At 49.4% G+C, this 123,678-nt stretch overlaps 4 protein-coding genes across 15 annotated transcripts; 1 reads left to right on the forward strand and 3 right to left on the reverse strand.

Annotated features, from left to right (window-relative positions):
- The first annotated feature begins 1,834 nt into the window (after positions 1-1,834).
- On the forward strand, positions 1,835-27,914 carry CELSR2 (cadherin EGF LAG seven-pass G-type receptor 2). Of its 5 annotated transcripts, none has more exons than XM_055340202.1 (34): positions 1,835-5,240; positions 10,038-10,685; positions 13,307-13,529; positions 13,952-14,067; positions 14,251-14,339; positions 14,746-14,903; positions 15,319-15,482; positions 15,634-15,759; positions 16,128-16,294; positions 16,596-16,883; positions 16,967-17,141; positions 17,559-17,700; positions 17,874-17,994; positions 18,430-18,613; positions 18,778-18,879; positions 19,604-19,698; positions 19,932-20,141; positions 20,596-20,779; positions 20,887-21,015; positions 21,102-21,282; positions 21,450-21,617; positions 21,718-21,844; positions 21,966-22,166; positions 22,465-22,639; positions 22,933-23,045; positions 23,162-23,241; positions 23,331-23,457; positions 23,556-23,678; positions 24,339-24,466; positions 24,782-24,870; positions 24,976-25,170; positions 25,298-25,468; positions 25,619-25,853; positions 26,175-27,914. In XM_055340202.1, exons 1-34 carry the CDS (start codon positions 1,913-1,915, stop codon positions 26,200-26,202), a joined length of 8,790 nt encoding a protein of 2,929 aa, XP_055196177.1. In that variant the 5' UTR covers positions 1,835-1,912; the 3' UTR covers positions 26,203-27,914. The 5 variants fall into 5 exon arrangements, with proteins under 5 accessions (XP_055196177.1, XP_055196178.1, XP_055196179.1 ...); XM_055340203.1 differs by having other exon boundaries at positions 26,319-27,914; XM_055340204.1 differs by having other exon boundaries at positions 26,322-27,914.
- Positions 27,348-34,406, reverse strand: PSRC1 (proline and serine rich coiled-coil 1). Of its 6 annotated transcripts, XM_055340210.1 has the most exons (9): positions 34,028-34,085; positions 33,729-33,786; positions 33,579-33,636; positions 32,665-33,109; positions 32,195-32,309; positions 31,857-32,105; positions 31,470-31,563; positions 28,477-28,524; positions 27,348-28,166 (listed from the first exon to the last, which is right to left on the reverse strand). In XM_055340210.1, exons 1-8 carry the CDS (start codon positions 34,043-34,045, stop codon positions 28,512-28,514), a joined length of 1,050 nt encoding a protein of 349 aa, XP_055196185.1. In that variant the 5' UTR covers positions 34,046-34,085; the 3' UTR covers positions 27,348-28,166; positions 28,477-28,511. The 6 variants fall into 6 exon arrangements, with proteins under 6 accessions (XP_055196185.1, XP_055196188.1, XP_055196189.1 ...); XM_055340213.1 differs by lacking the exon at positions 34,028-34,085 and adding an exon at positions 34,150-34,406 and having other exon boundaries at positions 27,348-28,524; XM_055340214.1 differs by having other exon boundaries at positions 27,348-28,524; positions 34,074-34,144.
- Positions 34,407-37,720: 3,314 nt separating this feature from the next.
- MYBPHL (myosin binding protein H like) lies at positions 37,721-51,853 on the reverse strand. 2 transcript variants are annotated; one of them, XM_055339341.1, is made up of 9 exons: positions 51,522-51,853; positions 43,406-43,494; positions 42,650-42,845; positions 42,285-42,424; positions 41,983-42,142; positions 41,743-41,879; positions 40,288-40,474; positions 39,393-39,438; positions 37,721-38,228 (listed from the first exon to the last, which is right to left on the reverse strand). In XM_055339341.1, the coding sequence occupies exons 1-8, from the start codon at positions 51,643-51,645 to the stop codon at positions 39,428-39,430; spliced, it is 1,044 nt and encodes a 347-aa protein (XP_055195316.1). In that variant the 5' UTR covers positions 51,646-51,853; the 3' UTR covers positions 37,721-38,228; positions 39,393-39,427. The 2 variants fall into 2 exon arrangements, with proteins under 2 accessions (XP_055195316.1, XP_055195315.1); XM_055339340.1 differs by lacking the exons at positions 37,721-38,228; positions 39,393-39,438 and having other exon boundaries at positions 39,896-40,474.
- Positions 51,854-54,205: 2,352 nt separating this feature from the next.
- On the reverse strand, positions 54,206-120,064 carry SORT1 (sortilin 1). Of its 2 annotated transcripts, none has more exons than XM_055339708.1 (20): positions 119,714-120,064; positions 97,727-97,786; positions 95,974-96,047; positions 86,974-87,076; positions 86,289-86,453; positions 82,594-82,667; positions 79,635-79,684; positions 78,229-78,356; positions 75,154-75,298; positions 73,654-73,809; positions 71,538-71,644; positions 69,056-69,158; positions 68,562-68,730; positions 67,802-67,992; positions 65,258-65,447; positions 61,638-61,754; positions 60,962-61,070; positions 59,421-59,527; positions 59,011-59,134; positions 54,206-58,794 (listed from the first exon to the last, which is right to left on the reverse strand). In XM_055339708.1, exons 1-20 carry the CDS (start codon positions 120,002-120,004, stop codon positions 58,780-58,782), a joined length of 2,478 nt encoding a protein of 825 aa, XP_055195683.1. In that variant the 5' UTR covers positions 120,005-120,064; the 3' UTR covers positions 54,206-58,779. The 2 variants fall into 2 exon arrangements, with proteins under 2 accessions (XP_055195683.1, XP_055195681.1); XM_055339706.1 differs by having other exon boundaries at positions 78,229-78,359.
- Between the last annotated feature and the right edge of the window lie 3,614 nt (positions 120,065-123,678).

Below are 123,678 nucleotides of genomic sequence, written 5' to 3' on the forward strand. Positions count from 1 at the left end.
TTTTCAAATTGGGTTCCTTCCAGAGCATAAGCCCTACAAGATGGCCCAGGGATGTACTGTTTGGTGGAACAGTGGGGATAGGGCAAGGCCCTGACCTGCCCTTCATCCCAGGAACACTGCTGTTATCTGTTTTATATTTTGGGCTTCTACTTCAAATTTCATTTGAAAAACAGATTCTACTGCTAGCTTTTGGAAACCATATGCCTTGTTCAATCCCCTCATTTTACAAAAGGGAAATTGAGATGCAGGAATTTCACCAAGATCACACAGCCAGAGGGTTGCGGTGGAGGCTGACCAGGCCCCTGGCACTGCACCCTGTTGGTCCCATTGTCCCTGAATAGGGGTCCCTGGGTGGGGTATGAAAGAAGGCAGCTCCTTCTGGATCACCCTCCACCAGCCGGGCCTGGTTCTTCCTCATGGTCTGGTTTTCATGGCCTGGGCCACCCCCAGGACTCCTGGAATCCTGCACACCCCTTTCAAGTGGAAGAGTCAGTCTGCAGGCCTATACTGTGCACTGGGCAGGGCTGTTTGCTAATCACAAAGCTGCGAGAAGAAGGAGGGGAACAGCAGCTGGACACTGATGGGGAAGGAGGGAGGGGGCAAGAGGTCATCTCTCCAGACAGGAGACCCTATAGGGTAGAGAAATGCACTGATCTAGGATCCAGGAAACCCTGGTCCTAAAGCTTGGCTCTGTCCCTAACTGGCCTTGTGACCCTGTACAGGTCTCACCCTTTCTGGGCCTCAGAGCCTGGTAATATAAGTATGTTTATACCAGCTAGCTTTGACTTTGACACTCTCAGCTCACCCTCCCCTGAAGAGTCCAGGTGGTGTCCAAGATGAGCCTGGGGTCATTCTGCCCAGCAGTTGGACCCCAAGGGGGTCCTAGTTAGACTGCCACCTGGATTAGGGGTGGGGGTGGGGTTTAGGACTTCAAAGTGTGTTGCCAGGGAGGGAGGTGGGGTGTCTCTCTAGAGTATGAAGGAGGCTTTATACTGTTGAGTATAGTCTGACCCAGGACCTTAGGGCTCTTATCAGCAGCCAACGGTAGGCAGGCGCGGTGGGGTGGGCCCTTGGTCTCGGAGAGCCCTTCAAAATGTTTCTGAAAACCTCTAAGCATACTTAGGATACTACCGCCATTACCTTCATTCGTTGTCTGGTTCTGAAGGCTAATTCCTCCCTACCCTGTGGCAGGGGTCTGGCACCTGGCGGCAGGCCTGGGGGGGATCCGGAGTGGAGGTCTGGCCCGCAGGAATCCCAGGACCGCGGTGCGGAGGAGGGCGCTGCGTGGGCCCACCTCCTTCGGTGCGGCTGGCGTCGCCGCTTTAAGGCGGCGGCGGCGCGAGCAGGTCTATGGTAATGAGCCGCCGCCGCCGCGGCCGCCGCCGCCGCTCTGCAGAGCTCGCCCGGCCGCCGGGGAGGCGAGGGATCGCGCGGCTGGGCCCGTGGCCGCGGCGACAGCGGCAGCCGCGGCGGGGACGCGGGGCGCGAGCGGGCGGCGCGGGGCGGTCGAGGACGGCCGGGGTCCGGGTGCGTGGATCGGCGGGCACAGGTGGGCCGCCCCGCGGGGGCGCAGGGGCACCTCGGGGCTCGGGGAGTCGGCAGGGCCAGGGGCGCGCGGGGCCCGCGGGCGCAGGTGGCGGGAGACGGGCGCGCGAGTGGAGGCGCAGCGCCAGCCCGCGGCGGCCGGGTGCCCCGGGCGCGGGCCGGGATCCGGGAGCGCTGCGAGCCCGGCTGCGTCGGAGGGCTCAGCGCGGGCCCCGCCGAGACAGCCAAGCGCAGGCCCCGCGGGGCGCACGAGGGCCCCCGGGGACCGGCGCCCCGGCCCGGGCATGAGGCGCGGCGGGGCCGGCTGGAGCCGGAGGGGGAGCCGCCGCCGCCGTTGACCCGGCCGGCCGGCCGGGAGCAGGGAGAGATGCAGAGCCGGGCGGCCCGCGCCCCCCTTCCAACGCCGCCGCCGCCGCCGCCGCTGCCGCTGCCGCTGCTGCTGCTGCTGCTGCTGCTGCGGCCGCCGCCACTGCTGGGAGACCAAGTGGGGCCCTGTCGTTCCCTGGGGCCCCGCGGCCGGGGCTCCTCAGGGGCCTGCGCCCCCGTGGGTTGGCTCTGCCCAGCCTCGGCCTCCAATCTCTGGCTGTACACCAGCCGCTGCAGGGATGCAGGGACAGAGCTGACTGGCCACCTGGTGCCCCACCACGACGGGCTGAGGGTCTGGTGCCCAGAATCCGGAGCCCTCATCCCTCTGCCGCCAGCCCCCGAAGGCTGCCCGTGGAGCTGTCGCCTCCTGGGCATTGGAGGCCACCTTTCCCCACAGGGCAAGCTCACCCTACCCCAGGAACACCCGTGCTTAAAGGCCCCACGGCTGAGATGCCAGTCCTGCAAGCTGGTGCAGACCCCAGTGCTCAGGGCAGGGGAAAGGTCAGCAGAAGAGCCCATGGGCGGGCGTCGGAAAAGGAACGTGAATACAGCCCCCCAGTTCCAGCCCCCCAGCTACCAGGCCACAGTGCCTGAGAACCAGCCGGCAGGTACCCCCGTGGCATCCCTGCGGGCCATTGACCCAGACGAGGGCGAGGCCGGCCGCCTTGAGTACACCATGGATGCCCTCTTTGATAGCCGCTCCAAACAGTTCTTCTCTCTGGACTCAATCACGGGCGCCGTGACCACAGCCGAGGAGCTGGATCGTGAGACCAAGAGCACCCATGTCTTCAGGGTCACGGCACAGGATCATGGCATGCCCCGACGCAGTGCCTTGGCCACACTCACCATCTTGGTGACTGACACCAATGATCACGACCCTGTTTTCGAGCAGCAGGAGTACAAGGAGAGCCTCAGGGAGAACCTGGAGGTTGGCTATGAGGTGCTCACGGTCAGAGCCACAGATGGCGATGCCCCCCCCAATGCCAATATTCTGTACCGTCTATTGGAGGGGCCTGGCGGCAGCCCCTCTGAAATCTTTGAGATTGACCCTCGTTCTGGGGTCATCCGAACCCGTGGCCCTGTGGATAGGGAAGAAGTAGAATCCTACCAGTTGACAGTGGAGGCAAGTGATCAGGGTCGGGACCCAGGTCCACGGAGTGCCACAGCTGCTGTGTTCCTGTCTGTGGAGGATGACAATGACAACGCCCCTCAGTTCAGTGAGAAGCGCTACGTGGTCCAGGTGCGTGAGGATGTGACCCCGGGGGCCCCGGTACTCCGGGTCACAGCCTCGGATAGAGACAAGGGCAGTAATGCCCTGGTGCATTATAGCATCATGAGTGGCAATGCTCGGGGACAGTTTTACCTGGATGCCCAGACCGGGGCTCTGGACGTGGTGAGCCCTCTTGACTATGAGACAACCAAAGAGTATACCCTCCGAGTTCGGGCACAGGATGGTGGCCGCCCCCCACTCTCCAACGTCTCTGGCTTGGTGACAGTGCAAGTCCTGGATATCAACGACAATGCCCCCATCTTTGTCAGCACCCCCTTCCAGGCTACTGTGCTAGAGAGTGTCCCCTTAGGCTACCTGGTTCTCCATGTCCAGGCCATCGATGCTGATGCTGGTGACAATGCCCGCCTGGAATACCGCCTTGCTGGGGTTGGGCATGACTTCCCCTTTGCCATCAACAATGGCACAGGCTGGATCTCTGTGGCAGCTGAGCTGGACCGGGAAGAGGTTGATTTCTATAGCTTTGGGGTAGAAGCCCGAGACCATGGCACCCCAATGCTCACTGCTTCAGCCAGCGTCAGTGTGACCATCCTGGATGTCAACGACAACAACCCCACCTTTACCCAACCGGAGTACACGGTGAGACTCAACGAGGATGCGGCTGTGGGCACCAGCGTGGTGACAGTGTCGGCTGTGGACCGCGATGCTCACAGTGTCATCACTTACCAGATCACCAGCGGCAACACTCGCAACCGCTTTTCTATCACCAGCCAGAGTGGTGGTGGGCTCGTGTCGCTGGCCCTGCCGTTGGACTACAAACTCGAGCGGCAATATGTGCTAGCTGTCACTGCCTCCGACGGCACTCGGCAGGACACAGCACAGGTGGTAGTGAACGTCACTGATGCCAACACCCATCGTCCGGTCTTTCAGAGCTCCCACTATACGGTGAACGTTAACGAGGACCGGCCAGCAGGCACCACGGTGGTGCTGATCAGTGCCACGGACGAGGACACGGGTGAGAATGCCCGCATCACCTACTTTATGGAGGACAGCATCCCCCAGTTCCGCATTGATGCAGACACAGGGGCTGTCACCACCCAGGCTGAGCTAGACTATGAGGACCAAGTGTCCTATACCCTGGCCATCACTGCCCGGGACAATGGCATTCCCCAGAAGTCTGACACAACCTACCTAGAGATCCTGGTGAACGATGTGAACGACAATGCCCCTCAGTTCCTGCGTGACTCCTACCAGGGCAGCGTCTATGAGGATGTGCCTCCCTTCACCAGTGTCCTGCAGATCTCAGCCACTGACCGTGACTCCGGCCTCAACGGCAGAGTCTTCTACACCTTCCAGGGGGGCGATGATGGAGATGGTGACTTTATCGTGGAGTCCACGTCGGGCATCGTGAGAACGCTTCGGAGGCTAGATCGCGAGAACGTGGCCCAATACATTTTGCGGGCATATGCGGTGGACAAGGGGATGCCTCCAGCCCGCACGCCCATGGAAGTCACGGTCACTGTGTTGGACGTCAACGACAATCCACCTGTCTTTGAGCAGGACGAGTTTGATGTGTTCGTGGAAGAGAACAGCCCCATTGGGCTGGCCGTGGCCCGTGTCACAGCCACTGACCCCGACGAAGGCACCAATGCCCAGATCATGTACCAGATTGTGGAGGGTAACATTCCTGAGGTCTTCCAACTGGACATCTTCTCTGGGGAGTTGACCGCCCTGGTGGACTTGGACTACGAGGACCGGCCCGAATACGTCCTGGTCATCCAGGCCACGTCAGCTCCCCTGGTGAGTCGGGCTACCGTCCACGTCCGCCTGCTTGACCGCAACGACAACCCACCAGTGCTGGGCAACTTTGAGATCCTTTTCAACAACTATGTCACCAACCGCTCAAGCAGTTTCCCTGGGGGTGCCATTGGCCGCGTGCCTGCCCATGACCCTGATGTCTCAGACAGCCTGACCTACAGCTTCGAGAGGGGGAATGAGCTCAGCCTGGTCCTGCTCAATGCCTCGACGGGCGAACTGAGGCTGAGCCGGGCGCTGGACAACAACCGTCCTCTGGAGGCCATCATGAGCGTGCTAGTGTCAGGTAAGGAAGGGCCCAGGTGGTGTCAGGTGGGGGTGGCCCTTGGGGGAGGGCCTGGGCACAGGTTTAAGGAGGAAGCACTGACCCACCTCTCTGCCCAGTGTCTGGCGCAGAGGTTGAGGGGCGCAGAGGTTGAGGGGCGAGAAGCAGCTTGGGAAGGAGCCCTCGGAATCCTGGCAGCTGGAGTAGGCCCCGCCTGCCGCCCCAGGCTGGGCTGGGCTGCTTCGGTTGGCTGCCCCCTGCCTACCACCCTGTGACGTGGCAGGGGAAGTGTTGTGAGGCTGCCCCGGCCATGGCTGCCAGGATTGTGAAAAAAGGCGCGGGGAAGACTGGGGACCAGGAGAGCTGGGGGAGGGGTAGAGAAGACTGTGGTGTGTGTGGGGGGAGAGGCGAGCCGGGCCCCTCAGCACCCCTTCACGCCCGGCACGATATTCCTGTGATCTCATAACAGCCTTCTGACAGAGCAGAGGGCCACGGGGCACAGGGTTGCCGCCGAGGGGTCAGGACCCTGCAGTTGGGCCTCTTCTGGCCCCTTCTGGCTCCCGGCTGAGTCCCAGACCGGCTGAGGGGGACTTTGTCTAGAGCATTCTTTTCCCTCCAGGCAGAAAGAGCCTGGCCTGGCTATCCCTTCAGAGCTCCCGCAGGAAGTGAAGCCAGAGCTCATTGTCTCTGTCCAAACAGACCCCACTGTCAGAGGCCATGGTTTGGGGTCCAGCTTGGGGGAGGGGCTGCAGGGAAGCCAGGGGCAGGCTGAGGCCTCCTGGGCCCCCTTGCCACCCCATGGGCTCTTCTTAGGATGTTAGGCCTTCCTGTGACCAGCCCAGGCTCAAGGAATGGAGTGTGGGACCAGGATGAGCCAGGGGACCGGTGGCCTTTGAGGGTACAGCCCCCTGCTCTGGTGGGGAGAGAACTGAGTCCTGGGGCGTGGGAGCCTGGCCGGGACCCAGGCTGGACATTCCTGCTGCTTGGCCAAGCGCTCAGCCTGCAGACTCCCTGGACAGAGGGCTGGGGGAGGAGAGTTGAGGGGGGCCGCTTTCTGTCTTCTCTGTCAATGGTGGGGAGTGATCGGCAGTGGCATAGGAGGGGGCCAGCCCCGGGTTGCTGAGGCCCTTCCCTAAGCTGGGGAAGAACTGGTGCTCCCTTGAGGGCCCCTTGTTAGGGGCACCCTGTGGATGGGTGGGCCACGGTACCCCACTCCAGACACATCATGGAGGAGGAGAAGAAGAGCCGGGCACCCCTCTACTGCCACCCCAGGGAGTCTGGGCCTGGACTGGAACGAGAGGGGGAATGAGAGGCATGTGAGATGCAGGGTGTGGCTTTAGCCCCCTCCTTGCTCTGGGTCCTTCCTGGACAGATGCCTCCCCTCCTCGGGTGGCCATGGGAGCCAGGACATGTGAGCCATTATTTTTATTTATTTATTATTCTTTTAAGATTTTATTTATTTATTCATGAGGGACACACAGAGAGAGGCAGAGACACAGGTAAAGGGAGAAGCAGGCTCCCTTCGAGGAGCCTGATGCAGGGCTCGATCCCAGGACCCCAGGATCATGACCTGAGCTGAAGGCAGATACTCAACAACTGAGCCACCCAGGTGCCCTGACGTGAGCTTTTAAAGATCATCGGCAAGGCCTTGTGCCTGTTGAAGCTTCAGTTTTTCTCCAGGAGGAAGGGAAGGGCTGGAGTTCCTGTATCCTGTATCCTTCTCTGTGCTGGGAGAAGCAAGCAGCGGGGAGGGATGGGAAAGAAGGGGCTCTCCCTCGTGTCCTCCCCACAGCCTGTCCTAGGTGAGTGTGGCAGGGTACTGAGGAGGCCCCACGCAGCCTTCAGGCTCCTACCTGCGGAGCCCCTGACCACAGCTCCCCTAGAACAGAAGGGAAGGCCTCAGGCTGGCCCTCTAGCCCGACCCCATCCTGTCCCCTCCATCCTGTCCCCTCGGCCCTGACCCTTGGACACAGTCACCACGGCAACCCCAAAGTTCAGGGAGGCTGGGGTGAGGGGAGGAATTGACTCCCACTGCCCCTTTGTTTTCCTTTTCTTGTTCTTTTGTCTCTCTTTCTTCCTGCCCCTGCCCACTGGCCCTCCCTCCGGTGCTGCCCCACTCTAGGGCGCTCTCCCCATCTCCTGCGGGGCTCTCTCCTTCCCCACTTTCTCCATTGCTGGGTCTTTCCCTGGATCTTTGTTTTCCCCTGTTTAGTCTCCACGTTCCTGCCTCTCTGACTTCCCCCTCTCATTTTCCCTGTGGCTGAAGCTGCCCCAGCTTGAGCTGGGGGGCTGTTCTGAAGCCCCAATTCTCCCTGCCTCTTTCCTCCTCTGCTGGGACACACAGGAGCTCCTGTGCGTGGTCTGGTCAGCTCCCAGAGCAGGGGATCCTCTCTGGGGCTACAGCTCCCACCAGTGCACCTGCTGGGGAAGAGAGGCTTGGAGTCTGATCCTGCCACAGTCCAGGACCTGGGACCCCTGTTCCCACCCTGCCCTGGCACTGGAGAGGTGAGCCAGGTGAAGGCAGGGGAGAGGAACAAAGAGGAAGGCTTGTGCAGTAGGTTGATTGCTGGGGAGGGAGACAACAGAGGAAGGGGCAGGTGGCCACAGATGGTAGACCAGATGGGAAGCAACAGAGACACATTGGGTGAGGGGCAGGGGCGGGGCCTGGGGCTGCTGGGGTGGGGGGCACAGGGAGGAGTGCTTGTTTGCAGGGCTGAGTGGTGGTGAGGTTTCTCTTGCTCACAGGCTTTGCCCCCTTCCCTCCCTAATAAGTTAGAGGCACTGTGTGGACTCTCGGGCCACTTTCTGCCTAGAGGGACTGTCCCATCGAGGAATAACTGGGCAGAGGCACCAAGTACACAAGAGCCCTGTGCCAGCTCCACCTGAAAGAGGGAAGAAAGTAGAGCCTGAGGTCATAAATCTGGGCAGGCTTCCTGGAGTAGGTGAGCTTAGGGCAGGTGAGAGAAGTAGGAGGGCAGCGAGCTGGTGTTTGGGTAGGCCAGGTGGGAAGGCACAGCATGTTCAGTGGCTATAGACAAGAGTAGGAGGAGAGGGAGTGGGTAATGACAAGCAAGCGTGCTGGTGAGAGCAGGAGGGCTTCAGCGGTCTCATGTGATGAGGCTGGAGGGGAGGTGGACCAAGGACAGGGCTGAGATGCGTCTCTGCCTTCAGCCTTCAGGCTCATCTGAGCCGCCTGGTGTAGTGAGCCACCTCAAGTAGGCCTGGCTATTCTGGAGACAGATTCTATTCCCAGGTTCCTCCTCCTACTCCCACCCCACCCCAGAAACACAACTCCTGACCCATTCCTGCTAGGGAGTCCTTTTCCATATCAACTCAGGGCCCCTCCTGCTGTGTTTTAAAGACCATTTCTTGGGGCACCTGGGTGGCTCAATAGGTCAAGTGTCTGCCTTCGGCTCAGGTCATGATCACCGGCTCAGGTCATGATCACCGGGTCCTGGGATCCAGCCCCCGAGTCCCCTGCTGAGCCCCCTGCTTAGCAGGGAGCCCGCTTCTCCTTCTGCCCTCCCCCACTCATGCTCGCTCTGTCTCAAATAAATAAATAAATAAATAAATAAATAAATAAATAAAACCTTTAAAAAAATAAAGACGTTTCTTCACTATGGAGACATCTTAATATTTACTGAACACCTACTTTGTGTAGAACATTGTAGTGAGTAAAAATACAAATACCCTTTAGAGCCCTGCTGAGCCATTTACCCCTCTCCACTGGCCTCCAGCCTTCATTTCTGAGTTAAATAAAACCCATTGCCATGTGTATGTGCATTCAGGTGTGTATGGTATTTCTGGGCTTAGAGTGTGGGTGGAGTGAGACACTAGAGTGTGTTAGCACCTAGCTGTTAATAAGTGAGTGTGTGGCCTGCAGGTGTGGCAGGCACTCGGGTATATGTGGTAAGCCAAGTGGGCGATGGATAGCTAGAGGCCCAAGGCTAGAGGAGAGATCAGACTCGTGGGGCTCTTCTGGGGTTTCGGATTGGCCAGCTGCCCAGGCCCTTCCATCTCTGCCCCCAAGATCTCTCACAGCATCAGGGCAATGGGTGGTGCAGCCTCTGGTAGGGTGGCTCAGCTGGATTTCCTGGGGTGAGGCCCCCACCAGGCTATCTTCAGCAGCCTGGAGTTGGGAGGGAAGAATGCTTTGTGTGGGGCGTTGCTATGGGGATAGCAGGCCTGCGCCCAAGCAGCTATGGGGCTCAGTGGGAGGGGGACTGGGTGGCCCACTGACCCAGTTCACCACCCCCACTCTGCCTTGGTCGGGGAGGAGGGAGCACAGCCAGGGTCAGGGGTATGGGAGCCTTGAGATACAGAGGCTGAGGGGGCAGGATGATCATTTTTGTAGCTTTCTCATGGTGCTCTGGGCCCTGTAGAAAGGTAAGAAATAGGAAAAATCAGGTTCTAGTGCAGGGCAGCTGAGATTCCGGTTTAAGAGAGCAAGACCCTCAGCTTGGGCAGGGAAAGGTGCACGAACATTCAAACATGTGCCATTCTTCAGACGTTGTGATCGCGGGTGCCGGGCGGGGGTTGGGGGGGGTGTTGGGGACAGCATGCCAAGAGAGCTTCTGAAAATCAAATCGCCCTAAGTGTCTGGGGGCTAGTCCCTCAAGGTGTGACTTGCCTACAAGTGACGTCCATGTAGTTTCTTGGGCACTTTTTGCCAGTTCGTGAAGGGAGTCCATTGTGGCATCTGGGCGGAGCAGGGGTGCTGGGCCTGTCGGGTGCTCCTGCGGGCCAGGTCTGTGGCCCGGCAGCCCTGACCCTCCAGCCCTGCTCATCACAGCCTGACCTGTGTCGCTTCCCCCGCAGACGGCGTGCACAGCGTGACCGCCCAGTGTGCCCTGCGTGTCACCATCATCACGGACGAGATGCTCACGCACAGCATCACCCTGCGCCTGGAGGACATGTCGCCTGAGCGCTTCCTGTCCCCCCTGCTGGGTCTCTTCATCCAGGCGGTGGCCGCCACGCTGGCCACACCGCCGGACCACGTGGTGGTCTTCAACGTGCAGCGGGACACGGACGCCCCGGGCGGCCACATCCTCAACGTGAGCCTGTCGGTGGGCCGGCCGCCGGGGCCGGGGGGCGGGCCGCCCTTCCTGCCCTCCGAGGACCTGCAGGAGCGCCTGTACCTCAACCGCAGCCTGCTGGCCGCCATCTCGGCGCAGCGCGTGCTGCCCTTCGACGACAACATCTGCCTGCGCGAGCCCTGCGAGAACTACATGCGCTGCGTGTCGGTGCTGCGCTTCGACTCCTCGGCGCCCTTCATCGCCTCGTCCTCCGTGCTCTTCCGGCCCATCCACCCGGTCGGCGGCCTGCGCTGCCGCTGCCCGCCCGGCTTCACGGGCGACTACTGCGAGACCGAGGTGGACCTGTGCTACTCGCGGCCCTGCGGCCCCCACGGGCGCTGCCGCAGCCGCGAGGGTGGCTACACCTGCCTCTGCCGCGACGGCTACACGGGTGAGCCCCCGGAGAGCCCCCGGGTGAGCCCCACAGGAGAGCCCCCTGGTGAGCCCCACGGGAGAGGCCCCACGGGAGAGCCCCCCTGGTGAGCCCCACGGGAGAGGCCCCCCCGGGTGAGCCCCACGGGAGAGCCCCCCGGGTGAGCCCCACAGGAGAGCCCCCCAGGAGAGTCCCCCAGGTGAGCCCCCCTGGTGAGCCCCACGGGAGAGCCCCCCGGGTGAGCCCCACAGGAGAGCCCCCCGGGTGAGCCCCACGGGAGAGCCCCCCTGGTGAGCCCCACGGGAGAGCCCCCCGATGAGCCCCACGGGAGAGCCCCCCAGGAGAGCCCCCCTGGTGAGCCCCACGGGAGAGCCCCCCAGGTGAGCCCCCCGGGTGAGCCCCACGGGAGAGCCCCCCTGGTGAGCCCCACGGGAGAACCCCCTGGGTGAGCCCCACGGGAGAGCCCCACGGGAGAGCCCCCCTGGTGAGCCCCACGGGAGAACCCCCTGGGTGAGCCCCACGGGAGAGCCCCCCAGGTGAGCCCCACGGGAGAGCCCCACAGGAGAGCCCCCCGGGTGAGCCCCACGGGTGAGCCTCCACAGGTGAGCCTCCCAGGTGAGCCTCCACAGGTGAGCCCCCCCGGGTGAGCCTCCACGGGTGAGCCCCCGGGAGAGCCCCACGGTGAGCCTCCACGGGAAAGCATCCACTGGAGAGCCCCACGGGAGGGCCCCATGGGAGAGCCCTCCAGGTGAGCCCCCCGGGTGAGTCCCACGGGAGAGCCCCACGGGTGAGCCCCCATGGGTGAGCCCCACAGGAGAGCCCCCACGCGTGAGCCTGGGAGCTGCAGGGGGGCGCCTGTTCCCTTCCGGGGGCCAGCATAACCCCACAGGCCTGCACCTGTGGGGAGGAGCTGCGCGAGCCCCTTCCCGAGCAGCGGCCGCCAGGGCAGTGAGCAAGGTCAGGGCCGCAGTGAGCGAGGTCAGGGCCGGCTCGGGAGGTTCTGGCTGTGCGACCCTGGGCACCTGAACCTCTCTGTGTCTCAGTATTTTCAAACAGAGATAACACGTCAACTTACATCATAGCGTGGTTGTAAGAATTAATATAATGAACTTAATACATGTAAAGAGCTAGCTTTGGAAGCTGTTGGCTGTGATGTAAGAAACCACTGGGATCAGGTGACTTGTTCCGAGTGTCCCCTCACAGCTTGACTAGCTCCAAAGCTAGGCCTGGGACCTGGCCTCCCCCGCCCCCCAACACTGAGGGAATTACCTTTCCGGGCTACAGGCAGTGCTGTTCTTCCCAGGCATTGAAGGAAAGGCATAGTAGACACTGGAGGGTTCGGGTGCGGGGTAGGGTTGTTTCAGAAGGTCATTGTACCTGTGTGACCCCGAGCACCAGAGCTCCACCCCTGCCCAGGTGCTGGAGAAAGGGTCAGGCCTCCCCATTGGCCTGTGACCTGAGTCTTGACACAGCATCCCCTCCCCAGCCTCCCTGGGAGGCTCACTGCCTCCGCTTTGTGCTCTGCAGGATCCTGTTTCTCCTCAGGACGCCCCCTTCCCCTCTCCTCCGTGGGCCCTGCCTTGCCAGATAGTTTAGGCCTTCCTCTCTCCTCCACAGCCATGCCCACTGGCCCTGCCAGCAGTGGCAGCCGACCCCCACTGCCGTCCCTGCTGCATCTGCCTGCCCAGAACTTGCCAGACTTGACTCCTCTCAGCTGCTGCTGTGGGTGGGAGTGGGAGGGAGAGGAGGGCTTGGGGGATGGGAAGGGAGTCTTTGTCCAAGAGGATGGGGAGGGGGGCTTAGGGTAGGCGAACAACAGTTTCCATGGAAACAAGAGCCAGTCACTAGGCACAGGAGCTGAGAACCTATCTCTAGAATCTGGGAATGGGGAGGGAGAGAGAGGAGTGGATTTTCCCATCTGATGTTGTTGGAATTTTCAGCTCCTCCACTGAAAGCCTGGTCTACTCCCAAGTCTCACATCTCCACTCTGTCAGCATCCCCCAAGTGCACAGAGGGCCTCCGTCTGGATCCCAGGGCTGAGAGTAGGAGTTCTCTGCCCCATTCCCAGGAGTCCCCAGCTTCCCCCCACACACACACACCTGTGTCCACCCATAATTCTGACAATCCAAGTGGGAGCCGGGTCTCATCCCTGGAGAGGGAAACTGATCTTGGCTCCTAACAGGGACAAAAGCACCAGTTAGGAGGGAGTGGGGAGGGAGGGGATTTGGCACCAGCCCTCGTGTTGTCCTACAGTGCCTTCCTCCATGCACATTCACCCCTGTGGGAACACAACACCCCCATGCTTTCTTAGTAGCCTTGACACCAAAGGATAACTAGGACCTGGGCCTTAGACCAGGGGCCCTGGCAGGCTTGTGGCTTGAGCCCCAAACAGGAGTACAGAAGGGCCTGGGAGCTTCAGGGACTTGCAGGGGAGCAGTATAATGGGATGGTGGTGAGGATGGCACAGTGGGCTAAGCACGGCACCCTGGTTGCCTAGATCTCAGAGAAGGTGAGGACATGAAAGGCAGTGTGGGAGAATTTGGGAGTGTTCCAGGAGGTATGGCTGGGTGGGGAGGCATCCCTGTTCCCCTCCACCTCCTCAGGCACTTGGTGCTCACTCTGCCTTTCTCCTTGCCCAGGTGAACACTGCGAGGTGAGTGCCCGCTCAGGCCGTTGCACCCCAGGTGTCTGCAAGAATGGTGGCACCTGCGTCAACCTGTTGGTGGGTGGCTTCAAGTGCGACTGCCCATCTGGAGACTTCGAGAAGCCCTACTGCCAGGTGACCACACGCAGCTTCCCTGCCCACTCCTTCATCACCTTTCGTGGCCTGCGCCAGCGCTTCCACTTCACTCTGGCCCTCTCGTGAGTGGCTGGGCACTGGGGGTGGGGTATATGGGGAGTGTGGTGGGCCCCTGGGGTGTCTCCCGTTCTACAGACAAGGTGAGAGAAAGGGCAGCAAAAGTGCTTGGAGCAGGTTGTTGGCAGAGCCAGGTCTGCACTGAGAGTTACCTGTGCACTTGGCTAGCAGACCTTCCTCAGCCACCAGGCTTCCCTTATCACTCCTCCTGCCTACCCTTGAGGGTGGGGAGCCCGAGGGGCCAGGGGCTCTGGTTTTAGTTCTGGTTTGGGCTCATCTTCCACACTTTAGCTCCACAGTCCATCACCTTAGCCAAGGTGTAAGCCCTCTGGAGGGTCCTGGGTAGGATCAGGGGCTAGTTAGGTGGCTGGGGGTTGGGGTTAGGTAGGTGGCCCATTCCCTACCCCCATCCCCAACCCCTGCTCAGGTTTGCCACCAAGGAGCGTGATGGGCTGCTGTTGTACAACGGGCGCTTCAATGAGAAGCATGACTTTGTGGCCCTCGAGGTGATCCAGGAGCAGGTCCAGCTCACCTTCTCTGCAGGTGACCCCGGTTGCCCCATGTCCTTGCCCATCTCAGGAAGGCCCTATGTGTCTTGGCCCCTGACCCCAAGACACACACTTCCCCCTCTCTGAGCCAAACCTGGGTCCAGTCCCAACCACAAGCATGCCCTCCCCATTCCCAGCCCTCATCCAGTGTCTCAGCTCACCTGGGTGCTTTCTCCAGGGGAATCGACCACCACCGTGTCCCCATTCGTGCCCGGAGGGGTCAGTGACGGCCAGTGGCACACAGTACAGCTGAAGTACTATAATAAGGTGGGTGTAGGAGGGGGTCAAGGAGTTGGAAGGTTCTGTCCTTGTCTCAGTGTTCAGACGTAGGGGGCACTTCGTCCAGGGGTTGCTGCTCATGGCACTTCTGGCAGAAAGGGAGGGATGGGGGTGGGGACTTGCCACTTTGCTGGGGTGTTCCGCTTCCACCACCTCAGAGCGTTAGATGCTCCCCATCCTGATAAACAAGCACAAAGTCTGGTGGATGCTGAGGAAGGCAGCTGAGCATGTGTGTCATGTGAGCACACTGTATGTGCAAGTGAGTATGTGTACACGCATGTGTATATGTGTGGACCAAGGAGTGTCAGCATGTGCTGGCATTTTCTTGCCTGGCCCATGGACCTGCTGGGCTCCTTGTTCACCGTTTCCCTTCTCTGCCCTTCCCTGTCCACAGCCACTTTTAGGTCAGACGGGGCTCCCGCAGGGCCCATCTGAGCAGAAAGTAGCTGTGGTGACCGTGGATGGCTGTGACACGGGGGTGGCCCTGCGTTTCGGAGCTGTCCTGGGCAACTACTCCTGCGCTGCCCAGGGCACCCAGGGTGGCAGCAAAAAGTGAGCTGGGAAGAGGGCTGAGGCATGGGGTATAGTATGGGGTGTGGCAGTGGGGGAGGGTTGAGAGGGTGGGCCTTAGGGGACCCTGAAATGGAAACCAGTCCGGATGGGGGCCTTCCCTCATTGTGCTTCCCTCAGCCTTCTGCAGGGATCAGGGTTGGGGGTGGAAGCGGCAAGATTTAGGGCCTTGAGCAGGGTCTTATGGAGTGGTCCCGGGAAGGGTGGGGACCAGATGAGAGCGGCTCCAGGTCGGGGTGCCTCCCTTCCCCTGTGCTGTTCTTCAGGGTCCCGTGGGCTCCTGCCTCGGCCCTTCCCCACTCTGGCCTGGTGGCAGGGAAAGGGGAGAAAGAAGAACCAGGAGCTCCCCCATCTGCCACCACTTTTGCTCATGTGGCCACCACTTTTGCTTCGCCAGGTCTCTGGATCTGACGGGGCCCCTGCTGCTGGGCGGGGTACCTGACCTGCCCGAGAGCTTCCCTGTCCGGACGCGGCACTTTGTGGGCTGCATGAGGAATCTGCAAGTGGACAGCCGGCATGTGGACATGGCTGACTTCGTCGCCAACAATGGCACCGTGCCTGGTACGGGAGCCTGGGCCAGGGGCGAGGCCAGGAGCCCAGGGCAGAAGGGAGGGCTGTGCCTGGTGTGGGGACGTGCTGGGGGGTTCAGAGGCCCCTCCGCTACAGGTTTACTATTTGGAGCCCCGACCGAGCCCCCTGCTCTCCTTTCTAGGCTGCCCTGCCAAGAAGAACGTGTGTGACAGCAATACTTGCAACAACGGGGGTACCTGCGTGAACCAGTGGGATGCGTTCAGCTGCGAGTGTCCTCTGGGCTTCGGGGGCAAGAGCTGTGCCCAGGGTAGGGGAGGCAGCCAGAGAAGCCAAGGCCTGGGAGCTGTCGACAATGCTGGGAACGCTGGCAGGGTCGGGGCAGGCACTGGGCAGGGCCCAACCACGCTGGGCTGTGGGTGGAAAAGCATGTCTAGGCAGAGCCCTGAGAGGGGAGCACTGGAGACAAAGGGCCCAGTCAGTGGCAGGCCTGGGCACAGTGTGGGGCGGGCCCAGGACAGGTAAATGCTCTGGAGGGCGGGGCCTGCAAGGGGAGTGGGCACTAGGAGGCCTGCCCTGCCTTCCCTGCCTCCCCGGGAACCACCGCCTCTGAGCATCATACCCCAGGGGCACTTGGCTGCTCCGCCCGTCACAGTCTACCTTTATCTGCCTCCCCAGAAATGGCCAACCCACAGCGCTTCCTGGGCAGCAGCCTGGTGGCCTGGCACGGCCTCTCGCTGCCCATATCCCAGCCCTGGCACCTCAGCCTCATGTTCCGCACGCGCCAGGCCAACGGTGTCCTGCTGCAGGCTGTCACCAGAGGGCGCAGCACCATCACCCTGCAGGTGATGCCAGGAGTGGTGGGGGGCGGGCGGGCCCTGACCCTGGCTGAAGTGCTTCCCGGAGGCTGGCCAGGAGGCTGGCCAGAGATGGCCGGGCAGGGTCTATCCTTTGCCCGAGGAAGAGGCAGCTAGAGCTGTTTGTTGGATCACTGCTGCCACCTCTCGGCCCTGAGAGAAATAATAGCTTTCCCTCTCCAGCCTCGGCTGGCCAGTAGGATGGTGTGGTGGTCCGGGAAGGAGGATGGTGGGCTACAGGAGCCAATTAAGGCAGTCGGCTGACCTCTTTTCTTTTCTTCTGGTAAAGCTGAGGGAAGGCCATGTGGTACTGAGTGTGGAGGGCACAGGGCTCCAGGCCTCATCTCTGCAGCTGGAGCCAGGCCGAGCCAATGATGGCGACTGGCACCATGCACAGCTGGCGCTGGGAGCCAGTGGGGGCCCCGGCCACGCCATCCTGTCCTTCGACTACGGGCAGCAGCGGGCAGAGGGCAACCTAGGCCCTCGGCTGCACGGGCTGCATCTGAGCAACATCACGGTCGGGGGAGTGCCTGGGCCAGCCAGTGGTGTGGCCCGCGGCTTCCGCGGCTGTTTGCAGGTGAGCATCCTCCTCTGCCGTCCCCTCCTCACCATCTGGAGGCCAGCGCCACAGAGGGCCAACATCGCTTCTGTCCCCGCCAGGGTGTGAGGGTAAGCGAGACGTCGGAGGGGGTCAGCAGTCTGGATCTTAGCCGCGGGGAAAGTGTCAATGTGGAGCCCGGCTGTAGTCTGCCAGACCCGTGTGACTCGAATCCGTGTCCTGCCAACAGCTACTGCAGTGATGACTGGGACAGCTATTCTTGCAGCTGTGATCCAGGTGTGCCAGGGATCCAGGGAAATGGGCAGGTTGGCGGGGGCCCAGGGACTCATTTCGGCTCTGCTGTGTGACCTGAGGCCAGTCATGCGACCTCTGGGCCTCATCTCCTGCACTGCAAAGCCATAGCCAGCTGGTATGATTCTCTGAGTGGAAGGAGGTGGATTGAAGGCAAGTTTAAGGAGAGTGCCAGGGGGCACAGCCTGGGTGGCTCAGTGGCTTAGCGCCGCTTTCGGTCCCGGGTGTGGTCCTGGAGACCCGGGATCAAGTCCACATCAGGCTCCCTGCATGTGTCTGTGCCTCTCTCTCTCTCTCTCTCTGTCTCTCTGTATGTCATGAATAAATAAATAAAATTTTTTTAAAAAATTAGAGTGCCAGGGCAGGGTGGGTATTGAGCCTCTCTTGTCTTTACGGTCTCAGGTTACTATGGTGACAACTGTACTAATGTGTGTGACCTGAACCCATGTGAACATCAATCCGTGTGTATCCGAAAGCCCAGTGCCCCCCATGGCTACACCTGCGAGTGTCCCCAAAATTACCTTGGGCCATATTGTGAGACCAGGTAAGTGGACCAGGGCATGCTGCAGCAGGCCCCAGTAGCCACTGCCTGTCTCTGGGGTGTCCCTCAGAGCACCGAGAACCAGGCTGAGCTACCACCAGCCAGAAGGGCCACATGTGGCTATAGCAGACGGGGGTGGCAGAAGGAACTCATGTCTTCCTGGGCCCTCTCCACAGGATTGACCAGCCATGCCCCCGAGGCTGGTGGGGACACCCCACGTGCGGCCCGTGCAACTGTGACGTCAGCAAAGGCTTCGACCCAGACTGCAACAAGACAAGTGGCGAGTGCCACTGCAAGGTGATAGCTCTGACCTGGGCCTTTGCAGTGGGTGCCTGGGCCCTTGCAGGGAGGCCGTGGAGAGAGCCTTCCTGCAGAGAGCTCCGAGCCATGTGCCCTTGTTCTGATGGTGGGTGGTGGGGAACAGGTGGCCATGGGCTCTTGTGTGTCTGTGGTTTGAGGGCACCCAGGACCAATACGTTACCGGTGAGCTCTAGGCCAGCTATACTGTTTTTTTGTAGCCTGCTCATCGATCACTGCCTGTCTCTGGGATGTCCCTCAGAGCACCGATTTGGTGACCTCAAATCGTTACCAGTTAAATATTTTGAATACCACTCCTGGGGAGACCTGAAGTCAGCGAGCCTCTCCCTAAAGGGGCCACCACCAAAAGAACCCATGAGCATCCTGGAGAGAGAGCCTGAGCCAATGACCCACGTCCTCTGTCCTCCCTCTCAGGAGAACCACTACCGGCCCCCTGGCAGCCCCACCTGCCTCCTCTGTGACTGCTACCCCACGGGCTCTTTATCCCGCGTCTGTGACCCTGAGGACGGCCAGTGTCCATGCAAGCCAGGCGTCATTGGGCGCCAGTGTGACCGTTGTGACAATCCTTTTGCTGAGGTCACCACCAATGGCTGTGAAGGTGGGGTTCCCGTGGTGGGTCGGTGGCTGTCCCGCTGTGTGCCAGGGAGGTCAGGCGCAGGGGGGCTGGCTGCAAGCCTGAGGCTGCTGAGGGAGGGCTGGGAGCCTGAGCACACTTCCCCGGGGGACAGTTGCTCCTGGGTGACCCAGTGTGCTTCCCTGCAGTGAATTACGACAGCTGCCCACGGGCCATCGAGGCTGGGATCTGGTGGCCCCGTACCCGCTTCGGGCTGCCTGCTGCTGCCCCCTGCCCCAAAGGTTCCTTTGGTAGGTGCTGGAATGCGATATTGTGGACTCAGCCTCTCATCGCTGGGACGAGGGTGGGAAGCCCCTGACTGCAAATCCTGGGACCTCTCTCTGGTGTCCAGGTCCTAGAGACCCCATGTCCCATTCTTCCTTGGCGCACTGTTTCTCTGCTCCCAAGGTTACCAGAATGAAGGGCACCTATATCTTGAATTTTTAGCAAAAAATGCTGAAAGACCCACAGTGTGCCTGCCATAGGGCTGGGTCCTAGAGATTCGAAGATGAATCACACAGGGTTCCCATCCTCCACTCACCATCTGGAAGGGGAGTGATGCCACTGGAAAGGCAGTTAGGGGAGTTGGGGGTGTTGGGTGCTCTTCCAGGGGACACAGCGCTGGGATGGGGGCTGGTGCTGGTCCTTGGATTGATGATGAACAGAGTTCATGAGCAGGGAGGGGCAAAGAGCACCAAGGGGCAGCTGCAGAGGGGTAACCAAGTCTGGGGGCTTGAGGAGAACATATGCCCCATACTCCTATAGTCCTTGTTCAGGCCCATCATGCAGAGGCTTTGGCTCTAGTGTTCTCTGCCCCTGTCTTCCTCTTCTCACCTGGACTACAGGAAGGCAGGGCCCCTGTGTGCTTGTCTTCTATCTCTGGCCTATGAGGTGCCGGCCCCCAGGAACTCAGAGAGGTCCCTGAAGCCTCCTGTGTCTCTCCTAAGGCCTGTCCTCTGGGCTTCCTTCCCCCAGGGACTGCCGTGCGCCACTGTGATGAGCACAGGGGGTGGCTCCCCCCAAACCTTTTCAACTGCACATCAGTCACCTTCTCAGAGCTGAAGGGCTTTGTAAGTGAACCTCCTCATCTCTAGCTCCTCTCTCCCCTCCCTGTTGCCAGCTTTGAGAAAGGGGCTTCTGGAATTCCAGGCCCTGCCTCCTGGGGCCTCCACATGGAGTGGTCATTTCTCCCCTTTCCTGAGGCCCCTTTATTCCTGAGTTCCAGGTCTGCCCTCTGGGGACCTCACTGCCGCCCTCCTGTGCTGATCTCCCTTGCTCCCTGTCCTGTCTGGCTCCATCCTAGGCTGAGCGGCTGCAGCGGAACGAGTCGGGTCTGGACTCTGGGCGCTCCCAGCGACTGGCCCTGCTTCTGCGCAACGCCACCCAGCACACGGCCGGCTACTTCGGCAGTGATGTCAAGGTGGCCTACCAGCTGGCCACACGGCTGCTGGCCCACGAGAGTGCCCAGCGGGGCTTTGGACTGTCCGCCACACAGGACGTGCACTTCACCGAGGTGGGGCTTGGATGGGGCAGGGCTGGCACCTTAAATGGGGGTCATGGTGAGTGAGCCTGTTCCCAGGGCACTTGGGGGCCTTCCCTACCTTTGGGAAGGGACTTCCTAGCTGGCATGAGGCCTCCAGGAGCTCCCTTGAGCCATGGAACTTAGAGCATCTCTTTCCAGCCCTTTTCCTAGTAAGGTGCTAATAGAACTGAATGTTTGTAGGGGGGCCTGGTGTGACCCAGTTCCTTGGAGCAGAGGCCCTGCCCGCTGTGCCAGGGTGGGGAGAATCAGCATCTAGTACATATGTGGGGGTCCAGGCCCAGGACCCAGAAGCTCTTAGTTGGGGAATGAGGAGGGAAGGTTTGTGGTTAGGGTGGGTAGCCGGGGCTGGTCTCAGCAGAGGTGAGGCCTGGTGGTGGGGATGAGAAGGTGTGGGGCTACAACACCGTGACTGTGCTCCCCCTAGAATCTGCTGCGGGTGGGCAGTGCCCTCCTGGATGCGGCCAACAAGCGGCACTGGGAGCTGATCCAGCAGACGGAGGGTGGCACCGCCTGGCTGCTCCAGCACTACGAGGCCTATGCCAGCGCCCTGGCTCAGAACATGCGGCACACCTACCTGAACCCCTTCACCATTGTCACACCCAACATTGGTGAGACTGGGTCAGGGAAGGGTTTGTAGAAAGAATCCCTGGCAAAGGTGGCCATGCTGTGGGCCTACCTGCTTGACCCAGGGTCTGACCTGTGACCCTCTCCCTAGTCATCTCTGTAGTTCGCTTGGACAAAGGGAACTTTGCTGGGGCCAAGCTGCCCCGCTATGAGGCGCTGCGGGGGGAGCGGCCCCCAGACCTTGAGACAACGGTCATCCTGCCTGATTCTGTCTTCAGAGGTCAGTGGGAAGCTAAAGGGTGGGTCAGGGGTCAGGCTGGGGCATCTGTGCAGGGCCCAGCTGAGTGGACAGTGTCCCGATCCCAGAAACACCCACCATGGTCAGGCCTGCGGGCCCTGGAGAGCCCCAGGAGCCAGAGGAGCTGGCGCGGCGTCAGCGGCGGCACCCAGAGCTGAGCCAAGGTGAGGCCGTGGCCAGCGTCATCATCTACCGCACTCTGGCCGGGCTGCTGCCCCACAATTATGACCCGGACAAGCGCAGCCTGAGGTGAGCAGCTAGGGAGATGCGGGGTGGGTGGGCGTGTGGGTTGGGTGCCTGAGTGCTGAAGCCTAGAGAGAGGCCAGGGGTTGGAGGTACCCCCGAGTGATGCAGAGATTCGTCCCTTCAGCCACGAGACTGCCATAATGACTGTATACCTGCCTGTTCCTCATCAGAGTCCCCAAACGCCCGGTCATCAACACGCCTGTGGTGAGTATCAGTGTCCATGACGATGAGGAGCTTCTGCCCCGAGCCTTGGACAAACCGGTCACCGTGCAGTTCCGGCTGCTGGAGACGGAGGAGCGCACCAAGCCCATCTGTGTCTTCTGGAACCACTCCATCCTGTGAGCCTGCACTGCCCTACCTCCAAGGCTTTGGGCGGAGAGCCAGGCCTCCCCCGGTGCCTTACCCTCCTTATCTCCTGACCCCGCCTTCCTCACACAGGGTCAGTGGCACGGGTGGCTGGTCAGCCCGAGGCTGCGAGGTCGTCTTCCGCAACGAGAGCCATGTCAGCTGCCAGTGCAACCACATGACGAGCTTTGCCGTGCTCATGGATGTGTCCCGGCGGGAGGTTGGACCCACCACGGGGCAGGGGGCAGCTGTGGAGCTAGGGGTGGGAGCCCAGGGTGCGGGGCTGGATGCTAAGGCCCCACCCCCCCAATTCTCCGGGCTTCCTGCCACCCGCTCTGCAGAATGGAGAGATTCTGCCGCTGAAGACACTGACATACGTGGCCCTAGGGGTCACCTTGGCCGCTCTGCTGCTCTCCTTCCTCTTCCTCACCATCCTGCGTGCCCTACGCTCCAACCAGCATGGCATCCGACGGAACCTGACTGCTGCTCTGGGCCTGGCTCAGCTGGTCTTCCTCCTAGGAATCAACCAGGCTGACCTCCCTGTAAGTTGTCTCCGCTCACCCAGACGCTGTCCACAACCTCCCATCCTCTCAGGAGTCCTCCCCAGCTCCCTGCCCCTGGTCCCTGCTCCGGTTCTGCTAGAACCCAGCCTGGCACCCAGCCCATTGTTTCCCCTTCTCCAGCTCCCCCTCACTTCCCTGGCACCCTAGAAGTACCTTCCTCTGGCCCACACCTCCCGAAGCACCACCTGACACCCCGACCTTCCCCGCTGCCTAACAAGATAGAATCTGTGCTCTGGGTGCACCCTGGTCACTGACCTGGCATGGCCGGGCCCCCCAGTTTGCTTGCACAGTCATTGCCATCCTGCTGCACTTCCTGTACCTCTGCACCTTCTCCTGGGGCCTACTGGAGGCCCTGCACCTCTATCGGGCCCTCACTGAAGTGCGTGATGTCAATGCTGGCCCCATGCGCTTCTACTACATGCTGGGCTGGGGCGTGCCCGCCTTCATCACAGGTATGTCCCACCCCTTCCTCGGCCTGAGGTTCTACATCTCTAGGCTCTGGGTCTCCCTTCGTGCCCTGTTCTCCCCACCCACATCCCCATGCCCCGGTCTGAGTTCTCTCAGCCCCCCAAGGCTCCCCACCAGGGGCTGGGGCTCCCCCCACCCATCCTGGAGAGGTCGGTGTGGACACATGGTGGGTGGAATCCTCCATCCTCGGCACCCCGGCCCCGTGAGCCCACGTGATACCTGACCAATTCCCAAGGCCCCACCACCCCTTCCCTTGCTGTTGTCACCATACCCCCAGGTCTGGCTGTGGGCCTGGACCCTGAGGGCTATGGGAACCCTGACTTCTGCTGGCTCTCCATCTATGATACGCTCATCTGGAGCTTTGCTGGCCCCGTGGCCTTCGCTGTCTCGGTAGGTGCTAGAAAGTGGGGTGAGCAGGCTGCATGTGTCCTCAGGACCTGGGCCCCGTGGGGTGGGGTACAAGCTGCCTGTCCCCTGACGATTCCCCCCACCCCCTCCCCTGCTAGATGAGTGTCTTTCTGTACATCCTGGCGGCCCGTGCCTCCTGTGCTGCCCAGCGGCAGGGCTTTGAGAAGAAAGGCCCTGTGTGAGTACAGGGGGCGGGTGCCTGGGCAGCGGGCTGGGGGCAGGCCTGGGTGTAGGAGGCCACTGGGCTCACAGCCTGTCTGTCTCCAGCTCGGGCCTGAGGCCGTCTTTTGCTGTCCTCCTGCTGCTGAGCGCCACGTGGCTGCTGGCGCTGCTCTCTGTCAACAGCGACACCCTCCTTTTCCACTACCTCTTTGCTGCCTGCAATTGCGTCCAGGTAGCTGGCTCAGCCCCATGGAGATGGGTGGAGGGGGTGCGGCTCAGCTGTGGCGGGGCCACACACACACTTAGCTGCTGCTGCCTTTTGTCCACCAGGGCCCCTTCATCTTCCTCTCCTACGTGGTGCTTAGCAAAGAGGTCCGGAAAGCACTCAAGTTTGCCTGTAGCCGCAAGCCCAGCCCTGATCCTGCACTCACCACCAAGTCCACCCTGACCTCGGTGAGGGAGCTGGGGACTGTGAGGTGGAGGGGTCTGAGGTGGGGAGGAAGAGGCAGGAGCCCCATGGAGCTCCTTGTCTGTGCCTTTGCCCCGCCTCTTCTTCCTCCTTACATTCTTTCCTGGAAGGAGGAAGGGGTGGTGAAATGGTATGTGTGTGAGGCCCCGGAAGAGAGGGCTGGTGGGAAGAGAGGGCTAGCGGAAGAGAGGGCTGGTGGGAAGAGAGGGCTGGCGGGTGGGGTGGGGAGGAGGATTTTGACTCAGGAGAAATGGGAGTGGATGGAACTAGGAGGAATAAGGCGAGGAAGTGGACAAGATGGGATCCAGCCATGGATACCCAGCATCTGAGAATACTTGGCGAATCTTGGTAAACTTTCTGTCTGCCAGCACATTCTTGGGAGATAATTCCTTATACCATTTTTTACCAGGAAGCCTTCATATAGCCGAGTCTGGGATACTTGGGGCGCATAGGGCTGGCACGGCTATGGCTGAGCAACAGCCACTACTCGGCCCTATACGGAAGGGGCAGCAGAGACGGGCTTCTCTCTTCCAGACCTGGGTGTGTGGGAGGTAGACCTCAGGGCAAGCTCCCTTGGCCCCTCCACTCGCCACCCTTCCCCCGTCCCACTTCCCTGCTTACTGAGTTCTCTGTCCCCTGCCTAGTCCTACAACTGCCCCAGCCCCTATGCAGACGGGCGGCTGTACCAGCCCTACGGAGACTCAGCCGGCTCTCTGCACAGCGCGAGCCGCTCGGGCAAGAGTCAGCCCAGCTACATCCCCTTCTTGCTGAGGTGAGCCCTGGTGTTGGGAGCACCAGCAGAGGGAGAAGAGCCCACACATGTTGGAAGCCAGGCTGGCCAGGCTGGGAGTTGACTAGCTCACAGGGTGGCAGCTTCCGTTAGAAGCAGGAGGGGGCAGGCCGGGTGGCTCAGCGGTTTAGCGCCACCTTCGGCCCAGGGCCTGATCCTGCGGACCTGGGATGGAGTCCCATGTCGGGCTCCCTGCAAGGAGCACCAGGTGGGAACTGGGAAATCAGGGAGAGAGAAGAGAATGGGACACTGGGCAAGGGGATGGGTGACCCCTCCAGCATGGTCTTGTCTTCTCAGGGAAGAGTCTACACTGAACCCTGGCCAAGGGCCCCCTGGCCTGGGGGACCCAGGCAGCCTATTCCTGGAAGGTCAAGACCAGCAGCATGGTGAGAAAGGAAGCTCCTGCTGGCCAGTGGGGGGCAGCTGCCTGGCTTTTGTGGAGGGTGTGCAGAGGTGGGTGGGTCAGCTCTGATCTCTCCCTCATCTCCCAGATCCTGACACAGACTCTGACAGCGACCTGTCCCTGGAAGATGACCAGAGTGGCTCCTATGCCTCTACTCACTCATCAGACAGCGAGGAGGAGGAGGAGGAGGAGGAGGAGGAGGCCGTCTTCCCTGGAGAGCCGGGCTGGGACAGCCTGCTGGGGCCTGGCGCTGAGAGGCTGCCATTGCACAGTACCCCCAAGGGTGGGCCAGCGCCAGGGCCGTGGCCTTTGAGGGGCAGTGGGAGGGGAGAGAGCCAGGGATTCCCTGGGTGGTGACTTTCCTAGTTGTCTGCCTTCTCTGGGCCTTATGGACTTCCTTTCTCCACCAGATGGGGGCTCAGGGCCGGGGAAGGCCCCCTGGCCGGGAGACTTTGGGACCACAGCAAAGGAGAGTAGTGGCAATGGGGCCTCCGAGGAGCGCCCGTGGGAGAATGGAGATGCCCTGCCTCGGGAGGGGTCCCTTGGCCCCCTCCCAGGCCCCTCTGCCCAACCTCACAAAGGTGAGTGGGGCATGACCGGCTGCCACGCTCCCCCGGCCAGCAACCTCACATTTGTCCTGTGGCTGGTAGGGCTCTCTAGGGCAGCCCCATGATCCTACCGCCTGCTCCTCATGGCACCTGCCCCCTCCGCCCTCCCACCCTGGCCCACAGGCATCCTCAAGAAGAAGTGTCTGCCCACCATCAGTGAGAAGAGCAGCCTTTTACGGCTACCCCTGGAGCAAGGCACAGGGTCTTCTAGGGGCTCCTCAGCCAGCGAGGGCAGCCGGGGCGGGCCCCCTCCCCGCCCTCCACCCCGGCAGAGTCTCCAGGAGCAGCTGAATGGGGTCATGCCCATCGCCATGAGCATCAAGGCGGGCACGGTGGATGAGGACTCGTCAGGCTCCGAGTGAGTGGGTCTGGCTGGGTGGGACAGGGTGCGGCCCCACAGAGGCCCTGGTTGGGCTCAGAGCGGCTTCTGGGCCTCCCTGGGCTGCCCTGGCAGGCGGTTGGGGGGTGAATGGGCCGGTGTAGCCCAGCTCCACCGTGACCTGCCCCCAAACTGTGGAGCCCCGGCTCAGCTTGGCCTGCAGCAGGCACAGTGAGGGAGGGTGGGGAGCTGGGGTTGCTTTCCTGTTTCCTCCTCCTGGTGAAAGCTTCTCACTGTCTTCTCAGCTCTGACTAATTCACTGTCTGCCTTTTCTGTCACTTTCCTTTCCTGCCTCTCCAGATTTCTCTTCTTTAACTTCCTGCATTAACCCTGGGCCGGTGGTTCCTACACCCCTGAGGCTCCCTTACCTTCCCCAGCTGCACTCATGCCCCTACTCCTGTCTTGTGCTTTATCCTGCCCCTGCTCCCCAACGCCTGCCTGCAGCAGCGATGAAACGTCCATCTGAGGAGCCCGGGCCTTGCCGGGAGGGGTCGCACCCCACCCAAGGCCATCTAGTGCCAACTCCCTCCCCCACCATCCCCTTCACTGCACTTTGGAACCCTGGGGCCAACATCTCCAAGACAAAGTTTTTCAGAAAAGAGGAAAAAAAGAATTTAAAAAAGGATCTCCACTCTTCATGACTTCAGGGATTAATTTTTTTTATATGCTGGAAACTGACTCCCCTTCCCCTTCCCAAAGAGGATAGGACCTCCCAGGATACTTCCCAGCCTCTCCTCGGTTTCCCATCTGCTGTGCCTCTGGGAGGAGAGGGACTCGTGGGGGGCCTGCCCCTCATTTGCCATCACCAAAAGGAAAGGACGAAGCCACGCGCACCCAGGGCATCAGGCCCTGTGGGCTGCACCGGCAGGCCTCAGTATGGCGAGGGCGGCCAGGGCGAGGGCATGCCGCACCCTGCCTGTGCCGTCCTGCCCAGGAACTGAAAAGGCCCTGTCTGGCAAGGGGGCAGGACTCCGCGCCCCCCAAACCCCCAAATGCTGCATGAACACATTTTGAGGGGAACCCGTGCCCCTGGGCAGAGGCCGGGCCACCCCAGTCCCTCTCCCTTCCCTGGACTCTGGCCATGTGCTGCAGCCCAGGCATTTGCTCAGTTTGCTGACCCAAAAGTGCTTCATTTCCCTGCCTGACCCGCCCGGGGAAGGCCAGTCATGTGTTCAGTTGCGCTTCTTTGCCGTGCGGTGGGGGTGGGACGGGGAGGAAGAGTAAATTCAGGGCTGGCTCGGTTGCCCCCCAGAAGTCTCGAGCACAGGTCTCAAGTCTGGGTGCTGGTGTCCACCCCACCCCCCCACCGCCCAGGATCAGGCAAATACCACTTTGTCTGACCTGCTGTGGCCTCTGAAAAACGTTTGATTTTTAACCCCTTTTGGGAATGGGCTCTCTTCTTCAAAGGACCGGGTCCTGTTCCTCTTTCTGCCCCCATCCGGCGCCCATTCCCAGCTCCCTGCGAAGAGAAAGTTAATATATATTTTTATTTATTTGCTTTTTGTGTTGGGATGGGTTTATGTCCGGTCCCAGGGGTCCGATGTGGCCGAGACAGGTTGGGTGTGTGCCCAGCAGCCCTGGCGAGGGGCCTGAGGCCCTCCCCTTGTCCTAGGCTGTCACCTCCTGCCTCCTCTCTTCCCGCCGCCGTCTCAGTTTGCCAACCGCTGTTTGAGGTACCATTTGCGCTGAGCATGTTTTACGGACTTGTCACTGACTTTCCTCTGGAGCAGGTGACTAGAAAAAGAGGCTATGGGTGGAAAAAAAAGTTCCTATTTCTCATTTGTAAGGCTGGTTGCTGGCTTTTCTGCCATGGATTCTCCCCGCGAACTCTCCCCTCAGCAATTCCTACAAAGGGTTAAAAATTTAACTGGTTTTTAACTACTGATGACTTGACTTAAAAAATACAAAGATGCTGGATGCTAACTTGATACTAACCATCAGATTGTACAGTTTGATTGTTACTGTAAATACAGTAGGGTTTTGTGTTTGTTTTTTCATTTCCCCATACTACTGAATAAACTCTAGTTCTGTGCGGGTTGAGCTCTGTCATCATGTGCTTCTGTGCAGTGCTCTGGAAAATAAGAGCAGCCAGGGTCCTAGGAGGGCTGGGGGACAGGGGCCCCGGATGTCAAGCGGCCACTGAGCTAGCCCTGCTACTGACACCCCAGCAGTGCTCCCTGGATGGCCTCATCAGCACAGACCCCATGTCCTGGAATGTCCAAGGAGGATGTGGCAGGTGGCAGGAAAGGCTCTTTCTCCCCAGCACTGGAGGGACTTGTATTCCTGGAGAGGCTGCAAAGAGCAGGCAGGTTTTCAGTGCAGCCCCTTAGGGCTGAGCCCTGGGGACAGAACTCAGGAGGCAGGGAGAGCAGAGGTGAGTGGCTGAGTGGCTCAGTGACTTGGTGTCTCCTGACGCCACTCCTCTTGGGCCATTTTGTGTGTTCTACCATTGGAAATGAAGTGACAGTTCACACTCAAGCCACCTACATGTTCTGCAACATTACTCCTATTCCCAAGTGTTGTGTTTTTCAAAGGTCTGTTCAGCAAACTACTTAGGGGGTTAATATGGGGGCAGTAGAGGGTGGTGATTAAGAGCACAAACCTCCAGACGGCCGAGTGACTTAATCTCTCTGGGCCTTAGTTTCTCCGCCTGCAAAACGAGTATGATAATAGCGACCGCTTAATTGAGCTTTTATGAGAATTAAATGAGTTAACACACGTAAAGTGCTTAGAACAGTTCACAGTGCATAGTAAGAGGCCAGTGAATGTTGGCTTTCCTCATTGTTGCTACTGGGGGGAGGGAGAAGGGCTAGAGTTCATAAAGAGAAAAACAGCCAGATCCAAAGGGCAGGAAGTAAGCAGGTAGCTGCCCATGGGGGCAGCTGTGCAGGCGGGCGAGGTGGGGGTTGCGAAATTCCAGACTGACCCAAAAGGGGAAAGGAACATGCCTCGTCCTTTCTGGCCACCAGGTGGCAACAGCCTGTGGGTCTGCCACTCATTTTGCCTCCCAAGTCACACATGTGCCATCTGCTGGCCACACCTCAGGGCTTGCCTAGGCGAGCGGGCACCATCAGGGAGTCACAACCGGCTCTCCTCTCCTCGCCAGACGCCAGCGCAGGTCTCAGCTGGAGAACACACCTGAGGTTTTCTTGCCTCTGCTGGATTTCTCCAGAGCCAAGTACTCAGTGTGTTTCCACATCCCCTCCTCCAGCTCAATTCTTAGAATCCCGGAGGCTGTAGGAGTTGTTGCAAGAGGCTCAGGGAGAGGGTGCACGCCTAGGCAGCTGCCACTGTGATACAGGTGAATGTGTTCAGTGAACCTGAAGATTAGCCACAAACAAGAAGACAGCAGTGGAGGCCTCTCTGTCTGGGGAAGGACATTTCGGTGCCTACATAGGATGCTGATGGGCATATATATGTGGGAGGCAGCGGGGTGGGGGGGGCCTCAGCTGACACACCACTTCCTCTACACAGTTGCCTACTGGCTTAAGTCATCACCTGGCCTTCAAAGAGAGAAGTTCTCTCAAAACTCAGAAGAAATCAGGGGCACCTGGGTGGCTCAGTCGGTGAAGCATCTAACTCGGTTCCGGTTCAGGTCGTGAGATCGAGCCTCATGTCGAGCTCCCACATCAGGCTCCGTGCTTAATATAGAGTCTACTTAAGACTCTTTCCTTGTCCCTTTGCCCCTACTTCCACCCCCTGGTGCTCTCTCTCTCTAGCATAAATAAATTTTTTTTTAAGATTTTATTTATTTATTCATGAGAGACACAGAGAGAGAGGCAGAGACACAGGCAGAGGGAGAAGCAGGCTCCACACGGGGAGCCAGACAATGGGACTCGATCCCAGGACCCCAGAATCACGCCCTGGGCCGAAGGCAGGTGCTAAATCACTGAGCCACCCAGCAATCCCAAGCATAAATAAATCTTTAAAAAAAAAAGTGGGGGGGAATCCCTGGGTGGCTCAGCGGTTTAGCACCTGCCTTTGGCCCAGGGCGCGATCCTGGAGTCCCGGGATCGAGTCCCACATCGGGCTCCCAGCATGGAGCCTGCTTCTCCCTCCTCCTGTGTCTCTGCCTCTCTCTCATTCTATCATAAATAAATAAATAAATAAATCTTTAAAAAAAAAAAAAAAGCAACAACAACCAAGGAATTGGTTCTGGTTGCAAGTCAATGGCTGTGAGAATAAGGGAGACCCTTAGTGAAATCTGTTAAATGAGTCTGTCATTCATTCAACAACCCCTCACCATCATTTTTCAACAAATGAAATTCTATACCACATACAAATCATAACATTAGGCACAGCAAAGGTTTATAAAACCTAGTGTCAGCCCTCAGGTCCAGGACCAACCATTCTAATGATATAAGGCAGAATGTGACAAGGTGTTCCAGGGTCTTCTGCTGAAGCAGTCTGCAAAACTGAATGCCAGGGTACCCACTAAAGGGTCCCCTCATCTCATCAGTACAGTCGACTAGATGTTGAAGCATTCTCAGAAGGCTCCGTGCTCGTGCCAGAAAAGGACACCCAAGCTTAAGATATAAATAATAATTTGACCAAGACCCTGCCTTGATAGCCTCACTCACATATTTAGCTTGATCTGGACCTTTCGGTAACATATGAGTCCTGGAAGAAAGCAGCTTATTCCCATCTAATGCCAACAAAGCTCCTTCAGCCTATTTAGGCCCTAGCCAGGGAAGCTCATCCTGGCTCCCCCATCAGAATAATAGTTTACAACAAATTTGTTTGAAATTGGAGAATTTACTTTTACATATACAGAGATTAGAAAAATACATTCACTTTATTTTAGAAAAATGCAGACCAATGTAAGCTTATTGTCAACTGGCCTCTTAGAAGTCATAGAATTCACAGGAAACAAGTTCTGGAGGCCAGGTGCCTGCCTCTGCCTCTCCAAACAGGCCTGCGTCCAGTAGAGGATGTGATTCAGGGCCACTCCTCAGAGAGCAAGGAGGTTAGCTACAGAAGCCAGCTACAGAGGCCATTCACATGTAAATGTCCAGTGAACCAATGCCTGGGAAGATTATCAAACTCTCTGAGACTGAACACAAGAGTGGGGGTGGATGAGGACAGACTATTCTCCCGCATTTCTCATTTTCTGCTTGTTATTTCACTGTTGGGAGGTGGCCTCTTTTCCCTAATCCTCTTTGGACCCACAGGGTTTGATTCCCCTCCAGCTCAACCCTAATCCACCCCATCTCCCATCTCTTTATTCCTGGGGCACCAGCCCTAGTGGCATCTCTTCCTCCTGCTTCTGGGCCAGAATCTGCTAGAGTCAGGGCCTGTCTTCCACGGAAGGGCTTGGGAGGCTGAGTATAGGTGAGCCCAGGCAGTGACTGTAGTGGTTTGCTACTGAATTCTTGCTTGCTGTCCTGATCTCTTTACCTAAAGAGTCAGAAGGAAGAGCTGCTTTAAATTGTCCCAGCTGAGTTCAAGTTTCTCAGGGAAGGAAGAAATGGGACTCCCTACCCCTCCAGGCTCCCCTCCTCATCCCCATCTTGCCACACAAGACTCAGGGCTGATGCGCATAACATTTCTGGAGCCCAGATGACAGGGGAGAGAGAGCATCTCAACCAGTCTTACCTGGTAGGTCCTGGGACTGCAACTTTCTTGGGAGGCTGCAGATTGCTACGAGTGGCACCAGAGACAGGAAGATTCAGTCTCTGGGTAACAGGAACTTGAGGGTTGACAAAAGAAATGAGTTAGAGAGCTCAAGTGACCTTCTCAGAGTGAGTTTCTTCCCACCCAAGGTAAAAAAAAAAATAATAATGTATTTGAAAACCAGGGTTCAAACTCTGCCCGGGCCCACATCCTCTCTCTAACTCAGTATCCCCATCTTCAAATTGAGTTGTAATGAAGACAGACAGAGAAAGTGGTTACCGTGCCCAGCTCTGGGATGGCGCATTCAAGTTGGGCAACGGTAAGCATTCTTCCACCTGATTTCCGACTGTTATGTCCACTCTTCCTCACCTCTGTGCCCTGCAGCGCTTGGTCGTGGAAGTCCTTTCCGAGTTGGCAGAGAGGCTGGAGGCAGGGCACCTTTGCTAGGTGGTACGCTCCGGCTGGTGAGTGGCATTCGGCTGGCAGGCCTGGGGATGGCCGAGGGAACAGGCAGTCGACTGGAAGGCTTGGCAGCTGCTCCCTGGGGCCGAGAGAGGCGCTGAGAGTTGCCGGTTGGAGGCTGTGGGGCCAATACTGGCCTGACAGGCGCAGGCGGACCTGGTGGAGAGGAGTAGAGGAATTTAGCATCAGCTTCACATCTTTTCCCCTCACATTCACCCACAGCTTTGCTGCCCAAGCCTTCTCACTTGCTGTTGCTCTCCCACTGGGGCCAGCTTTGCCCCGGATTGGAGGAGTGGATCGGGCAAGAGGAGAAGACGCTGGGCTTTTGGATCCAGGGAACAGATTGCAAGTGGGTGACTCCTGAAATACAAAGAGAGAAAAAATAGGACTAGAATGGAAAAAGAATCTGTTCTGCTGGCTGTTGGAGAAATAAGAGGTGGAGAGTTGCCTAGATCCCAGTAAGGAAGAGCAGACTTTTGCCAACATCATCATCCTCACCAATACCATTTATCACGAGCTTATTATAAACACTATAGAGATATGTGCAGTCACTGTGATACAGTAAGTGCTTTGCTTATGGTATTTTGCTTAATTCCAACAATTCTGAGGTAAAATTTTACTATCTCCATTTTACCAAAAAGGAAACCACTCTGGCTGTACCAAATCACACACTGTATCTGAGAGCATATGTCCAACCCAGACCCTCCAAACTCACCCTCTTCACACTCGAAGGCCTCTTTCCAGATGTTGCCCGAAGAGCCCTGACTGACCCCTTCTTATCGCTGCTCCGGAGTCGAGGTGTCAGGCTGCTTGGGGAGGGGGTGCTCCGAGTCAAAGAACTCACAGTGGGCAGCAGGTCTCGGACTGGACTGTCTTTCAGCACAAAGGTCTCCCGTCGAGGGCTGGGCTTCACCTTGCGAGGCCCCAGGCTCTCACCTGTGCTGTCCTGCTCCTGCAGGGCACACTGCTCCAGCTGGGCTGCCAGCCGGTTGGCCTCGTGGAGAATCTCCTCCAGCTTCTCTGGACTAAGGGGGCCTAAGCTGAGCCTCACCCCTGGGGGTGCTGGGGCCACTGCATTTGGGTCACTTCGATTGGAAAGTCCTCTTCGGAGGGGTTTCTCTGGAGTCACCAACACTGCTACATCCTCCTCCTCCTCACGACTGAGACAGAGAACAAACCAGGCACCACGCCCATGCAGATGAGAGCAAGAGACTGTGCAAAGGAGACTGGGCAACCTCCCCACCCCACTACAAAGCCAGGGAGACAGCCCCAAACCCTGATGCCCATGCTGGCTGTGAGATCTGGCCTCTAGGTGATGAGACAGACAGCCGGTTCTAGGGGGCCTAATATGCCTTGAGCACTTGGCGACATTGGAAACGATGCCAGGATGAAAATGCAACAAATCCACTTACCCTGCTTCTTAACATCCTGAAACCTCATTCCAGCTTATCCGTTTCCCTTCCCCCAGCACTGTCACACAGGCCCATGTCAACAAGTCACTCAGCAGCCCCACGGCACCCGGCCTGGCTACATCACCAACCCAGACCCCTGAAGCCGGTAATTCAGCTGTAAGGGGTTGGAGACAAAGAGGTATAGTTGGAGGAAAGCAACGAGGTTAGAGGACGGTACCTGTCACACGGCGACAGCCCTCCAAAGTCCAAGGTCTCGTCCCCTATAAACTTCACATCTGTAGGGGAGGAAGGGATGAATGCCAGCCTCCGGTCGCTACCAAGGGCTCTCGTTCGCAGCGCCTCATTCTTCCCTCCTTCCTTTCCTTACCTTCCTCCAAATCTTCCATGTTCCCGCCGGCAGGAGCGCGAGTCAGCTTAGACCTGAGCTGGAGAGAAAATGCACCCTTGCTTCAGGTCTCCATCCTGCCGGAGGCTCCCAGCTGCACGCAGGGTGCAAACCAGGGGTGAGGATCACGCTGGGGGTAAAGCAGGGGTCCCAGGAGTAGCACCTGCCCCTGCGACCTCCGGGGAAGGTGCGGAGAGCGCGCCACTCTCCCTCCTCAGGCGGCCCAGCCGCCCCCCTAACGGGCTGGCCTCTCCTCACTGGGGGCGGCCTGCACGCCCTACCTCCTTCCCCGCCACCATTTTCCGCTTCTTCCTCTCCCCAGATCACCTCTCCATTCCCACGGCACCGCACCCACACCACACCTCCAGGTCACCCTCCTTCTTCACCTTCCGCCCCGCCTCACCTCTTGCAGAAGGCGCCCGCCTCCCACCGCTTAGCCCCGGGAAACAGCCCCGAGGGGGTGGGGCTCCTTTCGAATCTCTCGGGCTCCACCCCCTCCGACCACCTGCGCCCAGTGATTGGCGGATCCCAGCATCCCGCCCTCGGGGGCGGGGCGGCGAAAAGCCGCCGGCCGGAAGTCTGCAGGTGGGGGCCGTGAAGTCTGCAGGTGGGGGCCGTGCGGAGAGCGGTACTAAGAAAGACTTCATCCGGAGGGCTGAAGCCGGGAAGCCGCGAGCGCGCGCGTGCCCGGAAGACCCCCCAGGAGGCGGGGCCTCGTGACGGCGCGCGACGGACCTGGCCAATGAATGTAGGCCTCGCGCCCGGCGAGCCCCTCCCCTTCCCCGCCCCCTCCCCGGCGGTGGGGCCGCGGCTCAGCCTTCCGCCGGAAGACCGGCGCTGCGCCTGAGGAAATTCGCTTCCGGAGGTTTGCTCCTTGTGCAAGCGCCGCGTTTGCCAGGTCTCATGGGTTGTGATTTTTCCACGTTACGGAAGCAGCGGGACATTGCTGTTCTAGTGTATTGAGGTTCTCTCAGTACATCTTCCACCGTCTTTAAGCGAGGGCATTCGGAACCCGAGGTAGCCGAGGTGTGAAGAGAATCGGCTTTCGGGACGGGGAAGTCTGGGTCCGATTGCCGCGAGGCTCCACGTCAGGAGGCAGGAGGGCTTGAGCGTACTTGACCCCTGGCTCTCCGCGGGGCGAGGATGCCGAGCGGCAGTCGGTTCGGGGTTCGAGCTGCCGCCTCGAGTTTTCTGCCGCGTGCCTCGGGGGCTTTTGAGCGTGTTTGCCGCTTGCTGCCTCCCACTGCGAGCTGTTTGTGAGGTGCTTAACCCTCCTCCGAGATTTTCTCTTTGCTGTTTACCAGGGGTTGCCTGGGAATAGGCCGGGCCACCAGCTGACAGGGCTTTTTAGAAGTAGTTCTAAACATTTATCTTTTTGTTTTAGTTTTTAAAGATTTTATTTATTTATTCATGAGGGACACAGAGAGGCAGAGACCCAGGCGGAGGGAGAAGCAGGCTCCCAGCGGGAGGCCGGATGCGGGACTCGATCCGGGACCCGGGGTCACGCCCTGAGCCGGAGGCCGACCTCCACCGTGGAGGCACCGGGGGTCCCTGTTCTAAACTTTTAAAAGACCGACTGGCGAGCTTAGTCTCCAGGGTTGATAACCATCATTTTGGCTATTTATAGGCTTTGGGGGTCCACTTCCTAGACCAGCTGTGAGGTGTGCAGGCGTCAGCGGTTGCTGGGATAAATGCCGCGGCGAGCGCAGGAGGAGCCTGGGAATTGGTCGGTGCTGAGGGAAAGGGTGGGGGGGCTTGTGTGAAGAAGAGCTGAGAGAAGAGGGTGGCCTGGTCTTCTGCAGGCCTGCTGGTGCCGGTGGAAGCCTAATTGCTGGCCCTGGGGCTGCCTCGGGTTCTGTGGAGGTGGGAGGCCGAGAGCCAGTAGCTTCCCTGTCTCCGGGCAGGTCGTGGCAAAGTCCCGTGGAGGAAGAGAAGCACTGGGAGCCTGCGTTCCTGCCTTGCCTTGCAGGGAAACCCAGCACTTGCTGCTTCCCCAACCTCGGATGAGCGGCGCAGGCAGTGTTAGCAAATTGGAAGTTGGTTTCTCCTAAGGAAACTCTTCAGTTTCCTGTCACGAAATTATGATTTTGAAAGCTGTTGCAGTACAAGACAAAAAGCAATCGAACTACTTGCTCCTCCATCAGAATAACAACAGAAGCAGAAAAAAAAGGTTTCAGTCACAAGAGTTCTTTACTCAGCCTCAGGTTTCTACCCTGGGAATTATTTGTCCCTCTCAGCTCAACCTGATATGTATGAAGAGATGTTTAAGATTTAGGGTAGTGAGGGACGCCTGCTGGCTCAGCAGTTGGGCATCTGCATTCAGCGCAGGGCGTGATCCTGGGATCCGGGATCAAGTCCTGGGTCGGGCTCCCGGCATGGAGCCTGCTTCTCCCTCTGCCTGTGTCTCTGGCTTTCTCTCTCTGTCTCTCATGAATAAATAAACAAAATCTCAAAAAAAAAAAAAAATCTAGGGTAGTGAATACGTGAATTAATAAAGAGATTACACCTGCTCCCAGGCACATGGTAGGGCTTAGTTCAGAAGGAACTCCATAGTGTTGAATGGATAAATGACAAAATTAAGGATGCCAGCACAGTCCTTCTGGAACATGGAAAGATGAACTATGACAGGAAGTCTTGTTCAGAGTATAAGGGATGTCCCTTGAGTACTTCAACAGACAGCAAGGCAACAAGGAGCTGTGGGCTGAGGCCAGAGGTCTAACTTATCCTGAAGGCATCATAGCTGGGAGTATTCCACTCCTTCCCGACCTAAGCCCTGCTTCAGCTGAGGGGAGGCCTTGTGGCCATCGTGGACCTGACTAGCTGGCTCTGGACTCTGGTCCCCTTCTCTCTCTCCCCTGTCCAGCACTCTCAGCAGGGGGCCTGCAAGGGCATTAGACCCCACCAAAAATTTGTGTGGCTACTTTCTCAATTTTCCCAAGATGCTGCATAACTAGTAATGTTCTGAATGCATAGGAGTTAATATATGACATACAGTGGGTGCCTTGGGAGGCAGTGGGGTTTAATTCTCATAGTGCTCTAGTTGAGAAAGGCTGGAATAGACACTTTGCCTCAACTGAAAATAGACCTTTAGTGTGAACAGAAAAGCCGTTCTCACTCTTCTCAGGCCAACCCTCCACTCCCCCCGCTGCCAAAATCTTGCCTAAGATTTACTGCCTCCTATAGAAATCTTTTCTTTCTTAAACTCATGATCCCAACCCAGACCACAGTGAAGGTTGCTGGGTGAAAGAGAGGAGAGGAAAGAGGGAAGGCTTCAAGTCAGGCTGACCTGGGTCAAATCCTAGCTCTGTTACCAGCTGCATGACTTGAAACAGTTTATAAACGTAACTTCCTCATTTAAAAAAATGAAGCCTGACATTCAGTATCTGATGCAGAGAAGGTTGTTTCAGTTACATATTACTGTGTAACAAACCACCCCAATACTTGGTGGCTTGGAACAGCAGCAACCATTCGTCTCATGATTTTACAACTTGGGCAGGCTTGTGCAAGGACCACCTGTCTCTACTCCACAGGGAGTAGATTGGGCTTGACTAGGGCTGAAGGGTCTCAGGTGGCCACACATGTCTAGGGCTGTGGTGCAGGCTGTTGGCAGGGATGTTTGGTTGTCCTGCATGTGGCCTCTCATAATTCAGTAATCCGTCCTGAGATTCTTTACATGGGACCTGACTTCAAAAGCAAAAGCAGAAACTACTAGAATTCTTGAGGTCGAGGCCCAGACTGGCACAGCATCACCTCCACTATATTCTTTTAGTTAAAGCACGTCACATGGTCAGCCCAGGTTCAAGGGGAAGGGAAATTGATTCTAACTCTTGGTGGAGCACCATGATGAGCACCATGCCCATCCTAGCTAGGATGGGAGGAATTGTTGCTATCTTTTGAAGAGTCTATCACAGAATGCCTTTAATATCTTACCTATTATAAGAATGAAAGAATGAAAACAAACATGTAAGCAAGGGCATCTCACCTTTTTTCTTTCCCCAGGGCTTAATGAGACTGCGCCAGTTTCGTCAGTATCTCCCAGCCCTCAAATCTTAGTGCTCTTTGATTAGCTATGTACGTGTTTCTGTGTTCTGCTGTCTCTGTCTCTGTGATAGATGTGCATCCTGTTTTCCAGTTTATACTGGAAAGTGCAGAGGAAGGGAGCAAGTCATGTTCAGAATCTCTTTCAGCACCAGGCACTAGATAGAGTTGAATTCAGCTCTGTCATAGACTCTAGACAAAAGGACAGTGTTAGAATCTCTGTGGAAGAGAATGTGGGTATAAGGAAAAAGAGGAGTCTGAGGGTCTGCAGATCCCATACCATCTGGCTAAAGAATTCCAACTTTCTAAATGGTTTTCCCATATAGAAAGGCTCAAACAGATGGACACTTATGCCCTGAAGACACACACGTTTATTTAGATTAGTCCAAACCAGATGCTGTGCTGGAGCTCCTTAAGAACACAGTCTCGCCACAGTCAGGCTTCCTAAAGGCACAGAAAAAAAAAAAAAAAAAAAGGTATGTTGTGGCTGTAACAAGCAGACAACCAGCACACATCCACGATGCTGAGGCAGTCCTCTTCACGGTCCTGGGGTCCTATGCTGTCAGTTCTCTACTTACCCAGCTTTGTTTCTGTGTGCTGAGAGAGAGGTAACAGAGCAAATCCCCCTTACAAGGCTGACTCCAACATAACATTGACATTAACACAGAGAAGGAACGGAATGGCCCGAGAACTGTCTTTGCAAGCCAATTGAGAGCTCTCCTCAAACGAGCTCTCCTGAAAAGGCTGTACTTTAATGCATCCCTGAGGGGTTTTATTTGCTGTATATCAATGATGGACTCAAATAAATGGCGTCTGGGATGGTATTCATCCTCAATTTTCATCAGCCAGGAACTGCATATCCAAGGAGACATTGGGAACCAGGTCTCGGGGAGCCTCTCGTTCTTCCACGAGCTGCTTTTTCACCCTACTCATCAGTTCATACACAGCATTTCTACTGTGAGTGATTCAGAACCTCAAGGAGTTACCCAGTTTTAAATGATGGTCTGAGCTGCCCTTTGCCAGTATGTGCTGCATGGGACCACATACCCACATGTTGTTACTATTGACATGATGGTAATGGTGGTTTCTTCTCTCAGAAGGGAAGGAATCCATAAACTTCAAAGTGAAAAACAAGCAAATGAATCTGTTTCTCACCACGTTCATGATACTGAAGTAGAAATAGTTGACAGGAGCGGCTTTCTGTCTTTTTTTCCCATGCTGCTGCCACTAGCTGGTGGTGACCCCCATCCATCCACCACTCCTGATTGTTCCTTTGATGCCTTTTCTTATAGCACCTGCTCCCCTCCCTCCCATGGAACCTCCTTACAGTTAGGTAGATGCTATCACTCCTTTTCCAGAGGACTGTTAGGTTTAATACCTATCATCAACTCAAGTACAGATAGAGGATGTGACAAAAGTAGTACTGTCTGTGGTAAATTCCTTCCTTGAAGATGATAGGATTAACTTACCAAAAAAAAGTGTTTAAAAGGAAAGTAGTCACCCATGAGTGCATGGTTGAGAGGCTCAGGAATACATATCTGTCCCAGACTCCACACTAGCCATAAGCATGGAATACTCCATTCAGAACCCCAGTCCCTCTTTCCTTACCTTTGTCAGAGTTGCCCTAATCCTCTCGGGGAGCCTCAGTGAGGAGCTGCAAGAATTCACACATTTCTCAGAGTTAACATCTCAGAAATCTCTGGGAAACCTTCTTGTGGAGCACTGGGAAGGGATAGACTTCTCAGGTTTCTCCAGAGTCTGTGGTGCTAAGTAGGAGTCTCCACATGGGGAAGAATAGGGCATGTCATGGCCCGTTCTTTCCTGATTCATGCTATGCACACTCGGAGAGTGCCCCCAGTGTGTCAGAAACTGGGCTTGACACTGGGTTGGGGGGAGGGGACAAAGGCAAGTCAGACTGTCCTGCCTTCGCAGTACTCTTGGTTTAATGGAGAAACAGATCAGTAAATAGGCACTTATATAACAATACGCTAAATGCAATGATGGAGATTCAAATAAGGTGACAGGAATGGACGGATGAATAATACTTTAAAAGGGTAGAGAGAATGTGCAATTCTCCCTTTTAACAAACCAGAGGACTTGCCCCTCTGGTTTGTTTAAAAGCCTAACAGCTGCAGCTTTCCTGGACTAAATCAAAGACTGTATAGTTTCAAGACAATCTGAGTGAGGGCCAGGAGGCTTGGGCTCTTTCCACCACAGTGCCAAGTCCTCACTTAATCAGTTTTGGGAACCTTGGGTAAACTGATCAGCGCCCAGTGCTTCAGGTCTCTCCTTTGCTGAATGGAACTAGCCGTTCTATATTACAGAATTATGTTGGGAGAGAAATAAGATGTTGGATAATTAAAGCGCCTCCCCAAATACATCCTGATGATGACAGTGCCTAGAGCACCTGCAAGGGGAGCCAGCCAAGCCTGGCTCCATGCAGGCTTGTGGCTTGGCCCTGAATTTTTCAGCTGTGGAGAGAGGGGATGCATTCTGCACTCACCTTTGACATCCACCCGGCAGTCCACAGACGCCTCCCCCAGGGGGTTAACTGCCTTGCAGGTGTAGATGCCCCCGTCAAAGGGACCAGGCTTGTGGATTTCCAAAGAGCAGATTCCCAGGTGACTGAGAGCTCTGTACTTGGGGTTGCCTTGAATATCCATCTTGTTCTTCAGCCAGATGATCTTTGGCTGCAAGATAAAGATGAAGGAGGCAGCATGGGAGGTGAGAACCAATTGTTCCTTCTGTGTTCGATCCCTGGGCTCCTTGCTGATAAGGCTTGGGAACACACAGACCAGAGAAGTCAGAGGAGTAGGGTGCCTTAAGAACAGGTGGTACTGGATCTAGAAGAGATAATGGTCTTCTGGAAAGCTCCCCGTTCCTTACATTGGCAGTGTGTGTGTGTGTGTGTGTGTGTGTGTGTGTGTGTCTGTGTGTGTTCCCTTACCAGTACCTTCTTTTTTTTTTTTTTTTAAGAGAATGGTCTAGTTTCTTTTTAAAGATTTTATTTATTTATTCATGATAGTCACAGAGAGAGAGAGAGAGAGAGGCAGAGACACAGGCAGAGGGAGAAGCAGGCTCCATGCAGGGAGCCCGACGTGGGATTTGATCCCGGTTCTCCAGGATCACGCCCTGGGCCAAAGGCAGGCACCAAACCGCTGCGCCATCCAGGGATCCCTCTTTCCAGTACCTTCTAAAGCTCCTTCTGTTGGTTTAAAAGAGCACCTGAAACCTTGCCTTATTCATCAAGTATTCCTGACTGGAAAAAAGGTGGAAACTCCTGCTCCATCCTGTGCAAGCAGCCCCTTCCTGGATCCTAAGTACCAGGCCTCAGGATCTCCTTTTTTTTGTATATATGTTGTTGAATCATTTGTATTCTGTTCCCACTGTCAGCTTGGGAGTCACTGTTGCCCCCTCTGGTTAGAAAGTAGTGTGTAGAGTGGGCTTTCTATATTCTCTTTCCGAGATGTTATCTCCATGTAGTCTGGCTCCGGACTCCTATGCAAAAGGTACTTGGTAAGGTTGGTAGTGGTGTTTTATGTGGTATAACATACAGAAGTACAGTGACTAAGTTGGAAATAGACTTGCTCGGGGTTGTGGCCTCAACTCTAGACAGCTGGCATGCAGGTGGGCTTGAACAGGTGAGGCATAGTGGGTGACTAAGGAGAAACCAGGGGGACTCCATCACCTCAGCCAAGAGACAACTTGAAGCTCATGCCCAATTGCTAGCAGATCAGTAAGTGACATCTTCATATATGAGGAACAGACACTAAAAGGGAAGCTGGAAACATCATCCACACCAGCCTGTCTTGGACTCTAAGTGCCCTGACTGCTCAGAACTCACCTAACCTGCTGTGGGAGGGGTGGGTGATGGGTTAGACTGCTCTTCCACATAGTGAAGGTTAGGGCAGGAGCAGGGAGCAGTGTGGCACAGCCAGCCCACAGAACTCTCACTCACCTTGGGAGAGGCGCGGACACAGCAGAAAAGCTGGGTGTCATAGCCAGTGACTGTGGTGCAGTCTGCCAAAGGCTGGGTGAACTTCGGAGCTTCAGAGAAATCTCGCTGTGCAAACCCCTCAGTCTTAGAAATGGTAGCTGAGAGGACCAAGAAGGGCCGTGCTGTAGTGCCTGAGATTCCCCCACCTTGCTTTGACTCTTCATCCTCAGCTCTTCCCAGCTCCCAGGCCCTGGGCCCTACCTGCTTTCTGGATGTGGGCAAGGTCAGCAGTGATGGGGGCTGTCTCACTGAGGCCACACTGGTTCTCAGCAAAGACTCGAAATGAGTAGGAGTTGCCCACGATGAGGTCAGAAACCGTGAAGCTGGTGCGGTGATAACGCTCCAGCACTGTGAACCATAGCTTTGGGGTCCAAAGAAGATGCCTTGAATGAGATACCTGTTTTGTGGACTCACTCCACCTCAGCCCACCGTGTGGAGCTACCAGAGCCCCATTCCAGAATGTGTTACTCCTCTCTCCCCATTCCCTCCCATCTGGGCCTCACCCCAGATTTTGTGTCGGCCTTCTGCACGGTGTATCCTAGGAGTGCTGCATTGCCCGTGTCTTGGGGAGGTGTCCACTCCAGAGTAGCATTGGAGCCCCAAACATCCACCAACTTGATACTCTGAGGAGGGCCTGGCCTCTCTGAAAAGGTCAAGCATGGCAGTGGGCATGGTGCAACTCACATATGCATGGAAATCACTTCAGGGGTGCCCTTCCTCTTCTCTGCTTAGCTGTGCCTCCTCTCACCCACCACTGTGCTCCACCCTTGGTGTGGGGAGTCACCCTGGCCTCCCTAGCTCTCTGTAATGGCTCCTCTTTAGCCTGGAGAGGGAGCCCCTGATGACCACCCTCTGTCCCACAGTATACCGATAACCAGGATGTCAATGGTAGCAGTGGCCTCCAGCTCTCCCAGCTGCACACTGAGCTGGTAGCGACCTGAGTCAGCACGTTGGGCTTCTCGGATGAAGAGGATGGAGTCCTGCTCCCCATTCCGCACACTCACACGGCTGGCATCCAAGGCATAGCCATCATGTGTCCAGGTGGCTCGGGGTTTAGGTTTGCCCTAAGAAATGGGAATAAGGCTGTGAGCAGCCCCCAAGAGGCCCTGTGACCCTCCCTGCTGCAGTGGAGGGTTAGAGCCACCCCAGGTCCACATGGTGACTTGACTTGCAACTGCAAATGCCTTGAGTTAGAAGTCAGTGGACTGTCTCAGGGGACTCCTGTCTTTCATCAACAGCCTAAAGATCATGGGAAAAGAAGGGGTTTGGCTTTGAGTCTCCCACCTCCTGGGAGTTTAGGTCACCCCAGGGCAGCTGGCACTAACAATAGCTGCCTAAACTCCTAAGAGCCCTCCAAACCAAGAGCTCCCAGACCTCTGCTGACCGAAGGACATAGGTTAGCCTCAGCTTGTCCATGGGACATGCCCAACCCAAACCCCACCTTAGGAGTACAGCTGGAAGGGTCCTTCTGCTTCAGACTTCTGGTGACATGGCCCCCTCCATTCCAGGCCAGGATGACTGTCCCAGTGCCAGCAAGACTCTTAGTATCTATTTCCAAATCAAAACCCTGGCCTGGTCCCAGCATGGACCCAACATGGACCCAGCATGGGAACAGCATGATCACCTGGAATGGGATTAGTAGGTTCACAGTGTCTCCGACCTTCTGGATATATGTCTGCCTCAGGGTCCGAGGTAGCCAGATCTTGGGGTGCTCTGAGTGATGGAAGGAAAGAGAACAGTTGGTGGTGAGCCTCCTGTGGTAGAAGGAGCAGAGCTCAGAGGAAGTGGACACTGCATGTGACCGTACTCCATGGGCAGATCACCCAGGTACTCAGCAAATCAGTCCTCTCCTAGGAAATGAGAAGATTGCTCCCATTGTCTTGCTGAAATTTAGGGAAGAGTGATTGGCTGAAAGACCCTCTTGAGAGCATTCAAGTCTTGGCAGAAAGCACTGGAGTGTGAGTCTGATGCTTACTTCTTTTAATGTGTAACTCGACTACTGACTTTTCATCAACTGGGATTTCTTTTTGTTTGTGCAAAGACTGGTCTAGCCTGTGTGGTTTGTCTTTATACCCCTTTTCTACATTTGTTCTTAACACTCCTTTTATCAAAGTCACTTTTTTTCTTTAAGATTTTATTTACTGGGCAGCCCCGGTGGCTCAGCAGTCTAGCGCCGCCTTCAGCCCAGGGAGTGATACTGGAGACCCAGGATTGAGTCCCTCATCAGGCTCCCTGCATGGAGCCTGCTTCTCCCTCTGCTTGTGTCTCAGCCTCTGTCTCTCATGAATAAGTAAATAAAATCCTTTTTTAAAAAAGAGCCTGCGCAGTGCTCTTCCAGTTCACGGAGGATCGCTTTGTATGAACAGAATCTGGGGGAGACTGGGCCCACTCCTCCCGCTCCTTGATCTCCCAGGCGTGTTCCGGGGAGAAGAGGGATTGGTTTCTGTCCATTGGCTTCCAGGATGGAAGCAGGAGATGCTCAGGGAAGTGCTGAGTGCAAGGTGTGGAGGCTGAGCAGGTGAGAGCTCTCTCCTCCCCAGGCGCCTCGGGCTGCCTGCCGCCGCTGAGAAAGTGCAGACCTCCCAGCTGGGTTCCCTTGGGAGCGTGGCCACAGCTTCCCCGCCTCTCCCCACAATTAGAGCAGTTGGAGAATTTCACCCCGTTCACAACCGTGGCAAACAGCGCAACCGCTTGTCGGAGGACTGTGAACTGTCTGATAACATTTCCATGCCAGAGCATTCCTGAACATTCTGCCCCAGCCTATGTGTGTTTACTTCTAAGTTGAATTGTTTAAGTATGTGCATTACACAGTGCAAACTTTTATTTTTTTGTTTTTTTTGTTTTTTTTTTTTGGTGCCGAAACCCGGGAGCGAACCACAGTGCAAACTTTTAAATGGCGAACTTTAACATAAAGTAAACGGAGTTTCCACCGTTCCTCCTCCACCTCAATCCGTAGCCCCCCCGTTCAGAGAGCCGCGCTCCCTCCGTAGCCGGCGCCCTCCCGGTCTCCGAGATCCCTTTTCGCCCGGCAGAAGCCAGAACTCGGCGGCCTGGTCGGCTCAGGGCCGCTGTCCCCGGGTGAGCGGCACCGCGGCGGGGCCCTCCCCCGACGTGGGCGGGTGCAGGGGGCCACGGAACAGACGGCTGTGCGGGGCGTTCCTCCCCTGTGGCCTCTTGGCCAGCGGCCAGGGAGCCGAGAACAACGGATAGGACTCGCGGGTTTTCTGAAAGAAGAAAAGAAGGGCCAAGGCCTCATCTTGCCAGGCTCGATTCGGCACTGTCGGTGGGGAAGGGCCCTTCAGCCTCGCCGGAGAGAGGCCGGCTCTGCCCGCGGGACCCAGGAGGGCCCCGCGTGAGCCCCCGGTTCGAGCACCAGGAGGGGAGGCTGTGAAGTGGCGCCGGTGCCCTGCCCTGCGCGGTCAGGGCCTCGGCATCAGTGACCCCCCTTGGAGGAGGAGGCAAAGGCCGAGGCAGAGGGATGGCCTCAGGGAGTGAGCAGGTGCGGAGAGGGGAGGAGCCCGGTACTCAGGCCGGCTCTAGACCTCGGTGGGCAGCGGGCTCCTGTAGGTGGGTGCAAGCCGCCTCCTGTACTTGTGCCCACCGAAGGGTTCCTTAGAAAAATCTTGGGAGGGATCCCTGGGTGGCGCAGCGGTTTGGCGCCTGCCTTTGGCCCAGGGCGCGATCCTGGAGACCCGGGATCGAATCCCACGTCGGGCTCCCGGTGCATGGAGCCTGCTTCTCCCTCTGCCTGTGTCTCTGCCTCCCTCTCTGTGTGTGACTATCATTCATAAATAAATAAACAAATAAATAAATTAATTAATTTAAAAAAAGAAAAATCTCGGGAGATGTCAGCGTTGCTTCACCTGAACGGAAGAGAATAATTAGAGAACTAGGTTTATGTGGCACGTGAATAACGGTGATGGCATTAGGAGGAGGAGAACAGAACGGCCTGAGATTCTGAGTCGTGTCGTGCCCCCCCCCCCCCCCCGGGCGAGGGCAGAGAGAGACAGCGAAGGGCTGGCTGCCGGCGGTGGTCTCTCCCTCCCTGGGGGCTCCCAGGCCGGGTCTTGGCTTATAAGCCAGATTCCCCGACAAGATGATGAACTGACAGGGAACAAGCTCACCGTTGGTAGAATGTTCTGCGTCTGAGGATTAGTAGGTGAGGATTGCTCTCAGCAGGCTCCCAGCCCCCAGTGTGGGGAAAGAGGATGGGCTTGAGGCCAGAGCAGCTGAGGGGGGGGGGGCAGGAGAGTAGTTGGCAGCTGCAGCCTGGGCAGCAGAATGCTCTTCCTCAGCTCCACTCAGGCCCTCCCATCTGCCCAAATAAGCAGTCTGACCCTCTGCTAAGAATGTTAATGGGAGGCTCATTTGGGGCATCTCTTTTCACACATCTGCGGTCAAGAGAGGTGTTAATTGTACTGACCTTGGGGAAATGTGGCTTTTGCCTGATGCCCAAGGTCTTTCTGCTCCTCAGATGCCAGGAGGGGTGTGAACCAGAGACTAGAGCCCTACAGCACAACCTGGGTTTTCTGAGACCAGGTTTGAGAAGCCACAGCTTGTTTTTTATGCCCTTCACAGAGTCTTGGGGAAAAGGCATTTTGAAAAGTCCTCTGAGAGACATCGGGTTCTGAACTGTGCTGCTCTCAGCACTGTCTTTCTCTCAGACAGAATGCTGTCTAATGCTTTCTTTGAAATTAGCAGAGAAGACCCCTTAGAATCCAAAGATCTTAACTCCTCTGGATTAGAAAATCCCTCTTAACTCGATCCTAATTTCATTCTGCTGAAGTTTATGCCCATTTCCTTATTCTATGCTCCTGGGAAATGAGTGTTCACATTCTCTCAAAATTTTCCTTCCCACGGTTAAAGACTTTTTTCTAGCAATTTCTTAAGGGCTGTGCAGTTCATGTTGATGTTATTACTTATGTCCTGGAGCCTGAAAGAACCAGACACGCTGAAAGAATGAAGGGTGTGTGTGTGCGCACATATGTGGGAGACAGTGTGTGTGCCAGCGTGTGCAAGTGTGCGACAGTGTGTGCATGTCTGTGGGTAAGTGTGAGACTGTGAGCATATGTGCATGCATACACGTGCCTGTGTAAGTGAGCGGCTATCCACAAAGAGCAAATGCACAAGGTGAGCTATGGCTTTGAAACAGGATGTGGGTTGGGGCAGCCGGGTGGCTTGGCGGTTTAGCGCCGCCTTCAGCCCAAGGCCTGATCCTGGAGACCCGGGATGGAGTCCCACGTCGGGCTCCCTGCATGGAGCCTGCTTCTCCCTCTGCCTGTGTCTCTGCCTCTCTGTGTGTGTCTCTCATGAATAAATAAATAAAATCTAAAAAAAATGAAAGGAAGAAAGAAAAGGAAGGAAGGAAGGAAGGAAGGAAGGAAGGAAGGAAGAAAAGAAAGAAAGAAAAGAAGAAAGAAGAAAGAAAGAAAGAAGAAAGAAAGAAAGAAAGAGAAAGAAAAGAAAAGAAAAGAAAAGAAAAGAAAAGAAAAGAAAAGAAAGAAAAGAAAAGAAAGAGGATGTGGCCTTGGCCTTATCAGAAACTTGTCTGGAGGAGCATCATTGCAAAGGTGACCTCCGAAAAGCACCTTGTGAAGGACAGGAGTGTCACCTCCTTGGAGACTCTGAAACTAAGGTCAGAAAAACCTGAAGGACATAGAAACGGGCAATGCTTGTCTGAGAAAATCTGTGGCAGAGCCACAAGAGGGAAAAGGCCTGGGGTGTGGAATTACTGCATGGAGAACTATTTTTAATAGAAATAAATAGAAACTTTTTAATAGAAATAAACATCTATTGTTTCTGGGTCTTCAGTTCTGAGGCCTGTTTGTTACATCAATGGGCATTCCCTGACAGCACAGTCTCTGCCGCTCCAGCTCTGCTGCTCCAGTACCAGCGATCCTTCAGCACCTTCGGCGATCCCTGTCACCCTCTCTGCTCTACCACCATCTTTTCCACCCAACTCAAGAATCTAGTCATTACACTCATTCCCTTGTGCTCCCACTCAGCTCCCTTAATCCCGTCACTCCACTGCACTTTCCCAGCAAGGCCAACCCCAGGTAAAAGCTTTCCATCCGCTCAATGCCCCATCCACACGCTGGAGAAAAACACAAGCAAGGCTGACTGTAACAGTGATCACTAACTACTAATGGCCCCTGGCAGTTTTTCTAGACTTCCCAGGTCCATTCAGCCTCCTATTCTGGGTGACAACTGTACACCTTCCTCTTCTAAAACCTCCCTACCTTCTCCCTCATCCTCATCCTCAGTTGAGGACCTTGCTAGTGTCTCAGGCCCGCTGATAGCCTATTCTTTTTCTTTTTTTTTTTAAAGATTTTATTTATTCATGAGAGACACACAGAGAGAGAGGCAGAGACACAGGCAGAGGGAGAAGTAGGCTCCATGCAGGGAGCCTGATGTGGGACTCGATCCTGGGTCTCCAGGATCACACCCTGGGCCGAAGGCAGCGCTAAACCACTGAGCCACCCAGGCTGCCCTGATAGCCTATTCTTAACTCAGCGGTCAGAAAAAGCCTTAAAACCTAAACCTGATCATGTCAGTTCTTACTTAAAACCCTGCCCAGGCTGCCCATCAGCCTCAGAGTTGAGCCAGTCTTCACAATGGTCCTGCTACCTATCTGCCCCCAAACCTACCATTCTCTCCCTCACACTGCTACAGGCACAGTGGCCCCAACCCATAGGGCACACACCTGCCTCGGTGCCTTTGCATTGGCTGTAATCTGGGCATGGAAAACATTCCCCTCAAATATCTGCATACATTGTTCTCTCATCTCCTTTAAGTACCTGCTCAAATAGCACCTTATTAATGAGACCTTCACTGAATATCCTGTTTAAAACAGCAAGCATGTTTTCCACCCCCAGCACTTTCTGTCCTCCTCTGCTTCATTTTTCAGCACAACATCTGTTACCATCTGACATATTATATATATCTTAGTTGGTTATTTATTGTCTATCTCCTTACATTAGAATGTAACCTCCACAAGGGGAGTTATCTTTGCCTATTTTGTTCATTTCTGTAGCAGTGCCTGGCACATAAAAGACATAAATATTTGTAGAAGGAAGAAAGAGGATAGGAAAGTAAGGAGGAGGGGAAGAAGGAAGAAAGGAAGGAAGGTTACTCCCAGGCATCGGCTCCAGCTTCCCAAGCCTGGGAGACACAGAATAGTTTGGATTGACAGGAGATGCAGTTATTCTGAAATCAGCAGATGGGCCCTTCCTCTGGGTCTCAAGGTGTCTTCTCCCACCAGATGCTGCCTCCGGGACCCAGTGCCTCCATGTAGTGCTGGGAGCAGACAGGAAACTTGTTTCCCAATGCCGGCTGCCTACTTCTGCTTAGTTAAGTGACGTAGCAGGCTTTCTTGACCAAAAGCTCAGTGTTGGCCAGATGTAGTTCATTTTGATGTTACAAATGAATTTCTGCCTCTGGTGCTTGCATGCACACACATGCTCTCTGCAGGGCCCCCTCCAGGTCCCACAGTGCTCCCCATAAGGTAGAGGAGGACTTAAGAGGAAGAAAAAGGACTTGGAGCTCACAGGAACCTAGGGGCCATTTAGGCCAGGTCCATGGCATCCTGAAGGACCTTTGAATGAGCTTCAGGGTTTCTGTGAGCTCCCAGAACTTTTTTGAGTATTTTTCCTGGGATAAGATTCCATAGATTTCATTAGATTTTCCTAGGGGTCCATAGCCATCAAAAGGTTATCCTTCAATTTGCAGATGAAAAAATGGAGGGGATCCCTGGGTGGCGCAGTGGTTTGGTGCCTGCCTTTGGCCCAGGGCGTGATCCTGGAGACCTGGGATCGAATCCCATGTCGGGCTCCCGGTTCATGGAGCCTGCTTCTCCCTCTGCCTATGTCTCTGCCTCTCTCTCTGTGTGTGACTATCAATAAAAAAATAAAATAAAAAAAAAAAAAACCAGATGAAAAAATGGAAGCCCAGAAAAGTGCACTCACTTGCCTAGGGTCACAGAACAGAGCTAGGATTTGAACTCATGTCTTTAAGCAGATAACAGATGCAAACATACTTTGCAAAGTATCCCAAGCAATGCTTACTCTCACTGACCTCCGGGATGCTAAGGAGTTGAGCTGCTGGCGCTGGTGGCCCTGAGGCCTGCTCTCCAGGGGGGCTGCCACACCCAAGGCCAGGGCTCTTGAGGCTGCTTGTGGGAGCTGGCCAGGAGCTAGCAAGAGCCCATGGCCCACAGTGTCTACTTGCAGCCAGAGGGAGGAGCGTGGGTGAGATGCACGCCCTCCCCCAGGGCCTTGGGGAGACCAGCCAAGTCAGAAGTCCCCAGTCCCGGCTCTCATGCTCACTCTGTAGCTTGTTCCCTGGACCTTTTTGGGGAAGAAATTGGTTTTCGGTGTCAAGACCATCTCAGCCTGATATGCTCACGATGACTTCCACTCCCCCGACCTCCTTCTCGGTGGAGCAAACTCAGCTGGCTGGCTGCCTGTGACATTCAAATAGCTCCCGAAAACCCAGTGTTTCCCATTAGGATGAGAAGAGGCAGCCAACTTTCCCTACTCCACCCCATTTGCAGATAGAACTCCTAGTCTTCACTCCTGACTTGGAAATATCTTATCTATTTACATCCTAGTTTGGCCTCTTCCGAGGCACTTCAGATCATCTCGACAATCCTTTCAACTGCCCTACTAGGTAGATGTTATTAATTACCATTTTACAGAGAGGAAACTGAAACTGAGCCACTGGTTGGCTTGTCCAAGGGCAAGCAGCACGGGGTAGAGTCTAGATCACGACGTGGTGTCCTACCTCTTCCTACCCTGGGGTTCCATGAGCTCTTTGTGGTCTTTGCATGGCCCTCCACTCAAGATGTCCAGAGGCCAAAGAGCAGGGACTTTGTGCAGGTAACTATCTTAAATGTTTGAGGCAGCCCCCGTGGTTCCTTCAGCCAGTTACTACGTAGAAGGGAAAAGCCTGGCTCCTGCCTTTGGTCTCTGGCCTGCTGAGCCTGGCACAGTGGGTGACACCCCGAGGGAACATCATGGAGCTCACAGGCCTGTTAGCTGCAGAGGCCTCAGCCAGGGGCAGCCAGGGAGGGGGCGGCCCCGCAAGGGCCACCCACCGCCCCACCGCCCCCCACCCCCAGCTCCAAAGTGCCTTTTTGCTGAGAGGCTCACAGAAGCCCGTGGGGGAGGGAGGCCAGCGCTTCTCCTAGATAGGCCCTGCCTCCTTGGAGTGCAGGTCTTCGAGGCTGGGGTTTCCCTGGGAGCTGGAGGAGTGGTAGGGTAGGTCCTGGACCCATGGCTCTGCCCAGGGACAGTCAGGGTGTCACATACTCTGTTCACCACCCAGCCTCTCAGCTGCTAGAAGCTTTTCATCTCCCCCTTCTACTCCAGATGGCCACCATCTCGCTCATCCCACATTCCCTTCCTAGCTGGCTTCAGTAGATCAGGCCCTCAGTGCCCAGGACAGACATTTTATTTACAGGTACAAATACAAACAGGCCATTTACAGTCACTGTAAAGTGCCACAAACACCATTCACTGACCTCTCAGCTAATTTGCACAAACCCAGCAGAGACACTTGAGCAGCAAAAAAGAATCCACCAAGGAACAGGGTAGGGGCCCAACTGGTGCTCCTCTATCCCAGGTACCAATCCCATGAAGGCGCTTACCTCTGCACAAACCTAAGGAGCTGCAGCCAGCGGCTGGGATGTCCTCCCCAACTCCTGCCTCCCAGACACCCCCCTTCCCACCCCTGCGGGTCACCTTCGACAGGGGGCAGGAGCTGGGGAAGGGGGCTGCCGGGCTCTTGTTGAGGTGAAGCTGGGTGCCCTTCAGCCCCGGCCGGGCTCGCTTCCTCCCCCTTCCGTGTGGATCCCGCGGCTGCCATGCCGGGCCACCGAGGCCTGGGCTCCAGCGGGAGATTCCCGCTGTTGGTGCTGGGGGACAGGCCGAGCACCTGCTCTCACCCGGCAGCCGCCACAGGCTTATGTGAGCGGCCTGGCCTCCTCCCCGCAGCTCGCAGCTCGCCGGGGCAGGAGGCTGGAGCAGGGGCGGGGGAGAGGAGGTCAGACGGCAGCCCAGCCCCGAAGAGCTGCGGGAGGACCGAGGTGGCCTGGCGGGTCTGGGAGGGCTGACAGCCCGCACGGCAGCTGGGGACGCGGGGGGGGGGGGGGGGGGGCTTGGCCCGCAGCCGGCCTGCGTGCCGGCGACGGCCCGGCTTAGCAGGTTTAGCGGCTCCTCCTTGCTCTGCTCGGCGGCGGCGAGCTGCAGTCTTGCCAACTCACCCTTTGCGGGGTCTGTCCCCGTCCCCTCCGCCTCACCCCTAGTGGCAATGGAAGGTAGAGTCTGCGCCCTGAGCACGGACTCCCGTTGGGCTCCATCACCTGCTAGTTTGCGTGGCTTGCCACACATCCCTGTCTCTCCCGAGTCTGCGTCCTCACCTGTAAAAGGGAGAGGATAATGACCATAGGGTTGTCGTGAGATCACAAGAGGTAATCTGTGTAAAGTGCTTAGCAGAATGTAGCTAAGTGCTCCGTATGTGCGAGCTACCTTTAGGTCGGGCCTCGGAGATGAAGCACCAGCAGAGGCAGCACGGTGGAGGGAGCAGGCACCAGGCGATGGGCGGGGGGTGCGACTTCTGGCTCGGCTACTTTTTTTTTTTTTTAAGATTTTATTTATTCATAGAATGAGAGAGAGAGAGAGAGAGAGAGAGAGGCAGAGACACAGGCAGAGAGAGAAGCAGGCTCCATGCAGGGAGCCGACGTGGGACTTGATCCCAGGACTCCAGGATCACGCCCTGGGCTGAAGGCAGCGCTAAACCACTGAGCCCCCTGGGCTGCCCAGGCTCTGCTACTTCTACTTGCCCATTAGCTAGGTGACCCTGGGCAAATCACTTACTCTGAACCTCAGGGCCCTGGGCTCTGAAACCAGGGATGACAATGCCATGACCCGTGTTGATGACCAAGCCATCATTCCTCACATTCTGTGCACTGCATCGAGATGGCTTCCTATCATACTCTCAATTTACTAGCTCCAGGGACCAGCACCTCTCCTCCGTGTGTGTGTGTGTGTGTGTGTGTGTGTGTGTGAGTGTGTGAGACTACTTTTTTAGAGCAGCTTTGGTTTATAGCAAACTTGAGTGGAAAGTACAAGGTTCTCACATACCCTCTCCTCCTTCCCACCGACCTTTTCTCTTATGGAAAAAAAAATGAGTGTGCTTGAATGGGCTCCTTACACTCATTCCTCCCCCCCCCCTTCCCCTTTAGCCCTCAATTTGGAGGCAGAGTGGATAGGATCTGAGGAACCTGTGCTACTATGGGGTGTAGAAATTCCTCTTTGCAACTTGTACAGGGGCTGAGGGCCAGGACAGTCTGCAGACACACTTCCGGCCCAGGAGCCCGTTTATCAGGAGCTACTACGGCTGAGGAGGGGCCTATGGTGCTTGACCTCTGAGGCTGCTCTCGGACCACATCGGGACTAGTATGAAGGCCTCTGCCCGATTTCAGCCTGACCCAGCCAAAGCCCTTCAAAGTACGGAGTGCCCACACCAGGTGGTACGAAATTGGCCTAGGCTTCCAGTCTGAGCCCTTGGTTGCAATAAAAGTATAAAAGACTCAAGTTAAAAACGCAGACTCCTAGGGATTGTCCATTACAAAATCTAATTTAATGGGTCTGGGTTGAGTCCAGGAATTTGCATTTGAAAAAGGAACCCCGTGAGTCTGGTACAGTAAGTCTTTGGACACTAGGTTAGCTAGGCTTCCTGAAAATAAAACCAGCGTGCATTATCTCCTGGGGGAGGAACTCTTTAGCCAGACAGCCCACTCTTCAGGAGCTAGGTCTTCAGATCATGATGTCACAGTAAGTACTCACTGGAACGGTCACCCAGGATGGCAGGCTGAGCAGCAGTCTTCCAGGCTCTGCTAAAGGCTCAAGGGGTGGGGTGGGGGTGGGTGGGTAGGAACCTCTCCTAAAATAAATATTTGAGGAGAAAGGGAAGCTGCAATTCTTTGAAAGATCCTTAAATGAAATGGATCAGCCAGGACTATGAGTTAAGGGCAGCAAGAGAAACCTAAGGAGGCAACTGCGAAGATACTGAAGCTTCCAGTGCTGTCGTTCGTCAAACCTGCCAGAAGGAACAGCTAATTCGCGACACTCAGTCTATGCTGTCATGTCCAGAGGAGGTGGGTAGCAGTCACAGCCTGAGATGGCGTGTGGGGTAAGAGCAGGAAAGCTGGTCCTAAAACACCCGTGAGAGCTAGACCTCTCGGGGCCGAAAAGAACAAGAACCACCTAAGTTTTCCCCGGTAACTTACCTAATCCCTCCCAGGCTACCATGGCAGTTCTGGCCCTTTGACAGGCTTATTCTCTGGTTGCTGGAGTTTGATTTCTGAAGCTAGAAAACTGGGAGACCTGTCATGTTAACAAACTAGCTTAGGCACTTTGGTAGGTCAGGTAACAAAGTCCAGTCTGCTTTATTTCTAACCCAAATATTGCAAATATACAGAAAATTACCAGTACAAAGTTAAACACATCCAGATTTATTTACACAATGCTAATAAAGAAATTTGATTTCCATTTTGTGGGATTTTGCTATGGGGTCTGGCTTTGCTGTGTAACTGACATGGGTCACAGAAACTTGATCATCCACCCCACATGCAACGTTCTGTCCCAAGGGAACAGAAGACTTGGGTTTTTAGCGCACATGCAGTAATGATGTTAATACTGCTTTACACGTTAGGAGGAAGGCAGCTGCCCCCAGCCTGGGGAGGGGGCAGAGAGGTTACAAGACTGGGAAGGAACACATGCTCAGAAAGGGAATGAGAGGCAAGAGAGGGGTGAACAGCAGGCACATGAGGACCCTGAGCATTTCTGTGCGTGAGGATAAGGAGGGTACGACCAAAACCCTCCTTCCCTAAACGTCCAAACACGGAGGTGAGCAGAATCGTCAGGGCACATTCAAGTCACCCGACCACAAAGTGAGGGCATGTGGAGGCTGAGAACCGTGTGATGGTGTGGGACGTATCAATAGATCGTTACATGTACACTATACAGTTTATACATGTATATATGTACATATATATAAAGGTACAGATTAGTTTCTGTTATTCTATATAAACAAGGATGCTTAAGAATGTACTGGTGTGAAAAATGCACACAGCAAGTTGCTCTAGACAGTTTCAAATTAATGTTCTGATTCTTATTGTTATAATGCAACATAACGGAGGAATCAACATGCTCCTGCTATGTCAGCCTCCAGGAGGGCAAGGCCCGGCTCTGCTCGGGCAGGACGATGCTCCCAGGGCTGCTGGGCACACAAGTGGCAGGTGCAACAGAAAGTCTGGCACCTGCCCGGGGCCAGTGCCGAAGGTCTGGCCCTCCCAAGCACTCCCTCATGCGGCTCATCTTACACTTTGGTTTTATTCAAAGGACATTTAAGTTCATGTTTATCTCCCTGCTTGAGGCCAGGTAGTAGTGACACTGAAAAGCTGAATTCCTTATTTTAGCAGTGCCAAGTATCCAGGCTTCATATGGGGTGAGGAAGATGTACCAATGATGAGTGGGAAGAGCTCCAAACCACTGCATATGGAGGCAGGGTTCTTTAGAGAGCTCTGCTGAAGGGAAAGAGGACCTCTCTACTAGGAGGACTGGCCTAGAACACAGAGCGCTGGCCGGCCTTGCCGCCCGGGGTGGGTGCAGCCGGCCTGCACTCCTCTCTGTATCCTGGTACTGTGACCAAGGCCTTGGGGGAACCAGCTACAGTTTAGAGCCAGTGCAGGGGCTGCAGGTGGCTAGCTTGCTACTAATGTGTTAGGGATGAAAGGCCAGCGTGGACACGGAGAGGCCCAGAGGCAAACCTAGGACTAGGGGTACGCGCCTGAAAGCCTATTCAGAGGCAGATGGCAAGTTCTAGATTTCAGTTATAGCTAATCTATTCAATCTCCTGAGCCCAGCTTAGAAGCTGCCAGAACACTCTGGATATTTCTTTCCTAAATTGTGTCCCCATTCAACTACCAGCCTAGGTGCATGCACCCCTGGTCTCTAGACTCAATAAACACCAAAAGCCCCCTTAGGTCCAGATGCCAGTCACAGGTGAGGGATGGTGAGTTCTCCACCTGGATTTAAAAGCTCAGACCACTTTAGACAGTTTGCTATGTCCAACGTATCTTGCAGTGCTCAATTTCTATCGTGGAAACCTCCAGAAATAATCTCTTCTGCTACTATCAAACCTGGGATTTTATACAAGGACAAGCTACGCTTTAGTTTCCTAACCTATCAGTAGAACAAATTAGAAATTGTTTTCTCTTCGAAGCTACCATGGATTTTAGCTGTTAGACTTTCTGGCTGAGGGCATCCATTTGTGGGTGAGCAGGCTGAGACGGGAAGCTAACTAGCCAATGAAGGGGGTCATCCAGGCTTATCAGCAGTCCTCCAAATGACGGGGCTCACTAGCCAGCCAACCAGGGATGAGAAAAAAAAAAAACAAACAATATGGGAGAAGGGTGGCTCATTAAGGGAGAGCCCACTCCCACGACTAGGTGAGGGACAGATTCTAAACACATATTCAAAATGACCACTAACTTTTGTTTTTTGGCATGAAAAACAGGAGAATAAAATTTTCTGTTTACCACCGTGGCAAAAAAGCGCCACATACTGGCTCTGGCAGAGATGCCACTGACCCCTCTCCTAGAGAACAGCAAGTTATCCATCAGAAAGGAGCCGTGCTTGCTCCAGGTAGGCAGCACCTGCACGCCTAAAAACGGTCGAGAGCTCTAAAAACGACCAACCAACATGGCTCACGATACACACAGGGACCCTGGACGATGAACTCCTTTTGTATCTCAGCTTTGTCTCCTGAAAAATGGGAACGACAAGCCCCTGACTTCAAGGAGGAAATCTCATTGAGAATGTTGTAAGCTTCCAATGACATGATGCCAAGCGAGAGTGCTCTGAAAATTGCTAAGTTCTAAAGAAATCCCAGATACTATTATAAGCACAGAGTTCTAACCTTATTTGGTTAGAGAAGAATAGCTCTCCTACGTCCTAAAACGAATCAGAGAATTACCAAATACTGGCACATCTACCCCAGCGGGTGTGTGCTGCAGTGGAGAAGGTGTGCAGCAGGAGTGGGACTTTTCTGGGCATCAGATTCACTTTGGGCAGGTGAGGGTGATTGGGACAAAGACCGATGCTTTATCATTTCTGAGCTGGTCTATCTTTGGAATTTTTTTTCAAATTTAAAAACTATGCAAAATGAAAGAGCTTTTCCTAAAAGACCAGTGCTCTCTGGCTCGAACAAATATGAATTCTCTTCACAAAACCGCTCTAGCTTGAAGCTCTTTGACTCATTTAATTCTGCTGCAGCTTCGAAGTCTCTAACCTTCTCCATCCACCCCCTCTCCCACTTTCCCTGCTGCTGTTAATCCATTCTGGGGAGGACAGAACACAGCCATCTGCTCACACATTCTGACAAAAGTTGATTTGGCACGTTTACTTTTTCGTGACTTTATCACCATAAAATGAACTAGCAGCAAAATGGCAGTTACCAAAGAACGTCCCGGATCATAATTACTGGGAGAAGCTGTGGCCAGCACAGTAGGGACACCAAGACCAAGAATGTACCATACTATATTCCTGGATAGCAAATGGTCAAGCTGTATTAAAACTACTTAGTGCAGTGTTTCCAGTACTATGTAGCCACCAAAAATCCACCTCGCTACAATCTACTATTAACTTGATTTGAAAAAATGTCAAATGGAAAACTTCCTGAAATTTAAAATATGAACTGAATGCATCACCTAAAACATCACCTGTGCTGGAAGTGTGTCTTCAGTTGATTTAGCCACAAGTTTCATGCCCACAAATTACTTGGCAAAGCTGGGGAAAGGGGTGAGGAGGAGAGCCTGGTAATAAATATCCTGATTTTTAAAAAAATAGCCTACAAATCTGAAAACACGTCTAGTTCTGGCTCCGTGTACAATGGCAATCTAAGAGGAAGCAAGCAAGTAAGTGGCCATCCTAAGGATTCACCACCGTGCCAATGGGCGACAGAGGACATGGGAGACTGTGATGCTCAGTCCTCAGGGGACACACCGGGCACCCTCCCTCAGCTCCAGCAGAGAGACCACTCGGCCTGGGCAGACATCCGGGGCAGACCCTAAGCCTATCCTTGAGCAAGTCCACTGGCACAAACACGAAGCACGGCTGGAGAGATCTTGGAAGAATCAAGAATTTGTCCTTTAATAGGTGTTAAATCTAGTCAATTCCCTGCTGCTCTCTACTTCCTGCCCCAAGTTAAAAATATTGCCCTTTCAGTTTTCCTGATTTAGTGTCTTGGAAGCACATGGTTAAGTCAGTTGCCAAAGGGCAATTAACGAGGGTATTGCCTAATTAAACAGGGGGGAAGAAACACCACTGCAGTCTATGGTCCCCAAAAAAAGAAAGCAAGCAAAGGCCGGGTGTGTGTGAGGAGCCGGTGTGCGGCATTCTCAGGACAGGGCTGTCCCCGGCCAGGGAAAGGCCACCAGGCTGTGCCAGTCATTGCAGCCCCCGAGTCCCTCCCGGCAGCTGCTTCGGGTCACCAGCAGAGCCCAGGGACGGCACCGAGTGCTTTGTGAGAGTTGATGCTGGGGTTGGCAGGTGCCCTGAGGCAGGCGCCATGCAAAACATGCAAGAGGGGGGTTAGTGAAACGGTCCCTTCCAATCCCATTTCATTTCCCTTACAAAACAAAAACAAAACCAAAAGAACCCACACTTTGCAAAAAGACAGAACTTGAAACAAAAAGTTCAAGAATTTAAAGTTTCCCCCCCTTTCTCAGAGCCAATCATGAGTGCTTAGGGTCCCCCCCCCCCCTTCCCCTGGCTGCATTTCTTTAGCGCAGGTCCTTTTGGCTTTGGTGGAAGCAGCAGAAACAGAGCTGGGTCTCTCGCAATGGGAAATTTATTCCCCCAAGTCGGAGCCACAGGGAGTGTGAGAGGTACTGCGGTTCCATCATCTGTGCTCGGGCCCAGCTCCTCTGAGGAGCTATTCCAGGAGGTCCTGAGAAGAAAAACAGAGACCATATTATTTACACCCTAAAACATTCCTATTTTGAAAGTTATGACCTAGTTTCTGGGCTGGCCAGCTCTTACAGTCATCAAGTTGCTGCGTCTGGCATATACCCTGTTTTGCCTCAATTGGATCTTGGTCATAAACAGGAAAAGAAAGATTCTTTTTTGTACTTCTGGACCACCCCTCGAGAAGAAATGGTCTCACCTCGTCTGAGTCGTCATGATAACCACTCTTATGAGTGTGGGAGGCCGTGTCCAGGGCGTCCACACCATCCACGCCGTTGGCCTCTGCGTGCTGTTGCAGCACAGAGTATCGATGCACCAGAAACCTGCGGGTGGAGACCTCCGTGAGCCCTCACACGGTGAGGAGGGATGCACTGCCTACAGGGCTGTGGCTTTCTGAGTTTTATCCACTTACAGCACGAGTCACACACACAGGAAGCACAGCCCATAGTCGGCATAAGGCAAATAGAAGCTCTGAGAAGATCTGGGCCTGACACTTCAGGAACATCACCTCAATGAGTCAGTTTTCGCCAGGCGCAGACTCAACCACATGGCCCTGGCTGACTCTGTGGTTTGAATTCAGTACCTCTGACTGATATCCGTGCTCCTTACCTTCCCCCGCAGATGTACTTCTTCACGATGAGCACCCCAGCTACGACTGTGACTAGCATCAATCCCACGGTGGCCAAGATGATTGGGACAGAATTTGACTTGGAATTCTGGACAAATTAAAACACAACAATTTCAGGTGTGCATATTCTAGGACTGCATTCAAAGGGGCTGTTCCTTCCCCTTTGTTTCTCTGTGAGCAATCTACAATCTTTAGGCACTTCGTGCTTTCCCAGCGCCCCCCTGGCGGTCCGTCTCCATGCCACTGGAAGAGTACACCACTCACAGAGGGTGAGCAGAACTCTGGCTGCCTCGGCGCGGCCTGAACGGTACGGCCTTCAATGTCCCAGTTACACTGGGGGCCTTGGCAGCAACCTGCGTCAAAGAGCCATTGTGGCTGTTGCCTGCTAGCGGTGTAGGAGTCATGGAGCACTTAAGGTCATGGCGGGAAAGGACGACTCTGAGAACAGTGGGCTGAATGAATCTAGAACAGGGCCAGCACCCGGGAAGAAGCTGTGCCGATGCCATATCAGGCAGGACATCATCTGACATTAAGACTTTTGTTTGTACTTAATTTTTGGTATGTTTTTACAAATGAGCCTTTTCATATCATTGTCGGAGTGTGATGGTGTGACCTACCTATTTTTTTTTTTTTTTTTTTTTTATGACGAGACCTACCTGCTTCTGGTGGGAGACATGGAGTGTGTGTTTTCAGTGTACCCAAGAGGAGGTGGAGCTGGATTCTGGGACAATTTGTGTCCCTGTGGGCGGGAGTCCTGTGCAATCACAGGCACATACACTCTGGGAACAGTCGCCAGGAGTGCAGGGTGGGGGTGCAGAGGAGGAACCTGCCCCCTGACAAGTACACCCTCCCCCATTTCTCTCCCACAACCTTCCTAATTCCACCCGTGTCAGGCCCTCATCCTTAGAAGGCCGGAAAGGAGGTGACTGTAGATTGGCCACCTCTCATTTTGTGGATTAGGAAACTGGGGCCCACAGCTGACTACCCCAATCACACTGCTGGTCCAGAGCTTCTTTAACAAGAGGTTTCCTCTTTACCGTTTCCCACATCGCAGCCAGACAGCTCAGTCCTACAGATCTGTAATCAGGCCCATAACTTGCTTCTACATCAAAAACTCATTACCATCATGGTTCAGTTGTCCACTCTGAACACACTCAGCGTACTCGGCACCGAGACCACCTGAACTATGGCCCAGGGCTCCTCTCTTTCACATATGCAAGGCTCCAGCACTTTATAGCCAGACTTCAAGCCTTTTTCCTCAATGACTGTCAGCCTCAGAAATGTCCTCAACCCAATGCTTCCAAGACTCAGCTCAACTTTATGGAGTTCCACTTTCATTCCCCCATTAGTAGATGAGTTTATCATTGCATGGGTGACCCATCCACCATCCTAATGGTTTCCTGTGCAAAGTGAGGCCTGCTGGAAGTGGTTTGACCACTCTGTATTCAGTAATAAAATTCTTAATGCTGTTGTTGCTTTGTTCCAGGCAGATCTACTTTAAACCAGATCTACTTTAATGTACCTGCTTTTCAGGACTCAAAAAGTTGCTTGTGCATTTCTTTTTCAAGTCTTTTACTTCTCGAACTGGATTCACGCCACCTTGGCATCTGTCTCCTGGAATTTTTCGGTACCTGAAAAGGCAGAGACCATTTGTTATCAGACCATTAGGATGTATTCCTGGATTCTTGCCTCATTCCTGGAAACAGGATGTGAAGAGCTTCTCAAGCTTACACCACCTTTAGGCCTGAGGGGAGAGCCACAGGAGTGTTTGGGGGATATTGTGTAGTTTCAGGCCTTGAAAAGACCAGGCATCCCCAGCCTTGCTGCAGGGGCATGCCTACCTTTCTGCCTGAAGAGATGGGGCCAAAGAACCGTGACCCAAGGAAAGCACATTAACATGTGGTATAAAAAGGGGAAGGGAAGTGTTTAGCAGGGGAGGGAGGTACTGTGTCTGCTCCAGTACAGCGGCAACTTACATTTAAACGAATTAAAATTAACTCAGTGCCTCAGTTGCTACACAGGGTTAGTGGCTACCATGTCGGACACAGCAGATCAGAGGGCCTTCCCAGCACCGCAGAATGTTCCATCAGACAGTATTTGGCTAGCGTGCTTCCGAACACTGCTTGTGTGGAGATCTGGGGTCTCGCTCTGCCTGCTGAGGACGTGTCTGCCCCGATTTTGGAGGAGAGCTGCCTCACCCATTTGTTGTCAGGTGCTCCTCTCTGCCGTACAGACAAAACTCCAGATCGTGGCCTTTTAGTTCTGGCTGTTCCACACACTTGGAGTCATTTTCTGGACGGAAGTAGCCAAAATCACTGTAAGAGTCAGCAAATAAAGTATCTTTCAGAGTTGCTGGAAGACAGTCAAGTGACTAGTACTGAAGGTTTTGTGTGGAGCAGTGGAAGATTAATATTCCAGTCTTTGGAAGCAGTTCAGTGTCATCTGTAGAGAAGGTCTACTTAGGGAAACAGGCATGGAGAAGACCAAACTGGGGGGCCATGGGCAGCTTACAGGTAGGCCTGGAGAGCTTAGGCCTCGGGAGCTGGGGCCCCCCTGCACAGACAGCACTGGCTCCAGGCAGGGGCCGACTGCACAGGCCAGGGACTCATGACACCAAAAAACTGTGGCATCAGCGACAGATCTAAACCCACACCGCTTAGTGATCTTTTTATTTCCCTCCTGATCACTCGTTACTGTGTTCTCTGGCAGGGTGCCCTAGGGTGTAGGTCAGATTCTGCCTGCCCCATTTCTGTCCCTCTGTCTCCAGTGTGAATGCCCTGTCCTGCCCTCCATCCTACCCTATCTCTCCACCACGCTTCCCATCCGCCCTTTCCCCTAAGAACTGACACACTCCCCCCTCTCAGAGGCTGATGCCTTACGTGAGCATCCTTGGTCCGTCCTTCCTCCTGTCCCGGGACCTTGCTTCCCTGAGGGTGTAGAGGGACCACCAGGCCCGTGCAGCTGGGGGCTTCTCCTTAGCCTATGTGTTTCCTCTTCCTTCTCTCTCTTCTTAAAATAATATTTTGGATTTTTTCTGTTATACTCTTACTTTGCATTCTGTGCATGTTGGCTTTAGCCCCCTCTACAACTTTGGGGGTAAACTTCTAAGGCCCCCAGGACTCACTAGACCTGCAACCCTGGGGGGCCCTCTGGTCTGGCCTGTGCTGTGGCACCTAACACACTGCCTGCCCCAGCCCCTGGCCAGCTGTGCTTGCCTGTTTCTCTCGGTTTCCATCTTCTAACCTGGAAATGCACACACTTTCCAGCGTCAGCAAGTCATTCTCTTAGCCTGTGTCTGAGCATAATTATTTGTTGCAACTAAAACTTGTAGGTCTCACCTCTCTAGAACTCTGAGCCTCCATTTCCAGTACCTGCTGGACATCACCACCTAAATCTGCTGACAGAACCCCAAATAAATGAAAACATCCAAAACGCATCATGTGTTCTCTCTCAAGCCAACCTCTCCCATCACTTCTCTGTGTTTGCCACGGTGCTACTTTCCTTCCATTATCTAGGCTGAAAAGTCAGCCTGGGCATCCCCTATTTGTCCCCTACTCGCTTCTTTATCGTGGCCATGGGGACTTCCCCTCATGGCCGATCTCCCAGCACACTCTTCCTGAGCATGCTGGTGGTATCTACTCTCGTACCGGTCCACTGGCTTTAAGGACTTGTTTCTTCCCAGATGTGTAAGGACAAGTCTTACCGCTTGCCAGGGCCTAGCTCAAATGCTACCTCCTCAACAAAGCAACAAAGCCTTTTTTTTTTTAGATTTTTAAATTTATTTATTCATGGGCGGGGGGTATGTGGCAGAGACACAGGCAGAGGGAGAAGCAGGCTCCACGCAGGGAGCCCGACACGGGACTTGATCCTGGGTCTCCAGGATCACACCCTGGGCTGAAGGCGGCGCTAAACCACCAAGCCACCGGGGCTGCCCAACAAAGCCTTCTTTGACACACCTCCTTTCAGCTCTAGATGGAATGGCCTTTCCCTTCGCTAAATCCCCGAGGCACTGTTTCACCGCATAATTCTGTGCATCTGACCAGGACAATCAACAAAAAACTTACTGTCACTTTGTGCTACCCTGAGCACAGCAAGGATGCAATGGACGTTTGGGCAATGAACTGATGCTGCTTGTACTTCAAGGTGTTTCTGACAAATGTTAGGGAACGGGGTAAGAAGAGAACAAGCGATGCCAAGACACCAGCCCTCTGACAGTGGGGAAAATTCTGGCAAAAAGTTTAGGTATCCAATCGCACATGTCAGGGAAAATGTCCTTCCTGCTCACAAAGTACACATTTCTCAAGCATGGGAGGGAAGTGCGCAGGCTCTGGAGTGGGGCTCTAAGGAGCACAGTCCAGCTCTTCTGCTTCCTGGCTGGGCCACGGTGTGGGCTGCAAGTTAGTGGGGACCTCTCTGAATCTTCTTTCTTGGTGAGATAGAAATGGCAGCAGGCCCTATCTCAGAGGCTGCTGAGGTTAAATGTAAATTGCTCAGGATGGGGCTGGCTACTGGGTCCGTGCTCAGTAGACGTCAGGGGCTGCGTGTACTCCAGATGATCAAATCTAATGTGCCCTCAAGGAGTCGGGAGTTTACCGGTGGAACCAATCCATGCACAATAACCAAAACCTAGCAGCAGGCATCCTGCAGGAGCCCTCATGAGGGGAAGCTGGGGAAGGCTCCACAGAGGCGAGAAGGGCGCTATGTATTAAAGGCCAAGTAGGACCTCCTCAAGCCTGGGGGTCCCGCAGGGAGCATGGGAAGACTTCACGGGTGGAGGAAGCTGCGTAAACAACAGTGTGGAGCTTTGACGGAGCACAGCATGTCTGGAAAGCAGGGGAAGGCCAGGTAATTAAGAGCCTGGTCTGTGTGATGAAGACAGCCCGCTGGAGCATCAGTGTCAGCAAGCTCTAGCCCCAGAGGGACACCGCAGTGATCTGAGGGATCCTGCTCCTTGTGGAAGGACAGCAGGTCACCCCTGGCCTGCTCCACATACAGACGTGAGCCACACAGGCAGGACCACCGCAGTCAGACCGGGGGTTCGCTCCATCCCCCATTCCCCTCACCCGCAGTTCTAGAGAAATGTCTATGCGGGAGGACACGACTGCTATCTGCCTGCACTCTTTCCAGATCCTTTAGGATTCACCTTACCTTCCTGCCAGTATGTTCTGCAAGAAACGAGTTCCATGAGGTTACTGGCTATGACGGCATGCAGCCCCTCTCATTTGTGCTAAGTTACCCTGCTTGGCTAGGTGGGGCCTGTCTCACCCTTAGATAATCAGCTAACTCCACGCTGGCCGTGTCACTAGCCCTGCACCCGGCGGTTCTGAACTCGAGGGAGTCCACCACGATGGCCTCTAGACCCTGATGGGACATCTGGACATCACCACCCGGATGCCCCCTCCTGTCTCAGGACAGAAGCACTCTCTGCCTTCAGGCGTGCAGACAATCCAAAACCTAGCGCCCTACTTGCTGCACTCAGGCGGTCGATATTTAGGAGCACAGGAGGCCCAACCTCCCCCCAGCTGCTGCACTGCCCTTCCCGGTGGTTTCGACACTGTCGGCTCCTCTCTGGGTTTGAGTTCTCTTTCTCCTTATACACCTCTCTCCCTTGCTGTCTGGTGTGACAGATCACCTGTCTGAGGACTGTAACTGTGGATCCCTTCTCTGTGCCTCCAGCTCCTCAATAAGCAGCAGCAGCAGCAGCTCGCCACACTCGGGGAAAGAAGGATTGAAATCCTTTACAGCCCCTGAAGACAACTGCCTTTTGCCCCCTCCCACCCAGCAAAGGGGCTAACAGGGATGTGAGGGGGGCCAATACCAGAGGAAGTCCTCCAGGGAGCAGGGACAGACGGACGGCTGCTTGGTCACGACATAGTCCCGGCCATTCTGGCAGACGGATGACTTGCGGAGCCGCAGATACTGTTCCTTGTAACCCAAGATGCAGCCATCTCCATAATCCCCGGGGTCTGCGGAGTGAGCCAGCCATATGGTATAGTCCTTCTCCTCACCTAGAGAGAACACAGGCTGTTCAGGTGACTGCCTGGCCCCACACCCACACGTGAGAGGCGGCTGCAGGCGGGGAGGAGAACACGGATGGGAAATGGGGGTGTCTGACTCATCCTACTGCCTCATTTTGGAACTGCAGATGAAAGTTGCAGGACTTGAAGCCTGCTAGCAGTTGGCATCACTCATGTCAGGGGAGGACTCTTCATGTCTCACCGTCCATTTGGGTATTAGGAAAAACCCTATTTGTTTCAAAGTGGGCAGCTGGATGGGGGACGTCAAAGCTCCCTTTGAGGTGGAGAGGTTGCTGTCTCTACGTCTGGTACACCTGTGCTCTTGGTCAGCAGGAGCTGCCACTAGTAAGCAGCCAGGTGTTCCCTTTCAGGACAAGATAACAGCCAGCCCAAAGCAGGGGTTCAATTTCACCGTTAGGTTACCTTGCCTCAAGCAGAAGAAGACAAGGTCTTTCTAGACCTTTAACTCTAGTCAACTGGCTTTCCAATAGACGGTTGGTGACAGTCAATCTGGTTTCGTGAGTCTTATCATACTGGAAAAATGACTCAAAGGCTATGGCCTGAAGACTATGCATTAGGTTTTTATCCTTTGGGATATGAAGACCAGCACAGAGCCTTTTAAGAAGCAGGTGCTTACCAAATCTTTTAATGGCATTAAACTTTAGGGATAACTGTAGAGCTGCCTTACGAAGGAAAAACTCGTAAGCTGGCTCCTTTACAGCCTATTTCATGAATCTGGATAATAATGACTCTCGAATATTAAATCATATTTAAACACCTGCAGAAAAGTAAGGTCCAAACGAGTGCTCCTGCTTCCTCCAGGGGTCACTGAACTAACATTCTGAGGAAACAGAGCCAGCATACAGTCTAATAACAAGACCAGAACTCAACCAAAGTGACCTGAAAACCTTAAGTCTTTTATTATAACACCCCAGAGTTCACAGGGTGGGGGCCTTTTCTCCAGTTTTCTCTTTTATCCTCCATATCTTTCAGTAGAATGTCAGCATCTTGGGTACTGGGGGCCTGGGTTGGGTTGTGATTCTTTAGCAACAGCTTGCAACAAACATTTTACCTCCTTTTCTGAAGTCATTTCCTGTCCCTTGAACACGCCTTCCAGCCTGAAGTCATAGAACTCTGAAATGGTCAGTATGGGCTTCGTGCTTGCCCAGTAGCCATTCTAGAGCCTCACTTGTGACGGACATTCAAGCCAAAACTCTTTGCATGAAAACTTGCCCACTTCAATGTTTTTTTTTTTTTTTCATTCAATGTTTAATAAGGGACACAGGCAGATGCTCTTTGTGATAGACTTCCCTCTAAAGCTTTCTCTCTACAGTTCTGTTGCAATCAAGGGTGAAAATCCCTGAAATGTCATGAAGTAATTTAAGATAAACACAAGCATGCACCATCCTTACAAGCAGAAGGAAGTCCTATAGAATGTTACAGAACTCTACCAGTGTGAAGCCAGGCTCTCCTACATGACAGCCTTCGCCACTTATGGCTAGTCTGAATTGAGATTTACGATAAGGCTAAGTGGCAAATATACACTGGATTTTGAAGCTTTAGAAGAGAAATGGACACCTGAGTGGCTCAGCGGTTGAGGGTCTGCCTTTGGCTCAGGGCGTGGTCCCAGAGTCCTGGGATCAAGTCCCAACATTGGGCTCCCTGCATGGAGCCTGCTTCCCCCTCTGCTTGTGTCTCTGCCTCTCTCTCTTTCTGTGTCTCTCATGAATAAATAAATAAAATCTTAAAAAAAAAAAGGAAAAGAAATAGAAAATACAAAACATTTCATTGATAATTCTTAATACTCCTTTTAAATTTTTTTTAAAATTTATTTATTTATGATAGTCACACACAGAGAGAGAGAGAGAGGCAGAGACACAGGCAGAGGGAGAAGCAGGCTCCATGCACCGGGAGCCCGATATGGGATTCGATCCTGGGTCTCCAGGATCGCGCCCTGAGCTAAAGGCAGGCGCCAAACCGCTGCGCCACCCAGGGATCCCAATTCTTAATACTCCTTACATGTTGAAATGATAATATTTTGGATATGTTAGATGATTGTATTATTACTAAAGTGGATTTCACTTCTTTTGCTCCTATAGTGCAGCCAACAGAATAATTTAAATGGCATATGTGGTCCTTGTTTTATTTCTCTTGGACAGTGCTAGTCCAAAGAGGGAAGCTGCATTTCTGACACCATTCCATTGCCTGGTTACCCACATGGGACATCCTTCAACCCTTTTCCCTATTCATTTTCTTATTCCAGCTCAAAGAAATGAAACTGAATTGGTTATTTAGGAAAATGGGCTTCTAAGCTTCTGGTAGAAAATGCCAAGGGAGATACTCACAGTTCCTTTCAAGGACATCTTTAAAATCAATGGTGTAGGAGACCCACTGGCGAGTCAGGAAAGATTCTGTGAAACCCCAAATGCTGATATTCATGGACCGAGCTCCAGGTTCTGAAGCTAGGCCGGTAAAGTAGATGGGCTCCCTGGTGAACATATAGGTCTGCCAACACTGACCCTCATCCGTGGAGAACCTGAAACCACAATTAGAGAATAGTTGTGACAGACATCAACATGTTCTGGAGTACCAGGAAACCACTCTGGCTGTTTGATCCCAAACCAGAGAAAACCCTTCATATTTTAGGTTATGTCTTATTGATAATTATGTTAATTTTTAATGCCTACAGTTAACAGGGTAGATAAAAAGGATTCATTCAAAGAGTACAGAGGAAAATGCCTTTATAAAAATTCTTTCATAGGGAAGAATGGGCTTATAAATAAACAAAACAGGAATTATTTTATGTAACTTATACTTAAGGAGTCATCTTCCACCCCAAATGCTTAAACACTCCTGTAAGATTCTCATGGAGAAAAAGAAGGATATTTTTAAAAAGTGACAAAGTGTTAGCTAGAAGAAGTCAGAGGAAAAAGCAAAGCCACTGAACGTGGGTTACATTCCCTTCAAGAATGTTCCCTACAGTTGCACAGGATGCACCATTTGAATCAGGGTCAGTAATCAGCCCACCCTGACCCCCACAACCAAAAAACACCCCACAGTTGCCCCCTATGCAGATAGTGTGGGTGGAGTGGAGCTCATGCATACTTAATCACATTGATAGGATGGCTGCTGTGCTCAATGGCCACAATGATGCCTCCGGAATCCAAGATGGTGTAATAGTGGGGTCCTTCCAGCATCTTCGTCCAGGAGTAACCCCCATCATCTGAGATGTACACATCCGGGATCATCACTGAGATGGCATCCCCTACACTACCTGCAACACAATCCACCATCTCATCAGCCAAGATCAGCAACAAAACACAGGGGATTTACTGCAGAGAGAATAATTTTCGATGAATTTTCTCTGATAATTTCCCATCGTGCTTCTTGTAACAGAAAAAAGGGCCACAAAATTTGGGAAAGGGAGAAGTCACGTTTCTCTCTCTAGGAAAAACCCAAAGTAACATTATCGTGCAAAAAATTCTACGAAGGATGATAAAAGTCACATATGGTGGTTTTGTTATAGGATTCAAGGCTTGGACTGAGTCTCAGTGTGCTCAGCTGATAGTTCCCAGGGAGATGAGGGGAGAGCTGCTTACCGTGGGCAATGACTATGCCGACGGCCTTAGGCTCTGAGAGTGGGGCCATCGGAACATTTAGCTTCTGGGAGATGCTGTAGGAAGCATGAATATGAAGGCTGCACTGTGAAAAGAAACCAAAGCTTAGATTAAAATCAAAGTGCTATTTTTTACTCATCTCAGAGCCTTCTATGGCAGTTTTGAACTTAATCCAGACTTCAGTGGGATACCCCTTAAAAAAAACTGTGATAAAATACACATACCATAAAGTTTACCATCTTGACCATGCATGTTTAAGTGTACAGTTCACTAGGATTAAGTACATTTACAATATTGTACCACCATCACCACCATCTCCAGAGCTTTTTCATCTTGCAAAACTAAAACTCCCCATTAACCAATAATTCCCAGATCCCCCCAGACCTCCAGACCTCCCAGAATGAGAACCACCATTCTACTTTCTGTTTCTATGAATTTGACTATTCTAGGTACCTTACAGAAGTGGAACCATATTTGTTTTACAACAGGCTTATTTCACTTAGTGTTATGTCCTTAGGGTTCATCCATGTTGTAACAAATGTCAGAACTTCCTGCCTTTTTAAGATAGAATATTATTCCGTTGCATGTGTGTATGTATATATATATATATATATATATATATATATATATATATATATATCATACTTTGCTTATCTATCCATATGTCAATGGACACTTGGCTTGTTTCTACCTTTTAGCTATTGTGAACAATGCTGCTATGAACATGGGCACACGAATAGCTCTTTGAGACCCTGCTCTCAATCTTTTTGGATATATACCCAGAAGTAGGATTGCTGGATATGGTAGTTCTACGTTTAATTTTTTGAGGAACCACTATACTGTTTTCCATAGCGACTGCACTATTTTTCATACCCACCAACAGTGTACAAGGGTTCTAATTTCTCTACATCCTTAGTAACACAGGTTTTGTTTTTGATAGTAGCCTTTCTTGTGTGTGTGAGATGATCACTCCCTGTGGCTTTGATTTGTACTTCTTTAATAATTAGTGATGTAAAGCATCTCTTTTTTTAAAAAATATTTTATTTATTCATGAGAGACACACACACACACAGAGGCAGAGACATAGGCAGAGAGAGGGAGAAGCAGGCTTCACGCAGGGAGCCTGACATGGGACTGGATCCTGGGTCTCCAGGATCACGACCTGGACTGAAGGCGGCGCTAAACCACTGAGCCACCTGGGCTGCCCATGAAGCATGTTTTCATGTGCTTATTGGCCATTTGTATATTTTCTTGAGAAATGCCTATTCAAGTCCTTTAACCATTTTTTAATTTGGGTTTTTTTGTTGTTGTTGTTGAGTTATAGTCCCAATGGGATATATATTTTCTAAGATTTTATTTATTTATTCACAAGAGACAGAGAGAGACATAGACAGAGAGAAGCAGGCTCCCCAGAGGAAGCCTGATGGCGGACACAATCCCAGGACCCCAGGATCATGCCCTGAGCCAAAGGCAGAGGCTCAACCACTGAGCCACCCAGGTGCCCTCCAGTGGGATATTCTTGATTCCAAATGCATTAGTATATATCTGGGAGCAAATTATGTAATTATTTTCTTATGTGTAATGTCTTAGTTTATCTTATTCCTGCATTATACAAAGCCTCTGATCAATACTTAAAGCCTGATTCCACACAGATAAACTTGATAAACACTTGACATTGTTTAGATACTGTACAAGATGTGGTGGTGATTAAAAGTAAGACCTAGTCCTGTCTTTAAGAGAGATTTCTGAGGGGTGCTGGGGTGACTCAGTCAGTTAAGCCTCTGACTTTTGGTTTCGGCTCAGGTCATGATCTCATGGGTCTTGGAATTGAGCCCTGCATCAGGCTCTCTGCTCAGCAAGGAGTCTGCTTGAAGATTCTCTTCCTCTGCCCCTCCCCCCACACGTGTGAACTTTCTCTCTAAAAGAAATAAATTTTTTTTATTTTTACTTTTTTAAAAAGATTTTATTTATTTATTCATGAAAGACACACACACAGAGACAGAGAGAGGGGCAGAGACACAGGCAGAGGGAGAAGCAGGCTCCATGCAGGAGCCCGATCCCAGGACCCCAGGATCACGCCCTGAGCGGAAGGCAGGTGCTAAAACGCTGAGCCACCGGGCGTCCCTGCCACGCTGATTCATTCATTCATTCATTCATTCATTCATTCATTGCCACACTGATTCTTAACTGATCCCTGGCACTCTGCATTCAGCAGCATAGTAAAACACAAAATTGTAGCCTTCAGTTTTTTCTTTAAAAGACAAATAATCCATAGTATCTGGGCTTTTCTTTGCAGTTCCTTTTCCTACATTCAAAGTCACTTTCATTACTCTCATTTCCCAACTTTCCACTTGTAGCTGTGGCCCCTAATCATGTTCATTAGTCAAAGGCCTGGCACTGATCAGAGCAGAATGGGATGGCTGCCTTGCTCCCAATACACAGGACACTTGGGGGTAAAACAAACCTCATTCTTGTTTTTTGCCGTAGCATCACATTCACTGTTTTCAGGCTTCCTCAGGTGCTTCCACCTTCCTCCTTGGTCAAAAGTGATCATAGTCTGGATGGAATTATCTGAATGAGAAAATAATGATATTAAGTCTGAAACACCAGAAGCATCATCTTAAATTTCTTTTTTTTTCTTTTTAAAGATTTAATTTATTCGAGAGAGAGAGAGAGAGAGAGAGAGAGAGAGAGAGAGAGAGAGAGAAACACAGGCAGAGGGAGAGGAAGGCTCCCTGTGGGGAGCCCGATGCAGGACCCCGGCATCACAACCTCAGCCAAAGGCAGACACTCAACCACTCAACTACCCAGGTGCCCCCTCTTAAATTTGTTTACCATTGCATCTCTCTCTCTCTTGAGACGATATAATACCATTAAAAGTCTGGAGTCTCACAAGCTTGTAACATCCAACAAATATGGCTCAGTGTTGGTGAGAACTCCAGGATACTTGAGGAAGATTTCCCACCTCAGTAGGACCCAGCTGATTCCAGATACCATCTAGACTGATACTCTTGAAAGATACCTTTTATCTCCTCACCAACACAAAGAGGCTGATGTCCATTCTCCTTGCTTGCCTGCTTGCCTTAGAAGTAAAATCGACACTGGGAAGGCATCCCAATCCTTCCTCAGATAAGGCCAGGATATCAGGCTTGTTTTAGGGACTCTCAAGACTTGAATGTATATGTGTAAGTGTGGCATAATAATTCCTGGTTTTGGTCTGTCCACTACCCTCTCTTATACCTTTTCTTTTTTCTACATGTCTCATCAATGACATACACTACTGCAGGTTTTTTTAAAAATTTTTTTTAGGTTTATTTATTTTTTATTTTTTTAAAAGACTTTATTCATGAGAGACACAGAGAGAGAGAGGCAGAGACACAGGCAGAGGGAGAAGCAGGCTCCATGCAGGGAGCCTGACATGGGACTCGATCCTGGGTCTCCAGGATCACGCCCCGGGCTGAAGGCAGCACTAAACCACTGAGCCACCTGGGCTGCCCTACTGCAGGTTTAAATTCAGAAACAATTTGCTTTGAGATTTCCAAGAAAAATCAAACGAGAAAGCCAGTGAAGGACAATTCATTTAGTCAATAAATATTTATTGTGTGTCTACTATGAAGACTGTTGTGAGCCTTTGGGACTCTATCAGTGAACGAAACAGGAAAAAACTTTGTGAAACATACATCCTAGTGAGGTCAGACAGACGAACACCAGATGCTATAAATAGGCAAATTATATAGTATGTTAGATAGTAAGTGCTATGAGAAAAACCTGCCCAGCTCAAGAGAGGCTGAATGTGTCTGTGAGGAAGGGAGAGCAGACAAGCTTCCAACAGAATAGCCAGGGCAGGTTCTAGTCAGAAAGCGACATATGAGCAGAGATGGGAAGGGGCATGGTATCATCCTCACAGCTGTCTGGGGAACAGAGAACAGTGCCTGCAAATCTCTAACCCGCGTGTTTGCAGAGGGCTGGAGTGACCAGAATGCGGTCAGCAGAGGGGAGAGGGGTGGGAGGTGAGGTCAGGGAGGAAATGGGACCAATACCATTTAGGACCTGCAGACCGCTGCAAGATCTTTACAAATAAAAACAAACCACCCCCACCTCCTACCAAAAAATAAATACATATATGAACAAAACCTTAAGAGTCATTCTGTACTTCAGAGTGACGTGTTTATTTGTATAACTGGGCCTGAGGGAAGGTGAGCTCTGCAGAACCACTGAGTATAACACAAGAGAAATGCTGGTTACCGCTGTGCCCTCTACAAGGAAGAAAGCGGGTAGTGGTTCAAACTCAAGCTCATTCCTCTAGTCCTGAACCTCTCCATATAGAAAACTTATTTTTTTTAATTTAACACTTATTCTAAACAACATGGAACCCCAAAAGTCTTTCTTTCCACCTGCTATCGTTTTGCTTTTTTTTTAGTTCTATTTACCATGACTTATGTAAAATAAAGGGCCAGAATCTATATGGATAGGCTTGTAGGCTAGGCAAGCAACATTCCTGGGGGGACAGGACCATTCTTCTCCCGCAAAACCTCAACTCCCAACACTTTTGGCTGAAGGACAGCTGTGGCCAGACTCACCTTCTGAGAGCACACTGGTTATGTAGACCCCACGGAGGGAGGTCACGTTGGTAAAGTCTGTCTCGCCACCTGTAGTGGTATAGAGATGTCGATCCAAGGACTTGGAATAGACAATGCCTCGATCGTCTGAGGTAAAGATTGTGCCATATCCAGTATCTGAAATAGGTGAACAAGCAAAAACACTGTCTTGGGAGGGAACAGAGAGAAAACAACAGTCCAACTGTACACATGGCTGCTTGCATACATTAGCCAACTGTCTCTCTTCATGATGTGGATGCAGACCTGAGAACAGGTCCTGGTTTGATACTCGTGAGTGTGATGTCCACCTTTAACTCCAGCACCCAGCATGGTGGATGCTGTTTGTTGGATGAATTAGGTGCTACAGAAAAGCCCTTCCCAGGTATATTCAGATGGCAGAGGCAATGCACTTATATTCATTTCATACATATCTCTAAATCTTTATATTCCAGAACAACTCTTCTCAAACTATTTGTGGTGAAGGATTAATTTTTTCTTAAGTTTTATTTATTTAGGATCCCTGGGTGGCGCAGCGGTTTAGCGTCTGCCTTTGGCCCAGGGCACGATCCTGGAGACCCAGGATCGAATCCCACGTCAGGCTCCCAGTGCATGGAGCCTGCTTCTCCCTCTGCCTATGTCTCTGCCTCTCTCTCTCATTCTGTGTGACTATCATAAATAAATAAAAAAAAATTTAAAAAAAGTTTTATTTATTTAAATAATCTCTGTACCCAGTGTGGGGCTCGAACTCACAACCCAAAGATCAAGAGTAACATGCTCCTGACTGAGCCAGCCCTGATGTATCAATTTTTAAATTTCTATTATTATTAGCACAAACTGGTCCTCTGTGACATATAAAAAATTAATCACAAGAAGAGTGAAATACAAAAGAGAGAGGAAATATAATCCATTACTTTTAAATGATTACATTTAACAGATATAAGATTACTTTGTCAAATGTCTATAGATGTTTCTCAGTGCTTGCTACTGCTTTCTGTGCTTACTTGGTAACAAAGAGTTTGCAAACCAGTATCAGTCCTCTGACCATTCTTTAAGCAGCACTGCTCTAGAATACCTGGACATACACATAAACCATATTACAGGATCAAAACAAGGGGCCTTCTTAACAGAAACTGTATTATCTGTAAGATAGTGTATTCAGTAGGATACTCACTAATTAATGCCTATGCCTACGGGTAAGAGGAAAAGTCAACATGTAAGAAGGAAGCTCAAAGTAGAACATGATACTTTTTTTTTTTTTTATTTATGATAGGCACACAGAGAGAGAGAGAGAGGCAGAGACACAGGCAGAGGGAGAAGCAGGCTCCATGCACTGGGAGCCTGACGTGGGATTCGATCCAGGGTCTCCAGGATCGCGCCCTGGGCCAAAGGCAGGCGCCAAACCACTGCGCCACCCAGGGATCCCAGAACATGAAACTTAAATCTCTATGCATCAAGGGTGGGCCACTAAAAAAAAGCTCTTACCTCCAGGTTCATCTACATGCATGAACACCATGTCATCATTAGCTGCTAGAATAGAGTAGAACTGTTCCTGCCCCACAGAAGGTAGCTGGGCCATGCTCCATGTGTCCCCTTGATCTGTCGACACATGAATCCTTCTTGTTGTATCCTGGAACAAATGCCAATATTTACATTTTCAATTTTCTTTTCTTTTTTTTTTAAGATTTTTTTTTTATTTATTCATGAGAGACACAGAGAGAGAGAGACAGAGACAGAGAGACAGAGACACAGGCAGAGGGAAAAGCAGGCTCCATGTAGGATTCAATCCCAGGACTCCAGGATCACGCTCTGGGCCAAAGGCAGGTGCTAAACTGCTGAGCCAAGATGCCATGTATAGGGACATGAATAGGAACACTATTATTCATAATTCTGAGTATCATCCATTTCCTCATATAACTGCTGTAAATGACAGGTCCAGTACAATTACCAAAGCAATTTCTAACCCCCAGCAAAGTTCCAGGCAAAGGAACAATCCATTCTATTGTAAGTAAGGCTATCTTGGCCTCCTCTTTGGCTTCCTCATTCTAGTATGGCCCTGTAAGACAAAATCTTTCCAACCTCTGACATTCCCATTTCCTTCAATTGAGCTAAGGGTATGATGGAGCCACCATTAGTTTGGCTTTATAGCCATTTGCATATGCTTGCTCAGATAATTCACAAAATTACAATTGCTGCACAAAAGTTTGATCCCTTTGAGATAGTCCTGACATAATCCAAAGAATTAAATAATTAAGAATCCAAAAATTGGAGATGAAACCCATGCTTGGGAGATCACAGGGAAGTCAAGATGTGACGTATCTCCTCTTTACGGAAATAGGTGTCGATGAACAGCCATAATGAAGGTCACATGCACAGGCTGGGAAGTGGCCAAGGAGAGGCAGGAATTAATATAAAGGAGCTAATCAGGGAGTAGTTATCTGCTAAAAGGAGTCCGTTAAGGAGGCAATTAACACCTCCTCTTTGATAAACAGCTCAACACAGTTGGCCAGGGCACAAGAATTAGTCCCAGGGCCTCCTTATGTTAAATACTTTTTAAAATTCAGTGACAAGTACATTTAACTTATTTTTCTAATTTATACCTAGGCGTTTACTTTCAATCATACCCATTATTACACTTAGAAACTAGAATTCAAAAGCATACAGTAGGATGATGATTTTATAGATAGTAGCAGTACACTGTCAGAGGCTACCTCTGGAATCTGCTTTCGACCATGGTTCTACCTTTGGGTAGTAAGCAAGTTATTCAATTTCCTCAAATACAAATTGAGGCAAGAGGACCTGTTCCTAGGGTTGCTGGGAAGATTCTATGAAACTGCTGGAAGTTATGTGTAGTTACTGTGACTACTTCCCCTTCTCCACTCCCACTCTCTCTGAACCCATGGTAATCAGCCTGTTAACCCCAGTCCTCCGATGAAACTCCACTCATCAAGGTCAAGGTCTGCAGGTAGGTGGAGAATAGCCTCCTGGGGGCAGGAATGGAAGCACCAGGCGCAGTGGCAACCACCACTTTGCCAACTCCAGTGGATAATTCTCAGGACTCCTTTAATTCAGCATCTCTGTTGAGTTTCATGTAGCCAACCTCCTTCTTGAGGCAGTTTCTCCACTTGGCTTTCGTGGCTCAGTCCACTTGGTTTTTTTCCTTCCTTCAGTCTTCTCTGCTACATTCTCATCTCTTCCCAGCCCCTCAGTGTCATCAGGGTGCTCCAGCGAGTGCTCAGTCTTCCAGAAGATATCATCTATCATATAATTCTTCATATATCATATATCATATAATCATATAATATATCATATATCATATAATTTGGGAAGACTCACGTGCCCAAATGCTCACTCGACATTTCCACTTAGATATCTAAGAGGCAATCTCATCCCCAATACCTAATTCTTGATTTTCCTGCTACAAACTTGGTTCTCTTGCCATCTCGGTGAATGGTACTACCATTCACCCAGTTGCTTAGGGCAAAGACTCTAAAGTTATCCTTGGTTCCTCTCATTTACTCCCTCGCAAACCATAGCTAATTCATCAGCAAATCCTATTGGGAATACGTTAAAAATATATCCAAAATCTTACCACTTCTTCCCTCATTCATATTAACAGCCTGGTCCCACCTACCATCTCTCACTGCTGTCAGGGCCTCCTAGCTGTACCTGGTGCTTCCATTCTTGCCCCCGGGAGGCTATTCTGCACCTACCTGCTCTGTCAAAAGGGAAGCCAACTTATGCCAGTCCCCTGCTCACCACCTTTCACAGCTTCCCAACACATGAAGAATAAAAGCCAAGGTCTTAATCATGACCTATAAAGGTCTTGTTTGATCTGACCACTGGCTCCCCCTCTTTGGACCACCCTTCTGTGTGCTCCAGCCATGCTGTCCTTTTCACTTTTCTTCAATATTTCAAACATGTTCCAGTCTGAGGGGCTTTGTGCTTACTGTTCCTTCAGCCTAGATGTACACAGAACTAGCTCTCACTCCAGCTGGGTCTCAGACAGCTCATCCAAACCACCCTACCTAAAACAGGACTGCTCCAGTTCCAAGCACATTCTGTTTCCTTACTCGGTTATATGTTTCTTTATAGATTGGATCATTACTGAATATAATGTCCTATTTATTCATTTAGTATCGAATTCCCTATTTAAATATAAGCTCTGAGAGCAGGACCTTTATCTATTTTGTTCACTGCTATATTCCTAGGGCCTAGAACAGTACCTAGAATATAGCAGGTACCCAATTAATGTTACCTATTTCTATTATCAAATTGGATAACGAGCAAGTGGATTGCTTTTTTTCAGACGTGTCTGAGTGAAGTCCAAACTTTGGGACTAAATGTCATAAAACAGATATCAGAATTCCTGTGGTGACAACAGGCTGGAGTGCAGAGTAGCCCAGAAGAATCAATCAGCCTCTCAAAAGAATTACCTCCAAATGTTAGCGATACTAAATGTTGCAAAAAGGCAAGAAACTGTCAGTACTAGTCATAATAGGGATCCATTTAACACATACTTAGAGAAATTTCAGAACCTCCAAGAGAGGCAATACACACCTTATCAGCCATCACAGAGGCAAAAAGGAAACGTCCCCCAAGACCAAATGAGTAGATTTTCACACCAATGGTTTTGAAGCTTTTCCCCAAATCTGAAGTTCTCCATAATTCCAGTGCCCCAAGGTCAGCTTCTTAAACAAGACAAAACATGAATTAAAATTTCACATACAGGTGAATCTCTAGTTCAAAATAACTGTTTAGAATGTTCTTAATTTTATAGCTAAAGGATTTTTTAAAAATATTTTATTTATTTATTCATAGAGACAGAGACAGAGACAGAGACAGAGAGAGAGAGAGAGAGAGAGAGAGAGAGAGAGAGAGAGAGGGGCAGAGACACAGGCAGAGGGAGAAGCAGGCTCCATGCAGGGAGCCTGATGTAGGATTCGATCCTGGGTGCCCGGGATCATGCCCTGTACTGAAGGTGGCCCTAAACTGCTGAACCATCCAGGCTGCCCAGCTAAAGGATTTTTAATTCTACGCATGTTAGTCAAGTGATAATGGAAAATACCACACATTAGACATAGGGAATTCATAATTTGGGTTTTATTTTTATACATGTAAGATTTTGCACTGGATGGAAAGAGAAGAGTTTACTTAATTTTTAAAAAATATTTTATTTAAATTCAATTTGCTAACATAGTATAACACCCAGTGCTCATCCCATCAAGTGCCCTCCTCAGTGCCCATTGCCCAGTTACTCCAACCCCTCACCCTCTCCCCTTCTATAAGAGTTTACTTAATTCCAATACAGTGTTGCATAAACACATCACAGCCACAGCGTACTGTTTTTGCTTTCTTCACGACACACTTATCTTACTCTATTTTAAGTAGTATTGTTTGAGTTTTCTGTTTTCTTGCTCATCATCTAACCCCCTACTGGAATTCAGGCCCCAAGAGAGAAGGGCTTGGGTGCCTTCCTCTCTCCATCCTTAGAACAGTGATTCATACTACTGCAGGTGTGAAAAATCAATGAATGAAAAAATGAAATGAATTTGTTGAATGAATAAATGAAAGATAATGCTTTCTGCTTTAAAACGGTGTCACAGATTGGAAAGCCAACAACATCCACTGACACAAACACAACCCCCATCCACTTCTGCGGAAATCACTATGCATTTCAACTTGTTATTGTCTGTAGCCTAATATTTACTTTATTAAATACGCTGGTAAAATTAAGTACATTGTCTCTATGTATATCTTGCATTTTTATTTGATCTAGGTTCAAGATCTCCGTCTCCTATTTAATCTCTACACTTCCAAATTTAAAAAATCCTTGACAGTTATCTTAGCTATTAAAATTACTAGAGAATGGAAGGATCTTTGATGTTTCTATCTCTTATAACCCAGAACATTCTACTATGAATGGACAACAGAACACTCTTATTTGGAACTAAAATACTACTTACTGCAGGAGCCATTCGCATAGGTGGTAAAGAAGATGGTGTTTTCTGAACCCCTACAGACAGACAAAGAGAGAAAAGACAGGGTTCAAGACAGCTGAACATCAACTGCAGTCACAAAGCTCTAAGCAATGCTGCTAATGATAAGCTCCATCCACAGGGGCCAGCCGAACAGCCTTCTGGGATGGGATGCTGTACGCCAGACTCTCCCAGCCTCACTGGTCAAGGCCCCCCGCCACAGCCTGGCCCCAGGATTTCCTCCAGCCCACTAATTCTTCACGTGAACTCTTCCAGCTGGGCAGACTGGTCTGTTTACTCTCTGCAAGTCTCCCTCTTGCATTTGCTATTCCTATTTCTGGCTTAAATGCTTTTTTTCTCTCATGTAACCAAATCTTACCCTCACAATCTTTAGGGTCTAGCTTAAAATCTAGCTCTTTCATGAAACTTTTCCTGGCACTCCAATTGGAAAGCTTCTTTGCTACACACTTCTAGAGCAGTGATTCTCAACTGGGGGTGATTTTACTCCCCAGGGGACATTTCTGGTTGTCACAGCTGGGGGATGGGGAGTTGTTGCTAGTATCTAGTGGGAAGAGGCCAGAAATGCTGCTAAACATCCTACAATGCAGAGGGCAACACCCCCACAACAATGAATTGTCCAGTCCAAAATGTCATTAGTGCCAAGGTTGAGAAACCTTGTTCCAGAGCACTGTGCCATTCTGTACCGGCGGCTCAGCACTCCCGTCTCCTATTTAATTATTTTAATCCAACAGCTTCTGACTTCTTTTCCTTCTACATTATTAGGTTCTTCAGGACAGGTATGAAGTTTTAGGATTTGTTTCCCCTCAGAACCTAGTTCAATGCTTTGCATGTGCTAAATAAATTAGTTCTTTCATATTGAATAGATAGCTAGGTCAGACGTTGAATAATTTAAATTCTAACTTGGAAAGGGAGTTTTCAGGAAAGCAGGTTCAGACTCTGATAGTACTTATGGATTAGCACAAGCACAAGGTGCAGGTCTGAGCATGTTCTTTCAGCACTTCAGGCTGTCAATTCCAGAAACCAAAGATCTACAAGTTATCTTACATTTAGATGCTAATCAAAGAAATGGATCATAAAAGTAAAAAATTAATATTGGATACAAAATAAAATACCATTAGTTTTTTTTTTAAAGATTTAAAAAAATTTTTAAGTAATCTCTACACTCAATGTGGGACTGGAACCCACAACCCTGAGATCAAGAGTTGCATGCTCTACTGACTGAACCAGCCAGGTGCCTCTAAATGTTTAGATAGATAGATAGATAGATACATTTATTTATTGATTCATTCATTCATTCATTCATTCATTCATTCATTCGAGACACAGAGAGAGAGGCAGAGGGAGAAGCAGGCTCCATGCAGGAAGCAGGACACCAGACTCGATCCCGGGTCTTCTCCATGATCACGCCCTGGGCTGAAGGTGGCGCTAAACCGCTGAGCCACCTGGGCTGCCCTAAATGTTTAGTTTTAAAGATGAGTTTTCTGTTTGTTTCTTTTGGCTTTATTGTGGTATAACTGAAATATAACATTTAAAGTGCACACTGTGGAGTGTGATATATATATCAAGGTGAGTTTTAATGACCAAAATTTATTTTAGGCTTACTTAAACACACCCTATATACTTTAGATGCGTCGAGAGTGAAGTAATTTGTTAACTTAGTAATCTTAAAATTCCTTCCTTCCTGATAAGACCATATAAGGCACAAACCACATTCCTTAAAATACACAGAATGAATGCAGATGTAACATGTGTATCATAGCAGTGCAGCACAGACCTCATTTTACCAAGAGTTTCTGGGGAAAGGCTACTCTAAGCAGTATTTTTTTAGTATTTTAATTTCAGGAGATATATTTGGCAATGTCTGTATTACACATCTCCCTGACTCCCTAAGTAGAGGCCATTAAATATTAAATTCTTTCTTGGGACTATGGGTCACATTCATGAGCATCAACCATATGGAACCACAACACAGTGTTCCCATTAGAAGTTACTGAGGTCCGTGTGCTCTCCTGGTCTAGCATTAAATCATCACATCCCGTCAGAGTCTGTTTCTGCTTGTACAGTTACACCTCCACGAGGCTCCCAGGCAGAGGTTTCTCATGCTGGCATGGGCTTGTTGTTAGCACTCACATACCCAACCTCTGGCACCAATATGCTATCAACAGGAAAACTAGACTAACAAATGTGCTAAAATTAGTCAAAGAGAAAGAAGAAAGAGGCTCTAAACAAGAGTGTGAGCCTAATCAGAATTTTGGCTATGAAAGTTTTTAATTCAATTATTGCTCAACCAACTCCTAAACTCTCCCAATACATCTTTCTTCATAAAAGGTAAAAATGAAAGCCCAGATATGTTAAGCCACTGACTGTCCAGTTTAGAACAAAGGTGACCTGACTCCCAAGTAAGAGTCCCTCCACTGCACAGGTGGTGGTGGTGGGGTGTTCCACCGAGAGAAGTGAAGGATTTTTGGTGCACAGACAGCGTGACTCTGCTGGTCTGGAAGCTGTCTGGGCTTTCTTCCTGATTCCCTGCTGCATTCCACACAACTGAAATGGATCTTCAGATGAAGGAATATAAATCTGGGTACAGGGAAATACGTAAGTCTCCAAATCAAAGCTGTATTTTATGCTACTCCAACTGATGTCACCATTTATGGAGAATAAACCTTTGCAGGCAGCAGCTACTCCGTCACGTGCCTAGTTTCATGCTTTATATTCTAACATTTAGTGAGATTAAGTATTCTTTCCCAGCAAAATTAGAAGCTCCTCCAGGTCAAGATCTGTGTCATACCCCTCCCCTTATATCCCTTATGGCACCCTGAGGAGTACTTGGCAGAGAATAAGTGCTCAATATTTATTCATGTGACTTTTGGCAGCACTGTCAGGAAAGGTTTAGGGCTCTGCACAGACAGAGTCTTCTGTTACTCACCATTTGGCCAAACATACTGCTTTGTGGATTTCTTCCCATTTTCCCCCAAAATCCTTGGACACCCACAGGCCATTCTGAAATATTATAAAGGATTTATCAGAATTCTAGCTTTGTCCTGTGCAGCTGCTTATATGACCTTTAATAATTCATATCTAATCATTCAGGGCATACACACTGAAGTTCCCTCCAAGCTGCCTGCACCCTCCCCCCATCACTGATGGGGACCCCTTCAGGGTTTTGGAAGTTCAGAAGAACAAACACTTACAAAGTGCCTACTATGAGCCAGGCACTGTCTTAGATGTTGCACTGGGGATACAAAGACAAAATATACCCAGGATCTCAAGGAGCTCTGGGCTTAACAAGGGGCGGGGAGAAGTAGTTTGATATGATGTAGTAAGTTATGTAGTAAGTTATGAAAACATGGTTGCTGGGGTGGGAATAAGAAGCGGGCGACATTGCATTGGATGGTTTGTGAAGACAGCGGAACTAGTATTAAATAATGAGCAGTGTAACCAAAAGAAGGCAAGTAGGGGAGATGAAATATTATTGCATGAATACACAGTAGTACTAGCCAAGGTGAGAGGTGATAACACATGACAGCATGGGCAAGGAGCTAAAAGCTTTCAGACACCAATGCGGCACAAATTCCAAGATGAGCAAAGAAGGGCCCGCTCTGTGAGCTGGCCCTCAGTTTTACTTTTTTTTTTTTTTTTTTTTGAAAGAGAGAGAGAGAGAGAGAGAGAGAGAGAGAGCGTGCACATGTGCAATGGGGGGTAGGGAGGAGAAGAGCAGAGGGAGAGAGAGAATCTTAAGCAGGCTCCATGACTAGCACCAAGCCTGACACAGGGCTCGATCTCAAGAGCCCAAGAGCTCATGACCTGAGTCAAAAATCAAGAGTTGGATTGACTGAGCAACCCAGGTGCCCCTTGGTTTTACTTTTTTAAAGGTAGAATACTTGGATGGCAATGGGAAAAATGGATTTCAGAGCAGAGGCAGGAAAAGTAGTGAAAAAGTGGTACTATATTAGTTCATTAGGAGTTAGTGAGGCCTGGGTGGCTCAGTCAGTTAAATGTCTGCCTTCAGCTCAGATCATGATCTCAGGGTCCTGGGATGGACCCATGTTGGGCTCCCTGCTCAGCAGGGAGGCTGCTTCTCCCTCTCCTTCTGCCCCACCCCCCACCCCCGCTCATGCTCGCTCTCTGCCTCTCTCACATAAAGAAATAAAATGTAAAAAAAAGTTAGTGAGGTCCTAAACCACAGCTATGAGGAATAGGCTCAGAAAGAATCTAGGAACTAGATTCCGTAGAACTGGGAGCTCCCCCCTGTAGGGCAGAGTGTATGAGTGTGTGTGTGTGTGTGTGTGTGTGTGTGTGTGTGTGTGTGTATGCGTACACGCACATGCGCACGCACAATGGGAAAGCAGCAAGACAAATCTGGAGCCCTAGAAGGAAGTCAGAAACATAGATCTTATATATAACCACGGCAGTTCAAATGGTCAGAGTGGAAGAGGTTAACAGGAGTTTACGATAGAGACCAGGAAGGAAAGGTTAGAAGGTAATAAAGAACCAAAGGAATGAGGTCACAGAAGCCAAGCAAGCCCAGTTCCCAAAAGAAGAGACTGGTCAACATTTTCCAATGTAGCAGAGACTTAGGTAAAGACGGACAATGTCAGTTACATTGGCAACACAAGCCTCCTGGGCCCAGACCCCACGGGGGCGGGAGAGAGGTGTCCCCCAACAACTGCGATTAAATGGGACTGATCTAGGCAGTGCTCCCCCGACTCTCACCCACCTTTCTTCCTCTGTAATTCCTTTCTCCTCTGGTAATACGCACCTCCCCGCATTCCTGATTTACCCAATTCTACTTGGAAATAGGAAAGGGTCTGGTATCATCTATCTGCACTTTAGTACCTATTGGTCTGTCTTCTGGACTGTTTTTTTTTTTTTTTAAAGAATTTGAGAGTGAGTAAGCATAAGTGCAGGGCGGAGGGAGGAGCAGAGGGAGGAAGAGAGGGGGGAAAGTGGGGGGGGGGAGAGAGGATCTTAAGCAGATTCCATGCACAGCACAGAGCCTGATGAGGGGCTCGATCTCACAACCCTGAGATCACGACCTGAGCCGAAACCAAGAGCGGGACACTTAACCAACTGAACCACCCAGGTGCCCCAACCTGATTATTTTTACTTCCAACTTGCCTTTAACTGGAAGAAACTTGAGGTATAACAGCCAACTGTGGCTGGCTACCTCTTTTTTTTTTTTTTAAGATTTTATTTATTTATTCATGAGAGAAAGAGAGAAAGGGGCAGAGACACAGGCAGAGGGAGAAGCAGGCTCCATGCAGGGAGCCCGACACGGGACTCGATCCCAGGTCTCCAGGATCACGCCCTGGGCCAAAGGCGGCGCTAAACTGCTGAGCCACCTGGGCCGCCCAGACTACTTCTTCTTGAGGAGAACATGTTTCAATGATCTTAACATACAGGTAAGGGCGATGGGGTGGTCAAAGGGGGGTTGGTGATTCTATCCATTCCTCAGAGGATCTCTCTGTACCCTTGAAGGGCCTGTAGCTCAAGCTGCTGGCGGTCAGCTTCCTGGAATTGTTGCTTCAAGATCTGAAGCCTACCCGGCAGGCTAGTTTCCTTCCTCTAGCCTCCTCTGGCTAAACTTAACTGTGACCTTCCTTGAGTCTTCAGCCTTCCCTCTGCTCAAATATCTGCACACAGAAGGCCCAGACCCAGACCACTCTTCCAGCGCACTTCACACTTCCTGGGTCACCCCATTGCTCAGCCCGACTTGTCCACATTGATGGTCAAGTTTCTGTCCCCTCAATGGTCACCACAGCAATGGCTCTCCAATTGCTGTGTGCAGACTCCACTGGGAAGGTTGTTAAAAACACTAACCACCCCAAAACCGAAAGTCCGTGATGGACCATGTCTAGATTGGGGCCTATGAACTGCAAATGAAACCAGTTTCCCAGGGGTTTCTCTGATGTTGCTGGTCAGGAGACCATGCCCTAAGAAATAAGATAAGAGAGAGCTATGTAAGTGTAAAGTATAATTATGATTATCATAGTTTAGCAACTCAGAAACTTTGGGTCCTTAAAATCCATGGTAAAGAACACTAGTCCCCCAGGAAAGGAAAAGTGAAACGTGCTCCCCAGAGAACTTTCAGAGGAGAGGTGTGAGGGCTGGGGGGGGGGGGGGGACAACACAGATTTCTGGGGACAGTATAGGAATATGGTAGGGGATGCAGAGATTTAAAACTCTGGATATTTAATATAGGAGTATCAAAGACAGAAATCAATATGCTTTATATACTGGGAACTAACAAGAACAATTACAAAGATGTGGTTTGGCTGTAGAGAAGGAACACCACCGTCAAGAGTCTGACAATCTTGAAGCACAAGAATGATTACACTCAACTGTTTTCTAGTTTATTACTCCGATAGCACACCATATCCACTTACTTAAAAAAACAGGTAACGACAGTTAGATATCATACTTGTCTAGAAGAGGTAGCACATGAAAATTGTGCCCTTTACAAACAGGAAAAAAAATGCAAAAAAATACAAAATTCATGCTTTACAAAGTCACTAGAAAGCAGCCCAATATAAAGACATTTCATAAAGGGTTCTTTTAAAACAGTGTATTTGAGCCTATAAAAATGCGAAAAAGCAAGACAAGTTCCTCAACTATACTTACTTCAGTGCTGAGAGCTAAAAGATAATCAGAATTCTGAGGACTATACATCATCTGAGTCAGAGGATGGAAAGGGAGATTGGACTGAACAAAGTTCTTTGCAAAATCTGATGATCTGAAGATTCTTCCTCCGTGACTTCCTCCAGATACCTCTGCTGTTAAAATCACCTGATTAGGAAGAAAAAAGTTCAGATTCAGAGTATAATACTATAAAAGCACAGGAAGTTCTTATACCATTTTCACAAGATATGTGTTAAAATTTCCAAAAGAAGAGTCATAAAAACAGATTAGTTGGTGTACTGTACTATTCGAGGATTAGTCCTATAACAAATATTATCCTAGATTGAAATAGTGGGTCATAACCACGAATATAGCCTGCTCAGTTTGCGATGAGCTAGCTGCCCAAAGACTAAAATGCTGTCTTGCGGATTATGCACTGTGATGCCAAACAACTGCTACATAATTACAAAGAGTTTAGCTGGCTCTTGGCCAGGGACCAAAAAAAAAAAAAGAACCTGTGTGCTGAATTCCATTCTTTTGTGAACAACACTAAATTATGTTTAATTTTAAAGCATACTAATAGCAAACTAAATCCATCACTGTATATAACTGGATCACTCCAACATTGTCATGACAGCCCTGCATGTGGTATCAAGTGCAGCTTCATATGCGTATGAATGAGTCTCACCTTTCCAGAATTCTCAGGACCAATAGCCATGCCAAACTCAGTCCGAATGAAGGTGTTATTGATGAGATTTGTAATATCCTTAAAGTTCTTTCCATAGTCTTCACTGAGAGGAAGAAAAGCAAGACACATTTAGTACGCAGTGGTCAAGAACGCTCCTGGGCTCCTGCCTGGCTTCCGTTACCCCTTCCCACTGGCTTTGCTGAGGCACTTGCCCTCCTATGAACAGCTTCCTGCCTCAGGGGAGTTGATTCATCTCTAGCTCCAGTGGTGGGCAGATTAGTCTGAAGGAAATTCCACCCCCTTCCCAGTGATGGGGTCAGAAATGGGGAGTGGCCCAGGTTGAGCCAATAAGGGGAATTCTGGGGTCTTTGAGGAAACATAAACACCTAACAAAATGATCTTCCTTTAGACCAGTGGTTCTCAATCAGTGCATTTTTGTGTGCCATCGCCCAACCCGACCACAAACATTTGGCAATGTCTGGAGACATTCATGGTTATCACAACGCAGGGGTAAGATGCTGCTGGCATCAAATGGGTAAAGGCCAGAGATGCGGCTAAATATCCTACAATGCACAGGATGATTTCACAATAAGAAAAAAATTCTCTGAGGCTGCCTGGCTGGCTCAGCGGTTGAGCATCTGCCTTTGGGTCAGGGTGTGATCCTGGTCGGGTGGGGGGGGGGGATCGAGTCCCACATTGTACTCCCTGCAGGGAGCCTGCTTCTCCCTCTGCCTGTGTCTCAAATGAATAAATAAAATCTTTAAAAAAGAAAAAAAAATTAAAAAATTATCTGGCCCCAAATGTCAGTAATATAAAGGTCGAGAAACCTCAACACTATAATATGTGAATACAAAGCAAAAAATTACTACAGGCATTTTGACACGATGAGAGCACAACTTGAAAAATAAGCCAACATAAGTGGAGAGAACTGTTGAGGGAATTCTGGAATTCCGGAGAAGCAGAGCCTTTGACACTGGATTAAATCAACGCTGAAGCCCATCCTTCTTCTGTATTTAGTTATGAGCCATTAATTCTCTTATTATTTAAGCTGGTCTGGGTTGGGAGGTCTGCTAAATATAGCCTAAGGCCTTCTAACTAATCTATTCACGCACAGTACTCATGATAAAGCTGTAAGCTAAGGAGCAGGAGTCCCACTCCTATTTTAGGAGTACCCCCACTCCCAGAGGTTGCTGTACCAGGCACCAGTCTCGAGTGCTCACCATGCACACAACACAGCTAAGGAAAACAAATTAATCTCATCTCTTCGGTAGTCCAAGCTTTTCAAAAAGTTCATTCCAACAATATTTTTGAGAGAATTTCGTGTTTAGATTTTGAAAACTAAAAGCAAAAGTCAGTAGCTATCTGCCTCTGACGGGTTTAATACTGTGTGCAGTCTGCTAAAACACGACACAGAAAAAAAAAACACGACATAGAATGCAAACCCTCAGTATTCATTAAATCTAAATGTTCAGAGTTGCCTGGGTGGTTGAGTGTCTGCCTTCAGTTCAGGTCGTGACCCCGGGGTCCTGGGATCAAGTCCTGCATCAGGCTCCCTGTGGGGAGCCTCCTTCTCCAGATGCCTATGTCTCTGCCTCTCTCTGTGTCTCATGAATACATAAGTAAAATCTTAAAAATAAATCTAAATGTTCATCAGTGTAGACCACTGTATAGTGCAAGTTAGTTCCAAGTGATAAATGTAATGTTCAGGGGTCTTTGCTGATAGAATATATATATGACCTAACCAATTTTGGTAGTGGCCTCAACAAATAAACAATCACAGAAATGCAGAACATGAGAGACACAAGGGACTAAGGAGAACATCTTGTCCAACTCCCTCATCTCAGAGATGAGGGTTCAAGAGGAGGCAATTATTTGTCAAAAGCCAACCAGTTAATTCAGGGCAAGATTGAAACTACAATGCAAGTCTCTTAACTCTCAGTCCTATACTAGAGGCAGCTTTTAATTATTTGTGAGGAGTTTCTCTCTCTCTCTCTCTCTTTTTTTAAAGATTTTATTTATTTATTTATCTTTTATTCATTCATTCATTCATTCATTCATGAGAGACACAGAAAGAGAGGCAGAGACATAGGCAGAGGGAGAAGCAGGCTCCATGCAGGAGCCTGACGTGGGACTCGATTCCTGTTCTCCAGGATCACGCCCTGGGCTGCAGGCAGACGCTTAACCGCTGAGCCACCCAGGCGTCCCTCTCTCTCTCTTTTTAAAAGGTTTTATGTATTTATTCATGAGAGACACAGGGAGAGAGAGAGGCAGAGACCCAGGCAGAGGGAGAAGCAGGCTCCATGCAGGGAGCCTGACGTGGGACTCGATCCCGGGTCTCCAGGATCCCACCCTGGGCCGAAGGCAGGCACTCAACTGCTGAGCCACCCAGGTGTCCCTAGTTTTTCTCTTACAACGTGTAGACCTCCACAGTCTTGTCCGGGCTGGTGGGCTGGCAGTAAAGATGGGCTGAGAGGAAGCTGGAGACAGAGAGGAAGGCAGAGTCTCTGAGCATTTGCCTGGGTCCTCGACAGTATGCGGAGTAAGATACACATGACTTTAGGTTGTCTTACTCTACCTAAACAAAATAGGGATGAGACACTACCCAACTGATTATTTACTACCGTTTCCTTGGCTTTGGAGTACAAGAAGTGTTCTTATCCTCTGGATAGCAGGTCAAAGGGATATGCATAAACAATACCTGGCTCTATGATGTACATATCATCAGCACTCAGACAACCAACCATCCAATGGGGTTACTGTAGTGGTTTGCTTATCACCAGCTTACAAATCTCCCCTCCTTCATGACATCCCCAGGGAGCCTCCATAGACCTGTTGGCAAGCCTGCTTGTTTTTTAAGAACTTGGCACAACAAACACATCCCTGCCCTTCAGAAAATGAGAGCAACTTTGAGGAAAAAAAAAAAAAAAAACCATCTGCAACAACACTACTTTAGCCACTTAAAAAAAAAAAAAAAAAAACTGGAACACAATGGACTAGTAGTGACCTGCTAGGATTTATGTAGGGTTCTGTTAAGGCCACATAAGTCCAAGGAATATATTTTAATATAACACCTGATTTTTTAAATTTTTATTTTAAGATTTTATTTATTCATGAGAGACAGAGACAGAGAGAGAGAGGCAGAGACAGAGGCAGAGGGAGAAGCAGGCTCCATGCAGGGAGCCTGATGTGGGACTCGATCCTAGGTCTCCAGGATCAGGCCCTGGACTTAAGGCGGCACTAAACCGCTGAGCCACCCAGGCTGCCCGTAACACCTGATTTTAAAGTAGCTTTATTTAGGGCACCTGGGTGGCTCAGCTGGTTAAACATCCAACTCTTGGTTTCAGCTCAGGTCATGATCTCAGAGGCCTGGGATGCAGCCCTGCATCACGCTCTACACTCATTGTGGAGACTGTGTGACATTCTTTCCCCCTTCCTGTCCCTGTCTCTCTGCCCCTCCCACTGCTTGCTTGCTCTAAAATACATAGATTTTAAAAATCTTTAAAAAAATAAAGTGGGTTTATTTTCTATCAGCACAAAATATACATCACTCTCCCTCTGCCCCTCAACCCTCCCTGCTCACTCTCTCTCAAAAACAAAACAAAACAAAACAAAACCCCAACAAGTATAGATATCCTTGTTTTGTTGGCTTTCAGGCCTAACCATTTCTGTTTATTTAGTTCATTTTTACCATGATTAAGTTGCTAGAAACTGCAACACACAAGCAACAAGGATGACAACAAAAAACCCAAACTACTGTTTTGTAGTTTTCACTAATCAGCAAAGCTTATACAGTAGATCCTTATTGTTTCTAGATTCCATATTTGCAAATTTGACTACTCACTCAAATGTATTTTTAACCCTAAAATCAATACTCATGGCACTTTTGCAATCATTTGCAAGCACGCATAGACTGAAGAACATTGGAGTAACCCAGCACGCACTTTCCCAAGCTGAGGTCCAAAAAGGGGACCCTCTGCTTTCTTGTTTCAGCTCTTATACTGCCATTAAGTATCTTCTTCACAGTCTATTTAGTGCCATGCATTTTGCATTTTTTGTTGGTGATTCTGCTATTTAGAATAGCATCCAAGCACAGTGTTAAAGGCCTAGTGTTCCTGAGCACAAGAAGGCTTTGATGTTCCTTATGGAGAAAATACGTGAGTTAGTGTCTTCCGGGTATGAGCTCAATGTTAATGAATCAACAATATACATTATATAAGGTGTCTTTCAACAGAAAGGTGCATAAAACCAGATTATGTACCGATCAATTAACAAAAATGAATGTTGTGACCAGAGGTCTGCAGGAGCCTAAATCTTTCTTTCCCATAGGAGCAATGGTTTGAGTATTCACAAATTCAGTATTCATGGAGACTTTGTAAAATAATGAAAATCAACTGTACTGAAATTTCTAGTTAAAAGACCAACAGGGAGAATGTAGCTTATTAAAATGTGGCAACGTAACAGCAGACCCAACATCATGGACTGGTCAGTAAAATGGGTAGAATTTGAATTCACATTAAGCTGAACTCCCAATACCTCAGTCTCTCTCTCTTTTTTTATTTTACCCCCAGCTGTCTAAGGCCACCTTATGTCTTTTTATTTTAATATTTTATTCTGTTTTATCTTACCGAAAAACGCATGCATGTTTTCTGTAGATGTTTTGAAAATGCAAGTGATAAAATAAAGGGCTAAGACATTGTGAATAAAATCCTGAAACTTTTAATGAGAAGGAACATGAGTATGTATCCGTTGTCTCTATTTTGCTTTGGTTAACAAGGCAAGTCTACTAGGCATTTTCATGGGAATATTTCCTAAATGAGGAAAATCACCTAGTTTCATGATTTTTATATGCCCAAGTTTATAAAAGTGAAGCTGTAGTAAAAATGTCACCATCATACATCTTAATAAACTTTTTAAGAAAAAAAAACAGTAAAATATATTTTGTAATGGAATTTGTGCTAACTTTGTAACTAAAATATGCAATCATTATTAATAATCTACTGCAGTGAAAACTGAACTAAGCATTACATTAAAAAGGCTGTCATACAAGATGTCTCCGATAAGCCAGTTTACTACGCTTTGCTTTAATATCTGTTACATACCTTTACATTAACCTTTTTTTTTAACCTCAAGTAACATCCTTAAAAATTTACATTGACACTGGAATAAAATTTAATATGAAATTAAGTACTCACAATATGCTCTAATTTCTAAAAGTTTGACTATCGATACAAAGTAAAAATTACAAATAAAATAGCACCAGTTTTTTTTAAAGATTTTTTATTTATTTATTTGGTGAAGAAGGGCACAGAGGGAGGGAGAGAATCTCAAGCAGACTCCCCTTTGAGCGTGGAGCCTGACACAGGACTCAGTCTCATGACTCTAAGATCACGACCTAGGCCAAAATCCAGACACTTAACTGACTGAGCCACCCAGGTGTCCTGAAATAGTTTTATGGCAACTGGGTACAGAATTTTGGTATAGAATCATACTTACATGTGTTTGATTAAGTTGATCTTACAATGAAGTTACTCAAGAGGCCATCAGACAAAAGCATGCAAAACATTTTTCAGTTGCCAAAAATCAAATCATCATCTTAACCATAGATATAGTTTATTTCCTTTTTAACTTCACATTTGAAAGAGGAAATGTACTTTACAATTACATAAATTATTGCTTAACAGAGAATCAAAATTACATCTATTTAAATATAACTCCTTTAAACTGAAGGTATTAATACATTATTCGATTTTACCTAATCAATGCCTAGGAACTGTATTTATTATTTCCCAAATCTTTCTACAATTCTTTTTTATAACCTAAAGATCAAGGTATATTTCCCTCTAACTCGGTGTAGTTAATAAACACAACTTCGTTTTATTCCTATGAGCCTCTGGGCTGTACTACTCAGAGCAGCTGGCATGTGATAAAGTGCTTTTTCTTTGAATCCCAAATGAACCTTTGGCCACATAAGATTTAGTACAGAAAGATAATCCAATAAATAATATAATTGTGAGAATTGTGAAAAACAGAGTCTTCAGAGTAGATTCAACAGGCTTTTATTTCATTTTTCAGTTGGGCAACCTCACCATATCCAAGACTCCTCTTAATCAAACTGACCCCTCCCCTCTGAAGCCACACATGGCTGGCATGCTCCACACCATGAGTCACTTCAGAGTGGCCAGCCCAGCTGGAAAAAGCAACGAGGCCTATTTGCAGTTTCCACCTGAACTCTGGAAGAGGTCTCACTTCATAGCAGGGAGGAAATAATACTCAAAATGACCTTGGAAAAAAACAAAAAACAACAAAACAAAAACCCTGCTGAGCAACACGAAGCAGAAGAACCTTAGTCACTTGAGACCATGTGAGAAGCAAATAGGATTGCTTTCTAGTAAAGTGTGTGTTGAGGGTTCCTCACAAGACTAGAGAAATATAGGATGTTTGGGCTGAGTAGGTATTTCAACAGTAACATTTAGTGATACTGCTTTTGTTTTGGTTTTTTGGCTATCTTAAAGCACAAAATTGAGAAGTAAAAGGATGGGAAAGAGAGTCATGAAAACACATTCTACTTCCCCTGGGCATGACTCATGAACCTGCCAGGTCCAGTTCTAGCCAAACGCTTAAAGAGTGGCATAGAGGGGGCGGAGAAAAGTGAATTCAGAAAGCAAGCAAGCAAGTGGCCAAGGCAATAGTTAGAGAAGATAATTCAACCTGGAGAGGGAAGAATTTAGCAAGTAGCCTTCACAACATGTAGGGAGGGATCCATCAGAGAAGAGGTTTTCATTTGCTACTAAAAAATTGGAGGGCAGCTTCTGTGACACAAACATGTGTAATATTTACCACAGCAGCATCAGGAATACTGAAAACATTAGCTACAACCCAAGTGTTCAAGGGGATAGTGATTAAGTTCTGTCAATCTAACAAAAATGAATTACTAGTAGAGGGGTTATGAAAAATATATGAGCACTCACGAAACAGAATGGACATAGATTTGACATATTCTGTTGTGACACCAGGTGTTAGTAATATTTGCTGGGGCAAGGGTATGTTTGCATTTGCAGAAGCCATGGAAGCATGTGGGGGCAGGCAATCGTTTTTAACCAACTGGCACCAAAGGCTTTCAAATTCATTTTAACAACTGATACAGCAGTGCCAGCACAGGCTGGCTACATGCCATCCCCAACTGTTGTGCCGACAGCCGCTAACCCCACTGAGCCCTCACTCCATGCCAGCCAGCCACTGCAAAGCACAACTTGCAACAGCTCTACGGTGACCATTATTACCATCTTTCTCCTACAGATGACAAAAAACTTAGGGAGGTTAAATGACTTGTTCGAATTCATTCTGCTTCCAAATGACAGTGCTTAGATTCAATCTCAGACCTGTTTGCCAAGAGAATCTGGCAACTTTACCCTGGACCACACTGCTTCTTTCCCAAGACTATGTAGCTATATGAATAATACAAAAGGGAAAAATCAAGATAATAAAGTGTAAATAAATTAAGATTACACTTCACTTTTTTTAGGGTGATTTTTTTCTTTCTTTTAAAATTTCCAAATGCTTTGTAATACAGTTGTTTTGCTTTTATAATGAAAACTGGTAAGAAAAACTATCATAAGGAAAGATTTTATGACAGCAAGGTTTTTTAAACACTGGAAAGAGTTACTGAAATTACAAATTTAAAACAATTTTTCCCCCTCCTCAAAACAGGATACTTTTCATTTGTCTGAAATGCTTCAATTACTGTTCTATCTGAATAAACAAGATCACCTATAGATTATAGCCCTTTCTAGCACTGGGATTCTACATGCATTGTCAATGTTTATCAAACAAATAAAAAATACCATCAGTCTAAAAATTATAGAGAAGCCAAGGTATTCATTCATTCAATTACTATGTACTGCCTGCTATGAGTCAGCTGTTTAGCCAGTTGGTGGAGAACCCTAAGTTAGTCAAGAACCTTGCTTTCATGGAGCATACAGCAATTTCAAGATGGTAATTCCTTCTTGGCCAATTTTTAAACCAACATTGCTGTGTTGAAGAGCAGAGAGCATTGGATCCAGGCTCAGGAGCAGCAGCCAGTGATCATACCTACTAGGGAAGGGGGGTTAGGCTGATCCATCTCAGAGCTTCAACATGGACTCACTCCCTTCTGGACCAAAACCAATAGTCAAAGAAGGAACTCTGAGAGAGTATTGTGGCTCTTGGGAGATCGCTTGGCCCTGGGAGGCAGTTTCTATGTCATCTGCTGGCATGTCATACTTCTCTAGGTCCCTTGGGGGGAAAATGAGATAGGCACAAATGACTGAGAAGACAATTAGTAATTGCTGAGAATTAGCTGGTCTTGAATCTTACAATTAAGGGAAAGAACCTAGTATTTAACCAAGCTGTACCTCTGAGAAGACAACTCTAAAACTTTGTGAATGTCACAGTATAGATTATGGTTCCTGCCACCATCATTACCAGTGTGAATATGATGACGCACTTGGGTTAGGTCTGACCTGAGAACTTCCTTCTGATCTGGAAACAATCTGTTTAGGGCTCAAAATACGTATCCATTTTATTGTAAGATAAATCACACTCATTTGGAAGGTACAGTAAGGACTGTTATTTCAGGGATATAAAAACCATTTGTGTTATTTCAGGGATATAAAAACTCACAATAAATACAAAGATAGTTAAACTCTATGCTACCCTCCCACAAATAAATACCCATTTAAATGAAGAGATACAGACCCCTACAGACCTTCCTTCATCTTCCTTTCTTGTTTTGCCACTCAGTGTGGTCAGCCTAATTTCCTTGGAACTAGATCCCTTTTCATACTTCTTCAGGTTGCTAAATGGACACTCAGTGTGCTGAGTGTGACAGTCTGGTGAAAATTTAAGATGGCTAGAAGATCTTTTAAATCAACTTTTAGACTCCGTCATGTCTATAAAAGTAGGGAACTTACATTCACAATGTGTTACTCAGCCAATGCCCCAGCCACATGTTATGCACCTCACCTTCGATATAGCTTGGACTGTCCGAAAGTCATAATTACCAGTGGTACATGGAAGGTAGTCAAGACTAGAATGATCTGGGAAGAGACAAAAGCATGCAGTCAATAAGAAAGATAGTCCAGTTACGTGCTTGCATGTGATGGGATTAAATCAACATCTAAAAGATTGTCAATAACCCTGTTCTGTGGTAGCCTATACTGTAATGTCAGAAAACGAAGAAGGGGGCGGCCTGGGTGGTTCAGTGGTTTAGTGCCGCCTTTGGCCCAGGGCCTGATCCTAGAGACCTGGGATGGAGTCCCACGTCGTGCTCCCTGCGTGGAGCCTGCTTCTCCCTCTGCCTGTGTCTCTGCCTCTCTCTCTCTCTCTCTCTCTCTCTCTCTCTCTCTCACGCTTTCTCTGTGTATCTAATGAATAAATAAAAATCTTAAAAAAAGAAAAAGAAAACCAAGAAGGATCATGTTACTAGGGTTCACCATGACACAGGATCTCAACTCAATTTGTTGAAATGGTTCCATCACATACTTTTGAAGTAGTGAGGCAGAGCTCATCAACTACACATTATAATAAAGGAAGGGTTCAACTATTTTGTATCTCTATAATTGTAAGATAGTCTCAGGCAAAGATCATCCCTTTTTCTGCTTACAGAGGTTTAAACAGTATGGGTGTTCTAACAGAGGTCAATATGTCACATATATTTATCCTTTTCTTCCTTTCCTTGCTGTTAGTTCCCCATGAAATTAATTTTTCAAATAAGTATTTTTCTAGACACAAATATGCATGAGGAAAAGATTCTGATAGTAGTTTAGTGTAAGAGGGGAGGGAATCTCAAGTAGCCATATAACAAGAAACCTTAGAGATACCAACTATCTTAGATAAATGGATACATTCTGGAAATTGGCATGCTACTCAAATTGTAGAAGAACCGGAGATGTGTTTAAAGACATTCTACCAGAAGTTTAAAAATTAATTAAAATAAGAAATTTCTAACTTGCTTTTCAACACTAAAATTCTATTTCTTTTGGTTCCTGATACAGCGGTTATGTGCCCCAGTGCCAGGATATATACATTACCAGAATACCAGAGGGTATGAGCTGTGGCCTCCTCTGCCTTTGTTCAGACAGAAGGACACAGAGCTGGGTAACACCAAGCCCTGATTCAAGACCTGAGGCCACCCTCAGCACACCCTCCTACTGGGAAATCATATATACCAGCAGGGATAAGGGGCTGACGGACTCTTTCTCCATGGCCCCAGTCCTGGCAGTGGCTCCTCTGTGACAGGAGAAGAGACAACAGATGGAGTTGAACAACTATGAGCCCTGGGCGCCATAGTCCTTCAACGCTAACCACAGGAAAGGACACAGGAACAGTTTGGAGGAAAAAAAAATGCCAAGATGTGTGACGTGCAGTTTTCTGCTTCTATACAGGGGTCTTCCCAAGTATTGTGAGGCTCTTGTCTGAGCACATGGCACTCTTCCTCCTCTTTCTTCTTCTTGCTCATCTTGATGCCAAGCAGCTACCAAAAACTAAAAAGGTGTCTATCTTCCTATTATGGAAGAAAGAGGTGACCAGATGTTCCCAGGTCTAAAGCAAAACCAAACCAATCACAGCTTCCTGAAAGTCTGTACTGCAAACATGTTATTTTCTGCAACGGAGGTTGGAGACCATTTCAGAAAGTAACAACATTCAGTGTTTAAACTCCTACAATCAACATCTTCTTCTCACCGCACTGAATTAGCAGACTCAAAATGCTACTTACCCCAGTGCCATCGCCAACCCAGGACAAGGATACTGAGACACTGAGATCATCAAACACATGCTATAAGGGAAAAAAAAAATTGATTTAGAATTGTCATCTGTCTTTCGATCTCCGGTTTCCTTAAATAATTCAGAGCATTATTCTTTTCAAAGTAATTAAGTTCATTATTAAAAGGGGATACGGATTCCCAGAAAAATCTGGGAGAGCTAGGATTGAACTACTTAACCCAAATTACAAATAACTTGGACATTTTAATTCTCTCACATACGAAGTAAGCCAAGCAGATGAGTTTTCTTACTGAACCAGATGGGGAAATGGAATAATCTAATTGCTTTCTCCAAAAGAACTAAATATAAAGATATAGAAAGTATTCTTAGGATGCTTTAAAACAAGAGATCACAGCCCACATTGACAGATATAATTGTAACCCAATCGGCATAATTTGAATTTTTCTAGGCAGCCTTCACAGTACAGTTGAGTAGTTATTAGCCAGATTCCTTTTGCTCCTAGGCTAACTCACTCACTCAAAATCACAAGGGACAGAAGCAAGAGCTGATGCTCTGCTTCACCTTTAAATAGTGATGATGGTGCCTGGGTGGTTCAGTCTATTAAGCATCTGGCTCTTGATTTTGGCTCAGGTCATGATCTCAGGGTCACGAGACCGAGCCCCATGTCAGGTTCTGTGCTCAGTGTGCAGAGTCGCTTGAGATTCTCTCTTCCTCTCCCCCTCTCCCTCCCCCTGCTCTCTAATAAATAAATCTTTAAAAATAAATACATAGCAATGATGAGGATGATGAATTATGACAGAACAGTCTTAACAGTCATGGTAGGAGTGAGGAGAAAGAAAAGGGAAAGCTGGTATATTATTTCCAAGATATGTTAAGCATGTTGGAATGTAGTTATAATGATCATTATGGATTCTTTAGGGTTTTGGTTTTCAAATACTTTCTCTATTTATAAAATAATACATACCCATTATAGAAAATGTAGGTACAATAGAAAAAGTAGGGAGGTATAATAAAAAAAATATAAATTATTTATAGTCCTATCACACAGAGCTATTTAAGGCTAACATTATGGGTATAATCTCCTGGTCTCTACCATTTTTTAACTGATAAAGAATTCCTAAAAAGCAATACTGACACTTGGTAACAATTTCCAGCCATACACAAATGTATACGGGGTAAAGGGTGTTGACACCCCAGCATGGTCAAACATCCACATATAACTTTTGACATATAACTCCTTCAAAACTTAACTACTAATCGGCTACTGTTGACTGGGAGCCTTACCAATATCATCAATTGTAGAGTAACACATATTTTGTATGTTACACGTATTATAGGCTGTATTCTTGCAATAAAGTAGCTAGAGGAAATAAAATGTTACAAAGAAAATCATAAGGAAGAGAAAATACACTTAGAGTACTGCACTCCATTTATAAAACAAACAGAACACTCCATGTAAGTGGACCCATGCAGCTCAAATCTGTACTGTTCAAGGGTCAAATGTACAGGAAAAAGTGAAGAGCTTTCCTTTTCCCCTGTCACACGTCCCACCACCTCAAGCCCCACTCCCCTGAGAGCAGTTAATAGTTTAGTATAAATTTCTGCTAAATGTTGACAATTATGCTTTTCACCTACAAAGACTTACTGTAACTTAAGTTTTTAAATCTTTTTTTTTAAGTTTTTAAATCTTAAGCAGGCCCTGCCTTTCCAAGTTTGAGCAGTTCCTTAGAATAGAGGCTACAACTTTATACTTCTTGGTATTCTCTGTGCCCACCATGCTATTTTACACACTTACTAAGCATTTGTTGACAATGATTCTACATCCTTCCCAAACCACAAATAGAACATGTCTATAAATGGTGGGACTCCCGCCACTTGGTCACTTGAGCCACTGCCCCAAGAGAGAAGTCTGTAGAACTATGACTTCAAACATGAATTGTTTTGCTGATCTTCTATTTTCTTTCATGGTCCTCCCAAATGGGTTTCTGAATTCACCTCTGCTGTCTCCTCCCCGGATCGTAAGTACCTCTAGATCAGCAGAAGCCTTGGGAGAACCTCTGTAAGAGGTCCAAGCAGGGCCTCACGGACGACTTGCTCACTAAACGCTGGATAACCCTCAAACGCTCAGCCAGAGCTGCTCACAGCCCTGTGGGACAGAAAGGCCATTCATACATGTGAGCTGGCTAAGCATTGGAGAAAAAAGTAGGGCTGCTAGAAACATCTGGAACCGGAAGCTTAAAGACTGACACAGCCATGTGTCTTGTAAGATATTTCACACAGAGCAAGACGGCCTGTTCTCTTGAGTGAGGATATAGTGTCTGAAATTACATCAATGAGCTCCTTGAGGAGCAGGAATATCCAGAGCTACCACAGGCACCAGACAGACCACAGGGGCTCACAGTCATCTAAACACAGGCTATCTTTCCAAGGAAGGCTCTGGTCACCACAACTGACTGGGATAAAAGATAACCTGTATCTCTGGAGTCCTGGCTATCTTGATCAGGCCACAATATAGTCTTGAGCCAATCGGGATCTGCAACTCTTGCTTTTCGGACAAAGCCCTACATAACTGACCCAGTCAATGCACACTGGCATTACATTTTCCTATTGCCCAGTCACAGTAGGAGGAGGATCATTAGATATCGCTAGCAACACCTAGCTTCACCTGAACAACTCAAAGGATCATTATGGACCTCATTATCATTCAAAGAGTTCCTCTGGAAATGGAGGCCAGATTTATTAACTATAATTGTGGTCTTTTGACACCCCTAACCCCCCTTCCCTTCCCAATAACCAAGTACATTCTCCTTTTGAAAGCAAACTCACTGAAAAAACCCACTCACCTATGGCAAATGCAATTAACTTTTTATATTCCAGTCTTTACCATTCTTATACTAGTGAAAGTTAAAGGGAAAAAAATGAAATCAGATCTAACAATGGTCCAAACCTCAGATGGAAAGAAAAGGACATATGGAAAGAAGACAAACCCAGGAACACTGGGGAACTAAAAGCATGGATATAATCCTACCCCTTCAGTGGAAGAAGGATTTTGGATGTTCAGGAAAGAGTGGACAACCAAGGCATGGTTAGGAGACAGAATTCACAAGTGTCAGCAAAAGGCTAGCAATTCTAATGGTTAGTGACGGATTATACTCGGTACAACACAAGTGTCAATCTACAATGCAGTGGCATCTTAGATGTTTCAAAATATGTATTACTTTTAATGACAGCAACAAGAACCTTGGCTGCATCCCTCACTAGCCCTGAAGCCCATCTAGTGCAGAGACAAAACCTATTCATTTTAGGAACTAATATATAGCACAGCACATGGATGGCACTCCATAAATATTCAATTCATTTTCTTTATGAACTACTTGTGAAGCTCTGAAAAGGAAGATGATGAAGTAGAAAGGCCAGACCCACTTAATTTCCCCATGACAGAAAGGAGTATGACATGTAAAAGTTCTATTCTGAGAGGATTTCTGCCTCTAGCCAAGATGGAGTAACAGTGGTCAGATGTGCTTTCCCACCTGAAAAAAAACCCCCAAGACCACAGCATATGTAAAACAATAATAGTTTTCAAGGCACTGGACTTCAGGCAATGAAAGACAATGATCTCCGAGAGACAGGAAACAAACGAGGGCCTCCATCTGCCCTACCTTACTGTCTGGAGAGAATTTCTAGGCCACAGTGCAGGGAAGGGAAACCCAGGGTGGAGCCCAGAGGTCTCCTCAATTGAAGAGATGAGGTGGTAGTCTGTGGAGGCCGTGGAGGTTGGGGTTCACAGAATAGAGTACTAGAAAGGCAAGAGCTGTACAGAAAGAGAACTTGAGATCCACAGCCAGAGGCTCTCCAACCAAACTGCCAAGCCTTCAACTAAGTCCTCATCAGCATATGTGTGTAAGGAAGCTACCTGAGACCAGGGAAAGATCTACCTGAAAGAAATGAAATAGACCATATCCAGGCCTCACATGGGTCCAGAAATAATTCCTGTTCCCAACCATAGTAGAAAAACCTCTTATGTCACAGTAATTGGATAGAGTACTCAGAAAAGCTCTACCTCACTACCTCACTTCTCCTTACCTCAGGAGAAAAATTAACCCTCATCTAAATGCTATAATGGTCTTGCCTTAAAAAGCTTTAAAAACCAAAAAAACAAAAAACAAAAAACAAAAAAACCAAAAAAAACAACAAAAACAAAAAGGACCAATTTACTGCTAAGGAACCTAACTATGGGGATCCCTGGGTGGCTCAGCGGTTTAGCACCTGTCTTCAGCCCAGGGTGTCACCCTGGAGTTCCCGGATCGAGTCCCACATCGGGCTCCCTGCATGGAGCCTGCTTCTGCCTCTGCCTGTGTCTCTGCCTCTCTCTCTTTCTGTGTCCCTCATGAATAAATAAATAAAATCTTAAAAAAAAAAAGGAACCTAACTATGCCTCAGACCAAAGTTCAAGATATTTATAGGACTATAAAAATATCTAGCACTCGAGAAGATAAAATCCACAATGTCCAACATTTAATCAAAAAACCAGGCGCCCAAAGAAGAAAACAGGAACCATAATGAAGAGAAAAATCAATCAAACTGACCCAGAAATAACACAGATAATAGAACTAATAGACAAGGACATGAAGACAGCTGTAATTATACTCCACAGGTTCAAGAAATTAGAGAGTAGATTGAGCATGCTAAATAAAGGCCCAGAAGATAGGAAACAGACTCAAACTGGACTTCTAGAGATGGGAATTACAGTGTCTGGGATGAAAATTACCCTGGATAGCATTAACAGGAGAGGAGGCACTGCAGAAGAGGACGTTAATAGACTTGAAGCCATACCCATGGAAACTATTCACGTGAGACATAGCAAAAGAGACAAGAAAAAATGAAGAGAGCATCACCGGGCTACAGAGTTTCAAGTAACCTAATATATATGTAATAGGAGTCTCTGGAAGATGGGGGGTGGGAACAGAAAAAAAAAATTGAAAGGAATAAGAGCCTCAAATTTCCCAGATTTAATGAAAAGTATAAACCCAGGGAGCCAAAAAGCTTACAAATCCCAAGCTTAAGGAGCATAATGAAAACTACACTGAAGCACATCACATTCAAAATGTTTAAAACCAGTGATAAAAATCTTAAAAGCATCCAGGAGAAACAAAAACATCATACACAGAAAAACAAAGAATCATAGCAGACTTCTCCTTGGTCACAGTGCAAGCCAGTGGATCAGTATCTCTAAAGAACTAGGGGGAAATTGTAAAGACAGAATTCTATGGCCAGTGAAAATGTGGTTAAATTCAGGCTTTAGAAAAGAAAAGCTCTGTTCTTCTGAACTTGTTCATTGCCCCTCAGTATTATACAGTGGGCATGACTTTTTGACAGCCACAAGAGAGGGACTATACCAGTGCAAAAGATCTGAAAGACAGCTGAAATTCCAACTTACCAAGTAGAACCAACCATTCTGGTTCCTAACACAGCTCACGTGATCTCTTCCTAGCTATTATTCTCACAGCACTTATGGATGTTGCTGGTACTATAACTATTTGCCTCTTTGACTACCTCTCAGATAATGCTAGGAATTCTTAGATGGCAAGCACTGTGCTCTGGTATCACCTATCAGGCCTAGCACAAGGTCTTACATGCATTAAGAGCTCCACAAATATCTCCGTAGAAGTCTATTTACAAACCCCTGCTACCAACACTACTGACCTGTGTGTCATCTTCCTTCTAGCATAGTTATCAACATTTCCATAAATAATGGCTGAATAGGGAATCTTCCTATGGCCTTTCTGCCAGCCAGAACACTGTTAACACTAGCCCACACACATAATAGTGACCTCACTCCTCCTTCCCACTATAGTTACCATCAGCTCCATATGGCCCAAACTGGTCAAGATGGCCTGCCTGCATCAAAGTGTTTGGAGACATAGGCCAGGGGAAGACTGTACAGAAGAGAAGTTCACACATTTGAGTACGAAGAATAGTGATCTGCATACTGAGATTTAGGCAGGACTTCCAGAGGTGGAAGCAGACACAAACAATAACAAGGTGGCTGTGCAGGTACGACAAACATGAGGATACATGCAAGCCTTCTGAAAGATGACAAAGGATAACACAAGTAACCTACTAATGTCACCACCAGTCAAGGGCTGAGTATACAGCAGATGCTATAAGTGCTTGTTAAAAATGATAGAAAAGTTGTGGTAGGAATAGAAGGAAAATAAAAATACAGAAAAGGAAAAGTGTATAGAAGAAGAGTATTTGCTTGCATGCCCAAAGAAAAAAGGAGATGAGGCCACAGGATCACTTTCTCGAATATGCATGGTTTCCAATCATATATACAGCTGAACACAATCAACCAATAAGTTATGGTTCAACTGTTCTAATCAAGGCAAAGTAAGATGAATAAGAGAAATATGAGCAGAGAATGAAGCTGTGTGGCTAGAAAGAACTGAAAGGCAAAATAATCCCTTTAAGGGGAGAAAACCCCAAACCGTCAGCACAATATTACCAATGAATAGGCCACAATATTAAAATACTGAACATATAAAAACATGTGGGAGGCAAAGAGTCCAGCCAACAGAAGGTAGAGTGAGTGTCTACCTCAAGCAGTGTGGCAAAAATGATGTTATGTATTAGAGGTATATGACAACTGAAACGGAGAAGGTGGGGAGAGGTGACGCGTGTTTCATTTCCAGAAAACAATGGCTGTGTTGCTCCAATGTACTATCCCTAAGAGGTAGATTATTTAGCACAAAGAGAACATGATCTGGCCACTTCCTATTGCTAAGCAGTGAGCCAAATGCACATTGCAGAAGCAGGCCAAAATTAAGGGAAACCGTGTATACATGCTGTTTATATGATGAACAAACAGTAAAAAAGCCAGTATCCAGAGGGGCCACAGGGTAAATACGGTAATTCAGATTACTTCATCATACCCTATGGTAGGAAGCTCAGAAACCAAGCAGTTTAAGACTAGCTACGTAAAAAACAAACAAGAAAACCTCAGCTTGATTCAATCAGAAGCAGATGAGCATGGAACTTGCCACTCCTAGAGACAGATTTATTAATCTCCTAGCACAGTTACTGGTACAAGAAAAGACAAGATAGATCAATGGAACAAAACAAAGTCCAAGACCAGGCAAGGTTTTTTTCAGCCTATGAAGCAGCTGGCATTTCAAGTTAGTGGTTGAAGTATTGGGGAAACTAGCTATTCGGAAAAAATAAGCTGGATCCTTAAAACCTTTCTTACCCTCACTCCCAAATAAATTCCACATACAGCAAAGATTTAAATATAAAAAGTCAAATCTTGAAAATCCTTGAAAGTATGAGTGACTATATAATCTTAGAATGAGAAATTACAAAAAATAATACAGAAACTGGAACCCATAATATAATGTAGGGATTACCTGGACTATATAAAATAATTTTATTTTATTTTTATTTTTTTAAAAATTTTTATTTATTTATGATAGTCACAGAGAGAGAGAGAGAGAGAGAGGCAGAGACATAGGCAGAGGGAGAAGCAGGCTCCATGCACCGGGAGCCTGATGTGGGACTCGATCCCGGGTCTCCAGGATCGCGCCCTGGGCCAAAGGCAGGCGCTAAACCGCTGCACCACTCAGGGATCCCTATATAAAAGAATTTTAATGGCAAAACACAAAATGGTGGGCAGCCTCGATGAAGCAGTGGTTTAGCGCTGCCTTCCGCCCAGAGCGTGATCCTGGAGACCCGGGATGGAGTCCCATGTCAGGCTCTCTGCATGGGGCCTGCTTCTCCCTCTGCCTGTGTCTCTGCCTCTCTCTCTCTCTCTCTCTCTCTCTCTCTTTCTCTGTCTCTATGAATAAATAATTAAAAAAGGATTCATTTATTAAAAAAATACAAAATGGCAAAATTATTTGGGAAAATTATTTGCAACAAGACAAAGGGTTTCTATCATAGCTGTCAAGTCAATAAGAAAAAGACAAAGACCTCCAAAGAAACTAGGAGGAAGACACAAACAAGCAATTCACAAAGGACAAGGAAGTGGCTAATAACATGGGAAAAGCTATTCAATTTCACTAGTAATCCAAAGAAAGTCACAGAAAAATAATGTAATGACACTTCCACCTTCCAGAAAAGCTGGACAGCACATATCCAGTGAGGAGGACAGGGAGACCAGCACCTGTGGGTGGGAGCATACCAACTGCTACCACTTTTCTGGACATCTGCTCACTGATGTCAGTTGGAACTGAAAATGTCCATACCATGCGACCCAGCAAACCCACCCTCGGGATCTATCACAGGGAGATTATTACACGTCTTGACAAAGGATGATCGTACCTGGATGTTGCAGCTAACAACTACTGGGCACTCCCTATAGGCCGCTGTGCGAAAGCATCTTAACACATTATCATCTAATCCATATAACAACGCCATAGATATCACTCTCTCAGTATATTCTAGCTGAAGGATTAAGCCTCGTTAAATATGCAATGATGCGCAATGAAACATACTGGGTGCTGCTGAAAATGTTTCAGGTATTCACTGATGCTGGAAGATACTCGCAGTGCGGTGCGTGTAAAGCAAGTTACAGAACAGTGTGTGAAATCTTGTGTGGGTACTTCTGGTTAGAAGCTACCTGGAGGGAGGTCCTTCAAAAAATTAACAGCACCTGTCTCTATATGGTAGAATTTATGGTGACACTTTTTCTTCTTTTTAGTTTTTCTGGATTGACTGAATTAATCTTCAAGCCACCTCCAACTAGCAGGAATCATGTTTAAAAATAAAACTACAGGGCAGCCTGGGTGGCTCAGCAGTTTAGCGCCGCCTTCGGCCCAGGGTGTGATCCTAGAGACCCGGGATCGAGTCCCACGTCGGGCTCCCTGCATGGAGCCTGCTTCTCCTTCTGCCTGTGTCTCTGGCTCTGTGTGTCATGAATAAATAAATAAAATCTTTAAAAAAAAAAAAAAAAGATTCTCACTCCCTCTCCCTGTCCCTCCCTAAAAAATAATAAAAATAAAACTACAGATTTTTTTATTTTGAAAAAAAAAAGGATATATAAAAGAGTGGTGAGTGGTATAAAAAGTATACACAGAGCATGTCAGTTTATTCTTCTGTTATACTGGCTAGCGGGATGCAAGAGAAGATTACAGGACAGGTCAGAGAGCCCTGCTCCTCCCAGCCACACTAACAGGGGTGGGTCTCAATTTAAAGTAGACTTCCTGGGATCCCTGGGTGGCGCAGCGGTTTAGCGCCTGCCTTTGGCCCGGGGCGCGATCCTGGAGACCCGGGATCGAATCCCACATCGGGCTCTCGGTGCATGGAGACTGCTTCTCCCTCTGCCTGTGTCTCTGCCTCTCTCTCTCTCTCTCTCTCTCTCTCTCTCTGTGTGTGACTATCATACTCTCTCTCTCTCTGTGTGACTATCATAAATAAATAAAAATTAAAAAAAATGTAAAGTAGACTTCCTAATACCACATCCCAACATCATTCTTCACTGATAAACTCACAGTCTCTTGTTCATCACCTGTTGAACCATGACTTCTAACGTCCCAGATGGCACTGGCAGCCGTCTGCTGCCCCCAGTAGGGAAGCTCTGGGCAGCAGGGAATCATTGGCTGGCATTTATAACCAAATTGGTTTTCAGGGACTCATTATGTTAGGAAGTAGGGGACAGCTTGTACTACCTTCTCTGAAACACATTCACCTTGACAGATGATGGTAAGATTTACCCATGCATTTACTGCCTACCATTTTAAAGTCTGAGGTCCACACATTTTAGAGACCATGAATTAACACAAATGTCCATTTCTGTGGTCCTGTGGCCAACTGCTAGCTCCATCTGGAAAATGAGAAAGGCCACAAAACACAGCATCCTTCATGGGATAACTTTATCTTCACATCCAATTAAGCCAGAAGCCTAATTAAATTACTGTTGCTGTAGCTCAGAGAACTTAAAGTTGGTCCTGAGAGTCACTGTAGCTTGGAAAGAAAATGTGGTAATGAGAAACTTCTGCCTGTCTTAGTTACACACCTGACGGAAAGTAAAACACTGAGAGAACCAACACTGGCACAACCAAACGTGGGTCAGTTGCACAGGGTTGGCCCCAACTGAGAATCCACTTGCAGATGACCAGACCATCCTGCCATCAGGAATGGCTTCTATGGCTGGTAAACGAGGGAATGAATCCCTTGACGGCATCCTTCGCACAAATTCCTTCTTTTGACAAGTACCTCTGTCTGTCTACCATGTGCCATGCCCTATTTGGAGCACTGGGGAAACAGCAGTGAGAGTACATGTTCCGTGCTCATGGAGCATTTATACCCCAAAACACACTTCCTGCAGAAGTCTAAAAATGAAGGCTAACCATGCTAGACCTTTAATCTAGAGATGACAGCCTGTCACAGTGAAAATACAACTATGAAAGTAGGTATGAAAGCCCAGACCAGTAACTCGCTGGTTGGAAAAACAGGCTCAAATTATTTTCTCTCCTGGGAATCCACTTCCTCAGAAGTAAAACTGAATTATGCTCCTTCACTCACTGGAATAATAGGAATCAAATGAAATAACATACAAAGGCAAGGCCCAGGTGATCTCATAAAAGCTGGAAATTTAAGATTCAGGCTTCTTAACCCCAACTAGGGAACACAGGGACAGACGGGACACAGAGCTGTGCAGAAGAGGTCTGCGAAACGACCTAGGTGACGCTTTTGCAGGCAGGAAGAACATCTTAACAGAATTCAGTTCCGTTAAATAAGGCGCTGCTAGGATCATAAAACATAAGCTAAAAATAAGATCACAAATGTTCCAGTTCTCATGGAGACTATTCTTAGAAATGAAAACACTAAACACAAAATATTACACAAGTTTTCATACCTACTCAATTATTCAGTTTTCTGCAAGGCAAAACGATACAGAGGAGAGCCCTGGGCTAATATTAAATCTGAATTTTATTTCCAGCTCTGCTGTGTGAACTTGAGCAGTGCAATCTAACTTCACAGCCAAGGTGAGGGGGCTGGAATGCCAACATTTCTACTCCTTATGAACTTTAAAATTCTGACTCATCAATAATTTAACCACTCCGTTTGCTTTTCCAGTGCTCTTTGTTTAAAACAAACAAAAAAACAACTAAGCCTGCCGGCTCTGCAATACGTCAGTGTTGAAAGGAGAGGGCAACAGCAACCTGCTTTACATAGAAACCCCAATGACCCACACACTCACTGGAAGGAAGCAAGGGAGGCCTCTGGGGCCAGGATCCATGCAGCAGAAATTTATGCGTCTGACCTCTAAGATAAACCTACAGACCATCACTCTGATCAATTTGCTAAACTTGTCAGAACTGCCTAAAATTAGTGACCCATTTTCTTAGTTTACAGAGGCAGCAAATAAAATCTGGGGGATAGTACGTCTCAAGACAGGGTCAGCAGCAAGAAGGAGATGGATATTCCAAGGGGACTGTCATTTCTGCAGAACAAAAAAGTAAGCTCCGACAAGCAAACAGGCCCCACACATCTCAACAGCCTTGAGGGCATGAATGGCATGCCAGATTAAAATAATTTAATCTCTTCTTAAATGATCCAGCATCATACTGTTGACTAAGAAGGCAGAGAAATATTTTAGAAAGATTCTCATTAAACAACCACAAAACAACCTTTGGAACTTAAAAGGGTGGGCTTAGTTTTTGCAAAGTTCACTTTTGTGGGATAACTCAGTTCTCCTTATGCCCAATAAAAGCTGGATTTCCAAATCTTAGTCCCACTTCAAAGAAAAAGTGATAAGGGATAGGCCCTAGTTGGCAGCCACTGACCCACCAGGGGTGGGGACTAAGCCCTCACTGCCTCTGCAGCAACCCCACCTGCCTTCCTCCAGACCCTTGGGCACACCGAGCTCTTTCTAGCCCCAGGCCTTCGAACCTGCGGTTCTCTCTGCCCACGGTACTCCTACTGATCAAATTCTATTCATCTTCAAGTCTCAGTTCGAATAATTTCTCAGTGAGTCCTTAATGTCCCCAGACTAAAAGGACCTCTGTCAATTATTCTCCTGCTGGTACTTTTCTTCTTCCGGGTATATTTATGACTACATATTTGTTTAACGTTCATGCTTTCTGTTGGCTCTTGTCGGCTGTGTGCCACCATCAGTTTCCAGGACTGAGGATCCAGTACAATGTCCAACATCTGGAAGGTATGCAATCTGCAACGGCTGAGGTAAAGAATACCAATAATGGTAGTGAACTCTTACTGAGCACCTATGACAGGTGACGTACCCCTACCCTTCTAGAGATGAAGCAGCAGCCTCAGAGCGGTCGAGTACTTTGTGCAGAATTACACAGCTGGTAGGTGGCAGTGCAATGATTCAAACTCCTACCTGCTTGCTTCCAGACTACAGGTGTAATGACTACTCTTCCCTCCAGCACTGTGTGAGGCAAAAGTGGTGCAGGAATAGCACAAGCCTGGCCCCCACCTTTAAGAAAATTATAATCCGGGGCAAAAAAGTTTCATAAACCAAAGTGAACATGAGACGGAATAATACAGTTAAATGCTAGATTACGTGGCACTGTTAAATGTTGTAGGAAAAAAGAAAGCCACTAGAGCTAGAAGGGCATTGAGACAGGAGGAAAACCATGTGAACAAAGATGGAGAAGTACATAGCACATTACCAGCTCAATGGACTGGTGGACAGATCACACTAACTGAACAGAGGGTTAACACAGGCCAGGAAATGGTCAAATGTTATACTGAAGAGACATGCACCTAAGAAAAAATAATTCCATTAACATTCTGGTCTGCTATGCTTCCAAGCAAAGTTCCTGAGCAGCACCTATCACATCTTGTTACTATTTCTCAAAGCTTCACAGAGGTTAGTACCGTGCAAATCTAACAGTGGTGCCTGTTAACAAATGAGGGTGAAGCTGGCAACGTGCCATTTCAGAGCTGTTAAAACCATAGTCACTAACTCCAATAAACTACAGCTTAATGAAACAAATAGTTATCAAATGATAAGTAGTCTTATTTTTTTTTACCATCGTAAATTCTTTAAAACTATGAGTAAACAACTATATATACTGGAAACTACTAGAACTAAATGACCAGGGGGATCTGATGATGGTAGGATTATTATTTCTCCTGAATCTCCCACAGCTTCAGGAAAAGACACTTATTTGAGTTAATCTCTCTCTTACTTTATATACCCTTGTTCGTAAAATCCCAAGTCCAAGGACATAAGTAGTACGTATTTCTTAAGCCAGATTTGGTTCCTATGAGTATCCATGATGATTTTCTAGGAATATTACAGCAATGAAAAAAAATTCAAGTGCATACACAAATACTTGGGCATCTAACTGGTAATGCATCAGAATCTTTGTGGAAAGAATTATTGTAAGATAAAGGATAGATACACATTAAACCCCACATCTCATTTAATCTTCACAATGACCCTAAGACATAGATATTAGGATATCCATTTTATAGATGAAAAGACCAAGGCTCACTGAGATTAATGTGTCCATGCTCACCACTGAAGTTTGACTCCAGCCAGGTTGATCTAAGATCATGTTCCCTCCTATCCACTGCTTCAAAGAACTGCCAATCATATTAACAAGTTAAAATTTTGATGTAATCATGAAGGTTAAAAAAAGAACACATACACTTCTCACATTTCTGCCAATCTTGACTCAGCCTCCTTCTTGCCACCCCCACCCAAGCCTGTCACCCAACTCTGCCAAGTGATAAAACCACCTCATCTCATGTATCTCCTCTTATGCATGTGTTCCTCTGGGGTTGGTATTTATCAGGATCATCTGGCTGACAATTGGACCTTATGGAATCAGCAGCCAGATCAACAGGCTTATTAAGAAATGACATAAATCACACATATGTCGTACTTTAAGATTTTCAAGACATTTTCTCTTCAAAGCCTCTGATGATGCTACATTTTATATGAAGGGAAACTAAGGCTTAAAAAGGCTGAGGGCAGCCCCTGTGGCCTGCAGCCTGGGGTGTGATCCTGGAGACCCGGGATCGAGTCCCACGTCAGGCTTCCTGTATGGAGCCTGCTTTTCCTTCTGCCTGTGTCTCTGCCTCTGTCTCTATGAATAAATAAAATCTTAAAAAAAAAAAAAAAGGCTAACTGAGCGCTGCTGAGGGTTCAATGACCTTAAGGAGCAGAGAATTCACAATTCTATGACTTATAGCTGGGGTCTATAAACTTGTCTTATCCCTAAAGCAAATGTATTAATTCAAAACATCTCTATGAGGGGCACCTGGGTGGTTCAGTAGGTTCCATGTCTGCCTTTGGCTCGGGTCATGACTCAGGGAATCCTGGGATTGAGCCCTGAGTCAAGCTCCCTGCTCAGCGGGGAGTTGGCTTGTCCTTCTCCCTCCGCCCCTCCCCCCTGCTTGTGTGCTCTCTCCCTCTCAAATAATAAAATAAAACATCTCTATGAAGCACTTCCAAATGTAGCACCATGTTGGGACATCTGTGTTCTACTCTCAGCTCTTGGCCCACATACAAATCATTTAGCCTCATCAGTAAAAGTAAGAGATCTGGGCAGCTAATCAGCCTAACAATCTATGATTCACACTGTTAAGCACATTATCAGCAAGAACTCAACCTCATCCTTTCCCACAAATATTAAGAGCAATCTGTTCACTGGCTTCACCATCTCAGAGCTCTTGGGTTTCTCACGCCTTGGCTCCCATTCTCCCCTGATGAGGTCCAGGAGTCCAAGAGTGTTTCTTAGGACCCTTAGCACTTCAAGTATAAAAGGTGGTCTGCCCTGCCCTCTACTCTGTCCTCCTGTTGGACCTACTCTTCAAAACCACAGCAATGGCCAACTTCTGAACGCTCAACTCTTTCTGGCTCCCCATTCCCACCTCTGCTTTCTCCAGCTCTAGCTTCATGTCCAGCACTACCTGTTAAGAGATGTTCCCTAGGAAGTCCCAATGTACAACTCCCTGCCCAGACCTCCCCTCTCCTTCCTCCTCCCGCCCTGCCCAAGACCTACCTTTCTTGACTTCTCTATATGTTTTTCTGGAAACCTTAGATATACTACTCATCAGCTCCTTCTGCTCCACAGAAACTTTCCATTAACCATTCTCTGAGGACATCCTAGATTTCCCTACCATCATGCCTTTACAGATCTCCTTAAGAATTACTTCCATACTTTTGATTCTCTCTTCATCCAAGAGGTCTTCCAGACCACTGCATTATAGTGGGCTTGCCTTTTTAAAAAACTCTTCCAAATTTCCATCAAGCTGTCTCTGAACACCTAATCCTTAAAGCAGCACCGATGAGAATATCTTGAACATTTACCTTGGATGTCAAAAGGCCTGGACTCCACTATATGTAGTTTACTAAGTGCTTAAGTGAATTACATGAACATAATACATTTAACAAAACATTTTGTAAAATTTTTATTTCACTCTCCAAATAATCCTAAAGTTGATTCTCTAGTTTAAAAAACTATAAAGATCAGAGAAGTTAAGTGATTGTCCATGATCACACAGCTATAAAGCAGCAGAGCCAGGACTCAAATCTGGGTATTGAGATCTCTCTTTTGAATTTTGTATATATTTGCATCCCTTTGACAAACAGTAGGTACCAGATAGACATTTTTTTTAAAGATTTTATTTATTTATTCATGAGAGACACACACAGACACAGGCAGAGGGAGAAGCAGGCTCCATGCAGGGAGCCTGATGTGGGACTTGATCCCAGGTCCCCAGGATCACGCCCTGGACTGAAGGCGGCTAAACCGCTGAGCCACCGAGGCTGCCCCAGATACATTTGATTTGAACTATCTTGTCTAGGAAGTACAAAGTCAATCAAGGGGATCCCTAGGTGGCGCAGCGGTTTAGCGCCTGCCTTTGGCCCAGGGCGCAATCCTGGAGACCCGGGATCGAATCCCACGTCAGGTCCCGGTTTATGGAGCCTGCTTCTCCCTCTGCCTGTGTCTCTGCCTCTCTCTCTCTCACTGTGTGCCTATCATAAATAAAATAAAAAAAAAAAAAAAAAAAAAAATTAAAAAAAAAAAAAAACAAAGTCAATCAAAATTTTCCTCCCCAGTTAAATTCTCTTAGTCCTTCAGAGTGATCTTACTGTTGAACCAGGCTTACAAACTGGCTTAAGTACAATATCAGAACTTAGTTTCTTAGAACACACAAGAAGAAAAGAACAAAACTCTTAACAAAAGCAAATACGAGAGAGATAGTATTCAAGCTCTAGAAGGAAAAAAGACCCACACATTTTCTTTTGACAAAAAATCAAGCCAATTAATCACTCATATGATTCTAGCTAGCACAGGGCTGAGTATATTAATGGTAAGCTGATCATGTATTTTCAAAAACACAAGCAGCCAAGACCGAAAAAAAAAAAAAAGAAAAGAAAAGAAAAAGAAAAAGGCCCCAGTTTTGGCATAGTACTGTAGGGAAGAAAAAAAAGAAAAAAATTATTGTTACATGTTTACTGGGTTTGCTTTTGGACTATCCAAGCTAGTAGCTTTGCTTAGCATTAGATTTTTCAGGCAACAGAGAATGATAAAGTATTACCCCAAAAACAAATGAGTCAAGTGTCTTTCATAATTATATGAAAAAACCCAATCCTGCTATCTTGAAGAACACTCGTATTTCAGTGAAGCAAGCTCTGGAGGTGGTAACAAATTACCCCCAGATGTGAAATCCCAGGCTATATTCAAGTTCACCTGGGAAGCAGAACAGCCTTAATTTGCTTCTAAATTTGGAAACAACCAATAAACATTTGTGATCAAAACCTCTGGCCTTCCCCTCTCCATATGAATCAGAATTGTTTTAGACATTTTAAATCTAATCCAAAATTTCTCATGTTGTAGATGAGGAACTGAGAGCTAGATTCTGAAACGCAAAACAGAAAATAAACTGCATTCACAGAAAACTTCCTCAGCAAAACACCACAGGCTCTGAATGGAAGATTCTGTTTTCACTGTGGTTTCCTGAGACTACGGTTCGGGGTAGAGCAGGGAAAAGAGCCTCAATCTTTGAAAAAAACAAAAACAAACAAAAAACAGAAAAACCCTCCACGTGTCTGGCTTTCACCTAACAACCTCTATAGGGTTGAAGGGTCTGTTAGGAAGATTCATTCAACCCAGCTAGCTCACAGCCACATATTACTAACCCGACTTTGATTAGAAATTGACCAGCATGTTCCTCAAGTGCCATTACTCCTCAAACCCACCTACACACAGATCCCTGAGGCTACCTAGACAATGGGAAGAACAAATCTCCCCCAAATTTTTAAAATAGTAAAAGATGCAAAAGAAACACTATTACAAAGAGATAGGAAGGTAACTGAAAATTTTTGGAAACTTACAAACGCACTGTCAATTTGATAATATTTTTAGAGCTACTATCACAACGCCTTTTGCTAGAAAAGCTATATATTTATATATTTAAATATTTAATTTATTTATTTCAGAGAAAGAGTCCATGAGTGTAGGAGAGAAGGAGAGAGGAAGAAGCAAGCTCTTTCCTTGTGGGGATCCCCATGCAGTACTCCATCCCAGGACTCCAGATCATGACCTGAGCTGATGGCAGGTGCTTAACCATCTGAACCACCCAGGTGCCCTGAAAAGCTGTATTTTTAATTACATGTCAAATCTGAAAGTTTTGCTTACTGTAATATTAGCTTCTAATCATATAAAACATCTGAGCATCATTTCTCCAGTCTTGAAACACATTTCACTTTCTGTAAAGACAGAATTTGAAGGGCACCTGGGCGGCAAAGTTGGTTAAGCATGCAACTCTTGGTTTTGACTCAGATCATGATCTTAGAATCATGAGCTTGAGCCTCGAGTTGGGCTCCTGCACTCAGCATGGAATCTGCTCTGGATTCTCTCCTCCTCTCTCTCTGTGCCTCCTACTCATGTGCACGCGCGCTCTCTCTCTCTCTCAAATCTTTAAAAAAGAAAAAACAACTTGAGGGATGGGGTGGACAGAAAGGGAGAGAGGTGAGCAGACGTCACTCCTGCTCTGAAAGTTACCACTCAGTGTTAAGCATTGCCCTTCTTGTGAGGATCACACAAGGATAACAGGCCAACTAGGACAAAGTTGGGGAGCAGAGTCTCTGCAGACACCCACTGAGAATCCAATGCTTGTTGGCAAGAGCTGACTGGAAATCAGCAGAGTGCAGAAGAAGCTGCTAATAGCCTCTGTGAACCTGACATGAGAGATCAGATCAAAACAGCAGGATGGAGAGCCTATTATTATTATCATTACAGAAAGAACATAACCATTAGAAATTGACCAGAACATAAGCCTTCTTCCAATTATTTCCACAAACAGGAGATTCAGATTTCTAATTAAAAATCACTACACACAGAGCCAAATATTTGAGTCGGCAGAGAACTTACCTAATTGTTACACTGCATTCCCTCGGAGCCATTTGTCCTGCCTGGACAGCTTTCTACCCTCAGCTCAACCAAACCACAGATGAAGATTAACCTTTCCCCATATAAATATACTTCATCAAATCTGCTGATACTCGGAACTGAAATCCCCAATGCAGACATCATTTTAATGTCCTTTAGGGGTTAAAGGTCTGATTAGTACACTGCATGGGTGTAGAATCCTCACGAGGATTTTGCTCCTTCTGCTCAACCAGGACCAAGAAGGAAACAGAATTCCTCTTCTTTGACTTTGGTGTAAAACAAATGGGTGGAACAGAATCGAGCTACTAACTCAAGGGTGAGCAGGGGAGTGCTGGGGACGACAGTACCGTGGGGAGAGGCTGGATGTGGGAATAAATAATGCAGTTAGAAAGTTCCAGGGCAGTTAAAGGCACTGACCCCTTCAGATTTCCGGGTGTGACAAAGATCCACAACTGGCTAGGAGCGGCAGCTCCCTGAACCTCCAACAGGCACATTCAGTCCTGTCAGCCTGGACTCAGCCTTGCCAGCATCAGCAAACAAACACGCACATTCTTCTCAGAGCCCACATGCCATACAACACAGTCTCTCTACAGGGCCTGTTTATTTAAGAAACCAGATGCTTTGATGTTGGGGTAGAAGTTGGGAAGTTCTGTGTGAAGGAGTAGTTAATGACAGGAGCAGAGGGAGGACAGAGACTGAGCAGTTGCTGGCTTTTAATCGTAAGTTTTGAAAGTTTTAAGGAAATTATCAAACGGTCAGAACTGAGGAATGAAAAGTACGGAAATTATGTCAGCAACCACTGCAACTCTGGCCAAAGCATTTCATCTGTTTCTTTAAGACAGTTTTCATGCCTAACCTCAAAAGGGTACTTATAGGAGGAATGTTTTGAAGCAATCCAACTTAGCAACCAACATTAGTAAAATCTTCTGTGCTTGCTCAATTTCTCTCATGTGCAAAGGCTATACATGTCACAAACACTCCGAGCGCTTAAAGGAAAGAATCAGTTAAAAGTGTGGCATGAAAACAGTTTTGTGTTAAAGGCAAAAAAGGAGGTTATTTCTTGAGTCTAAAAGAAGGGCATTTAAAAATACACATACATATCTGCCAAATTTCATGAGGGAAGGAGCCTAAGTTATACGTCATTAGGGCACAGGTGTCTTAAAACCAGAAGAATAGGGCCCTGGGCCCGCCCCCAGTGCCCCCCAATAAAAGAGATTTGGGTGTCAAAAAAAAAAAAACCAGAAGAATATAAAAGAGTGCTTTAGTTTTACCTTGCTTTATAAAGAAGATTAAATGCCAATATATTCTCACAGGCCAAACAAGCAACAGTCTAGGAGATCTGCTAAAACCTTCTGAGGCTTTTCACTGTCCAGTCTGAATTATCTTTTCTTTGTATCTCAGCACCCCCAGCATCCGGCACATCTTGGACATTTGGAGGCCATTCTCATACACTGACTATACGAATTAACATGGCTTAACATGAACAGCAAGTTTTAACAAATAAGAAGAGAACCAAGAACTTCTGATTTTCTTGGGAACTGAATCCTGCCATCTTATGAAAGGCTACTCTAAAAAGTATATAATATCCCTGATAAAAAGTTGTTCTATCACGCTGATACTTTTATTTCACACTGCTTATGAAAGGTCCCAAAATACTAGATCTCTTCAGTACGGTTCAGGATGATTTATCAGGACTTCTAAAAATGAAGAACCGAAAAGCAGAACAGCCTACTACATAATTCCTGGTTAAGGAGATGGACCTCTAAGAACTGCTTTACTTAACTATGTGTAAGGTGAAGACTATTCACAACGGCTTCACTTTCACCATGTATACATGTTATAAACAGGATGGGATTTCTGAAGAAGAGACCATGGCTGGTTAACAAGTGCAAAAAGAGCTATTTAAAATTAGGTCACTGATGGGGATCCCTGGGTGGCGTAGCGGTTTAGCGCCTGCCTTTGGCCCAGGGCGCGATCCTGGAGACCTGGGATCAAGTCCCACATCAGGCTCCCGGTGCATGGAGCCTGCTTCTCCCTCTGCCTATGTCTCTGCCTCTCTCTGTGTGTGACTATCATAAAGATACATAAAAGTTAAAAAAAATTAGGTCACTGAAAGAAAACTGAGGGGGGGAAGCCGCACACAAAGAATATATTGGAAACAGTAGCTAAATAAAATGACAGAAATAGAGGGAAGTTTCTTTTCATATGGACCTAAAAGAACAAGTTCCAGTTTTTTCAACCTCTAGCTTCAGAAATCAATAGTTTACAAAAGACATATCAAGTCAAACCAACCAGGGAATAATTTGTGAGTAGCAGCAGGTCCTAGGGTAGGGCAAGCAGCAATAGAAGAATCTAAAATGTGGGGTAAGAATTCTGTGTCCAGCTGACTCCCAGAAGGAAGTGATCCTGTTGTAAGTTCACCATCAGCGCCGCCCGCAAAGCCTTTCTCAACTCCCCACTGTGAGATGGAATCTACACCATTATCTCCCTGGTACTCATTCCACCCTATCTTTACCCAACTGGTCCCCACCCATCAGCACTACTTTGGCTGTTGATGCAGCTGTTGGCTGTATGGCCTTAAGTGGGGCTCTCCCTGACTGGCGGGGCTCTGACTGCAGCTGCCCCGGGGACCTCACATCTGAGAACTCTGCACAGGTAACTAGTCCAGGCAGAGGGAGAAGGGCAGTTCAAGGAGAGACTGAGATTGGGCAGGCAGGGGATGTGGTTATACCGGGCCAAGTGCAGTTAAGCGCTCGTCTCTATTCCTCTGTGCAACTCTTCCTGAAAGAGGAAGGGATGTAACAGAGAATATATCAAATTGAGAATACACTGTGCAAATATGGGTGGCAACAATTAAAGCTCTAGTTCTTGAGAAACATGAGGAGGATGCCCGTGTTGCACCAGAGCAAGGAGTCAGGACCTTCTTAACAATGGGCTTTGTCAAGCCCGTAAGTGTGCAGAGGTCGAGGGGCCTGTCCCCTGGGACAGAGCTGCCACAATTTTTGAAGTTTCCAAGGAGAACCTAGCGCACAGGAGACCATCCGCGATGTGGGTCCTGACTGCTGGAAATCTTGTTACAGCAGGATGAAGACAACCTGGTCCGAGGCCAAGGCCAGGCCAGAAGGTCAAACTGAAGGCGGAGGAGAGAGCGCGTGGGTGGCCGTGAGCCCCCCGCAAGCCGGCGCCTCCACGTCCGGACACGCAGCGACCCGAGCCCCGCGGCGCTCCGGGAAGGGCCGGCGGCGAGGTCGCACCTTCGCCTCGCGCAGCCCAACTGCTCCGGGCGCTTGGGGAGTCCTTCCTCCAGCCTCCCTGGGTCCTGGCCACGGGAGCCTCATTACTGACACGACGCAAAGCAACGACGCTCGAGAGATTGTGACAACTTAAAGAAAAAAAAAAAAAAAGAATGCCGTGGAAGTCTAGGCTGCCTCCGCGGTGACGACACAGCCGCGCGGGCCGGACTCGCCGCCGCAGCCGGGGCCCGGCGGGGGGGCGGGGGCCGGCCTGCGCCCCCGGGCCCCCGTGGACACGCCAGGCGCGCGGCGAGGGGCGGGGGGGCCGGGGGGACCCGGGGGGGGGGCCGGGGGGGCCCGGCGGCCGCTCACCTGGTGCGTGTTGTTGGCCAGCTTGGCCACGACGTCCCGGACGCGGCCGCAGTCCTGGTCGTCCTGGAGCGCGCTGCGGCGCCAGCGGCCGGCGCGGGGACCGGGGCCCCCGGGCGCGGCGGCGCGCAGCCCCCAGCTCACGCCGACGGGCCCGGGCCAGCGCGACAGCGGCGCGGCGGGCGGCGGCGGCGCGTCCAGCCGGTCCTGGCCGAGGCTGGCGGGCGGCAGCAGCTGGACGAGGAGGAGGAGGGGGAGGCCGAGGCCGTGCGCGGCTGCCCGGGGCCGCTCCATCGCCGCCGAATGCCGACGCCGCCGCCACCTGCCGCCCGCGCCCGCGCCCGCCCCCGCCCCCGCCGCCGGCGCCGCGCCACACCCCCGAGCCGGCCCGGCGCTCCGCGGACGCGCGGCCCGGCCCCTCCGCCCCATAGGCGGGCCGCCTGTCCTTCTTCCGCGGCCGCTCCTCATTGGCTCGCGTCGCCTCCGGCTGCGGGGGTCCTGCGTTCCGAGGCCGGGACGCGGGGCCGATTGGCTGGAGCGGCCGAGGCGGCTGAGGTCATCCCGCTCGCCCCGCGGCCCCGGCGGCCGCCCGAGTTCCGCGGGCGCTGCCCCGCCCCGCCCCGCCGCGGACCCCCGCTGCCCACCGCGGCGCCCTGGGGTCGGGCCCGGCGAGACTCCCCGGCCCCCGCCCTGGGCTGCGGCGGCGCCGGGAAAGCCTCCCGAGGGAATCCCTCAGCTCGCTCTGCTGGAAAGGGGGCTTCGTCACGAACCGGTGCTTCGGGTTCTCAAGCCCGGCGCAGGGAGCGCCCATTGTGTGATGGGGCCGCCGCCTCGCTGCCGGACGGGGCAACGCGAGCTGTGTGGGCAGGTCCTGCAGAGGCGGATGGACACCGGGACCTCCGTGACTCCGGCAAGCCCCGGGAGCCCTCCACCACTTAGGGTGTCGCTCACCTTCCTCTTCTGCAGGGAGTTAGGCCAGAGGCAGAATAGACTGGCTCATTGGTTTCCCCGGACTTAACAAAGTAGCTTAGAAATCAGGGCTGGGTAAAAGGGGCCAGAGAACTCCCCAGTGCCCACTTCAGACACGATCATTTCATGGGTGCATGCTGCCTTTACCGATGTGCCTTGACCCCGCAGGCAGTGCATTGCACAAGTTTGGTTTTCCGTATGTGATGCCCACCAAATAAGGGCTCTGCCTCTCATCAATAAAACAAAACCCCCATGCTGTTCCCTTTATCGCAGAAAACCGCAGACTTAACTTTTAGAACATGCAGCGCAGGTAAAACCAGTTTTGAATCTTGACTTTATGGACTCCAACCCTTCGGAATGCTAAAAGCTGTTCAGTAGAAAAGGTAGTAAATAGAAAGAGACAAAATATGCAAAACGTTACACCCAAATAAGACCACTGAAGATACTTTTAGCTATAAACTGGAGGTAAACCCAAATGAGAATATATTATTCACTGTAGAACAAAATGGTGCAATGCACCCACCCGATGTTTACATTAAAATCCTACTCACAGAGATTTGCAAACAAAAAGATTTACAAATTTACATTTTTCCCCCCAGAACAACCACAGTAAGACTGAGGAGTGAAAAATATTTTTGAATGGCATCTGAGCAGAGTGGTGAAATCACTAGACTAGTCTTCCAAGTTCTCAGCTGCTGAAATGACAAAGCTTGAAAACTGGTGTACAGTTTGTACCTTTCCATTAATTACCATGTGTCAGATTATTTTTTTAAATACAGATTATTTTTTTGATCTATGCCAACTATGGAGTAGATCACAAGACAGTCAGTTCCAGTAGCATGTGATTAGCTAGGGGAAGAAGAGGGGCTACAGAGGAATATTTCTTTGTTTGGGTGACACAAAGATGAATGGTCTATTGTCTGTCTTGAAAAGAAAAAAAAGCCAACTCAACAGTGCCATCTCCTGGAGAAATTACCAAATGCACTTCTTTACAAGTAGTGTTGCAGTTCTCTGTACCTTCACTTCTGAATATATTGCTTTTAGTTACCAACCATATGCTTACAGAATGTATATTGCCTTCTTCAAACTGGACCAGTTGCTAGAACATGGTACTTTGCATATGGCACTGAGAAAATGTTTTGAGTGAATAAACTTTTTGAATTTTACTTTCTTTTTTTTTTTTTTTTTAAATTTTTATTTATTTATGATAGTCACAGAGAGAGAGAGAGAGGCAGAGATATAGGCAGAGGGAGAAGCAGGCTCCATGCACCAGGAGCCCGACGTGGGATTCGATCCCGGGTCTCCAGGATCACGCCCTGGGCCAAAGGCAGGCGCCAAACCACTGCGCCACCCAGGGATCCCCTGAATTTTACTTTCATGTGACAAAGGCACTATATACAAAAGTTGCACTGTCAGACCTCCCTTGTGAAATACTGCAGGTAAGATCTTACCTCACTTGCAGGACTAAAATATATCAATTACCTATTACTAAAAACTGTACTTTTCTCCAAGATACATTCTATAGCAGAAGTATCGATAGAAAGCAGTTATACATCACAAAATCATCACTTTTCCTAGTGAGACCAGTTCTTCTCCCATTTAAATTGGACAATAGAAACGTTGTAGAAAGTTTTAAAATTCTACAGAAAACCAAACTTCTCTCTCAAGAATGCTGGAATTCTATTCTTTCAAGAATTATTGGGATCCCTGGGTGGCGCAGCGGTTTGGCGCCTGCCCTTGGCCCAGGGTGCGATCCTGGAGACCCGGGATCGAATCCCACGTCGGGCTCCCGGTGCGTGGAGCCTGCTTCTCCCTGTGCCTGTGTCTCTGCCTCTCTCTCTCTCTCTCTCTATCATAAATAAATAAAAAATTAAAAAAAAAAAAGAATTATCAAGTTTGAATTATAGAGAGTATGACGTTTATTGTTTCACTAGTTGTATAGTCCAAACTACAAATAACACTGCCCAGGCAGCAAGAGGAGTAACAGTGGAAGCTGAGGCTAAGGGAGATATGCCAAGATCTGCTTTTCCCCACATAATATCCATAATTCAGAGACACAACTCCCACCTCTCCCTAAAGGAACATGCTTTGCTCATGAACCTATAGTTAAAGGGAATGTACAGTCTAGTTCTCCCCTCTAAGGGCTCCGTGGGAGCACAGACCATATCCAGTATTTTCACAACTCTATCCCCAATGCCTAATACATTGCTTGGCATATAGTGGATAGGTACTCGTTAAGTTTGTTAGATTTGAATAAATAGAAGTTGTGATAGGACTTTTCAGTGGCATTTCTACTATGATCTAATTAAAGTGAACATGAGAGAAATGAATCTCATGATTATCGTGTTGTATTTATTTTAAAAGTAATCGCTGTGCCCAATGTGGGGCTCAAACTCAAGGACCTGAGATCAAAAGTTGCATGCTCTACTGACTTGGGCCAGCCAGGCACCCCTATCATGTAATATTTAATAACAAGGTTAAAGTCACCAAAACAGTCTCCAGAACATTGGTGACAACTCTAGTTCCCTGTTTTCCTTATGTGTATACCTAGGGCAAAATTATTTTCTTCCAAATGTTTCCTGCCACTGCAATTTCCAAATGTATATAAACACAGGTTTTTTGTTGTTTTCTTCCTGGAAACACAGTATGAAATTTAGTATGAATTCAACCTACTCAAATAACATCATTTATTTTGACATCATGGACTACAACTTCCTACAAATGTCAATGAAGATAACATGCAATCAATTCTGCATTATCCACATATGGATTAGCCATGTTGTATATAGTCCAGGTATATTTCAAATATCTATGACCGGGGGTGGGGGTGAATGGGTGACGGGCACTGAGGGGGGCACTTGACGGGATGAGCACTGGGTGTTATTCTGTATGTTGGTAAATTGAACACCAATAAAAAATAAATTTATAAAAAAAAAAAAACAAATCTCTATGACCTTTCCCTATCACTCAATAGGGGTGTAGGCTCAAAGGACCTGGCA

The sequence above is a fragment of the Nyctereutes procyonoides genome, unplaced genomic scaffold, assembly GCF_905146905.1.
Source record: "Nyctereutes procyonoides isolate TBG_1078 unplaced genomic scaffold, NYPRO_anot_genome, whole genome shotgun sequence".
Taxonomy (NCBI): Eukaryota; Metazoa; Chordata; class Mammalia; order Carnivora; family Canidae; genus Nyctereutes; species Nyctereutes procyonoides.

What these genes read in the sequence shown, in the direction of transcription:
- CELSR2 (XM_055340202.1), top strand. Translation starts at nt 1,913, where the DNA reads ATGCAGAGCCGGGCGGCCCGCGCCCCCCTTCCAACGCCGCCGCCGCCG. An exon ending in TTCTTGCAGCTGTGATCCAG is followed by an intron (nt 17,142 to 17,558) that starts GTGTGCCAGGGA and finishes TTACGGTCTCAG; the next exon opens with GTTACTATGGTGACAACTGT. An exon ending in CTCTGCCCAACCTCACAAAG is followed by an intron (nt 25,469 to 25,618) that starts GTGAGTGGGGCA and finishes CCTGGCCCACAG; the next exon opens with GCATCCTCAAGAAGAAGTGT.
- PSRC1 (XM_055340210.1), bottom strand. An exon ending in GGCCTTCGAGTGTGAAGAGG is followed by an intron (nt 32,310 to 32,664) that starts GTGAGTTTGGAG and finishes TTTGTATTTCAG; the next exon opens with GAGTCACCCACTTGCAATCT. An exon ending in AAGCGCTGCAGGGCACAGAG is followed by an intron (nt 31,564 to 31,856) that starts GTGAGGAAGAGT and finishes TCAACCCTCAAG; the next exon opens with TTCCTGTTACCCAGAGACTG.
- MYBPHL (XM_055339340.1), bottom strand. Translation starts at nt 51,645, where the DNA reads ATGGCAGCCGCGGGATCCACACGGAAGGGGGAGGAAGCGAGCCCGGCC. An exon ending in CATTGACATCCTGGTTATCG is followed by an intron (nt 42,425 to 42,649) that starts GTATACTGTGGG and finishes TGACCTTTTCAG; the next exon opens with AGAGGCCAGGCCCTCCTCAG. An exon ending in AGGCCGACACAAAATCTGGG is followed by an intron (nt 42,143 to 42,284) that starts GTGAGGCCCAGA and finishes TGGACCCCAAAG; the next exon opens with CTATGGTTCACAGTGCTGGA.
- SORT1 (XM_055339706.1), bottom strand. Translation starts at nt 120,004, where the DNA reads ATGGAGCGGCCCCGGGCAGCCGCGCACGGCCTCGGCCTCCCCCTCCTC. An exon ending in CATCCTATCAATGTGATTAA is followed by an intron (nt 67,993 to 68,561) that starts GTATGCATGAGC and finishes TTGTGGTTTCAG; the next exon opens with GTTCTCCACGGATGAGGGTC. An exon ending in TCCCTGGAGGACTTCCTCTG is followed by an intron (nt 61,755 to 65,257) that starts GTATTGGCCCCC and finishes TGACTCTTACAG; the next exon opens with TGATTTTGGCTACTTCCGTC.